This window comes from Thalia democratica, chromosome 3 (genome assembly GCF_965202585.1).
Source record: "Thalia democratica chromosome 3, ktThaDemo2.hap1.1, whole genome shotgun sequence".
Classification (NCBI taxonomy): Eukaryota; Metazoa; Chordata; class Thaliacea; order Salpida; family Salpidae; genus Thalia; species Thalia democratica.
The window spans coordinates 41810172-41954350 of record NC_139167.1 but is presented as its reverse complement, the minus strand read 5'-3'; the positions used below and the strand labels follow the sequence as shown (position 1 = coordinate 41954350).

General features: G+C 26.5%; 4 protein-coding genes across 5 annotated transcripts; 1 reads left to right on the top strand and 3 right to left on the bottom strand.

Moving 5' to 3' along the window:
- Positions 1-40044: 40044 nt before the first annotated feature.
- Positions 40045-47828, bottom strand: LOC145832699 (ras-related GTP-binding protein A-like). Its single transcript, XM_082940006.1, has 5 exons — positions 47526-47828; positions 46958-47108; positions 43410-43588; positions 41931-42156; positions 40045-40715 (listed from the first exon to the last, which is right to left on the bottom strand). Exons 1-5 carry the CDS (start codon positions 47756-47758, stop codon positions 40521-40523), a joined length of 984 nt encoding a protein of 327 aa, XP_082796132.1. The 5' UTR covers positions 47759-47828; the 3' UTR covers positions 40045-40520.
- A 6057-nt stretch (positions 47829-53885) lies between these two features.
- Positions 53886-66080, bottom strand: LOC145831936 (rRNA methyltransferase 1, mitochondrial-like). The gene is made up of 8 exons (XM_082939291.1): positions 65987-66080; positions 63915-64035; positions 61810-61960; positions 58741-58937; positions 56807-56900; positions 56486-56597; positions 55394-55522; positions 53886-54042 (listed from the first exon to the last, which is right to left on the bottom strand). Exons 1-8 carry the CDS (start codon positions 66063-66065, stop codon positions 54008-54010), a joined length of 918 nt encoding a protein of 305 aa, XP_082795417.1. The 5' UTR covers positions 66066-66080; the 3' UTR covers positions 53886-54007.
- An 8306-nt stretch (positions 66081-74386) lies between these two features.
- On the top strand, positions 74387-123726 carry LOC145831490 (high affinity cAMP-specific and IBMX-insensitive 3',5'-cyclic phosphodiesterase 8A-like). Its single transcript, XM_082938763.1, has 22 exons — positions 74387-74501; positions 76559-76684; positions 77839-77895; positions 78063-78247; positions 81187-81315; positions 86489-86546; positions 91964-92052; positions 92811-92889; positions 95102-95305; positions 95847-95944; positions 96606-96693; positions 99763-99841; positions 108144-108217; positions 110493-110715; positions 112811-113018; positions 113711-113909; positions 115907-116037; positions 118205-118291; positions 119244-119373; positions 120705-120890; positions 121954-122083; positions 122285-123726. Exons 2-22 carry the CDS (start codon positions 76649-76651, stop codon positions 122530-122532), a joined length of 2718 nt encoding a protein of 905 aa, XP_082794889.1. The 5' UTR covers positions 74387-74501; positions 76559-76648; the 3' UTR covers positions 122533-123726.
- Positions 123727-132454: 8728 nt separating this feature from the next.
- Positions 132455-141016, bottom strand: LOC145831745 (uncharacterized). 2 transcript variants are annotated; one of them, XM_082939069.1, is made up of 10 exons: positions 140738-141016; positions 139015-139188; positions 138616-138746; positions 137378-137474; positions 137099-137253; positions 136923-137004; positions 135814-135916; positions 134601-134733; positions 133052-133203; positions 132455-132837 (listed from the first exon to the last, which is right to left on the bottom strand). In XM_082939069.1, the coding sequence occupies exons 1-10, from the start codon at positions 140997-140999 to the stop codon at positions 132687-132689; spliced, it is 1440 nt and encodes a 479-aa protein (XP_082795195.1). In that variant the 5' UTR covers positions 141000-141016; the 3' UTR covers positions 132455-132686. The 2 variants fall into 2 exon arrangements, with proteins under 2 accessions (XP_082795195.1, XP_082795196.1); XM_082939070.1 differs by having other exon boundaries at positions 135814-135904.
- Between the last annotated feature and the right edge of the window lie 3163 nt (positions 141017-144179).

The following is a 144179-nucleotide window of genomic DNA, read 5'->3' as shown; positions in this document are numbered from 1 at the left end:
TCACAGAAACATCATCATAAAAAATATCATTTGAATTATCATTGGTTTCCAAATTTTTCTTCGAGCAGTTCGGCTGCTTATGTCTTCATCATGGACATTTGAATTCAAAGTCGACGTTCCTTTCGCAGAAACATCATCATAAAAAATATCATTTGGAGTATCATTGCTTTTCAAATTTTTCTTCGAGCAGTTCGGCTCGGTTATGTCTTCATCGTGAACAGTTAAATTCAAAATCGAAGTTTCTTTTTTAGAAACATCATGATAAAAAATATCATTTGGAGTATTATTACTTTCAAAATTTTTCTTCGAGCAGTTCGGCTCGGTTATGTCTTCATCATGGACATTTGAATTCAAAGTCGACGTACATTTCGCAGAAACATCATCATAAAAAATATCATTTGGAGTATCATTGCTTTTAAAATTTTTCTTCGAGCAGTTTGGCTCGGTTATGTCTTCATCATGGATATTTGAATTCAAAATCGACGTTCCTTTCGTAAAAACACTATCATAAAAAAAAACATTTGGAGTATCTTCTTTTTCCAAATTTTTCTTCGAGCAGTTCGGCTTAGTTATTTATTCATCATGGACATTTGAATTCAAAATCGACGTTCCTTTCGCAGCAACATCATCATAAAAAATATCAATTGGAGTATTATTACTTTCCAAATTTTTCTCCGAGCAGTTCGGCCCGGTTATGTCTTCATCATGGACATTTGAATTCAAAATCGACGTTCCTTTCGCAGAAAAATCATCATAAAAAATATCATTTGGAGTATCATTGCTTTCAAAATTTTTCTTCGAGCAGTTCGGCTCGGTTATGTCTTCATCATGGACATTTGAATTCAAAATCGACGTTCCTTACGCAGAAACATCATCATAAAAAATATCATTTGGAGTATCATTGCTTTCAAAATTTTCCTTCGTGCAGTTCGGCTCGGTTATGTCTTCATCATGGACATTTGAATTCAAAATCGACGTTCCTTTCGCAGAAACATCATCATAAAAATATCATTTTGAGTATCATTGCTTTCCAAATTTTTCTTCGAGCAGTTCGGCTCGGTAATGTCTTCATCATGGACATTTGAATTCAAAATCGACGTTCCTTTCGCAGAAACATCATCATAAAAAATATCATTTGGAGTATCATTGCTTTCAAAATTTTCCTTCGTGCAGTTCGGCTCGGTTATGTCTTCATCATGGACATTTGAATTCAAAATCGACGTTCCTTTCGCAGAAACATCATCATAAAAATATCATTTGGAGTATCATTGCTTTCCAAATTTTTCTTCGAGCAGTTCGGCTCGGTAATGTCTTCATCATGGACATTTGAATTCAAAATCGACGTTCCTTTCGCAGAAACATCATCATAAAAAATATCATTTGGAGTATAATTGCTTTCCAAATTTTTCTTCGAGCAGTTTGGCTCGGATATGTCTTCATCATGGACATTTGAATTCAAAATCGACGTTCCTTTCGCAGAAACATCATCATAAAAAATATCATTTGGAGTATTATTACTTTCCAAATTTTTTTCCGAGCAGTTCGGCCCGGTTATGTCTTCATCATGGACATTTGAATTCAAAATCGACGTTCCTTTCGCAGAAACATCATCATAAAAAATATCATTTGGAGTATCATTGCTTTCAAAATTTTTCTTCGTGCAGTTCGGCTCGGTTATGTCTTCATCATGGACATTTGAATTCAAAATCGACGTTCCTTTCGCAGAAACATCATCATAAAAAATTTCATTTTGAGTTTTATTTCTTTTCAAATTTTTCTTCGAGCAGTTCGGCTCGGATATGTCTTCATTATGGACATTTGAATTCAAAATCGATGTTCCTTTCGCAGAAACATCATCTTAAAAAATATTATTTGGAGTATCATTGCTTTCCAAATTTTTCTTCGAGCAGTTCGGCTCGGATATGTCTTCATCATGGACATTTGAATTCAAAATCGACGTTTCTTTCGCAGAAACATCATCATAAAAAATATCATTTGGAGTATCAGTGCTTTAAAAATTTTTCTTCGAGCAGTTTTACTCGATTATGTCTTCATAATGAACATTTGAATTCAAAGTCGACGTTCCTTTCGCAGAAATATCATCATAAAAATAATCATTTGGAGTATCATTGCTTTCAGAATTTTTCTTCGAGCAGTTCGTCTCGGTTATGTCTTCATCATGGACATTTGAATTCAAAATCGACGTTTCTTTTGCAGAAACATCATCATAAAAATATCAATTGGAGTATTATTACTTTCCAAATTTTTCTCCGAGCAGTTCGGCTCGATTATGTCTTCATCATGGACATTTGAATTCAAAATCGACGTTCCTTTCGCAGCAACATCATCATATAAAATATCAATTGGAGTATTATTACTTTCCAAATTTTTCTCCGAGCAGTTCGGCTCGGTTATGTCTTCATCATGGACATTTGAATTCAAAATCGACGTTTCTTTTGCAGAAACATCATCATAAAAATATCAATTGGAGTATTATTACTTTCCAAATTTTTCTCCGAGCAGTTCGGCTCGGTTATGTCTTCATCATGGAAATTTGAATTCAAAATCGACGTTCCTTTCGCAGAAACATTATCATAAAAAATATCATTTGGAGTATCATTGCTTTCCAAATTTTTCTTCGAGCAGTTCGGCTTGGTTATGTCTTCATCATGGACATTTGAATTCAAAATCGACGTTCCTTTCGCAGAAACATCATCATAAAAAATATCATTTGGAGTATCATTGCTTTCAAAATTTTTCTTCGAGCAGTTCGGCTCGGTTATGTCTTCATCATGGACATTTGAATTCAAAATCGACGTTTCTTTTGCAGAAACATCATCATAAAAATATCAATTGGAGTATTATTACTTTCCAAATTTTTCTCCGAGCAGTTCGGCTCGATTATGTCTTCATCATGGACATTTGAATTCAAAATCGACGTTCCTTTCGCAGCAACATCATCATATAAAATATCAATTGGAGTATTATTACTTTCCAAATTTTTCTCCGAGCAGTTCGGCTCGGTTATGTCTTCATCATGGAAATTTGAATTCAAAATCGACGTTCCTTTCGCAGAAACATTATCATAAAAAATATCATTTGGAGTATCATTGCTTTCCAAATTTTTCTTCGAGCAGTTCGGCTCGGTTATGTCTTCATCATGGACATTTAAATTCAAAATCGACGTTCTTTTTGCAGAAACATCATCATAAAAAATATCATTTGGAGTATCATTGCTTTCTAAATTTATCTTCGAACAGTTCGGCTCGTTAATGTCTTAATCTTGGACATTTGAATTCAAAATCGACGTTCCTTTCGCAGAAAGTCATCATAAAAAATATCATTTGGAGTATCATTGCTTTCTAAATTTTTCTTCGAGCAGTTCGGCTCGGTTATGTCTTCATCATGGACATTTGAATTCAAAATCGAAGTTACTTTAGCAGAAACACGATCATAAAAAATAACATTTGGAGTATCATTGCTTTTCAAATTTTCTTCGAGCAGTTCGGCTCGATTATGTCTTCAGCATGGACATTTAAATTCAAAATCGACGTTCCTTTTGCAGAAACATCATCATAAAAAATATCATTTGGAGTATCATTGCTTTCCAAGTTTTTCTTCTAGCAGTTCGGCTCGGTAATGTCTTCATCATGGACACTTGAATTTAAAATCGATGTTTCTTTCGTAAAAAAATCATAATAAAAATATCATTAGAGTATCATTGCTTTCCAAATTTTTCTTAGAGCAGTTCGGCTCGGTTATGTCTTCATCATGGACATTTGAATTCAAAATCGATGTTTCTTTCGTAGAAACATCATAATAAAAATATCATTAGTGTAATGCTTTTCAAATTTTTCTTTGAGCAGTTCGGCTCGGTTATGTCTTCATCTTGGACATTTGAATTCAAAATCGACGTTCCTTTCGCAGAAACATCATCATAAAAAATATCATTTGGAGTATCATTGCTTTCAAAATTTTTCTTCGAGCAGTTCGGCTCGGTTATGTCTTCATCATGGACATTTGAATTCAAAATCGACGTTCCTTTCGCAGAAACATCATCATAAAAAATATCATTTGGAGTAACATTGCTTTTCATATTTTTCTTCGAGCAGTTCGGCTCGGATATGTCTTCATCATGGACATTTGAATTCAAATTCGACGTTCCTTTCGCAGAAACATCATCATATAAAATATCATTTGGAGTATCGTCTCTTTCCAAATTTTTCTTCGAGCAGTTCGGCTCGGTTATGTCTCCATCGTGGTTATTTGAATTCAAAATCGAAGTTACTTTAGCAGAAACATCATCATAAAAAATAACATTTGGAGTATCATTGCTTTTCAAATTTTCGTCGAGCAGTTCAGCTCGGTTATGACTTCATCATGGACATTTTAATTCAAAATCGATGTTTCTTTCGTAGAAACATCATAATAAAAATATCATTTGGAGTATCATTGCTTTCCAAATTTTTCTTCGAGCAGTTCGGCTCGGTTATGTCTTCATCATGGAAATTTGAATTCAAAATCGAAGTTACTTTAGCAGAAACACCATCATAAAAAATATCATTTGGAGTATCATTGCTTTTTAAATTTTTCGTCGAGCAGTTCGGCTCGATTTTGTCTTCATCATGGACATTTGAATTCAAAATCGACGTTCCTTTCGCAGAAACATCATCATAAAAAATATCATTTGGAGTACCATTGCTTTCCAAATTTTTCTTCGAGCAGTTCGGCTCGTTTATGTCTTCATCATGGAAATTTGAATTCAAAATCGAAGTTACTTTAGCAGAAACACCATCATAAAAAATATCATTTGGAGTATCATTGCTTTTCAAATTTTATTCGAGCAGTTCGGCTCGATTATGTCTTCATCATGGACATTTAAATTTAAAATCGACGTTCCTCTTGCAGAAACATCATCATAAAAAATATCATTTGGAAAATCATTGCTTTACAGAATATTCTTCGAGCAGTTCGGCTCGGTTATGTCTTCATCTTGGACATTTGAATTCAAAATCGACGTTACTTTCGTAAAACATCATCATAAAAAATATCATTTGGAGTATCATCTCTTTCCAAATTTTGCTTCCAGCAGTTCGGCTCGGTTATGTCTTCATTATTGACATTTGAATACAAAGTCGACGTTCCTTTCGTAGAAACATCATCATAAAAAATATCATTTGGAGTATCATCTCTTTCCAAATATTTCGTCGAGCAGTTTGGCTCGGTTATGTCTTCGTCATGGACATTTGAATTCAAAATCGACGTCCCAATCGTAGAAACATCATCATAAAAATATCATTTGGAGTATCATTGCTTTCAAAATTTTTCTTCGAGCAGTTCGGCTCGGTTATGTCTTCATCTTGGACATTTGAATTCAAAATCGACGTTCCTTTCGCAGAAACATCATCATAAAAAATATCATTCGGAGTACCATTGCTTTCCAAATTTTTCTTCCAGCAGTTCGGCTCGTATATGTCTTCATCATGGACATTTGAATTCAAAATCGACGTTACTTTCGTAAAACATCATCATAAAAAATATCATTTGGAGTATCATCTCTTTCCAAATATTTCGTCGAGCAGTTTGGCTCGGTTATGTGTTAATCATAGACATTTGAATTCAAAATCGACGTCCCAATCGTAGAAATATCATCATAAAAAATATCATTTGGAGTATCATTGCTTTCAAAATTTTTCTTCGAGCAGTTCGGTTCGGTTATGTCTTCATCGTGGACATTTGAATTTAAAATCGACGTTCCTTTTGCAGAAACATCATCATAAAAAACATCATTAGAGTAACATTACCTTCCAATTTTTTCTTCGAGCAGTTCGGCTCGGTTATGTCTTCATCATGGACATTTGAATTCAAACTCGACGTTCCTTTTGTAGAAACATCATCCAAAAAAATATCATTTGGAGTATTATTACTTTTCATATTTTTCTTCGAGCAGTTCGGCACGGTTATGTCTTCATCATGGACATTTGAATTCAAAATCGACGTTCCTTTCGCAGAAACATCATCATAAAAAATATCATTAGGAGTATCATCTTTTCAAAATTTTTCTTCGAGCAGTTCGGCTCGATTATGTCTTCATCATGGACATTTGTATTTAAAATCGACGTTCCTTTCGTAGAAACATCAAAATAAATAATTATTTGGAGTATCATTGCTTTCCAAATTTTTCTTCGAGCAGTTCGGCTCGGTTATGTCTTCATCATGGACATTTGAATTCAAAATCGACGTTCCTTTCGCAAAAACATCATCATAAAAAATATCCTTTGGAGTATCATTGCTTTCCAAATTTTTCTTCGAGCAGTTCGGCTCGGTCATGTCTTCATTATGGACATTTGAATTCAAAATCGATGTTTCTTTCGTAGAAAAATCATCATAAAAAATATCATTTGGAGTATCATTAATTTTCAAATTTTTCTTCGAGCAGTTCGGCTCGGTTATGTCTTCATCATGGACATTTAAATTCAAAATCGACGTTCCTTTCGCAGAAACATCATCATAAAAAATATCATTTGGAGTATCATCTTTTCAAAATTTTTCTTCGAGCAGTTCGGCTCGGTTATGTCTTCATCATGGACATTTGTATTTAAAATCGACATTCCTTTCGCAGAAACATCAAAATAAATAATTATTTGGAGTATCATTGCTTTCCAAATTTTTCTTCGAGCAGTTCGGCTCGGTTATGTCTTCATCATGGAAATTTGAATTCGAAATCGACGTTCCTTTCGTAGAAACATCATCATAAAAAACATCATTTGGAGTATTATTACTTTCCAAATTTTTCTTCGAGCAGTTTGGCTCGGTTATGTCTTCATCATGGAAATTTGAATTCGAAATCGACGTTCCTTTCGTAGAAACATCATCATAAAAAATATCATTTTGAGTATTATTACTTTCCAAATTTTTCTTCGAGCAGTTTGGCTCGGTTATGTCTTAATCATAGACATTTGAATTCAAAATCGACGTTCCTTTTGCAGAAACATCATCATAAAAAATATCATTTGGAGTATCATCTCTTTTTTCAAAATTTTTCTTCGAGCAGTTCGGCTCGGTTATGTGTTAATCATAGACATTTGAATTCAAAATCGACGTTTCTTACGCAGAAACATCATTATAAAAAGTATCATTTTGAGTATCATTGCTTTCCAAATTTTTCTTCGAGCAGTTCGGCTCGGTTATGTCTCCATCATGGACGTTTGAATTCAAAATCGACGTTCCTTTCGCAGAAACATCATCATAAAAAATATCATTTGGAGTATCATCTTTTCAAAATTTTTCTTCGAGCAGTTCGGCTCGGTTATGTCTTCATCATGGACATTTGTATTTAAAATCGACATTCCTTTCGCAGAAACATCAAAATAAATAATTATTTGGAGTATCATTGCTTTCCAAATTTTTCTTCGAGCAGTTTGGCTCGGTTATGTCTTCATCATGGAAATTTGAATTCGAAATCGACGTTCCTTTCGTAGAAACATCATCATAAAAAACATCATTTGGAGTATTATTACTTTCCAAATTTTTCTTCGAGCAGTTTGGCTCGGTTATGTCTTCATCATGGAAATTTGAATTCGAAATCGACGTTCCTTTTGTAGAAACATCATCATAAAAAATATCATTTGGAGTATCATTGCTTTCTAATTTTTTCTTCGAGCAGTTTGGCTCGGTTATGTCTTAATCATAGACATTTGAATTCAAAATCGACGTTCCTTTTGCAGAAACATCATCATAAAAAATATCATTTGGAGTATCATCTCTTTTTTCAAAATTTTTCTTCGAGCAGTTCGGCTCGGTTATGTGTTAATCATAGACATTTGAATTCAAAATCGACGTTTCTTACGCAGAAACATCATTATAAAAAGTATCATTTGGAGTATCATTGCTTTCCAAATCTTTCTTCGAGCAGTTCGGCTCGGTTATGTCTCCATCATGGACGTTTGAATTCAAAATCGACGTTCCTTTCGAAGAAACATCATCATAAAAAATATCATTTGGAGTATCATTGCTTTCCAAAATTTTTTTTGAGCAGTTCCGCTCGGTAATGTCTTCATCATGGATATTTGAATTTAAAATCGACGTTCCTTTCGCAGAAACGTCATTATAAAAAATATCATTTGGAGTATCATCTCTTTTAAAATTTTCTTCGAGCAGTTGGACTCGGTTATGTCTTCATCATGGACATTTGAATTCCAAATCGACGTTCCTTTCGCAGAATAATCATCATAAAAAATATCATTTGGAGTATCATTGCTTTCAAAATTTTTCTTCGAGCAGTTCGACTCGGTTATGTCTTCATCATGGACGTTTGAATTCGAAATCGAAATTCAATTCGCACAAACATCATCATAAAAAATATCATTTGGAGTATTATTACTTTCTAAATATTTCTTCGAGCAGTTCGGCTCCGTTATGTCTTCATCATGGACATTTGAATTCAAAATCGACGTTTCTTTCGCAGAAACATCATCATAAAAGATATCATTTGGAGTATTATTCTTTCAAAATTTTTCTTCGAGCAGTTCGGCTCGGTTATGTCTTCATCATGGACATTTGAATTCAAAATCGAAATTCAATTCGCACAAACATCATCATAAAAAATATCATTTGGAGTATTATTACTTTCTAAATATTTCTTCGAGCAGTTTGGCTCCGTTATGTCTTCATCATGGACATTTGAATTCAAAATCGACGTTTCTTTCGCAGAAACATCATCATAAAAGATATCATTTGGAGTATCATAACCTTCCAAATTTTTCTTCGAGCAGTTCGGCTCGGTTATGTCTTCATCATGGACATTTGAATTCAAAATCGATGCTTTTTCGTACAAACATCATTTTAAAAATATCATTTGGAGTATCTTTGTATCCAGAATTTTACTTCGAGCAGTTCGGCTCGGTTATGTCTTCATCATGGACATTTGAATTCAAAATTGACGTTCCTTTCGTTAAAACATCATCATAAAAAATTTCATTTTGAGTATCATTGCTTTCCAAATTTTTCTTCGAGCAGTTCGGCTCGGTTATGTCTTCATCATGGACGTTTGAATTCAAAATCGACGTTCCTTTCGAAGAAACATCATCATAAAAAATATCATTTGGAGTATCATTGCTTTCCAAAATTTTTCTTTGATCAGTTCGGCTCGGATATGTCTTCATCATGGACATTTGAATTAGAAATCGACGTTCCTTTCGCAGAAACATCATCATAAAAAAAATCATTTGGAGTATAATTGCTTTCCAAATTTTTCTTCGAGCAGTTCGTCTCGGTTATGTCTTTATCATGGACATTCGAATTCAAAATCGATGTTTCTTTCGTAGAAACATCATCATAAAAAAAATCATTTGGAGTATCATTGCTTTCCAAATTTTTCTTCGAGCAGTTCGTCTCGGTTATGTCTTTATCATGGACATTCGAATTCAAAATCGATGTTACTTTCGTAGAAACATCATCATAAAAAATATCATCTGGAGTATCATTGCTTTCCAAATTTTTCTTCGAGCTGTTCGGCTCGGTTATGTCTTTATCATGGACATTTGAATTCAAAATCGACGTTCAATTCGCACAAACATCATCATAAAAAATATCATTTGGACTATTATTACTTTCTAAATATTTCTTCGAGCAGTTTGGCTCCGTTATGTCTTCATCATGGACATTTGAATTCAAAATCGACGTTTCTTTCGCAGAAACATCATCATAAAAACTTTCATTTGGAGTATTATTACTCACCAAATTTTGCTTCGAGCAATTCGGCTCGGTTATGTCTTCATTATGGACATTTGAATACAAAGTCGACGTTCCTTTTGTAGAAACATCATCATAAAAAATATCATATGGAGTATCGATGCTTTTCAAATTTTTTTTCGAGCAGTTCGGCTCGGTTATGTCTTCATTATAGACATTTGAATTCAAAATCGATGTTTCTTTCGGAGAAACATCATCATAAAAAATATCAATTGGAGTATCATTGCTTTCAAATTTTTTATTCGAGCAGTTTGGCTCGGTTATGTCTTCATCATGGACATTTGAATTAAAAATTGACGTTCCTTTCGTTAAAACATCATCATAAAAAATTTCATTTGGAGTAACATTGCTTTTCATATTTTTCTTCGAGCAGTTCGGCTCGGTAATGTCTTCATCATGTACATTTGAATTCAAAATCGACGTTCCTTTCGCAGAAACATCATCATAAAAAATATCATTTGGAGTATCATTGCTTTCCAGACTATTCTTCGAGCAGTTCGGCTAGGTTATGTCTTCATTATGGACTATTGAATTCAAAATCGACGTTCCTTTCGTAGAAACATCATCCATCATAAAAAATATCATTTGGAGTATCATTACTTTCCAAATTTTTCTTCGAGCAGTTCGGCTCGGTTATGTCTTCATCATGGACATTTGAATTAAAAATCGACGTTCCTTACGCAGAAACATCATAATAAATATATCATTTTGAGTATCATTGTATCCAAATTTTACTCGAGCAGTTTAGCTCGGTTATGTCTTCATCATGGACATTTAAATTCAAAATCGACGTTCCTTTCGTAGAAACATCATCATAAAAATATTGTTACCGTCATCAATTACGATGTTGTTAAGATGGTTTAGCTGCTCTTAAATAAGATAACAAGAAACGGTTATTTAAAGTATTACAGACGTTCAGATGGAACGCAGGCTTTGTTTGATATACTAGTACTTACCATGAAAATAATAATATAAAAACTAGTTATAAGTGCACGTGATTTTACATACAACATTAATAAACACATCGTGAAATAAGTGAAAGAAAAGAAACTAAAACCAATGACTTCTGATAAGAGCCCAGTAGGCAAATATACTAACTACTAAACATGTTGTTGAAATGTACAGAAAATAGACCGGACGATCAATTCTTCTATTCACATTCTATCAACAAAACCCTTCTCGATTGTTCATCATACGATTCGCAATCCTATCGTCAACACGTCGTTTTGTGCGTTCTCTTCTCCGGCAGTTATACGCCGAATCGCGTCTCTCCCGTCACTAATCCGCCGACTCGAGTCTGCAAGCCAAGTTTTAAACTCTTTCTCTCAAATTAACTTCACGCTTCTTTTTCTCATTTTCTATTCTCAATACTAGTTGTGACTTCACTGAAAACATTTAAATTCTTTAACTTTCACTCTTCTGAAATAAAACGAAACATAAATTGTAATGATTGGTTCGTTACATTTTCTTTTGCTTAATATTTTTTTTCTTTTTTTTTTTTTAATTTTTTTCTAAATCTAGTCTCTTACCTTACCTCTCTATTTTGTCTTCTTTTTAAGATTTTTTTTTAAATTCTATTTCTGTCTAGTATCAGTTTCTATCAACATTTTTATACTTAAGATTGTTATATCAACATTACCTTTTAATGTATCAATAATCATTTACGTCTATCATTTAGTACCTGTACCCACAAACTCCTTCCGAAACCATTGGTAGAATAAAAAAAAGAAAAAAGATAAAAAAAACAAGTAAATAGAAAAAAAATTGTACTTAAGTTAATTATTTAACAAGAATATGGTATTTTTAATTACATGTGTATATACTTTTCTTAATTAAAATTAGTTAATTAATTCAGTAATTCATAGTTTAAAAAAAAATTATAATTTTGGAATTAAAAAACTGTAAATTGTTGTTGGTGCTTAAAATATAAAATTTAATTGAAATGTTAATAAAAAGTTAGTGAGTAATGGATTAAAAACACGGCAAAAAATTACAAACCATAACAAAACTATTTCTAAAGTAAAACTAATTAATTGATTCAGTAATTCATAATTTGTAAGAATTAAGTTTGGTGTTACAAAAACTATAAACATAGACAATCATTGTTTAACATACATATTTACAATTATTTTTTTTTATTTGCCTGTTTGCAGAGCAGGAGTTATGTAAGTAAAAGTGTATGTAGAATTAAAAATCTTATTTGGAGCTAATTAAATCTTAAAAAAAACTGATGTTTATGTTACTTTGAAAATTGAATGTTATTTAAAGTTAAGTAATTAAAAGTACATAAAAACTTATAACAAAACCTACATATTGTTTTTTCATTTTTTTGATGCAATAAACTCAATGTAAGTTTTTTCGTGAATTCCTTGTCAACTTCTTCGTCTCCACACATCATCTTCCATGTCAACTTCTTCGTCTCCACACATCATCTTCCATGTCAACTTCTTCGTCTTCACCCATCATCTTCCATGTCAACTTCTTCGTCTCCACACATCATCTTCCATGTCAACTTCTTCGTCTCCACACATCATCTTCCATGTTAACTTCTTCGTCTCCACCCATCATCTTCCATGTCAACTTCTTCGTCTCCACCCATCATCTTCCATGTCAACTTCTTCGTCTCCACCCATCATCTTCCATGTCAACTTCTTCGTCTCCACCCCATCATCTTCCATGTCAACTTCTTCGTCTCCACACATCATCTTCCATGTCAACTTCTTCGTCTCTCCATCATCTTCCATGTCAACTTCTTCGTCTCCACACATCATCTTCCATGTCAACTTCTTCCTCTCCACCCATCATCTTCCATGTCAACTTCTTCGTCTCCACACATCATCTTCCATGTCAACTTCTTCGTCTCCACAGATCATCTTCCATGTCAACTTCTTCGTCTCCACCCATCATCTTCCATGTCAACTTCTTCGTCTCCACACATCATCTTCCATGTCAACTTCTTCGTTTCCACCCATCATCTTCCATGTCAACTTCTTCGTCTCCACCCATAATCTTTCATATCAATTTCTTCGTCTCTCCATCATCTTCCATGTCAACTTCTTCGTCTCCACACATCATCTTCCATGTCAACTTCTTCCTCTCCACCCATCATCTTCCATGTCAACTTCTTCGTCTCCACACATCATCTTCCATGTCAACTTCTTCGTTTCCACCCATCATCTTCCATGTCAACTTCTTCGTCTCCACCCATAATCTTTCATATCAACTTCTTCGTCTCTCCATCATCTTCCATGTCAACTTCTTTGTTTTTTTTTTTGATTTATTTTGATTTTCAGTTACTTAAGTTTGTTGCTTGTGCCGTTTTCTTCGTGATTCATGAACTTAAATATCTTTAAGCTCTCATATTCTAAAATATTTTTGTTAGAACTTGTTTTGACTTATAACAATGATAATGAATTATTCTTGGTATAATTTATAAAAAGGCTTATTTCATTTCTATTAAATAAATAAAAATAAAATTGAACTTTAGCAGACAGCAGGCTATCATTAAAACTTAAGTTTAAATTTCTATATTTTTTTGCTCAAAAATGTTTTGGTTCAATGACCTGGATAGCAAAAAGACCTCTCGGTCATCGAGTTGCATACCCAAACTTAATCAATATTATAATGAGCTAAAAATGAAAAAAATATATACAAGTTGTGTTTCTTAAAAAGTTACTTTTTTTGTGTTAGTACTTAGGCATAAGTAGTTCCACTATCTTTCCAGTTAATATTAGTGGAGATGTTTACCCTTCGAATTATATCAAACTTTTAAAAAAGTTTTTCCTCATTAAAATAATAAATATTTCTGAGTTCAGCCAACGAAGTTCGTATAAAATATTGATAAATTGAGAAGTTTCTTTGTGTAATGTCACGGGAATAGAATTGCGCCCTCCAGACGTTTTTTTAAAAAACTGTAATAGAATAGCTCTCATCCCTGGTCGTTTACTAACTTTTAGTTTCTTATTTGTTGAAAGTTTTATTCATTAAATGTTTTTTGACAACAAGTCTGCTGCTGATTAGTGCCTGATATTGAAATAATAGTACCAAAAAGTATGATATTACCTGATTATATTTGGAAAACTGTACACACAATTGCTTGTTATAAATCGTTAAGTTTGTATTTGAAAATAAGAGTTTTTAAAGTAAGGAATTCAAAATAATCTAGTTTCTAAAACTTATTACTACTAAATGACTTGACAAACCACTGCCTTTTAAAACACTTCTGTATGTTTTATTAACTAATAATTAATTATTTTATGAGCCTTAGCACTTGAAGTTAAAATATTTTTTTAAATAATTAAAGTTATATAAGACTGAATGTAAATTACAATCTAAACTATTTATGTTTCATTAGTTGAATATTTGCAATGTTTTAGAATAAGTTCACTCATAAATTGATATAGTAACAAAGAAATAGAGTAACTCGGATGTTAATTTACTGTCATAATTTTTCATATTTAACTTAATGTCATGACTTGACAACTTTAAAACACTTGATTTGTGGTTAACTACTGGCTTAAAAAAACTATTTTTATATTATTTTTATGATATACAATGCACTAAGATTAATATAATTAAATGAATACTGAAACTTTTTTATTTTTTATAGTTTTATTATATTTACTTACAAAATACATTTTTTAATTTAGAAAGTGTGTTTGGCGTTCGTAAGTTATTTTTTTGTAATATACAACATTTTTAAAGACAAAAGCAGTTAATGCTTTAATTTAAACTATCAGAAATTTAAGGAAACTTTACATACTTATAAATTCTAAAGGAAAACTTCAAACGTAATTGTAATTGAACTTGAAATTGACTTTAATAACAAAGATTTAAGATTCATTTTTGCCATTTTACGAGCAGTAAGAGAAACTGAAAATTCACTGTTAACATGCCATGCGAAGTTGCTTACGAGTTAAGTAGTTAAACTAGTAATTTAAAAAAAGGACCAGAGTTTTGCGCTTTCTTAAAAACCAAATAATATCAACAATATATATACAAGTAAAAAGTATAAAGATAAATTAATATTAAAAATACAACACACAGACTATACATATAGCAACTATAATCATAAAATACTTCTAAGCATGACATAATGAGAATAAACTTAATAAGTAATTTGTAGTTTAAGACAACGGAAGTCCTACATTGATGCTCAAACCCATAAAATGCCTTATGCATAATATAAACTTTACTGCTACCGCAACAAGTTACAACTGCTCGTAAAGCTACAAACAAAAGTTTATACACATATTGTTTATACACTTTTTAAGCAAATATTAGTGGACATTTTCTAGGCATCAAGTAAGATTGTTAAAAAATAGATAAAGCTACTCATACTTTATGTTTTGTATTTATAATTAAGTTTAATAAACTAAATTAATAAGTTATTAAAGCAAAATATTTATTATATTATTTAGATAATTTAATGAAAATAATTAATCGATAACAGTTTTTTTAATCTATGTTCACAGAAGTATGTTTGATAGTTATTGTATCATTATAGCAATCAATAGTTAAATATTAAATGTATTAATTAACTTTTTACTGAATTATCATTATAACTTTATCAATAGATATAAATCACTATAAGTATTTAAAATATTTTTAAACCTACAGAGAAAACTAATTATTAAACTACAAGTTTGCCGTACAATGTGACGTAATATATCAATTGAATTTGAATTAAGTTTTATTTTTTTCATGCTATGTTACAAGAGAACAATAAGACAATTAATTAATAAGATAGAGTGTTTCGGTAAGAAAAACTTCATAGTATTTTTAGGTTCTGTTTTGTTATCGATTTATAGTCAAACGCCATACTAAATAAATTAAAGCCAGATGTTATAGAATTTAACAATTGTTATTTACTCCTAACGTTTTAGATTTTACCGATAAAAAAATAAAATCCAACTGAAATTTAAATTGATAAGAAAGTTTATCTTTTACGACAGTAACTATAAAAAATTATCAGATGATTGTAAAACGAAAATAGCAAGTTTTATTTTGTTATTGTTTGAAAAATTTATTTTTGACAATTTTTTTATGTGAAAATTTTCAAAAACTGTCAACCAGTACTCCTATTTGTTTATGATTAAAGTACATTTTTACTGCTAAAATTTTATTTAACAGAATTCGATTTTTTATACGATTGGAATTTTATCACAATCAAGTGCGGTCGAATAATTCAAACTCCAACCGTTGTGTAACAAACTATAAGAACGTTGTTAAAAAGCGATTCAGAATTAAGCTTCAGATTGTATCGTATTTATTTAAAGTTTGAAAATAAATATTTATAAATTATCAAGTTTTATGTAGTTGTTTTACTTAAATTGTAGTTAGAATATACTAAAACATTTTACATTTCTTATATTCTTTGAAAAACACATTAAGAATAATAATAACAACAACATAATAATACACATGACAATGTTATTTGCATAACAAATTTTTTGTTATATAATATTTGCAGTTTTTTAAATGGTTTTTATTATGTCTGCTAATTTTGTGTATTTTATATCTATTATTTTACCAACTAAACAAATGAAAAATAGAACAACTTAAAAATTAGTATGTTGTAGTAACAAACAAAAAACTTTTAAATGTTTTGATATTTTGAACAAAAATGAATCTAATAAATATTAATTTGTACTTAAGCAAATCCGAAGTTACCTAACTATACATTATGTCAAAATTATATAAAAATTCATTTTATAAATATTATCACTGTTCTGTTTAATTATTATCATCTTTAATATCTCGTATCAATATTTTATAGTTACGGTGTGAACATAACAAAACATCAAAAAAATCAAAAAAAAATTCTCGTTTAAAGAATCGAAGTTTATATTGATAACAATAATTATTGAGTGAAGTCATAACTGTTAATATTATTCGAAAAGTAATTTGTTTTAAAACGTAGGATAACGTTAGATGTGTCTTAACGTGTTTCTAATAATGTTTTTCTATTTTTTCACATGAAAGTACTCAATTTTAATCAACCCACATACTACAATAGCATATAAGCTTTAAACTTTGAATAATAAATTATAATTTTAAGCAATCATATATTTGTTTAATAATATAAAAATTTCAACATCTCTACTTATTGTATATTTAATTATAATATCAAGTAGTGATGATTAAAAAATAAAAAGAAATTTATCTAATTAATGAAAAAATAAAATAGTTACTAACAGTTTAATTGATTTCTTCCGAATGAGCTGAATTATGTAGAAACAAGGTTTCTTCAAAACTGGTCTAAAAGTTATTCCTATTCGTCTGCATCGTGACCTTCCATTCATATTCTCTCACGCGCAGAATCAGTCAGTATCCTAGATTTTGTCCTGCTTCCTGTCGATCGCTTAAATTTTCCTGAGTGTTTCAAAATCAACTATTTAACACTATTCCCCATTAAGTCTACTGTGGCTCTGCTGTTTTTTTTTTATTTTTCATTAAGCTTCATAAGGCAAACAAACAAAAAACATATAAATGTTTAAATCCACCATAATTTTTAGTTTCCATGTTCTCATTTTAGGTCCAACGATAAGAAAGGATAAGAGTTAATATAAAAGTAAGGTATTTGACCTCTCCCAATTTCTTAGAATAGATTTCCTAAAAATAGTGTTAGGCTCTGCTGTCCATTTTCTATACTTCATTAAACTTCATATGGCCAACAAACAAATACGTAAAAATGTTTATATCCACCATAATTTTAGTTTCCATGTTCTCATTTTAGGCCCAACGATAAGAAAGGATAAAAGTTAATATAAAAGTAAGGTATTTGACCTCTCCCAGTTTCTTAGAATATATTCCATAAAATTAGTGTTCGGCTCTGCTGTCCATTTTCTATACTTCATTAAACTTCATATGGCCAACAAACAAATACATAAAAATGTTTATATCCACCATAATTTTAGTTTCCATGTTCTCATTTTAGGCCCAACGATAAGAAAGGATAAAAATTAATATAAAAGTAAGGTATTTGACCTCTCCCAGTTTCTTAGAATATATTCCATAAAATTAGTGTTCGGCTCTGCTGTCCATTTTCTATACTTCATTTAACTTCATATGGCCAACAAACAAATACATAAAAATGTTTATATCCACCATAATTTTAGTTTCCATGTTCTCATTTTAGGCCCAACGATAAGAAAGGATAAAAGTTAATATAAAAGTAAGGTATTTGACCTCTCCCAGTTTCTTAGAATATATTCCATAAAATTAGTGTTCGGCTCTGCTGTCCATTTTCTATACTTCATTAAACTTCATATGGCCAACAAACAAATACATAAAAATGTTTATATCCACCATAATTTTAGTTTCCATGTTCTCATTTTAGGCCCAACGATAAGAAAGGATAAAAATTAATATAAAAGTAAGGTATTTGACCTCTCCCAGTTTCTTAGAATATATTCCATAAAATTAGTGTTCGGCTCTGCTGTCCATTTTCTATACTTCATTAAACTTCATATGGCCAACAAACAAATACATAAAAATGTTTATATCCACCATAATTTTAGTTTCCATGTTCTCATTTTAGGCCCAACGATAAGAAAGGATAAAAATTAATATAAAAGTAAGGTATTTGACCTCTCCCAGTTTCTTAGAATATATTCCATAAAATTAGTGTTCGGCTCTGCTGTCCATTTTCTATACTTCATTAAACTTCATATGGCCAACAAACAAATACATAAAAATGTTTATATCCACCATAATTTTAGTTTCCATGTTCTCATTTTAGGCCCAACGATAAGAAAGGATAAGAGTTAATATAAAAGTAAGGTATTTGACCTCTCCCAGTTTCTTAGAATATATTCCATAAAATTAGTGTTCGGCTCTGCTGTCCATTTTCTATACTTCATTAAACTTCATATGGCCAACAAACAAATACATAAAAATGTTTATATCCACCATAATTTTAGTTTCCATGTTCTCATTTTAGGCCCAACGATAAGAAAGGATAAAAATTAATATAAAAGTAAGGTATTTGACCTCTCCCAGTTTCTTAGAATATATTCCATAAAATTAGTGTTCGGCTCTGCTGTCCATTTTCTATACTTCATTAAACTTCATATGGCCAACAAACAAATACATAAAAATGTTTATATCCACCATAATTTTAGTTTCCATGTTCTCATTTTAGGCCCAACGATAAGAAAGGATAAAAATTAATATAAAAGTAAGGTATTTGACCTCTCCCAGTTTCTTAGAATATATTCCATAAAATTAGTGTTCGGCTCTGCTGTCCATTTTCTATACTTCATTAAACTTCATATGGCCAACAAACAAATACATAAAAATGTTTATATCCACCATAATTTTAGTTTCCATGTTCTCATTTTAGGCCCAACGATAAGAAAGGATAAAAATTAATATAAAAGTAAGGTATTTGACCTCTCCCAGTTTCTTAGAATATATTCCATAAAATTAGTGTTCGGCTCTGCTGTCCATTTTCTATACTTCATTAAACTTCATATGGCCAACAAACAAATACATAAAAATGTTTATATCCACCATAATTTTAGTTTCCATGTTCTCATTTTAGGCCCAACGATAAGAAAGGATAAGAGTTAATATAAAAGTAAGGTATTTGACCTCTCCCAGTTTCTTAGAATATATTCCATAAAATTAGTGTTCGGCTCTGCTGTCCATTTTCTATACTTCATTAAACTTCATATGGCCAACAAACAAATACATAAAAATGTTTATATCCACCATAATTTTAGTTTCCATGTTCTCATTTTAGGCCCAACGATAAGAAAGGATAAGAGTTAATATAAAAGTAAGGTATTTGACCTCTCCCAGTTTCTTAGAATATATTCCATAAAATTAGTGTTCGGCTCTGCTGTCCATTTTCTATACTTCATTAAACTTCATATGGCCAACAAACAAATACATAAAAATGTTTATATCCACCATAATTTTAGTTTCCATGTTCTCATTTTAGGCCCAACGATAAGAAAGGATAAGAGTTAATATAAAAGTAAGGTATTTGACCTCTCCCAGTTTCTTAGAATATATTCCATAAAATTAGTGTTCGGCTCTGCTGTCCATTTTCTATACTTCATTAAACTTCATATGGCCAACAAACAAATACATAAAAATGTTTATATCCACCATAATTTTAGTTTCCATGTTCTCATTTTAGGCCCAACGATAAGAAAGGATAAGAGTTAATATAAAAGTAAGGTATTTGACCTCTCCCAGTTTCTTAGAATATATTCCATAAAATTAGTGTTCGGCTCTGCTGTCCATTTTCTATACTTCATTAAACTTCATATGGCCAACAAACAAATACATAAAAATGTTTATATCCACCATAATTTTAGTTTCCATGTTCTCATTTTAGGCCCAACGATAAGAAAGGATAAAAATTAATATAAAAGTAAGGTATTTGACCTCTCCCAGTTTCTTAGAATATATTCCATAAAATTAGTGTTCGGCTCTGCTGTCCATTTTCTATACTTCATTAAACTTCATATGGCCAACGAACAAATACATAAAAATGTTTATATCCACCATAATTTTAGTTTCCATGTTCTCATTTTAGGCCCAACGATAAGAAAGGATAAAAATTAATATAAAAGTAAGGTATTTGACCTCTCCCAGTTTCTTAGAATATATTCCATAAAATTAGTGTTCGGCTCTGCTGTCCATTTTCTATACTTCATTTAACTTCATATGACCAACAAACAAATACATAAAAATGTTTAAATCCACCATAATTTTAATTTATTAATAACATAATTATTGAGATTTCCTTACAAATATGTAATAATATAAAAAAATTAATATAATAATATTTAACTCTTTACTATTATAATACATATTTAACAAAACACAAAAAATCTCAGTATGCTACATATATTTCTAATGCAACTAAAAAAAAATTGAAGTCTGAGCTTTCCTTTCAGTTGAGTTTTTTTAATGTTTCTTAAAAAGTAGATATACATGATCACAACAAAAGAAAAAAATCTTAAATATCTTCTATCAAAATTGTAACTACTTGATAAAAATTTAATTATCTTCAGTTTCTTGTTCAATTAAATTCCCCTGACTCCTATACTTGAAATATTTCAATTTTGAATAAGTTGAAAAGTTTAACTTAATAAAAGCACTCAAGTTTTCTTAGCTTCTTAAATGATCCAAGTGCTGGCAAAATAAATGTATGCCACAACTTTTTAAATATTTTAATTAAAAAAAATTTTTTTTTAAACATATTCATTAATCTAACATTTTCTATTTTTAAGTATCGCGTTTTTTTAATTTTGTTATATTTTATTTATCTAAATAGTTACAAATATTAATCAATTATTTACCGACAAGCTAAAAATTTATATTAAATAATATATCAGCTGGGAATATTAAGTACAACATAAAATAAAATAAAAACATTAATTTTTCAAATCCTACAAACAAAATTTGAAAAATTTGTTTCACTAATTATGTTGCCATGTTAATTGAATGTCACAATTTCGAATACAAATCCTTTGTGTATAAAATCGCATATTAAAAAATTAAAATATTCGTTTGGACTTATTAACAAAATTTATTTAAAAACATTTTTTTTATTCAAAAGTTAATTTTTTTTCTCATACTTTACTAATTTCTATTGAAAAAAAGTTTCATATCATATTACAAAGTTGTTAAATGAAAACTATAGCATCTTTTGCATTTATATAATATGTTAAATAAAATTTGAAACAATATTTATTCACACATGACCATCGATACTTTATACTCGTAACATCGATATAAGATTTATAAATACTTTTAATACATAATATAATACATTATTCTAAAGTTCAATAGTTTAAAATATTAATTATACAAACATTTTTTTGTTTATAATTTTTGGAATTTTTTATTATTTTTTATTTTTTTCATTTTTATTTTTTCTTATTTTAACATTTTTATTTTATTTTTTTAATTTATACTAAAAAAAAAAAAAATACAGCAGAATAAAAAATTAATTACATGCAATAAGATTAAAAAGTAACACAACAAGTTGATTACCATCGCTTGTTTAAGCTTAAACAGGCTTTACTAAACTAACACAAAAAAAAAAAAAAACGCTGTTGTGTTCCATCCCAATCAATTAAAAAAAAAAAAACTTTTTTACAAAACACCATTATTTTAATTTTTCTTTACAAATGATGCAAAAAAAAAAAATCAAAAAACTAAATAAGTATTTCGCACCCAATTGCTTATTGTAACGAATCACACAGCTATACTTTAATATTAAAATTATTTTTATATATCATGCTAACTAAAACAATATTGTACGAATAATATTTTGAACATGTCAATCTGATTAATGTTAATTCCTACTCTCAATTCAAAACTTATTTTTAATCGGATTCTTCGTATGTGGTAGTGTCTATATCTGCGTAGTTTAGTTCAATATTTCTTTCCCTCAAATTGTATGCAGCCGTAGGTCCCAATTTGTTACCCTCCGCGTCGAGCTCCTCACGAGGGAAATACCCTTTTACGTTTCTTAATGAGACTTTTATTGGTTTACCATTTTTTTCTATGATCATGGAGTGATCGGAATAGGAAAGTATTGGGTACGGGCCGTGATATTGTGCACTCAGATGTGATTTATTCTTTTTTCTAATCCACACTTTCTCACAGTCAAAAAGACCAGGCTCATAATAAGTATGCTTTTCTGTGTAGCATTTATGTTTTCTATATGCATTCGACATCGTATGAAGGAAGAAATTTGTTTCATAAGTGTCAATCTCCTTATGGTTGTTGCTGACCTTGTTGAAAAATATCCTACCACTTATATTTGTGCACGTTCCTAATGCTAATTGCGACGGAGTAAACAGATTCCCTTCAATAAACGAGTTGTTAATGGATGTAGTTATCAGAGGTAAGAGCATAGACCATTTCTCTTTATCGACTAACGTTCTTAATGCAACATTAATACTTCTGTGTTGTCTTTCAACAAAACCATTACTTTCCGGACTATAAGGTGGTACGTATCGATGGTCTATACCTAATTGTTGGAATGCTTCCTTGAGAAGGCTATTAGTAAACTCACATCCATTGTCTGTGACAATAACTTGTGGTACTCCAAAAATCCGCACCACGATTGTATCAGCGCATTTTTTACTGTCTGAGCTTTCTTATTAGGTAAAGGTGTAGTTACCAAAAATCCGGTACCTCTGTCTTTGATAGTCATAATATACTTGTTATCATCTGAAATTATATTCATTGGACCAATAAGATCCACATGAATAAATTGGAAACGTTCTGTATTCTTTGGATACAGACCTATTTTAGGTCTATTGTGTCTAAAAGTTTTAGTAGCTTGGCACTCGGCACAGCTCTTACACCAATATTTTATGTCAGTCTTCAAAGTTGGCCACCAGTAATCCTTTGAAGTCGCTATTATAGATCTTTCTACTCCCAAATGTAGATATCCGTGAGCTAATTCAAATGCTGTCAAACGTAATATTGAGGGTAAAATTATACGTTGGTTATCTCCTTCTTGGATTACTGCTAAGTCTTCCGATCCCACATATTTTATTTCCTTTTTTAATTCTTTGGCTTTCTTTAATAATAAAGGTTCGTTTTTTTGAAGTTGGGCTATTTCTAACTTATTTAATGATTCCGCTGTTATTAATTTTTCTTCATTTTCAGTCAGATCATCATCTGTGTCAGAACAGTTCAAATCTGTGTTTGAGTTATAAACATAGTCTGGATCATTATCTTGTAGGGCTATGTGCATGGATGTGCTATGAGGTGGTCTGCTTAATATATCGGCTACTATGTTATCGGCACCAGCTATATGTTTTATAAAAGGGTTAAACTCCTTGATTGCCGCGATGTAGCGTTGTTCCATTGGTGACTGATCTTTAATTGGGTTTGTGATTGTTTTTTCTACTGACTGACTGTCGGTCCTAATAATAAGTTCACGACCAATTATCCTACTTTGAAAATGTTTCAAACTTAAATACAGAGCCCTTAGTTCTTTATAAAAAGTAGATCTATATATCTTAAGGCTAGGAAGTTTTTTTGAAAAGAACGCAAGAGGCCTTTTATTTCCATTTATTCCTTCCTGCTCCAACACCGCCCCCACATGAGTTTCGGATGCGTCTGAGTATAATATTAATGGTTTATTGTGATCTTCATAAGCTAAGGTTGCTGCCTTTGCCAACACCTTCAATGTATCCTTATATGCATTAAAATGGAATTGATTTAGTTTTAGTGGTTTTTTGTTAGTAGCTTTGGGTCCTCCAACAATTCGTTAAGTGGTTCTGTGATTTCAGATAATCTTGGAATGTGATGGAAATAATAATTGACTAAACCGATGAATCTTTTTAGTTCCTTTCTATTTGTTGGCCTCGGTAAATTAATAATTTCCTCCACTTTGCTGTCCATGACACCTATACCATCGGCTCCAATTGAATGTCCTAAAAAGTCTACTTTTGATTCTGCTATTATACACTTCTTAGCGTTTAAATACAGTCCACTATCTTGTAATGTTTGAAGCACCTTTCTAAGATTCAATTTGTGATCTTTTTTAGTTTCACTAAAAACAAGTATATCATCTAGACAAACATAAACAAAACCTGTGCAAGGTGTCAAAATATCTTCTATCATCATCTGAAAACGCATCGGCGCATTCATGAGGCCAAATGTTGTGCGATGAGGGATAAACACACCATGATGAGCAATTATAGCAGCATATTTTTGAGAGTTTGGGTGAATTGGAAGACTGTAGTACGCTTCTTTTAAGTCAAGACAGGAAAAAATTTTGACCCATTTTGAATAAACTCAGGTAGCTCATCAATGCGAGGCAATGGGTATGAAATTGGGTTTGTGTGGGCATTTAAGGTTGTATAATCTATGCAGATTCTTATATTTCCATCTTTTTTTGGTACCATCGTAATTGGTGATACATATCTTGCTTCTTGTCCTCTTGACATTGCCCCTCTTAGATTAGATTTAGAAAGATATTTAAAAAAAAAGCAAGAAAAAAAAAGAAAAAAAAAATTAGCAAAAGAAAATGTAACGAACCAATCATTACATTTTATGTTTCGTTATTTCAGAAGAGTTAAAGTTAAAGAATTTAAATGTTTTCAGTGACGTCACAACTGGTATTGAGAATTGAAAATGAGAAAAAGAAGCGTGAAGTAAATTTGAGATAAAGAGTTTAAAACTTGGCTTGCAGACGCGAGTCGGCGGATTAGTGACGGGAGAGAAGCGAGTCGGTTGGATAACTGCCGGGGGAGAGAACGCACACAACGACGTAGAAACAGCACAACGACGGGAGAGACGCGAGTCGGCGGATTACTACCGGGGGAGAGAACGCACAAAACGACGTGTTGACGATAGGATTGCGAATCGTATGATGAACAATAAAGAAGGGTTTTGTTGGTAGAATATGGATAGAAGAATTGATCGTCCAGTCTATTTTCTGTACATTTCAACAACATGTTTAGTAGTTAGTATATGTGCCTACTTGGCTCTTATCAGAAGTCATTGGTTTTAGTTTCTTTTCTTTCACTTATTTCACGATGTGTTTATTAATGTTGTTTATAAAATCACGTGCACTAATAACTAGTTTTTCTATTATTATTTTCATGGTAAGTACTAGTATATCAAATAAAGCCTGCGTTCTATCAGAACGTCTGTAATACTTTAAATAACCGTTTCTTGTTATCTTATTTAAGAGCAGCTAAACCAACCTAACAACAACGTAATTGATGACGGTTACAATATCATTTGGAGTATCATTGCTTTCTAAATTTTTCTTCGAGCAGTTCGGCTCGGTTATGTCTTCATCATGAACATTTGAATTTAAAATCGAAGTTCCTTTCGCAGAAACATCATCATGAAAAATACCATTTGGAGTACCATCTCTTTCCAAATATTTCTTCGAGCAGTTCAGCTTGGTTATGTATTCATCATGGACATTTGAATTCAAAATCGACGTTCCTTTCGCAGAAACATCATCATGAAAAATATCATTTGGAGTATCATTGCTTTCCAAATTTATCTTCGTGCTGATCGGCTCGGTTATGTCTTCATCATGGACATTTGAATTCAAAATCGACGTTCCTTTCGTAGAAACATCATCATAAAAAATATCATTTGGAGTATCATTGCTTTCCAAATTTTTCTTCGAGCAGTTCGGCTCGGTTATGTCTTCATCATGGAGATTTAAATTCAAAATCGACGTTCCTTTCGCAGAAACATCATTATAAAAATATCAAATGGAAAATTATTGCTTTCTAAATTTTTCTTTGAGCAGCTCGGCTCGGTTATGTCTTCATCATGGACATTTGAATTCAAAATCGATGTTTCTTTCGGAGAAACATCATAATAAAAATATCATTTGGAGTATCATTGCTTTCCAGAATATTCTTCGAGCAGATCGGCTCGGTTATGTCTTCATTATGGACATTTGAATTCAAAATCGACATTCCTTTTGTAGAAACATCATCATAAAAAAATATCATTTGGAGTATCATTGCTTTCCAAATTTTTCTTCGAGCAGTTCGGCTCGGTTATGTCTTCATCATGGACATTTGAATTCAAAATCGACGTTCCTTTCGCAGAAACATCATCATAAAAAATATCATTCGGAGTATCATTGCTTTCCAGAATATACTTCGAGCAGTTCGGCTCGGTTATGTCTTCATTATGGACATTTGAATTCAAAATCGAAGTTCCTTTAGCAGAAACATCATCATAAAAAATAACATTTGTAGTATCATTGCTTTTCAAATTTTTCTTCGAGCAGTTTGGCTCGATTATGTCTTCATCATGGACATTTGAATTCAAAATCGGCGTTCCTTTCGCAGAAACATCATCATAAAAAATATCATTTGGAGTATCATTGCTTTTCAAATTTTTCTTCGAGCAGTTCGGCTCGGTTATGTCTTCATCATGGACATTTAAATTTAAAATCGACGTTCCTTTCGTAGAAACATCATCATAAAAAATATCATTTGGAGTATCATTGCTTTCCAAGTTTTTCTTCTAGCAGTTCGGCTCGGTTATGTCTTCATCATGGACATTTGAATTCAAAATCGATGTTTCTTTCGTAGAAACATCATAATAAAAATATCATTTGGAGTATCATTGCATCCAAATTTTTCTTCGAGCAGTTTGGCTCGGATATGTCTTCATCATGGACATTTGAATTCAAAATCGATGTTTCTTTCGTAGAAACATCATCATAAAAATATCATTTCAAGTATCAATGATTTCCAAATTTTTCTTCGAACAGTTCGGCTCGGTTATGTCTTCATCATGGACATTTGAATTCAAAATCGACGTTCCTTTCGCAGAAACATCATCATAAAAAATATCATTTGGAGTATCATTGCTTTCTAATTTTTTCTTCGAGCAGTTCGGCTCGGTTATGTCTTCATCATGGACATTTGAATTCAAAATCGACGTTCCTTTCGTAGAAACATCATCATAACAAATATCATTTTGAGTATCATTGCTTTCCAAGTTTTTCTTCGAGCAGTTCGGCTCGGTTATGTCTTCATCATGGACATTTGAATTCAAAATCGACGTTCCTTTCGCAGAAACATCATCATAAAAAATATCATTTGGAGTATCATTGCTTTTTAAATTTTTCTTCTAGCAGTTCGGCTCGGTTATGTCTTCATCATGGACATTTGAATTTAAAATCGACGTTCCTTTCGCAGCAACATCATCATAAAAAATATCATTTAAAGTTTTATTGCTTTTCAAATTTTTCTTCAAGCAGTTCGACTCGGTTATGTCTTCATCATGGACATTTGAATTCAAAATCGACGTTCTTTTCGCAGAAACATCATCATAAAAAATATCATTTGGAGTATCATTGCTTTCAAAATTTTTCTTCTAGCAGTTCGGCTCGGTTATGTCTTCATCATGGACATTTGAATTTAAAATCGACGTTCCTTTCGCAGCAACATCATCATAAAAAATATCATTTAAAGTTTTATTGCTTTTCAAATTTTTCTTCAAGCAGTTCGACTCGGTTATGTCTTCATCATGGACATTTGAATTCAAAATCGACGTTCTTTTCGCAGAAACATCATCATAAAAAATATCATTTAAAGTTTTATTGCTTTCTAAATTTTTCATCGAGCAGTTTGGCTCGGTTATGTCTTCATCATGGACATTTGAATTTAAAATCGACGTTCCTTTCGCAGAAACATCATCATAAAAAACATCATTTGGAGTATTATCATTTTCCCATATTTTTCTTCGAGCAGATCGGCTCGGTTATGTCTTTATCATGTACATTTGAATTCAAAATCGACATTCCTTTCGTAGAAACATCATCATAAAAAATATCATTTGGAGTATCATTGCTTTCCAAATTTTTCTTTAAGCAGTTCGGCTCAGTTATGTCTTCATCATGGACATTTGAATTCAAAATCGACGTTCCTTTCGCAGAAACATCATCATAAAAAATATCATTTGGAGTATCATTGCTTTTTAAATTTTTCTTCGAGCAGTTCGGCTCGGTAATGTCTTCATCATGGACATTTGAATTCAAAATCGACGTTCCTTTCGCAGAAACATCATCATAAAAAATATCATTTGGAGTATCGTCTCTTTCCAAATTTTAGCAGTTCGGCTCGGTTATGTCTTCATCATGGACATTTGAATTCAAAATCGAAGTTACTTTAGCAGAAACATCATCATAAAAAACAACATTTGTAGTATCATTGCTTTTCAAACTTTCTTCGAGCAGTTCGGCTCGATTATGTCTTCATCATGGACATTTAAATTTAAATTCGACGTTCCTTTTGCAGAAACATCATCATAAAAAATATCATTTGGAGTATCATTGCTTTCCAAATTTTTCTTCGAGCAGTTCGGCTCGGTTATGTCTTCATCATGGACATTTGAATTCAAAATCGATGTTCCTTTCGTAGAAACATCATCATAAAAAATATCATTTGGAGTATCATTGCTTTCCAAATTTTTCTTCGAGCAGTTCGGCTCGGTTATGTCTTCATCATGGACATTTGAATTCAAAATCGATGTTTCTTTCGTAGAAACATCATAATATAAATATCATTTGGTTTATCATTGCTTTCCAAATTTTTCTTCGAGCAGTTTGGCTCGGTTATGTCTTCATCTTGGACATTTGAATTCAAAATCGACGTTCCTTTCGCAGAAACATCATCATAAAAAACATCATTTGGAGTACCATTGCTTTCCAAATTTTTCTTCGAGCAGTTCGGCTCGGTTATGTCTTCATCATGGACATTTGAATTCAAATTCGACGTTTCTTTCGTAGAAACATCATCATAAAAAATATCATTCGGAGTATTATTTCTTTTCAAATTTTTCTTTGAGCAGTTCGGCTCGGTTATGTCTTCATCATGGACATTTGAATGTAACGCTTTGTTTATAAGAGCGTTATCATGAAAATTATGATCCTCAACCTGATAGATCTCTCGAGGGTTTGTCGAGCAACAAGGCATCTTCATGTCTTTATCATGTACATCAGAATTCGTGTCTGACGAATCCTCGTCAATAATCTCGATACTGTGTCGGTGACCGCCACTATGTCTACCATTTCTTTTAGGGTCTGACACTACGTGGTCACTGTCAGTAGCAGGAACTTGCTGGATATTTATATCTTGTGAAGGAACAGAGTATTTTTTGTTGTTTGTATAACATGTGCGTTTCTTCTCTAAGTCTTTATCAACTTGTAAATCAGGGATATATACATTTGGATTAAGGGAATCTTCTTCTTGTGAAGTATATACAGTATTGTTTATGTTAGATTGTCCATAACCAATGTTACAGGTTTTTGGGTTATTTTCGACGAATCTAACATGAGACTTCTTAACCCCACCCCCTGAGTCTCGCGTCACTGCGAGGGTGGGAGGGAGTTTCCTTGTCGTTAGTAGTTGTTAACGTTATTCGGCCTGGAAGGAGGCTCGTTTGAATGGATGACATTACGGCAGTTACCATAACTGTTATTGAAGTTTTGTCCCCTGTTGTCATAATCACGTTTGTGGTTACAGGAGTTATTGTTGTAGGTCCGGTCTCTACCGTTATAATTACGGCCGAAAATGCCATTGGTACCATAATTCTGACTATGGACGTTGAAGTTGCGTCTGTAGTTATTACCGTTGCCGTAGTTCTGGTTTCGGTAATTGAAGTTTTGGGTGTAGTTTCCATTGTAAACATAATTTTGGTTACGATTATCAAAACCTTGCACGTAGTTATCATCATTTCCGTAACTTTGGTTAGGGAAACCATCCTGTCCGTTCCTACGACGTCTATTCATTCGTTGGTTTTGGTTTCTTCTTGATCTATCATAGTTTACTTGTTGGTTCAGTGCAGGATAGTCGTCATTTTGGTGTGACAAAAACGACGTTTGAATTGTGTAAGGTCCTCTACAAAATACTCCTCAATCCTGCTCTTTAGAGAGCTGGGTGCATGATGGTATAGGAAAAATTTTACGCGATCATCTTCATGAGCATGTGCCCATTCGGTAGTCTCGGTTAGAAATGCACTGAATGGTGTTTTACTCGTGTGGACCGGAGGTTTGCCGAGGATGGGTGTCAATAGATTATCACGTTTCTCGAAAAATTCCTTGAACGTCTGAAAATTACGATCTTCAGGATTGGCCAAGCCATAGTATTGAGACACTTCGTCGGGAACCCATTTCCCGACTATGATGTTATACTCAGTTCTATCGTTTGTCACGTTTAATCGTTCGAATTCCTCTATGAAGTAGTTCAGGGTTTGACGTGGATTAGCAACTTTAGTAAAACTATGGAATTTACGGTCGAGATTGTCATCGCTAGCGTTTGTATACAAATTCTCGTTAAAGTTGATGTAGACCGGTTCACGGTAGCTGTAGGTCTAGGTTGTTCCAGGTACCGACCGTCTCTAGTGTTGGTATTTTCGAGAGCTGGTATGAAGTGTATTTGCCGTACGCTCTCAACCGGCTCATTTTTAATAATTTTTGTTTCATTTTCATGTATGAGTTGGTTGGTGGAAGGTGCAGCTTTTTGCACACGACGCACTTCTCTGGTGTTAGGACTTCCGAAAGCTGGCTGATAGTTTAGTTCTCTATCACACCGCACGTCCGCCATTTTGTTTAAATCATAACTTGTTATCTTCCTGACAGAGGGTCTGTATTCTTGTGAGCATTGGCCCTCCTTTATGTCCGAAGTTTCAAACGCAGGTGAGGCGTATTTATTTTGATAATTGTTATATTGTGCGTCGGCCATATTTTTTTGTTCCCTTTCCTGTGTCAGTTTGGCTAAAACTGTTTGACTTTACTCAAAAGAACTTTGAGTTCTTCGTTCTGTTGTTTCATTTTATTGAACTCATTGGCAATATCCGGCGCTAATTTGCGACCGACTTGGTTGTGACCTGGTGTCGGATACAGGGATCCGCAATCACTTCCCATCGGCATAGATGGTAAACCGCCCTGTGGGAAACAGTCTTTGCGCATCTTCCGTTTATTCTCTGTCATTGTCTTCGTTATATATTCGTTACTGTTACAAAAGTTGGTGTAATCGTGCGATCAGGGACGCCATTATAACCCTCTGTTGTTACACTCTCAACTATTTTGTAGGGTTCGGTTGTTGTAGGGTTGTTTGTTAACATATTAGAGTCTGTATTCAGCTCGGGGTTACTTTGTTGGGCGCGTCTACTAGAATTTACCGCCTTATCGGCCGAGTGTGCACGCTTCGCGTGCTTCTTGACCAGATTAGTGAGGTTGGTTTTCGAAAAGATTTTGGGTTTCTTACTAGTGGTACTCATTGTTCGAGGTGTTGACCAAACGTAGAGGATCCGCAATGAAATAAACCGTAGCCAACCGAGGCTGGTCTCAGTGTTACGAACTGGAATTCACCGCAACTAACCGAGGCTGGTCTCAATGACGCGGACTGGAAATGAGGCGTGATGAACTGAAACTGGTCTTGGTGTTGAGAACTGGAATCCACCGCAATTAACCGAGGCTGGTCCCAGTGACGCGGACTGGAATGAGGCGTGATGAATCGAGGCTGGTCTTGGTGTTACGTTGACGACTTACCGTAGTTGGTTTAAAGTAGTAAATAGCTTAACTAAACCAAACGTTATATTTCATAATTAAAAGCTTAACTTACAATATACTAATTTTTAATAACTTAATTTTTTTCACTATGTTCTACTGTTATTAGACAACAAATTAGCACCAAAACTTAATCTACAATTAAAAAATACAACACGATACAAAAAAGAAACACTCACACACGTGCAGGTCAGAGCTCGAATGGTCTGTTTGTCAATACTTTTACTAGATGTAATCGTACTTGATTTTTCTTAAACTGAATCGAATAAATCAAATGACTAGATCGAAACTGTCACAATACGAGAATAACTTCAAAATGGCCGCCTTCGTCTAATGCCTGCGCTGAATGTCTATGCTGTATGTCAAATGCCCACGCCCTTCTCGCGGCGCTCGTTTTTATGCGGTTTGTTATGCAAAAAAATGACTCTTCTCTCCTCTTCGGAAAGCAGGCGCAATGCTTACAGTTGTCTTCAAACCACGGGATGAAGCAGTAATAAAATCTTTTTTGTAAAGTATTGGTACTAAAATAATATTGTTAACATTAATGTAACCTAAAAATACAAAATTATCAAGATTTGTTTATGACGTCTTTTAAACAAGTTATTACAAGTTTTTTTTTAAATGAATAAAAAAAATATATATAATAGCTACTTGTGCTTTTACATCTGTAATATAAATAAAAAGCTGTATTCATACAAAGATGTTTGGTAATTACACTACAACTTGCTTTACAGATCAGATTCTTAAAATAATGGATGAAACAGCAAGAACTTCTTGAATTTCTAAGAAAAGTTAGAGCTAAGAAAACGCTACTAAACGTAGTTGTGGTGAGCTCATTTTGAAGCATACACAAAGTAGCATAAATAATAATTGAAATTTAAAGTTTCTGTACCATGAAACGTTGAAAAAGCAGAGATCAATGTTAAATGACAACATTACTTTGAATAATGTTTTTAAACCTTTGGCTCAGAGTAGAGAAGGGTAAAGAGAAGGTTTAAAAAACAGTGTAAAGTTCTGGGTTTTGGCAGGCCTGATACTGAACCTCATATCGAAAAAAAATGCTGAACTGTTAAAGCTATATTTTGCAGCAACAGTAAATCAAAGAAACTTAACTATTAAAACAAACTTTTAACTTCAAAAATCTAAAATCCTGCAAGAAAAAGTTTAAATTATCATTCAAAAGCCTTTGAGTAGATAAAGAAAAGAACAAGTTTAGAAAAAAAGGTTGAACGTATGTGTTGTGACTCAAAAACATCAAAAAGAAATTCTAAAAAATTACCAAAATAGATGAAAATAAACAAAATGTGAAAGACAAAATTCTTTTTTTTTTATAAAGCACCTACTAGCCAAAAAAAAAATTTAAACCCATTGATACAAAGTATAAGCTTATTTTGAAACGTTTATTGTAAAGAATCAAGGAAGCTCAGTAAGAGATATTAGTTTTTATTAGTTGACAACGAATACGTCTTCAAAAACTTATAAACAAATTTTAAATTCATAATTGAGTTTTGAAATGCCAAGTTAATTTCGTTTCGATTAAATCAGTTTGTTTTTATCAGCGATAGTTCTTAATATGTAAATCTAACAACAAAAAGTTATTTTTAATTCAAATGTAAAAACTACGCAAAATTTTTAACTTTCTACAACATATTTTATTTTTTTGTACTTGAAAATGCTAATGATAGTTAATATAAAATACAAAAACTTTACACGTTTTAGACTTTCAGCTGAATAATAAAATTTTTTGTACAAAAAAATAGCTTGTTTTAGTTTATTATTTTTGTAAAATAGTAATAATCTAAATGTTTAGATATTTTCATTTATAGATGAAAATTTACAATTATTAACTGAGTATTAAATCATAGGTCAACATAATTATAAAAGAAAAGGACCAGGTTTACCGGAAAAATTTCTTCGCGGGTCACAATAATTGAAAAAAGTCCTTTGCGAGTCATTTTATTATCAAAAAACTTTTATAAACAAAACTTTTATCAAAGATTATGTAACTAAACAAAAACTAAGAGTACTAAAAAGTTTACTTAGAGGCAAAAACCTTTATTGAAAAACAAGCTCGTCGCGGGCCAGTAGTTTTAGCTCGGTGCCCACATTAGGCACGTTGGCCGCAGTTTGTATATCTCTAGTATATGATAAGTATTAGTATAAACAAATAATTTTCATAAGGACGAAACCGTTCGTGGTTGTCTCGGATTTCGTTGGTTGTGTGGTGAAGTTTATATTTATTATAAATGGCGCGAAACATCTCAACTTTTTTAAGATGGCCGAAAAAAATATTGGTTGTTATTAAAACTTAACCGTTAAAGAAAATAATAAAATTAAACTACCTTGGAATTTTCCAATCTTTGGTCATGAACTTGTTTACAAGATTTTAAAAGTGCATTTTTGTCATCTTAAAAATTACCAGATTTTAAATCAAAATTCATTAATTTTTTGAAAACAAGTTTTTAAATTAGCTTATATTTTGTATCAAACGGTTTAAAAAATAACTTTTGACTAATAATTACTATAGGTGAACCCATATATCATATTTTCAACCAATTTTAGATAATTTTTTTGATGCTTTTCTGGAGGTATTCTTTACTATAACAATTTGACGTTATTAATGGGTATTTTTGCACCTTCTCGTATATGATTTTATCTACATCTTTCAAGTTGAAAATATGTTCTATTTAACTAAAATTTTTAAGTAGTTGAGTTGGTGATAGTTTTTTTATGAATTATTATTGCCGAAATTTATATTCCTGCAACAATAGATAATTTCATTTAGTTTTGTCTTTTAATTCTGCTAAGCTTTTTGAAGCAACTGAGGAGCAATTAAATTTACTGTAGCAACTTATAGTCTACTCAAGCAAGGAATACTAGCAGAAGCTTTAATAGTTCAGCAACATTGTTTTGAAAACAAGTTTATAATCAGTATCAGGCCTACACAAATCCAGAACTTTGTCAATCTCTTTCTGTCTTCACTTTCTCATTTTTTTATACTTTAAGCCAAAGGATTAGAAAATCATGCTAAATAATGTTTTTTTAACAAAAACTTTTACTATCACAAAACTTAATGATAAAGAAACATTCCGTTTAAATTTATCCAAGTCGTTTCGTGTGAACTTTAAAGTTAGCTTACAATTAGTAGATTTAGCAGTGCTTTCTGTGTCCTGAAAAATTCTCAGAAACTAGAGTTGTTCTTGTTGATACTTCCACTACTTTGAGGACAAGATCCGTGAAGTTAGTTGGTCTGTAATGTTTTCTCATCTTAGTATGAATACTTTTTTAGCTGAAACACATACAAAACTGAAGCGTCTGTATGTTCGATAATTGTTTTTCATTTCGAAATATTTTCTTTTTTTAAACAGACGACATAAATAAAACTACTAAATTATTTTAATTTCAGTTACGTTCGCCTTTTTGTAAAAAATGAATTGTACTATTTTAAACAATAAAAAATTATGAGCTAGTGGTTTAATTCAATAACTAGAAGTTTCTAGTGCTCTATTATTGTCTTATTTATGGTAACTTTAGATTAAACTAGTGTATTTTTAAAACTTATTTGTACCGTTATTCTTAACAGCTGCGGCCCGGAAAGATATTTTTTAATAAAGTGCGGTTTGTGAGCAATTATTTTAAGAAACTTGGCTCTTTGCTTATAAATGCTACCGACCCCTGTCCTAAAACAAAGATATGTTATCAAAAATATTCTTATATTTGAACTGTATTTTTACAAATACAATAAACTAAAACAGCTTATTCTATGAACAAAAACTTTTGATAACAACTTAAACCAAAAAATGTTCTTCTTCACCGTACAATACGAATATGTGTTAAGATTTAAACTATAAGCACCTATATGAACTAGTTATCCACATGTTGAAATAAAAAAATATATGATACCGTTCAAAAACTTTATTTTTTCATCTAGACTAAGTTTTCATTTTGTATACTTTTATGCTATAACTTTTATTGACATTGAAAAAAATGTTTTTGTACAAATTGAATTTATCAAAATAAAACTAATGCTGCATTTTTGAACTCAATCTTAAGTTTTAAATTACTTAGGAGTTTGTAAAAGCGCATTTGTTGTCAACTTATTAAACGGATTCAAATTTTTAATTGAGTATTTTTCAATAACATCTTTAAAAATAAGTTCTTTTTTTTACTTCAATCGGTTTTAAAAACAAGTTTTCAAAATTACACAATCCTAATATTATCATTCCCTTCTTAATTCTAACGTTTACACTTTCTGAAAGCTTAGTATTCAACGATAGTTGTTTAGGTTTGTATAAGTTAACTTTAATTTTTTACTTGATTAAAAAGACTATGTATACTACCCCACTTAAACAATAACTTAAATTTACAAGCATTAATGAATATCCATGTTTTGATTTTTATTTCATCGCTCTGTATATTTGTTTTTTAGCTTTTATGTGTCTGATGAGCTATCCTACAGTGAAACGGCGTTTAATATTTTTTTTTTTTGAAACTAGTGTAACAATTACAAAACTATAAAGTTTGGTTTTAATACCATTTCCGATAATTTGTTTATTTTAGCTGTTTTGCTAGCTATTTAGATCTGCTGTTTTAGATGTTTTAAATCACAATTGATATTTTAAATTTTTTACTAACTTGTCCTTTTCTTTGGCGACTTGTAGCTTTCTTAATTTAATTTTTCATCTTAATTTTCCCAATTTTCTCTGCATTTAAGTAAAAAAAATCAATTTAACATTATTTTTAAGCTAGTAGAGTTCTTGACGATAACAACTATTTTGTTCTTTAAAGTAATACTGCTGCAAAGTACAAGCTCGTCTTGTTTCCTTTTTTAATGCTAAGTATTTTGAGGGATCAAGATTTTTTTTTTTAATGTTATAGTCACTCAAGGAATACTAGCAGTAGGCTTTGACAATTCAGCATCTTTTTTTTTGATAACAGGTTCACAATCAGGCCTGAATAAGCTCAGTACTTTTTTGTTTAAACCTCATAATTTTTTTCTATCACCATATAATGATCTCAGCTATAATGATTTATTAGCTTAAATTGAATATTTTTTGCTGATACAAACAATAAAACAAAAGCAACTATTTTAATACTCTTTTTTAGTTTCAAAATTAACTTTTAATATTTTGTACAACCTGACGTCATATATAAATAAACTAAATAATTTTTGATTGCCTGGTTACAGGATTAACTTTAGCATTTTGTACGAATATGTTTATTTATAGATGGGACATCGATTAAGTACGCACTTAAAGAGGTATGCACTAAACATCGAACATGCGTGGTTACCAGCAGCGACGCAAAGTATTTTTATTCGGGTGTGCGGAAAATTAACACATTAAGAAAATCTTTAGCTTATTCTAAACTATTTAAAGATATGACTTTAAGCGCTCAAACTACATCAATTCGTTTATTATTAAGTTCGAAGTAAATTTTAATTGTTTTAAAACTATACAAAATTTAAAGTTTATCCTTTGCTAATAAAGATCATAGCGAAACACGTTCTTTGGAAAATATAATGATAACAACAAATTTAAACAGTACTCTTTCTTTTTAAACTAACACATATTTCTGTGGGGTAGCTGTCAAATTTGCACACGAGGGGATAAAGTTGCACAAAGGGTCACTTTTGCACAAAGACATTTTTTCACAAGGTAAATTATTTTTTACTCTAATTTTTTTTTTATCAATTTTTTTTTTCACTATCACTGTTACCCCTAACACTTGGTCGGTAAATTTTTATTATTTTTTTTAATTATTACTTTTTTAATTTTTTTAATTAACTAGTTTTATTATTTTTTTATTATTACTGTTACCCCTAACCCTTACCCTCGGTCAGTAACTTTTTTTTTTGTTTTTTTTAAATTTATCTTTTAGTTTATTTACTCTCGTGCAAAAATGTAACTCGTGCAAAATTCACCCTTGGTACAAAATGTCTTCGTGCAATTTTGACCCGTTTCTGTATGTTATCACACATGAACGGAGTTATGAAATAAATTGTAAACTATAGACAAAGCTACTTTTATGTTATTATATTACCAATAATATAAATAGTATAGTATCAATTGTTAAACTTGTAATATTTTTTTTTCTAACTTCTTTTGTTGAATGAAAGTGCACTAACTAAATACGTATTTAAAACAAATGTTAAACAATAATCAACTAAACTTTTGAAAATTTTTAATTTCACTACGTACAAAAGGTTTTAGAACTTTAATTTGAGCAGCGCAAATATAGTTTAAACAATATGAATTCAAACGGAGTCTGATTTTCTTAAACAAAAAAATAAATTTGAGGACAGATGAATTTTGCAACATGTTATATTAACAGTTGGTGAGCATTAGTAGAGAAATGAAATCAGAAGATTTTTTCTTAGTTTATCTTGACTGGAAGTTAACCATTTGTATCTAACCAAGAACTCCAAAAAATACGGTAAAATGTAATAAATTATCGAATATCGATAAACAGTAAGTGAGTTGGCCTTGAAAAGTATCATACTATGAATAAATTGCCGCTATCATACCTTTTAATTTTCAATCTTTTAAGACGTCATTCGACCACTCGAAGGTGACATCAAAGACGCGTCATAAGTTACTGACAGTTTGAAACTCAACTGTTATTTTATCAACTATTTAAGGGTAGCTCAAATAAAAAATCATACAAAAAACCCTCAAGCAGGGTTGCCACAGATAACGCTGAGAAAATTTCCTGACCTTTTACTAAAACTTTCCTTACTTTTCTAAATCAAGCTCTTTGTCTAAACCTGTTGTAAAATACATAATCAAACACTTATAACAGTATAAAGCTCTTCATCTAATGAAGATATAGTTTCCTTTATCTTGTCTGCATCCAGCTTAATTTTCTTGGCAGTTAAAACCGTATGCCTCGTTTTACTTAAATCGTCCTCGTCTGCTGATCCTACTTTTGTCGAAGAAAACCTTTTCTCTAAATCTAGCCACAGTTTGTGGACTTCATTTCTTTTTGCAATTATTTTATTAATTTTTAACAGATGAAGGCATTGGAAATTAAGTAATTTTGTAAATTTTTAGGAAAGTTTTGCAGTTTTAGTCTGACTTTAAAGGGTTTTAAATTAATTTTAACTATTTGAAGGATTTTGAAAATAAGGAACAAACAAAATCTGATTTCTTTTTTGTCAAATTTCCTGACTTTTTTTCAAAAACCCCCATTTTTACCTGACTTGTCTTTTTTTAGTTTTTCCTGACCTTGTGGCAACCCTTTTCAAATAACTAAAACTGTTAGAATTTAATTTAATACAATATCTCGTTGAATTGAAATTAATTCTTTTTTTATACTAACTTGCTTAGCATTTCTGTAACATTTTTATAGTATCTTAACAATATTCAAGTGCAGTTTTAAACACTTTTCTTTAACTTTCTAATTCAAACGTACTATTTTCATTGTATTTTTAATATAAGCTGAAAACCCTTTGGTAGTTTTATATAAGGTAAATAATTATTTTAACTTTTCCAAAAAGTATTCATTATTTTATTAATATACAATGAACAAGTCACCGAATCGTCTAAGTCGGTACGACTTAAACAGAAGCTTACCAAGAAAGGCCTGGTCGACCAATTGGGTTTTGAGCCTTGAGTACCAACCGGCTTTAAGGTCACTTTTGCATGGATTTAACTTTTATAATTTAAGTTATAAATAAAATTAAACTATAATATAGTTATAACAAGCATAATAGAGATTTAAATAAGTATTAATAAATAGCTTAACTTAAAATAAAACTAACTTAATTTTTTAAAATATTATTACAAAGCTAAATAAATTATGCAAAATTGACGGCTCGTGAATTTTTGAAACCCATTCAATAAATTTACAGTTTTTTATTCTCAGTATAGATTAACTCAATTCGAAAAAATTTTTAGTTTAACTAACTGTTTTATGTTATGCCAAACAAAAAGTTAACTTAACCATCTAAAAAATTTATACTATTGCTATGTAAGGTAAAAAAGTTTGGCTATATTCAAAAACTTGCTTGAAATGAAACTTTGTTTGCGATCCAAGAAGTTTTACCAAGTAAAAATAGAGATTAAAAGAAGTATTTAAACTACAGGATAAGTTATTAACCATATAAACTAAAACTGCTTAATAACTTTTTTTATAATTCCTTTTTTAAAATGGTCACACAAGCTAGAGTTGAACAACTTTAGCTGTAACTTGAAATGTTTTACTTCGCATATCCATAATAAATAAAGGACTACTTGAAATTAAAATTTGATTTTAATGAATGGTAGCCTCAAGGTGTAAAATTAAACTTTCACTTGCGTTTCAAAAGTTAAAATAAACTTTTATCTTATTAATAAGTATAAAAAAAAAACAAAAAAATCAAAAAATATTATTGTACTAAAATAAAACAAAACTAGCATGATACTTTTGAAAAACATTTAAGTTAGTGGCAACCCTAGAAGAGTAATTTAAATTACACATGTATAACTTTGAAAAGAAAAACCTGCATTTTCAAAAATAAAAACGTAATGATGCAAAAGTAAGTATAACGTTTTAAATCTTACTTAAGAACAAACAAAAAACATCTACTCTTACTTTAAACTATATTTAATAAAGATGGTTGAAGAGTAATATTGTCGCTAAGAACTTGCTTATATGATTTGTTTAATTGGAATAACCATCAGAATATGACATTTTATAAAATTTTAAAATTAACAAAAAAAATAGTTTCAAGTTTCTATTTGTAATAACTCTGTCGTTTAGACTCTACGTGAGATCTACTAATTCCCTCCAAAGAACTAAAAAGAGCCTGGGCACTTTTTATATTCATCAGCGTTAGCTCAGAAGTGATTGTTATGTCATTAAGCACAACCATGACGTATGTTGATTGGGTAAGCGGTTCAATAAAACATGCAAAGTCCTTGTTGCGTACCTGAAAAATATAAATTTAATTTAAAGATTGATTTCAAACAGTTGTAACTACATTGATAACTTTTACATAAAGAAGATTTAGCACTTTTATTGATTGATACTTTAAACGAGTTAGTTATTTTTAGTTCACAATCGTTGTAAACAAATTGGCACTTTTGAAAGCAGTAATATTTTATCCTTTCATTCATAAAACAGCCTTTAGTGTTTAAAATTAATGCACATAAAATATTTTTTTATTTTAAAACAATCTTTATTAATAAAAATGTTTAATTTATCTAAATAACATTCTAGAAATATAGAGCATAAAATTGATGAATGTCAAACAAAATGTGTCCAATAATACTTTCCATAAACTTAACACATAAAAATACATTTCTAAGTATAAAAGAAAAATCTCTAAAACTTAAAGACAGTATCATTAAGTAATACATTTTTAGCCAACCTATTGCTAATTAAAATATAAAAAGTTTAGACTTTATCAGTATTCAACTATGTTTAACTAAAATTAATTTTCTATGAAAATGGTAATGGTTGTAGATAAACTTTTATTAGTAGATATGTTCCACAAATTTGTGTAAGTATTAATAAATAATCTTTACAAATTACTTAACTTCAATTGTAAATAAACAAAATTTAATCCAACAAAAAACTATTCCGACGCAGAATTTGTAATAAGTTTGAAAAAAAATAACATTGAAGATTGTTTTTAAACATTAAAAACTTTTTGGTTAATAAGAAACAAAACTAGTTCTATTAATATTTCAAAAAAATTAATTGTATAAAATGATGAAAACTTTGTGAAAAAAATTACTCAGTATTCTATAAAAGCTTTAAACTTTAAATAACCATTTTTCAATGTTTTTATAAATCAGAAATAAAAAGGCTACAACGGAATTTACTAAAGTCCAATGTTGTTTTAGTATAAAAGTACATATAGAAAATAAAAGTTTGCAATGAAATTGATATTCATAGTTAAAGCCATAATCTTAAACAAATTAGATATAAAGTTTATAACTACTATAAGGAATTGTGGATATGAAGAAGTCATGTATAGTTGTGCTTTTTACAATTACATATTGAATGATTTAGAGTTCGGAAATGAAGTAAACAAAGAGTTTTTTGATAAAATAATAGTTTTTTTAAAGCCTATTAGGTTGACCAAGAAATAAGAATTAACCTGTTATTAAAACATTTAACTAATTTAACTTGAACTAACTTCGATGCTACAGAAATTTGCAGCAACTTTACTACAACTCATTTTGAATTGTTTGAAAATGTTTGATATTTTTTCAAATCTATCTGGTATTTTTCTAAAATTTAGTTTGTTATTTATTTCCTCATTCCCTTCTGCCAATTCAATTGCTTCCTCGGCTTTAGCTATCACCAAAAAAGTAGCTTTTTCGAACAATAGTACTTCATTAGCATTAATTGTTTCACGAAATCTATAAAATTTCAAAAGTATTAATAACGGCGAACAGCATTAACACTGAAATTTAAAAAAATATTCTATAAAAACTTTCTGACAAAATATTTTATAAAAGTAAATCAGTATGCATTATGAACTTACTAATTAAGTACTTTTATTATCTAAGGCAAAAAAAGTCGCCTGAGTTACACTAAGCTTGGCTGAGTTGGCCTGAGTTTTTAATAAAATTTGAGAAGAAATAAGAATCCAATACTGAAAGTATTCAGCAAAAGATATTAAAAAAAAATATTTAAGAAAAATACAACTTTTAATAAATTAAAATACTTAAGGTAAAAAAAAGGCTGGATTTTTCAACAAAAAAAAATCAAGTCTGGTTTTTAAAAGTTTAAACTAGCCTGAGATTGCCAGAGTATGTGGAAACCTTGTTTTTATTAAACGAAATATTAACTATACATAAATATTAAAAACTATACATATTTATACATGCTTTTTCTGCCTTTTTTCTAATGTGTGTTAATATTTTATAGACTCCGTAGATCTGTTCTTAAATTTATTTGAGAGCAGTGAAACGCCGTTAGTTGAAATAAAGTTTTAATAAAAGAACATCTGTGGTACAATAAAAATATAAAACAGTTTGATAACATAAGACCAATATGATATACTTTAGTTTTACTGATGCTTGTAACTAATATAAAATGTTCTATATAGGAACTCTTGAAACACATACAAACTTGAATAAAAACTAAATAAGTTTATTTTAGTTTTTAAGATGTAGAATATAAAGATACTCAATATTTATTTTGTATTAGCATCTTTTTAATAGATAAAACATAACTTTATATTTTAAAAATGTATTCAATCAAAAAAATTATTCTTTTTTTATAAAAGTATGATAGTTCTACGGAATCTGATAAACGAAATAAATACTTGTTGACAAAGAATACACAGTTAGATATACGGTTCTTTTTTTTTCTTAATCATAATTTGCTTAGTAGGTCAACTCAGAATTGTTTTATTGTTAAAAGCTTAACATTTATATAAACACTTACTTAAAACCTAGAATCTGTAGCAGAGAAAAAAAAAAACATCAAGCTTAATGAATAAATTTAAGTAGTATTGTTGATACAAATGTAATTATAATATCTCAATTATCTTTTTTTGAATCTCAGACTTGCTCAAAATAAACTGATCATGATATTTAAACCAGTACATCAAGTTAATCTACGGTTATAATTTTCATTTGGATAAATATTTAAAACAAATTTTTACTTTTCAAGTTGAAATTCTATTTCACTGATGTTAGGTATTAGCCTGTACATAATTTCAGACCATGCTGCATATAAAGTTTCATCCCAAATTGAAGTTTTAAAGCACAAACAATCAAGGGATTGTGACAATCGCTTCAAAACTTTTTCTCTTTCTCTGAACATAGCTTCACGCTGATCTTCCTATTTAAATAAACTATTTTCACATATGTATAGAGAATAAGTAAATTTAGCTTAACTATTAAAAAAAAAGTTGTTTACAAAATACTAAAGATCAGAAAACTTGATTACTACACATTGTAGTACAAACTTAAAAGTCATACTTTTTACATAAATAATGTTAGTTGATAATTAAAAAAATATACATTTGTATTTTTACTTCGAATTTATTGACATTTATAATGACAATAATCTGAGGCAATAATAAACAAATAATTACCTATCAACAACATAAATAAAAAAGTATGCAAAAATTCCAAACAGCCATGCCCATTTTACAACCAATGCAATGACTGTAATGAAGCCTTATCATTAAACTACTGTCACAACTTAAAGAACACCTAAAATTTGATTTTTTATCAAAAAAAAAACTTATTTTAAGTCATAAGCAGCTAAACCACTTTTTTTTTTTGAAATTTAGTCTTTTTTTACATAAATAGCTAAGCTACCAGTTGTCTTTTACAGTATTCAAAAGTTTAAAGTAATTTTTGAAATATAAACGTTCAAAATAAAGAGTTCAATAGGTTCTTTATGGGCAGACAAACTAAAAAGGGGAAAATAGACTGTTCTACTAAAAATCTATCTCCTCCTTAAGTTTTTAACAATTGTTTAAAAACTTTCTCAGTCTGATTTTTTAAAAAAATTTTAAAACTTTTTTTTTTGATCATTTTCTAAAGTTAATTTTTCTAAAAATTTTTTTTAAGTTTTGGTCATAAAATATATTTTTTTAATCCGCTTGCTACAAGTTATTCAAAAAATCAAAAAGAAAACTTCCTAAAAGTTTTAAGTGAAAGCTTTGAAAACTGAGATAGGGGATAGATTTTTAATGAACTTTTTTAAATTCAAAGATTATTAGCCTTAATTTTTTTTTTTTCATATGGTTATGTCAGTTTTTTTTATAAAACTAGTTATATCTCAAAAGTTAAGGGCATAGGGGAAAAAGCACTTTTTTACATGTTAATCTTATTTTCAAAGATCTTTAAGTTAGCAACCAGTTGCTTTTTACCATTTTGTAAAATTCAAACAAGTTTTTGAGATATGAGGGTACAAAGTTGGAAAGCTGAATAGGGTACTTATAAAAGGACTAAAGTAAAAGGTGAAAAAAGACTACTTCATTAAAATTCTATCTTTTCCTACAATTTTTAAGCAATATTTCTGAAACTTTTTCAGTTTAGTTTTAACTAAATATTAAAGATTCCTATTATAGAAAACTTTTTGATTTTGAGTATTTTTTTTAGTCATAAAATTCTTAATTTCTTTTTTTTTAACTCATATGTTATTATTTTTTTATTACTGCAAGGAACATTTCCTAATAATATGAGAATTAAAAAAAAAATTAAGTGAAGATAAATTTTCAAAAATCCAAGAAAATTGCCAATGACATTTTTTTCCTCCATACATTTGTATCGGAAACTTTTTACACAACTGACAATATCTCAAAGCTTAATAAATACTTTTTTACTCTATGAAAAGTATCTCATAGTATGTAATAAGAGCTTTAATATACTATCTAATGTAAATTTTTGTAAACAAAAAACAAAATTGGACGCCCTATGCCCTTAATTAAATTTTGGAAATTTCATAAAAAGTATTTTATATTATACACTCTAAACCAGCAGTTCTTAACTGTTTTATGTTTTACCCCTTTTTGGGGGGTTATTATCAAATTTACCCCCAATATTCAATAAAGTGTTCAATTTTAAGGATAAAAAGAAGGTTTTTTGAATTTAAGCTTATCAAATATAAAAAATATTTAAATTTGAAGAGTTAATTTAACTTTTAAAAAATTACAGTTAAATACTAACTTATAAGTTAAAACAACAACTAATAATCATTAATTTACATAAATTGAAATAAAGAAAATTACCCCCTAAAAAAAGGAAATTTACGCCAGGTTAAGAATTGCTGCTTTAAACTAAAATAAGAGTCAATGTTATTTTTTGTAAAAAAAATGTTGGACTTCCATATGGCTTTAATAAGCTCAAGAATACACTGCGTGGCTTGTAAGACTAACAGGGTTGCCAAATATTTTTGGCAAATTTTCTCCAGGTTTTCAAATTAGAGGTTTTAAGTTCTTTTTTTAGTTTAAAACTAAGTTAAAGGTAAAAGGCTATGTTAAACAGCATAACAACACTGAAAAGATATTTTAAGGCTTCTTCAAATGTGTTTTTTATTTTAAAAAAAATTTGATGTAAAACTTTTTATCTATACAATAGATTATTTGTGTCAAATTGAAGTTTTACTACTCATGTAAAGTAATTTTTCTAGATTTTTTAGTGATTTTTGTTCAAAATTCCAGGTTTATTTCAAAACTTCTCAAATTCAAAGTTTTTGCACACCCTGCTATAAACAACAGTTAGAGAGACAATCTAGACTGGTATATTCCTCATTAGAATTATCAGGCAGATACAGTTGAAAGAAACCATTTTTGAAGTCTAATCATACAGGTTTTAGTATTTTACTAGTATATTAGCACTAAAGCATTCAATTATGGGCTCAGATGAGATTTAAAAAATTGACTTTAACCACAAACAGGTTTTTGTCAAAGCCAAACTACGCTTACTACATAAAATCTACTTGAAAGAATTAAATAGTTTTAATTCTTTAATTTAATTCTTTAATTTAAATCTTCAAGAAAATTAGTTTAATAAATTTAAAATTTATTATTGATCAATCTACTTTTGTTTTATTTAAGTTGAGAACTTTAATTGCCACCTAAAAAGTATAAATTACGCAGAACTAAATAGTTTCAACAGTATTAACTAGTTTAAAAAATATATTGCTTCAACTTTAAATTTAAATGTTCTCTTATTCTTTTCTTCCTTTCTTCTACAACAATAATTGTTTGGCTTTTAAAATTGCCCTTCTTTACTTTAAAAAGTACAGTAGGGATATTCATAAGCTACACACTTAAAGAGGTACACACAAGTGTAAGTTACACGGTAAATCTCAAAAACAAGTGAGTTAAAAAACTGATAGTAAAAAGATATTAGTGTTTTTTTAAAAAACCATGCATAATTTACTTGAAATGCTTTTCTTTTAAAAACAAAATTTATTAGATATTGTTTAGTAAAAAAATGTGTAATTTTTTAAAAACTTTAATGTACACATTTCACGTGAGGTACAACAAACTTATGCCTGGGTTCAAAGTAACTAACTTATAAATGTCCCTACTGTACTTAAAGATATTTAAAACAAAAAAATTGTAATAAAGTAATACTTAATAACATAAAATAGAGTTCTCTTATACTCTTTATAGAAGTGAATAAAAATAGTAACAAAAATATATAAAAAACAACATTAGTAAAATCTTGTAATCAAAAAAAAAATAACCGGTATAAGATCCATTTTATGGATAAGACAAAATATTCTAGCTCCAGGTGAATTGTTTTTAATTGCCTCTAAGCAAGTTGTATAGTAGTGCAAATCACGGTCTAAATCTCTAGATTCTATGTCAAACACATAGATTAAAACTTCCACATTTCTAAAAAATTAGTATAATTACTAGCAAATTATTGACAATGTTAATTTGTTAAAATTGTTTATGTAAATATACTCAAAAAAAATTCTTAAAAGTTTTAAGCAAAAGTAAAGTAACATTCAAAAAATTTATTTCGAACAAAGCTATATAATACTAATAAAACTTATATCAAACTTGTATCAAACAAATTGTCAAATTATATATATAATAATTCTACTATTAACTATTAAATCCTAAAAGTTATCCTGTGTTTTACTAAAACTACAAATTAAACTAAGTCAGCATGAGTTCAACAAAATGCTCTTCAAAACTTAAACTATAAACCATAACATATATATAAACTTAATTTGACGTTTTCTTTCATCTCAAGCAAATTATATATGTTTGAAAATATTTTATAGTTTAGCTTTCAAAACTTACTTGAAAATTTGATCTCTTTGACTATCAAAATAATTTTCCATAAAAGCTTCTTGCCCTCCACAATCCCATAGATTCAAAACTAAATTTCCAAGAAATCGGACATGGGAATGTTCAACATCAATTGTAGCTCCTAGTCTTCTGGTATCTCTGGCTATATAATTTGCAAAAATAATTGATCTCATTGATGTTTTACCAGATCCAGACTTGCCCATTAAAAGCACTTTCTTTTTCATCTTTTAGCGTTTTTATTTTGTTTTTATCTCAATTTGTTTTAAACATTAACACAATTCTCTTAGACTAGAGTTGTCTATGAAAGTTTTCTTAATTGTTAGATGATACAATGAAATTTGGCTTTGATTTTTAACGCTTGGCTAAACATATATGTGCTGCTTAGATAAAGAAATTTTTACTTAAAATCTTATATTCAACAACTAACAAAATTAAAATGATGGGTAGGACTGTAGAAGTCTAATATGCACAAATGGATACTTTTGCACGAAGGGCCACTTTTGCATGGCGTGAATTTTGCACGAGGGTCACTTTTGCACGAAGACATTTTTGCACGGGTTAAAAAAAAAAATTATATTAACTTTAATTTATTTATTTTTTTATTATTATCACTTTTACCCCTAACCCTTACCCTCGGTCAATTTTTTTGTTGTTTTTTTGTATAGCTAATTAAACAAAAACGTAAAAAAAAACTAAAATTTGCTCAAAAACTTTTAGGTTCAAAGACCTGGGTACACAAAAAGGGGAACGTGTCAAATATGCACGAAAAGACACTTTAGCACGAAAGGTCGCTTTTGAACGAAGACACTTTTGCACGGAGGTTCACTTTTGCACGAAGGGTCATTTTTTCACAAAAGTGACCCTTCGAGTAAAAGCATCTTTGTGCATACTAAACTCCTACCCCACAAAAAAAAAACATCTTGGTCATCGAGTTGCATACCCAACTTTAATCAAAATAATAATGAGCTAAAATAATTTTAAAAAAATTTAACAGTACAAATTTAAACTCTAAAACGAAAAACTCAATGAAAAATGAGACTATTAAACTTTACAACAGTAAATATTTTCTTAGACTAAAATATTAAAAAATAAATAAATATGTATAACAGTATCTAAGTTAGATAATCTAACATTAAATACACATAGAATATATATTGAACTCGACGTTTAAAGGTAAAGTTTTAATCTGAAATTTTTTTTAATTTGAAATTTATAAATAGTTTTAGCATATAATATAACCTTTTGTATGATTCAAAAAAAAATATAAGTTTTAAAAAGTATGTTTAAGAATTTGTATTCTACTATTAACTTATTAAAATATAAGTAATAATAAAATAAAGCTATAACATAAAATAATAAAAAATAAAAACAAAACGAAGCTGCAAAAAAAAAAAGTAAAATGAAGCTTTATCCAATAAAAAACTATACTTAGACTAAAAAAAAAGAATTAATTAAATATACTTTTTTAATTAAAACTATCAGTTTTTACAAATTTGAATTAATATATAAGAGTTTAACAAAACAAAAACAATAATGTAAACAAGTAAAAAAAAACACTTAGAAAAGTAAATTAATTTTCTTTGAAAAAAAAAAACGATAACAATCTTGTCCTGGACAAGACGTTCAAAGGTACCCGTGGTGTACGACTCGATAATCGAAAGGTCTTTTGGTGCACCATGTCCTAGAACCAAATATTTTGAGAGTATTTTGTTGACGTTCGATAAACTTTATGAATATATATGAATCATAAAATCAGTCAACCTATTATATTTTCAACTTTTATCAGTAGTTTTAGCTTATGATTTAAATATTTTTTTTTTAAATATATACAAAGATTAACAAGTTCATTTACACAGATAAAATGTAGACTATTTAATTAATTTGTTTACTACTACAATAACAAAACAAAATACATGTTACAATTTTTGCTAACTAGACTGGACCAATGCTATTGAAACCCAATTATTATACTCAAAAGGTCAAAAGCTAACATATTGTTTATTATTATTTTTACTTTTACATTTTTTTTAGTTAATAAGTTTTTTTAGGTATACATATCTTTTTTTCTATCACTGTTACTCCTAACACTTACCCTCGCTAGGTAACTTTTTTTTTCTTATTTGTTTTTTTGTTATCTATTTTTTCTACATTTTTTGTTATTTTTTATTTTACTATCACTGTTACCCCTGAGTGACTTAGGGGCCCTAACCCTTATTCTTGGTCGGTAACTTTTTTTTATTTATTATTGTTTTGTTTCTTGTTTTCTTTTAAAACTTTTTTATTTTGTCTACTCTCGTGTAAAAATTACCTTTCGTGCAAAAGTGACCCCTCGTGCAAAAGTGTCTTTGTGCAAAAATTTCTTCCAGCATAATGTCTTCTTGCAAAAGTCCTTCTTTGACTCTTTGTGCAAAAATGTCATCTTGTATACTAGACCCGTTCCCTGAAGTAATTTTAATTATAGTTAAGTAAGCTGTACATACAAGTTAAGTAAGCTGTTAAGTAAGTTTTTAAGAAAGCAATTATTCAACAAGAGAAAAAAAGTGGTAAAAGCAACGAATTAAGTTCTTTTTAACGTAGTCCAAGCTTATAGCTCTTAGTCGAATAAAATACTCTTGTATAAGTTTATCCATATAAATCTTTAGGATAAAAAGTTGTGATATACAGGTATCCAACATCTGTTTTATTTAAATTTATATAAGTAGATATTGCTTAACGTATACGTAAGCTACAGAATATTTAAATGAATTGTAGTAACTGTGAATCCTTTAAAATGAGTAAGCAAAAAAATTAAGCATATCGTTAATGAAAACTAACAAAATTTGTAAGTACAAATAATATTTCTTATGTAATTTTTTTTTTAATCTGAAATAGCACTAAGAACAAATTTTAACATAATTCTAATTCAATACTTTTAAGCATTAATTTGAAAAAGTAATGAGGTTTTTAATTATAGTCATAATACTTTCAAAATATTTTAATTTAAAAAGTTTACAGTTACGTAGTTAATTAAACTGTTAGAGCTAAGTAAAACTACTTTTTCCTAGACAAGACGTTAAAAGGTATCCGTAAGGTTCTTCGTGCACTATGGTGTACGACTCGATAACCGAAAGGTTCCTTTGTTCAACAGATCCTTAGGCCAAACTTTTTGAGCGCTTTTTTTATCGTTCAATGAACAATAATACTTTGTCAATATTTTTCTATTCACTTTGAAAAATAAAATTTTAGTAAACAATTTTTTATGTGAAGAAAATTTAACGTTAAAGATGTTGTGATTCGAATAGTGTTGTATTGTAAAAACTAGAAATTTTTTCATCTAAGTTTTTGTTTATGCAGTAAATTATAACTGTTTATATATTGTTTATTGAACGATAAAAAAGCGCTCAAAAAGTTTGGTGTAAGGACTATGAAGGTATACGAAAAGACCTTTCGGTTATTGAGTCGTACACTACAAAGATTTATAAAACACTCACCATAAATTAATTTTACAATACTTTATACGGGACGGGTCAAATATGCACGAAGAAATTTTTGCACGAAGGGTAAATCAGTAAGAAAAATATAAAACAAATCATTAACAAAAATAAAAAATCAACTAAAATTAAAAAATTTATAACAAAAACAAAAAAAAACCGATCTAGGGTAAAGGTTAGCGCTAACAGTGATAGTAAAAATTTAAAATAATTTAATTAAAGAAAAATTCAATCCGTGCAAAAGTAACCCTTCGTGCAAAGTGACCCCTCGCGCAAAAATGACGTCGTGCAAAAGTGTCTTCGTGAAAAATTGACCCGTCCCCGTATAAAGTATTGTAAAAATAGTTTTAGTTTCCCTTTTAGCATATTTGACACTTACACACTTTATACATATATTTTGTTTATGATACCAGCAGAGCTTTCAAAGATAATAATAATAAGATTTTTGCTGCTAAATACATGTATTAATTCTAGCATCGTGGTTAACCAAAAAAATAAGCAAAGACTAAAAATCATCTTGTTTTCAATTAAAATACTGTTTTACAAAATATAGATTTATATAATTAATTTTATTTGATTTTTTTGTTTTTTCATCAAAGTTAACTTACGCAAACAATAATTTAGAGTACAAAGCAAAACCTTCCAAATCTTATAAAAATTACAAGTAAAAAAAAACAACTCTTCTGATTTATGTTTAATCTTTGTAATCAGGTTAAAATTGATTAATTAAACAAACAATGGTAACTTAAGTTTTTCAGGTATTTAAAATTAGATGTTTATTTATATAAAAAGCTGTTTTACAATTTAAAATTATTTCAATTCAACCAATCACACTTAAAATCAGAGGCGATACGAGGGGTTAAACGCTGGAGCTGTTGCTACACTCAGAAAAAAAAAAGTCTCCGAAAAGTTTTAGAGTTTAAATTTTTAAAGACGCTGCTTCAAATGATGCTCTGCTTCAGCTGTACCTACCCAAGCTAAAGTAAGTTAATTTAGTTGCTAAGGAATTTTGCTATAAAATTTATTAAAATAGCTTAAAAAATAAGAAAATTATGTAGCCGTGAAGTCGTACGAAAATACAGCCAAAATATAACTGACCGTCGTTAATTTCCTTTTTTTTAAATTTGTTCCTCGAAATTTTCGTATTGTTTGAGCTATATTGGGCTTTTTACTATTGTTATAACTTCAGCGAAAAAAGTAATAAAACGGGTGTGGTTAATCGTTTCACCAGACTTTTTTCTCCTTGCTTTTTTGAAGGTTAGTTAGGAATACTTTAAAATACCAGCCTATCTGTTGGTTATCCAGGTAAAAATATTGGTGAAAAGAATGAACTAAAGTTACTATGAACCCATCAATCAACATGCTTATAATGATCCATTTAAGGAAGTCATATATTAAATTTTTATTTTGATTGTTATTAAAGACGTTTGTAATTTATATTCTCTACATACGTTACAAACCTAAAAATATTAAGTAATTAGCAGTATACACCAATTATATTTTGTAAAGTATCGAATAATGTTGATTTTTTTGAGGTTGTGATTATTGTGTACTAAAATATTTTAGTTATTTAGTGTGATTCTTTTGAATTAAACATTGACGTTTTCTCTTTTAAAAAAATTGGATCCGGCCGAAACTAGATTTATATTTTAAATCAAAAATGGCCTAAGCTAGCAGATAATTGACTTTAACTCAATAAAATAGTTAAGAATAAAAATTACTCAACTCAAAAAACGATTTCATTACCTGCATTTATAAAGCACTTTTACTGTAAATTATTTGCTATAAATTTTTTAAATGCTTAAACTTTGTTTTATGTTTATAATCGCTATAATAAAAATCTTTCTTCTCAAAATGAAAAAGTCTAAGCCTTAAAACATTATTTTTTGAGTTTAATGATGAAGTATTTCATAAATCATGGATAAAAATTTATTCAAAATCAGTGTAAATTTTAATATCTTATCTTTCGTTATATGAGCATTTTTTATAAAAATATTTTTTAATTGTAATTTATAAAATTTTTCTTAATCATATAGCTTAAATTTATAAGATATACAAAAAATGGTATTTCTAGTTATTATGTTTAAAGTGATAGATATACTATAATACTTGTAGTTTTTAAGAATGTAATATATTATTTTTAAAGTATTTCTTAGTTATTAAATAACAATATAGGTACTATAAATGGTATTAGCCGAATATAAAAAAATGTTAGTTATAAATAAAAATTACCAACTTATATACTTCTTCAGTTATTCTGCACGCATTACACTTTTATTTTACTTATTAACTCTTTATAATCTGTTAAAAAAAACTTCATTAGTGCTTAATTATTGTGAGTATTGTATTATCATAAGTTTAAGTTTGTAGACCAATTAAATTAACGATGTACTTTAAAAATATTTTTGTTTTTACCCTAATTATTAATCTAGCTTAGCTATATTTAAAAAAATTATAATAGTAGTTAATACTAAAACTATTAATAAAGACACATAAATCGCTAAAAATAGATAACTTAGTGTATTTGAACATGATACATGTATTTAAGATAGTCAACATGTATTTTCTGCAATGAGTAACTAAAAAAAGTTATGTTTTACTATTTTCAATTAATATACGATATTATACTACCTTCACTTAAATAAAGATAGAAAGATTGAAAAAAAAAACATTACTTTAAATTAGTCAATTACTACAATCAAACAAATTGCTATTGAGTTTTTACATAGCTAAGAAAAATTTTCTATGAAAAAAAGTATTGAACAAAGTATAAATAATAATAAAACAATACAATTTTTAAACTTGTTACATAATTTATAAAATCTCTGGTCAAATCTGTATCAAAAATAACAATATACTATTACAAAATAATACTTTTTAACGTTAAAAATTAGTTCTAGAAATTGGTCTATCTATACAATTTTCTACTAAAATGTCTTCTTATGTCATTGAAAGAAGAAAAAAGTTCTTTAAAAATCATTTGACTATCACAATGTTTTTCCTTCAGCTGTTTTCCGTAAGTCGCTGCAGCAATATTGCTAAAATATAAATAAAATTTTAAAGTGGTTGTTTTTTCATTAAAACAAATTGATTATGAATAAAAAAAAACATTTATAAGTTATAATAAATTTGTTTTAAAAGGTAATGAAGGAGTAGAAATAGGAGAAGGTTTACACATTAGTCTCAAAATGTAACAGGTATAATTTAACTCTACTTATTGAGGTATGAGGAAAAAATAAACTGTTTGAAGTGTATCTACTGCTTTAATTTCGAGAAAAACTTAAAAATGCTACTAAAAATTAGGTTTTTCTAATACTCGTTTTTGAAAACTAATTACAGGGTTGCTAAAGATTTAAAAAAAAATCTGGTTTTCTGAATTTCTATAAGGTTTTAAAAGAACCACTTATTTTGTCCACTTTTAGTATGAAATTAAATTTAAGATAAAAAACTATCTTATATAGTATAAAAATATTAAAAACGATACTGTAATGCTTCTTTATAAGTGTTTTAAAATAAATATAAATTTTAATGGTTTCAAAAACAAAATCATTTTTTATGATAGATTTTTCGCAAATAATAAAAAATTCATTACTTATCATGTAAAAATTGCTTAAAATTTCAGGTTTTAAGAAGTATAAAAGGTAGTAAAAGAAGTATAAAACCTTTCACCTGAAAGTATGTTGTAGATATTATTAAAACATTAAAAAGCCTAAAACAACAATAGCAAAATTAAAAGTTGCAAAACAACAACTCAAAACTTAGAAAAAAAAAAGTAACCTTTTTCAATAAACACATATCTTGACATAAAAATTCAAAGATGCTTTCTTTTATGAAAACTATGATTAATTCACTTCAAATTATTCAGAGTATTCATATATAAGACTAAATTGTTATATGGATAAAAAAGTGTTTAAGTTTTCTCGAAACAAAATTTTACTTACATATATATTATTTAGGTACAAAAAATATTTCAAAAAATAGACGCATGCAAAAGACTAAAACCTTTCTTGAGTGTTCAAAATAGATTAAATACTTTAAAAACTGTAAAAATACTTTTAAAATGTCAAAATATTTTTTTGAAGTTCTACAACATTATTGACAAAACAAAACAGCTCTTTCAAATATTAGGTTTTTAAACTATTTAAGATAAGTGGATTAACTTATTTTTATATTTTACAATCTTTTTGAACTACATAGATTTTTTTTTGAAGATAATTCATTTTAGTACTATGTGATCGGTTTTTTTATTAAAGTTTAAGGAAGTAGCAACTTTTTTACAAGGCTCTCAGAAAATAACAATTAAAAAATGACTATTTTCCATCGCTTACAAAGTAATAAGAAGCTTTTACTTATTTTCATAGAAAATACAAAAAACATATGAATTCATACCTGATGCAGATGAAACATTCAAACAAGAAACGCTTGGTTTTGACTTGTTTGATACTGTAGGGCCTTTAACATACAGTAGAGTACTACATTCATTCTTTACATCGTCACTAAGTCCTGTACCCTCACTACCTATAATAAAAAGCTTTAAGATTATAATAAGTATAACTCCTTTATTGATAGCAATCAACTTTTTTTTCTATTTAAAACAAACATGAATTTAAAACAATAAGTAGATATAGTAAATACAGATTGAATGATAATTTTCGGAAACTTAAAAAAGTATTTTTTTTAAAGTGCAAACTTTCCTACCGTTTTTAGTGTAAAATTAGAACTAAGATAATTTGTAGCGTTTTAAAAAACTTAAACTTAATAAAAAACTATTGTAAGATGTAACGTTAAAAGGCGTTAAATCCTGGAGATCCTGATAAGCTAAGCTTATCAGAATATATACCACAGATGTTTTTGTGTCAAAACTTTATTCCGACTAACGGCGTTTCACTGCTCTCAAATAAATTCAAGAACAGATCTACGGAGTCTATAAAATATTAAAACACATTAAAAAAAATGTATAATTATGTATAGTATTTATGTGAGTAGTAACTATAAACGAACTTTATGGTTTAAAAACAAAGTTTGGAGTAAAAACATAAAAATATAAAATTGTCTACAAAAACTGCAAACTTAATAAAATATATACTAACCTCAAAAAAGCTCTAAGAATAGGCAAGTTTTTTAAAATGACTTTTAGTCAAACTTTTTTTTAAACCATTAAGTTCGTTTATATTTAACTACTCACATAAATACTATACATAATTATACATGCTTGTTTTCTAATGTGTGTTAATATTTTATAGACTCCGTAGATCTGTTCTTAAATTTATTTGAGAGCAGTGAAACCCCGTTATTCGGAATAAAGTTTTGACACAAAAACCTCTGTGGTAAAAAACTACTGTTAAGTTTTTAGTTAATTTCAGTATTATATCATAATATTATTAATTATTACTTATAGATATAAAAGAACAAAAAAAACATCAACATATTTTTATAAGTATGTTACTTAACAGTTATAATAATAAAAACTTAATAACAAACCAAGTAAAAGTATTGTTGGTTTTTCTAATTTAAACTTAGAAACATTTTTGTACTTGTTATTTGTCACATTTACATCTGATCCAGCAATTTCCCAACCTCTAGATTTCAATTCCTTTAAGCGTAGATTATTAAAAAAAATTAAACAAAATAAATCTTATGCTCGACTAGACAGTAATTTTTTTTTATTAAAAAAAAATTTGCGTTTTTACATACGATATAAGAAGCAACTTACAGCTAACCTACCAACAACTAGAATCTAGTAGCAGTCAGTTTTACTTTACTTAGATTTATTAAATTTACAAACTACTGTAAGGTTTAAACCTGTACAAAACGCAACGTATCTTTTATAGAATAGATTTTAGTCATCTCACTAGCTCCACTAGATGCTTTACAGGTTGTTGCAGACAAAGGTGCACTGTAACACATATGATATATAAGATTTTTTCAGGAAATCCCTAAATTTTCAAATTAAAAGTTAAAATGACCGCCAGGTCAAAGTGTTTCTAGAGAAATGTTCAAAATTTCTTAATATTTTGTACAATTATTTTGTTATAAATTTTAGTAGTAATTTAATATTCAAATACTAAAATCAATATAAAACACTTTAAATATCTTAAATATTTATTTAACTGAAACTAACTACCAGGACTTTTATACTTTTTTTGAACGCCTATGAAAGTTAATAAAACTAAAACAATATGTTAAAGCCAAACAACTAAACTTTAAATGATTAAAGGTTACAGAAATCACTTAAAAAGAACATTAAGAAAACATATAAATGTTTTACTTTATTAACAAAAATTCAAAACCAATCATTGCTCTGGATATGCGATTGAGAAAACTTTATTTTTTGTTGCAGCGTGAGCTTAGTATTAAAATATAGTTAGAAATCTAACTTTTTCGTTCCTACCTTTTTCGAGTTTTATACATTTTACCTCAAGAAAAAAATATATTTAGCATTTTGATTTACTAATTCTAATTTTTAAGTTAATCAATTACAATCTCCGAAAAGGCATATTGTCCACTTTGGATAACCCTTCTTTATACTTAAGTTATTTATGTAGGACGAGCTCTTTATTGTTGTGTTCAACAATTTTCTATAAAAATCTTTTAACTCAAAAACTGACTGTTATTTTCTTAAATATTTAACTACAAACTTCATATGTTTGTAAATATTTTCGATGATTGTAAGTTACAAAAAAAAAGACTTTTATAAAAAAAGATAACTTTATATCCCCGAGTTATTCTAGTTTTTTGCAGTACAATTCAAACTAAATAAAGCTGTAAAAAAATATGAAGCTGTGTAACTTATTTTAGTACAGTACTTTCGCCTTTTAACTTTACATCTAATGGCATCTTTCATTATTTAAATTTAGATTGATTTATCATTGTTTGAATATAGAGAGGGTACGAAGTATATCAACAAGAATGCAATTAAAATTTTAGGACAATTACGATCAGAAGTAGAGCCAATCACTGTCGACACAACGTTTCATGTGTAATGCACAGCTACACATTCTCATCCGAATTGGGGCGTTAGATTATTCTAGTCAAAAATTGCAGGAGATAGTTTTAACTTTGTTATGTTGTACCAATTAACAGTTATTTTATTTTCATTGTTTAATACTAAGTTATTTAGAATAAATTTTTTTTGAATTAAAACTGAAATGGTTAATTCTCATTTTAGTTTATAGATATTTTAAATACCTTTCAGTTAGGCTTAAATAACTAGTCAAATTTCTGATGCTTTTTAAGTTAAATTCTTAAAAATATATCTAAAGTATAGTTTTAATAATACTTTGTGTGCATCTTTACTTTTTAATAGAAGGTTAATAATTTAAATTACCATGCCTGGTTTTTAAATAATAGCATTTATTAAGTGATTATTTTATTATGAGTATCAGTCTTAGACCATTAAGTAATCCAACCATTATGGTTTACATATATTTGTTCTAAAAACTATATTTACTCATAAAGTATTTTAAATATTTATAATTTTTGTAAAAAGGATCGGGTAGCTAAAACAAAACTCTGCAAAAACAATTAGTAAAAAACTAGTCACCCTAAGAAACATTAAAAACTTATTAACCAATACTCAAAATAGAGTATTAAAAACATATGTTTAAACACAAAAATTTTTTAATAAAAACTAAATAAGTAAGTTAAAATAGATATAATAGATATATACCTTATAAAAAATTAAACTTGTACGTAAAACCTTACTTGCATTATGTTCTATATTGTTTAAAACTTACCAGCTTTTAGTTACAAAAACATTAGAAACTCCAAAAAATGAACAGTTTCTTAAAATTGCTCCAACATTAATTGGGTCATACACGTCGTCAAGCAAAACTGCGTGTAGATTTGGCTCAATTAAATTCAAAATCATTTCATCTAGCACATATTTATTAAAGGGAAGAAATCCTAGCCGAGAAGTTTCTAAGCAAATTCCCTGTAAAATTCATTATGTTATAGAACAAAAGTGATGTAAACTCTTTGTAAACTATAAAACTGCAGTTTAAACTAGAGAAAAGCAAAAAGCAACCCACAGTCCATATACAGCCCATTAAGCAAATTGCTCTGGTCAAATACTTACTTCTTATATATTGAAATTGGTACAAAAAATACAACTTAAAAAGTTATAGCATAATTTAGTCGAAAGTATTGTAAGATTCAATTGTTGTGTTTATTACGTGACAATGATTGAAACTTTTTTGTTTAAAAAACAATACAAAGTTACAAAAATTAGAGGGTCTGCAAAGTAAACTTCTAATAAATCTAGCCCATAATTTGTAAAGACTGCCATATCTGGCCTGCTGACTACAGAAGTTGCTCATCTTCGGTCTAAATCTGAAGGTGTATACTAGACTTTTTTATAAAAAGAACCTAAAAACTAATTTTGACAAATACATGTATAAAACAATCTTTAGAGTTAAAATTAACCAATTCACTAAACTATACCCATACCCTCAATATGTATAACGTATTTTAAACACAAAAAAGCAAAAAATCTCTAAAAGTAACAAAGTTTTCGACAATAAGTCAAGTTTATATTTTATGTAATACAATGAATTAAAACAATTTAAATATCATATTGTATTCTGTTTTATTATACATTATCTTTAGAGATTGTTCATAGTTAATACTATACATATAAAAACTAATTTAAATAAGTAGCTATTATTCATAAGGGATCTTATTGAAATATTTGTCTGTAATTAAAAATGAGACTTCAGCTCCAAGATGAGACATCAGATTAAAGATAAGACTTAAGTTAAACGATAGAAATAAGATCAAAGGTGAGAAATAAGTTAGAAACTATAAATCATTTCAAAGATGAGAAACAAGTTCAAAGATAAAGATCAGAACAAAAATGAGACATCTGATCAAAATGAAACATGAGGTGAAAAAATAAAACATTATGATAAAAATAAGACACCAAACTTAGAATAGGATAATACATTTATTTAATTAGTAATGAAAGTGGTACTTTCTTTATAGGGACAGACAAATTTAAATGTATATCTAATAAATCAAAAGAAAACATCATTGACAAAAAAAAAGTTGTGTTCAAATTTTTGATCCTTGGAAACTGACTTGTGTCAAAGTAGATTGATCCTAGTAAGGTGTAAGGTACTTTGTTTTTGTGAAGATTTGCCAAGTGCGTTAGGTAAATTTTCTCCAGGTTTTCAAAATTTCCCACAGGTTTTCAAAAGTACACATTTTTAGGTCTATTTTTAGTTTAAAATTTAGTTTAGGGTAAAAACTGTTTAAATAGTATAAAAACATTGAAAAGACACTAGTAAAGCTACTTTAAATGTATTTTAATTTTTTATTTAAAAAATTTGATGATAACAATTTTTTTTTATCCTAATGATTAATTTTTATGTCAAATCGAAATTTTTCTACTTAACATGTAAGAATTGTTTAAAATTCCAGTTTTTTCCAGGTTTTGAAGTTTTTTAGCAACTTTGAAACATGTAAAACTATTCAATTCTATTTTATTTGGGTTCACACTGAAATTTATATATTTTTTTTTTGAAATAAACTCTATCCCTTAACAGGCCCATAAAGTACATGTATTTTATCTGAATTCATTGTCATAAAGTTTTATATGCTTTATAAAATTACTTAAAAGTAATATTTTTATACAAAATGTATTTACTTAAAAATCTGGTGTTCACCGGTATTTTTTTTTATTTATATACTGTGCACATTTTTTTAAGAGAATCATTTAAACAAGATACTATTCATATTTTTATTAATTATTTTTAATAAAAGTAAGCTTATAGTTAACATTGTAAGTTTTTTGTCATAGATTTCTTTTATAGCAAAAAGTTGTTTAAAAAATTAGTTAAAGTTTTATATCATCTCTAAGTTTTTATTACAATACACTAAAAAGCATTCTCTTTAATCACTGTTAAACTAAGAACAAGCAACAGCATTATAGTACATACATATTATAATATGACATGATATCATAAATTAATTATCTAAATGTTTTGAAAAAGCTCAACACTATTTTTAGTCATTAAATAACTGTAAAACACATCAAAAATAAATGTATATAAATTATTTAAGTATAGTGATATTGCACCTGATGACTCATTATAAAATTAAACATTATTATATAAAGCTAAATCTGATAATATAATCGAAATAGTACCTCTTTATGATATTAACCTGACAACTGTTCAAAAGGTTTTACAATTCATTAGAATATCAGTTATTCAAATTAAATACACTAAAAAAATATATACACATAACAGTTAACTAAATAATACTTAGCTAAGCAACTTTGGCAATCACTACTCACCAAAAGCAACGTATGTTGAAAAGAGTCGTATTTAAGCAATAAAGAACTAATTTTTTTTTACAAACTCTTCTTATATACAATTAAGAAAGAAGTGAAGCATGCAACATAGCTACATCATCAGTAGGCAAACAAGAAATATCCTAGAAAATCCTGTTTTTATATGAAATTTTCAATAATTTGAGCAAGGAAAATCCTATGGTTTTTAATAAACTTCCATTAGAAGGAAATCAAGCCAAATCAGGAATATAGGAATCATTTCTGTTTAAAAAAAATTTAATTTATAAATGAAGATTCTCACTGCACAATACACTCTACTATTTTTCTAAAAATTCTTAGTAAATAAAGTCTTGGAAACCTGTTTTATTGTATCCACATGAGTCCAGAGCTATTGAATTTCGATTAAGGACCATAAGTAATAAAAAAGCATATAATACCACAACTCGTATGTAATAAAAGGAAACTATTTAAAAATCTTTTTTTTTAATTCTTCAAAAACTTAAAAATATACCTGATTTGGTTTTCCATTACTTAATTTAGATAGACTAGATGTAGAATGGTAGTCAATAGGAATGTTTCTCTGCTTGATGTCTTGAATAAGAGTAGATAAGCTACTTCCTTCAACAGCTTCTTCATTTTTAAACTTGTTGTTAAGTAAAGCTCTAAATATAAAATAAATAAAAAATCAAACAGACAACTATTTAGTTTTATAGTTTAGTTAAATAAATATAGTTGAGTCAAGAGCTTTTCAATGTAATGTAGGAATGGGCAACACTTTTATATGGCAAGTCAGATGTCAAAAAGTTTAGTCCTTTGCGGGTCAGACCATTGTAATTTAATTTACTAGACTACTCAAATTTCCAATTCTACTTTAGCAAACTATAACTTTATATGACTTGATTTTTTTACTATATCTGGTGTAAGTTTAAAATCTCCCTTAATTTGTACCTAAATCTTTTATTGGCTTTTTATTTTAAATCTCAGAAAATATAGTGTAAGTTTTAAAATTTGGTTTAGTGGGCTAGATTTACATGTTCGCAGGTCGCAGTTTTACCTTTCTCAACCCAGCTTAAACTTAAAATTTGAAAATATTGGTGGGTAGGTCATTTTCACTAGCAGACCGATTCCTGACAGCAGTTGTATGTTGCCCATTTCCACTGTAGTGTTATTAATTATTCAGCTTATTTTATGAGTATTGCATTGTTACAATAACATATCTATTTTAAGATAAACTAACTTTTGAAAAAGTTAGTAAAAATATTGTTTTTGCTTTTATTAAAATAAAAAACTAAGTAAAACCTTTTAAACTTTGACTTTAATTTTCATTGTTTTATACAACATAATAGTAGTACACCAGACAAATGTTAGCTAAAAAAAATACTGTTAATCAAGCTGATATATCTAAATAATAGCATTTATTTTATAGTAGTAAGGTTTTTGACCTGCAAAGCTGAGGTGCACTTCCACCATCACAACTAGCAATAAACTAAACTAATGACTATCAACAACAATCCATGTGATTTTTTTCGTCAAAATATGATAGTTGTTAATTGTCATGTGGTTCAGTTATTGCTAAATAACAACAATAGGACTTTATAAAAACATAATTTTCTAAAAACTTTTAGTAATAAAAACAGCCTAAGATTAAAGAAAAATATTTAAACCATCACAAGTGTGTTGCAATCCTGACATATTTTAATTTTTTATTTTATTATCATGCTGAAAGTTTTATTCAAAAACTGTTAGTACAGCTATAGGATAATTTTTATGTGTTGAATTTTAATCTAAAACAACTTCTTTCACTTTGATTAACAACTAATATTTCCTTATTATTAATAAAATTCTGATGTTTTATAGTTGATTATTAGAGTTTTTTTTCAAAAAATAGTTATATCATACTTGCATTAACTATATTAAGTATACTGTTTTTGTCTTTTTAACTTTATTTATATAATAAAATTTTATGAATATCTCATTTGAAAATATTTGTGATCTAACTCGTTTTTGAAATTTAGTGTGTATCTTACGCCAGTGCTTACATTATTGATATTCCTATTGTACTTGTACCTAATATTATGTGGAACTCAATGAGTAACTAATATCATTTAAATTTAAAATCAAAAATAGGGATAATAAAATGAACAGTTTTAATGAAATTTTAATAATAGAATATAATTGATGTTTTAAGTAAGCAATTAAGAATTATCTTTAATATTGGCAGCTTTTTACAAATCTTGGGCACTTTTTCCTAAAAATAAAACAGAGAAAACACCATACTGTATAGAGAAAAGTCTTTCACAGACTGCATTTCTTTATAATAGTTGTAATAAAAGTATAAAAATACTACTTTGAACAAACAATGTAATAAAATAAGCAATAATAAAGCACTAGTAAAACATAATGATATTATTAAGAGACTATTCTTAAGTTTTTACCATAATTTTATTTTAGTATATTTTGGCTCAAAAGTATCTCGCAAGCACATATGTTTGCTTTGCATGATTAATTATAGTGTACTTTAAATATTATATTATAACCTTAACATGAAAATAATTTTGATAAAATAAATCTATTTCTTTTAACTTTAAGGTTGTCAAGTATACTACAAAAACTTACTTGATAATTGGTCTTCTTGAATGTTTCAAAACAATTTCACAAACATTTTTACCAGACAATATGTCAATATTTTTCTTGCTGACCTTTTTACCGTTTTTAAAACTATTGTAGATTGGTAATTCTAAAAATATTATGAAATAATAGTTGACTGTTGTTTATCTGATGATATTTTATAAACTATTAATACTTTTAAAGATTGTTTATATACATTTAGGGTAGCCATAGGTATTTTGATTTTTTTTTAGGTTTTCTAAATTTCTTCCAGTTTTTTGAAAATACAACCTTTTTTGACCATTTTTAGTAGTAAGTTAGTCTTAAGTTAAAAAAGATGCCTTTCAATGCATCTTAACTACTCAAAAGATATTGGAACTTAAATTATGTTTTAATTTATTAAAACCTGTACTGACATATTTATTTAATTTCTTATAAGTTCTTGTTATGTGACTATTCAAAAGCCTTTATGTATATTAAAATAGCCATAAAGTCTAGTTAAAACTTGCTGTTATTTATAATTTGTTATTTATTATTACTATTTATTGAGCTATTTAGTTAAATTATATTTTTTAATTCGCAAAAAAATAAGAGGTTATAAAAGTTTAAGAACTGATGTGTAACAAATAAGTGAAGTTTTTACTATAAAAAGTAACCCACTACACAGAGCTGGTCTTTACAAAGTCTAGTGATTAGTTGTGCAAATTTCAAAAAACATTTTACCATACAATAGTTCTTATAAGTATAAAAAATTAGTGTAACAACTGTTTTACAGCATATAGTTGAGATTTTTGCATCTTTTAATTAGTTCTTGTTGTGTTTTAACTATGTAGGGCTCTGATTTCAAACAAAAAATTTGAACTTTTCTACTTACACACCAAATCATCAAAAAAATAATGCTAAAGTCTTATTGTTGCCAATAACAACAACAATATTTATTGATGCACGTTTTTTTAGTCTTAAAGATTACAATTAACTAATTATTATAACAATTTTTTGTTTTAATTTCATATTTTTCCATTACTTTTAGAAAAATTATAGGCTTCAAGGCAGGGGTTGGCGCCTTTTATAAGTTGCCGGATAATTTTTCAAGAGTAAGTTGCTGAACTGTATAAAAAAGTCTTCTGCAAGCCACAATTGGTTCAAAAAAGTTATATTAATAATCAAAAGAAAACTATTTAAACCTAAGTTTAAAAAAATTTTAGGGTTGCCAATGATTTTATGTGAATTTTTTTTTAATTTTCTGATTTTCTTCCAGATTAAAAAAAAATCTTTTTGGTTTATTTACATTATAAGAGAAGTTCTTAGTCAAAATGACAATATCTTGTCTAGGTCACCATTTGGTATGATTTACTTTATAAAGGGCAAGAAAATAGTTTGCTATATAACTAAAAAATTACAGTTTAAAGTCTTGTTGTTTTAAAGTAAGAAAAAAGAACATATAAACATAGGGACAATTACCATTATATTTTATGTCAGAGCTGTAAAAATCTATTCTAATCGAATAAGTAACTTTTAAAAAGAGTAACTCTATGTTTAATTTGTTTAATCTATATATAACTAATAAATGATGTGTAAACATAAACATACATAACAAAATACAATACAAAAGGGTGGCCACTGGTTTGTGAGAAATTTCTTCCAAGATTTTTAAGTTTCTTCCAAGTTTTTGAAAGTATACATTTTTGAGTCTATTTTTAGTTTGAAATTAAGATTAAGGTTAAATAGTATAACAACATTGATTAGATACTGTAAATTTACTTTAAAAGTGTTTTTTTGATATAAAATAATTTTGATGATCACAAAAAATTTTAATCTTTATGATATTTTTTCTGTGTCTTATCAAAATTTTACTACTTCACATGTAAAAATTGTTTAAATTCCAGGCTTTCCTGATTTCTTTTAGCCCAAATTGTCAAATTCCAGGCTTTTCCAGGATTCGAGGTTAAGTGGCCACCCTGACACAATAAGCTAATTATTTTTTTCTAAATAATAAATTTCTAAGCAGAACAACTAATCAATACCATTAGTTGAAAAAAAACAGGACAAGTTAAATTAGTATTTTATAAAACTTAACATACTTGTTTTATGAACAGAAAATAGACGCTTCCATCTAATAAGTGGATACAAGCCTTTCATTGTTGATGATAAGGTTATCATGAAAATTATTTTTAACTGTCTGTTTAGCATTACTGAATTTTAGGTAAGGTAATTTACTAGGCTTGAAATTATAGAAAAAACAGTAACACTCACAACTATGGTCAATGGACTAAAGTAGAGAAAGACCTATTGTTCATCAAGGTAAACAACATTTACTTTTACAACATTTTTTTTAGCTATTTTAATAGAAGTAAACAATAATATAAAAACGTTTTTCAAAAAAAAAAAAAAATAATATAAACAAAAAAAAAACTTAAAAGAAGTTAGAAAATGGCAAACATATGTTTTTAAACTTATTACTGCCCATTTCGGCTACTAAAACCATACCTTCCATGAGACTACACCATTTTCTTTTTTAGATTTCCATTTTTATAATGATTTGCATTCACATAATTTTGTTTCCCTTTCTATTAGCAACAACAAGAAGTGCAACAAATAACTTAAAAAACAAGAAGAGGGAAGTGGTAATGGTATATATATAATATATTTAGTATAAACTAGTGATCCATTTTTTTGAAAGCTTAAAGTTATACTATAAAATGCTTTCTGTACAAAAAATTCAATCAAAATTTTATTCAGAATAAATAATACAAATGCATAAATTAAATTTTTTTCTTGGCAGATTATCTCAAAAAAAAAAAAATCTATCTCCTTCTATAACCACAAATTCTTTCTATACACCAATCCATTGACCATGGCTATGAGCTATCATTTTAGCTTTCTCTTTTTGAAAGCATTTTACTTTAAATTTTGTGATAAAAAATTCTAACATTAGAAATAAATTGTACAAAGCATACTTTTGGAAAAATACTTAAATTGTACAAAAACTTTTTTTGTTTTATATTGAATAAAGAAATAACAGAAAATTAACAATTTTTCAATTTCAATCTATTCATAATTTATAAAACACTAGAATAAGAAATTCTTAAAAATGATATCTCAAAATTTAGAGAATAGATTTTTAATGAAATATTTTTTTTTGTCTTTTTAGTTTGCGTCTACAATAGGGAGTTTTTTGAACTCTCCAACTTTGTTTGCTTATAGCTTAAAATTTACTTCAAAATTTTTCAAACAACTGATAGCTTAAATTTTAAAGTGAAAAACAAGAACAACTTTCTAACTTTTATTTTAAACTGGTTTACTCCCTCCTTTAATCTAGTAGTTAAAGAAAAACCCTAAATTGGCATTTATCTGATTGATAATAAAATTAAACATACCTTAGTCAAGATATAAATTCTAAGTTCATGTATTTTTTCTAAGTTGTGTGACCTGATGGTGTAGTGATCCTAATTATGGCTTCTCTCTGAGTTAAACGCTGCAAGATCAAAACCCATAGCCAACACATATACAAAAAAAGTTTCCTCTAATATTTTACAGTCAGGATTTTAGTTTATTGAACCACAAAAATACGCTCAAAATATTTGGTCCTAAAACCTGGTGCAAAAAAAAAACCATTCCTTTATTGAATCACACACTAAGGATACCTTTTAACGTCTTGTCTAGGATTAGATAAGTATGTCTGTAAAAATTATTAATTCTTGGAAGTAGTGAGTAGTGTAGGGGTCCTTATGACAGCATTAAAATTTCTCAAAAGTTGAACATTGCCAGATGGATACCCTTTGGTTGACACATGTTAAACAAATATCAATAAATTTAATTATCAATTTATAGATTTAAAGTAGATATTTCTATTTGGCTTTAGTTTCAAAACCATGCATGTTGCTCAATAGACCGATTATTTTCTTTAAATTCCGTCTTCAAAATAAAACTATTTTTTTCAAAACTTGTAACTACTTAAAATGGACATGTTATGTTTAACTTTGAGAAGGATTAGCTGTTTTATCAGTCAGCGATTAACGGTTAACCTAATAAAATTCGTTGGCCACTGGCTTTTTTTTCTGAGAAAATTTTTTGCCGGACAGTCAAAATAACTAACTAATCATAAAGTTAGCCCATCAGCGGCATACTCACAATTAATTAAACATCATAATCTGTTTTTTTTTTAAATTATGAATATATTTTGTTCACGTGCAGTTTTGTAAAAAAAGCTTTTCGAACTGATACAGCACTTGTCAATTTTTTATACTTTTGTTATATATTTCAATTTGAAATTAATTGTTAAAAAAAAATTTAAGGTTAATTCAAGTTAGTAATAGTATTTTTGTTGTGAACAGCTAACTAGACACAAAATAAAAAGTATTATCTTATTCTATCAAAAAGAAAACTTTTAGATTTAATGATTCTCTATCTTTTTAAAATATTTTAAACTAGAAAACTTGTCAATTTATTTATACTTTTGTTATATATTTGAAATTAAAATTAATTGTTTAAAATAAATTTGAGGTTAATTCAAGTTAGTAATAATATTTTTGTTGTGAACAGCTAAGTAGACACAAAATAAAAAGTATTATTTTATACTATCAAAAAAATAACTTTTAGCATTTAATGATTCTCTACTTTTTAAAATATTTTAAACTAGGAAACGTTAGAAAATGTTTTTTCTAATATATTACCACAAAAAATACGCGAGTAAGTATTGAGTAAGTTCAACTTTCTTGTAAACAGCACATTAAGACTTTGAGTTTGTCGTTTAATAAACAATAATAATCTTTTTTTTTTTTTTTTTTTTACGCTATTAATAATATTTTTTCTTAATCTTTTTTTTTTTTTTACTTAAAAACGTAATTGTTCAATTGATTTTGAGATCTTTATAAGAAACAATACATATATTATGTGATGACGCTACAGGTTTCAAACTAAAACTTTATTTATTGTTCTATTAAAATAATTATGGCTTTGTTTTAAATCTTATGCTTTTCAGAGATTTTTATTAAAATCAACTGTCAAAATATAAGATAACTTTCTTAAAAATATTTAATGCTACTTTCAAGTTTTAATCTAAAAAAATTAATACTTGCAAATAATTAATGACACATATGTCTATATTAGAGACTAAATAAAATAATTATCAAACAAAATTTAACCATTTTATATGTATTTACTTTTAAGTAACTCTTTAAAGTAGCTTATCAATTTGTTAATTTTTTTTAAATCTTGACGATCTTAACTTTGTGTACAATTACTTATAAATTTTAACAATTAGTTGAAGTACATGTTCTTTTTTTTTGTAGAAAAATCAATTTTGACACACGATATCAATGAATTTATTTTCAAAAAAATTTTTATAGTAGCATATAACGTTTTCTTAAAAAAAGAATATATACATAACATAACAGTTTGTTAATTTGTATAAACAAATACAACAATTTTTTAAAATTTTTCTAAAAAAAGTGCTTTTGCTAGACTTAATCTTAAACAAACAGTAAAACTATAAAAAACAACTAGGGTTAGTTAGGATTATATAAAGTTAACTCGTAAAAGGCTTTTATCTGATACAACCAATCTTTATATGATAACAAAAGACTCAAAATAATTTTTTTTTGAAAAAATAAGTTATTAATATTACTTTAAAATTTTATTTAAAGTAAAAATTTCTATCAACCTAAAGCTTTAGTTCATTTTGATATCATAGAAATAGATAAAAGTGCAACTCATGTAAATCTTAATTTCACAGTCTAACAAAACTTTATTATGGAGGATTTTATAAGGACGAGCTTATAATAGTGCCCTGTAGCTATAGGTATATTTACTTGGTCAATTCCATATCGCTTGGCATTTAGTAGCGCTCTAGCTAGATCTAATTGGTTAAGAACGTTTTAGGGACTTATTCTTGTTCATTACAACTTTTATTAAAAGACAAAATAAACATTTTTATTTAAGATAATTTTTTACTAATAATTTAAGGAAAACATAATTAAGTGTAGAAGAAAGGTATTTCTCAAAATAATGGATTTAACAAACTGCTATGAACTCAGTGTACTTATAAAAAAATTACGAAAACTATCTTAAAATATTTTGAAAACTACCAAACAATTATAAATCATAAAACTTAGTCTTCTTAAAAAAAGAGCAATGAAAAAATGTAAGTCCTAAAGTTTTCATGTATTCTTTAACTGGTTTTGTATTTAGCTTTCTCCTGCTGGCCCTCTAAAGCGGTTAACTATAATTTAACAGCATTTAGTAGTCAACGAGCAATGGAAAATTAACTATTTAAATTTAAATGACAATTGAAATTGCTTTCAGCTACGGAAATTAATAATAATGAAATAATATAACTTTTTTTATTAAGATTATTAGAATGTCCTAACCTTTTTAGATTTAACCTTTTGAATTTTGTTTACTTGAAATATAAATAAGGTTTATATAAAATAAAATCTAAGTTTTTGAAACTAAAAAAAAAAAAATCCTTTTTGAAAATTTTAAGTTTTTGAATACTCTGACAACAGAGAAGTTTGTGTTATACCTCTGATTAAAAACATCATATCACTATAATTATTAAAGATTTAAGTAAATAATTTTAAACGCATAGTAGTAAATTTTTTGTGACACAAAACAATAACTAACGTTATTTATATATATTTTTTGAATAATAAAAACTAAGAACACAAGTAATTCATTATAAACTGTTTTTTTAATTATCACATAAATCGAAAAATATTTCTTGATATTTCTGGGTTTTACGTAAAACTAATGAAAACAAATTTGGCTATTTGGATGGAAGAAGTTTTTCTACAAGTAATGTCTGTTATCTTGAATCTGTTATTTTTCTTAAAAAGCCAAGATTGTCTTAATTCTTAATTTTTTTGAACAATGCTATACAAATGTTATTCTAATACCATGCAACTTTTAAATTTCTGTGTCAAATATTTTTTTCTGTTTAATACTGAAATATTAAGTCTTTATTTATAGTGAAGTCAGAAAAAACATTTGGCCCAAATTGCTTTTAACTGAAAAGTGGGTAACATAATTTGTAAACATAAATATTTGTTAATGTTTAAAAATAAAAATCAAGCTAAGCCTTATGACATGGCTTTCAAAACTCTCTGAGTTTAACGTTGCAAGATCAAAACCTAGGTAGTCCACACATATACAAAAAAAGCTTATACCAATTTTCTGATCTGATGGTGTTTTGGTGTTTGTTGAACAGTTAAATAAATTTGCTCAAACAGTTTAGTCTAAGGACTTGGTGTATGAAGAAACCTTTTGGTTATTAAGTTGTTTGCCAAGGGGTCTCAATAACAGCATTAAAATTGCAAGATGAAAACCCAGTAGTTGACACATATATAAAAAATAACAAAACTATTAAAACTCAAAAAAATAAAAATATATATAACTATCAAAGAAAAAAAAGTGAATGCTTACAACTATGGTCAATGGTTTGGTGTTGAGAAAAACATTGTGGTCATCAGGCTGCACACCATCATCAGACTTTCAGTAAAAGCTTTCAAAAAACTTTTTGCTGTATGCGTTTTCTTATACTAAAATTAAGGTTTAAAATAAACTTTATTCAAATAAATTTAAGCTTGAGTTTGAGTTAATTTTTTTTGTTATAATAGCTTGTAGGTGACTAGTAAATGTAAAGATAAAGTTTGTATGAATAAAAAGAACATATTTTACTTTGGTTTTCAAACAAAAACTAAATAAAAAATAAATGTTTTGTCATATTGACTAAAACTGTATGTATTAATAAAAAGTCCTAAATAAATAAAAAGGTTATGCTTAACTTTAGGTGAGCACGCCTTAGTTCAATATACAGGAATTTTCTAGGTTTATTTTCAACAATTTTCAATTTTATTATGAAGATAAATATTACTGAATGTAGTTTTAGCTGGCACCTTAGATGACTCTTTGACTGTATATAACAGTGTCATTTGAACAATCCAACTTTTTAACTTTTTTGTATTTTTAGTATTAACTCGTTTTGTTATAAAAACCTTTGTAAAACTTATCTAATAATGTTAAACATAATCTGAAATGATATTAAGTTAAAACGACACTATTGTTAGAGTTAAATTAAGTCCAACAAAACAAGTTAATTTTTATACTAAGTTCACACCAATATGTTAAATACATAAACCATAATACTAAAAGAATACAAAGTTGCATTGTTGAAATGACATTGTTATATACAGTTAGAGAGTCACCTAAGGTGCCAACTAAAATTACGTTCAGTAATATAAATAAATAATATGAATAAACTTCAAAAAAAGAATAAAAAGAAGATCATTAAAAATAAAGCTGAAAATTCCTGTATATTGAAACAAAGCGTGCTCACCTAAAGTTAAGCATAACCAATAAAAATAGCAATTGTTAATTTAATTTCTTCTACAAAGCCAGATTATTATTTTGATGTATACATACATAATGTCATATATGTCATATTTTATAAAAAAGAAAAGGCACAAGTTATCAGAGCCTAAGCTTGGACTTTTGTTTGCGATGAGACGAGCTTATTGTAGACACATGGTGATGCTATCTTTTTTAGTTATGTTTATCAAAATACATCACTCCCTTTCTTGCAAAGATGTTAAATTAATATATTAGTACACACACTAAAGTTATAAATAAAAATATAGTATAAATGCATAAAAGAACATCTTTTATTAATGTGGTTTTCTCTACACAAATCTTATCTTTACAGAGAAAACAATAAGATATTACAGTATAGGGAAGCTTTTTTTTTTTTTTCTATATTTTTATATTTCAATAGTTTTTCAATCTTGAAAAAATTGAAAAAAATCTTCACAGTAAATAAAAAAAAAACTTGTGCTCTACGCAGTAAGCCCTCAACTGTAATAAAAGATTTTTTCTTAGTATGAGGGTAGAAAGCTAATAAGTATTGCATTTAGTGCTTCAAAATAATCTAAAATTTTCATCTATAAAGAATTGTCAAATAACCTGGAAGCATGGAAATATATGGAATTTGATAATTTAGGTAAAAAACCTGGAAAAATCTGGAGTTTGAGAAATTAAAAAAAAAACTTTAAAACATCTAGAATTTTAAACAATTTTTACATGTAAAAAGACAAAACTTAGACTAGATATAGAATATTTCTCATACACAATTTTTTTTTGTTTTATTTAGAATTTTTCATTATAGAACACACATAGAGTAGCATTACAGTAATTTATAAATATTTTTATACTATTTAAGACCTTAAAATAAATTTTGTACTAAACATAGACTAAAAAACTTGCAATTTCTTGAAAAAAATTCAGCAAACCTAGAAAATTTTTTCTAAAAACTTTTGGAAACAGTCTACAATAAAGGTATTTATAAATTAAACTGCTACTTGGTGGTAGGCAATTTAAAGGGTTTTTGCTTAGTTCAAAATTTGATATCTTTAAAACTCAACAATAAAAAAAAACAATTAAAAAACTTCTTACAGAAATGTATTTTACTAATTGTTTAGTTCAAAAAATATATTTAAAAAACTTATTTAATAAAAAAAATATTTTAATCCAATCAATTTTTTTCTTTAAAAACTAAATAACAGGTATTTTATTTTTGTATTTTATCTACATTCTAATAAACTTTTTAAATTTGTGTACTTTTACTTTAGAGATTACAATAAAAGTTCTCAACTTAATAATAAATAGATTTATTACTTCAAATTTTTTTGTCACTGAGTGAAACATTGTTTTGAAAATAGAATTTGAAAACGTGAAGTAACATTTAAAATAACCAATATCTGACACGCATGCAATATATATACATGTATGTGTTGTAAATATCTGCAGATTTAGAAGATTTAAAAAACACCAACAAACAGGGTTGTCAAAAAATACTGAATTCTGAAAAAAAAAGGATTTTTATAAATTTAAAAAAAAAATTGAAAAACGTGCAATTTTGAACATTAATTACAAAAAAACCTGGAATCTCAAACTATTTTAACATGTAAAGTAATAAAATTTCAAAATGATACAAAAAATCTATCATAAAGATAAACATATTTTGTAGCGTATTTTTTTTTTCGATTATTTAATTTGAAACATTTAATAGACTACATTAGAATTAAATATTTGTAAAGACTAAAAGAAAAACCATTCCCTATTTCTATTTAATTGTATTTGGGCTCACTGTGCTGTATTTATAAACAAACTATGAAAAATTGTGAATAAAATCTAAAATAATAGAATAAAAGTATTAATTTTTTTCTTTTACTAAAATACATTTTATTTAGTACATAACTTGAAAATATTTATAAAACAATTTAGTATAAATTTTACTACTTTAAAAATAAGTGACATCAAAAATAACCTGCTAAATTTTAAGTTAAGTTTGACACCTCTAAATATCTCCAATTATCCAAAAAGTCTACAAGCTCTTTTAGAAGTAATACTTTTTTTTTGTCATAACTTTTAATAAACTTGGGGGTTATTTTTATGATACTACTATTTAATTAAAAAAAATAATTTGCAGAAAGTTTTGTAAAAAAAGAAAATGATATAAAATAATTTTTGTATTTTAAAGAATGCACTGTCAGCAAATTTGAAACTGTTGTGAATCAAAAAAATAAAACAAACCTAATACCAGTTAGTTTGTTAAATTTTAGTCTGCTTTTTTTTAATAGTTGATAAGAATTTAAATATTTTTTTAAGCTTTAAAGTAGATATAACAGTAGTAAAAAAATAAGTTCTGTTTAATTAAGCAGAAACTTAAATTATTTTCAAATGTTATACAATGCAATAATTTTTTTATCTACTTATAAATTCAACTAGTTTCAATATAATCATTTTTTTATCTGAGAAAAACTTATAAAATTTGATGAGTAAAAAATTGATTTTAGTATATTTTATTTAAGGGTGTAGAGGGGTAACAATTTTTTTTACAAAAATTAACATTAGACCTTATATGAAAGCTATGATTATCTGCTATAAGATACTTTTCAGATAATAAAAACATATTTATTAACTTAGATATTGTTATTTGTGTAAAAAGTTTCCGATACAAAGGTATAGTGAAAAAAAATATTGCTGATCTGAATTTTCAAAAATACATTAAAAATCTATTTTTGGTCACTTAACCTCATGTTTTCAGGAAGTATACCTTGTATTAATAGAAAAAATCCTATTGAAAGAATTGAAATAAAATTCAAATTTAAGAATTTTAAAACAGAAAAAAGTTTTTATTACAAAAAAATTTATTCAAAAAAAAAGAAGAAAAAATCCTACAACAGAAATATTCATTATTTAGTTAAGATTTTAAACTGTGAAAATTTCAGAAAGACTGCTGAAAAACTCTAGAAGATAAATTTTTAAATTTAAATTTAATAGTTTTGCCTATTTAATTTGTTTCTTCCATAAGGAAGCTATTGACCTTTCCAACTTTGTACCCTCATTTTTCAAAAACTAATTAGAATTTTACAAAACAGTAAAAAACAACTGCTAGCTTACTTAAAGATCTTTAAAATAAGTGTATAATAAGTGCCTTACTCCCCTACACCCTTTAAATATTAAAAAAAAGTTTATTTAATGACAGTGAAATTAAAAATTGTGATCTTGATAACATTTTTTTCTTATTTGAATTTTCTTGAATTTCCAGATCCCAACAAAATATTAATCTAATCAAAAAAAGTTATCTTAAAAAAATTGAGAAATTGCTTATTACAAGTTTGCCACACACTCAGAATAGTTTTGTTTTTTATGTGAAAAACTCATGATAGATTTAGGTTATTTTAATAATATCAAAACAGATTTTTTCTAGATTTTGAATGAGGTTTAGTTGATTTAGTTTCAATATTTTGTTCTTTATAAACAATTCTTTGAAGAACGTGAATTTTTTTAAGTTTGAAGAATTAAAATAAACTTTTTTAAAGGTTAAAAACATTTACAAAAATGTCTACATCTCAAAATGTAATTAATTTCTTATACTATTAAATTTGACTTATAGTATATAATTATAGCTTAATTATAAAAACCAATGTTAGAGTTTGTAAAAGTATGTTTTTACCCCTATGTTCTTTAAATTTGACAATAGAAATGGCTAATTAGACTTGTTTTCAAAATTCTTTGAAAAAAAAAACTAATTAACAAAAAATGACCAAAGTATTGTGCTATACTTAAATTCAGATATTATGTTTTCTCATGTTATCTAACATTTATAGACTTGAAACATTTTAACAGCCAGTTTTTATGATTTTGTTTATCTCAAATTAATTATTTTGTTTTACACTGTATGTAGTTATTAGTGTTAACTAAAAAGTATTGCTCATTTTACTGTATTGTAAAGAGCTTATTTAAATAATAACATTAATGCAAGAATATTTTATTCACGAGTTTTACACTATATAAAAACATTACTTTAATTTGTTTTCTAAATTTGAGTTAGCTGCTTATTTAATTCTTATACTATATTTAGAATTAAATAGCTTCAGACAATCAAATTACTAAAGATTATTATAAAACTTTTGAATCTAAAAGCATAAAATTATATTTTAAATTTATAGTCTAAAGTTTTCATAAAGTTACTAACTTTTTTGTCAAAATATTCTTACTGGAAAAAACAAAAGTAGTCCATTAACAATAAAATTAATATAATTTTAGACCTTTTATTTTTACATATGCTTTACTTAAACATTTTTTATCGTTAGAAAAAAAGTAATCCTTGTTGGTGCAAAAAAAGTTTGCTATCTTGGCTGAAGTAAAATCATCAAAAAGCTTTAATTACAAAACTCAGAAATATGGAAAAAGAAGACCTGTCTTTAGAATCTTCAACAGTGAGTATATTATTTATCATTCAAATAAAGTTCAATGTTATAAAACTGGTAACTTACTGTACTTTTTAGTTATTAAACCATGAATTAAAGATATACTGCATTAATGTGATTTATCATTATAAAAGAAATTTTAATACAATAGTCTGTTAATAGAGTTTGCACTTTAAATTTGAAATTAATTTTTGAGTCCAAAAATTTGAACTTTTAAATAAATGTACTTATAGAATTTTTATCTCTTTTCATATAACCATGGAATCAAAGTGATCTAATTGAATATAATTCACTACAATTGTTTAACTTTTTTGTTGTATTCATTAAAAACTGAAACAAATTTAAAATGAAATTTTAAACAGCAGTATTTTTAGATGATTAGATTAAGATCAAGTTTAGTGATACAGGTTTTTTGTGTGTATGCACAAGATTTAAGTTTATCCTGTCCAGAGAATAAATCATTTAAAAGAAAAATCTTAGAGAAGAAAAAAATGATACAAGTCTATATATATATTGGTAACCCTAAATGTTTAAACTAAATAAATTAAACTTTAAAGTGCTAATAGATAATTTTAGTTGTTATCAAGGAAAACAAAGAAATCTATAGATACTTCCATTTAAATTACATATATGTATGAAATTTTTATGCGTTGTTAACCTGTCATTCACAGAATCCATTTTGAATATAATTTTTTGAACTTAAATTTATAACTAGCAGATCACAATTAGACAGCGTGAGCTCATTAATTTTGTGCCTTTGACAGTGTTAAAAAATAATTATTTTTGGTGAACCATCTTAAAAGAAAAATACTATGTTCCTTTAGTTTAATCTTTAGTATCTAGCTTTGCAGTCCTTAGTTACAATTAATGTTTTTGTAATTTTTAATATTATGTCATATCAGTTTAGAATAATATAACTTAAAAATATTATCGAATGTAAAACAGTAGAATGAAGTTTAAATTATCTAATAACTAAAACTATCCAAGGACAATAAAAGTTACTAATTTTCCAAGTAATGGAATATGAAAAGTTTTAAACTATCCCCTCTTACTATAGTTAATGTAGGTACTTCTTTAAAAAAATTATAGTTAAATACTTTAATTTTTCAGCATAAAAAACTGTTTATATTTTAAATTTTTATCTTTTATATATATTTTTAAAGGGAAGTAAAAACGAGTTGCTAATTGGTTCAATGACAGTTTACAAACCGCAGTATAAAGTGAGTCAAATTACATAAGTAATATATGAAAATAATGTTTATGCATAAGAAATTGATTGAAGATATAAGACATAAAAATTAAGTAATTTATTTTTTTTTTCTCAGATTTTTTGTTTTAAGTTATATTAGTTGATTACATAAAGAATAGTAATTTCAATATTTTTCAGGTTTTACTTGTTTTTCCAAAAGAAGATAGATACTATCGAATGCTTGTTTCTGCCTTGGACAAATTAAAATTTAAACATGAAAACGTTCGCAAAACTGATGAAGTATTAAACGCTTTAAATAAAAATCATTTGATTATAGTTGACTGTCGTTATGGATGTTCTATTGAAATAGAACAATTGTGTAGGTAAATATTTTAAGTGTACTATGATTCAAAATTTTGTAAAAGTGTTATTGAACCTTAAAAAGCTTAGGTTGGTGTTCCTTGATGATGTATAAGAGTGAAAACTAAACTTTAAAATTTATGGTTAATTTTGAATTTTATAAAGGAATAAAATGCTTTTTTGGTATAAAATAACTAATAAAATAAGATTTTTAAAAAACTATATTTTTTACAAGCTTGCTAAAACTATGCGTGTAAACTAAAAAATCTTAAAAAAAAAATTTCTGAAATAATTAAAGAATTTCCTACCTTTAATATGTCATGGCTTTTGTGTATATTTACTATATTTTTTTTTTATCTAGAAGCAATTTTTATTTCCATATATTTAGAAAGTTTTTTTGTTACTACGTTGGTTATGTAATAACTTTATTTTAATTTGAAAAAAAATAAAGTTTTTTCAAAACAGACTTTATAAAATGTTTTTTTTAAGCTATTCTTACAAAATAATTGAATTATTCAAAATAGTTTTGATAGCATGTCAGCATGTATAAAAGTTAGTTAACGTTTTAGCATTTTTTTTCAATAAAATGTTTATTTTATTAAAATTTACATTAACTTTAACGTAAAAATATAAAAGTATTGGTTTTTTTAGTGCTTGATTTACTTAAGTAATACAAAATATTTTGGTAGTTTTCAACTAGTTGGAATTTTATCTGTTTTAAATTATTTGAATATTTTTTAATAAAAACTGTTTTAGTAAAGTTTAGATAAACCTTTCCATAAACTTTTATTGATATAGTAGTTGCTATCTTTACTTTTTAACTATGATGGTTCGAGACAGTTAAAAACTTATTTAGTTTCTACGAAAGTTTGGTTAAAAATACTATATTAATAACATTTTAACATTAGTGTTCATTTGGTCTGTTTTTTTACTTGCTCTCATAAAATGAGGAAATTATTTGCTTCAATTGATTATAATACATTATTGACGTAGTCACTTCAATTTTTTCTCTTCACTATTTTACTCAGTTTTATTAAATGCTTAAAAAGTTCGCTCATCATTGAGCAATTGGTAAAACCTGTTTTAAACTTTAAAATTTACTTGAGTTTGATCTGAAAATACAATCTATCAAATTATATCTTAAACTAAAACTATATTTTAACAGAGACGTACAGTATCTATGAATATCTAATATTTTCGTTTAAACTTAGCACTTTGATAACTGTTTTCCCAAATTATTATAAAAAAAAAAGAGAAAAAATCACATTATAGGACTTGTCTAAAAAAAAACTTAAACCTACATATACGTTAAGATTAATTAATACAAAAAATTCTCATGAAAATTAAAACATAACTAAGTTGAACATGTGAATAAAATTACAAAATATAAAACTTATGCGTTTCAAACTTTAATTGCCATATAAAAAATTGATGCGTGTTTTTAAATTAAAGTTGCTTTCAAATTTTTATAGATATTAGAATAACCATCATACACACTCGCAGAAGATTTACTTTAGATTTAAATATAAGTGACTTTGTATGTTTTGTGAAATATTTATATCTAACATAACCATTTTTTTGCTAAATTAGAGTCTAGATATTTTCATTATGATAAAAAGTTGAAAGTTTTTTAAATTTTTTGCTACTATAAATAACAAAAGAACTCGGTTCAAAAGCGTTTTTAAAGTTAATATGTATGCAAAAAATTTTGGCTGTTAAGTTTTTATAAAAAGTTGAATAAATACTATGGAAGCTGTTTGCAGGATGTAATAATAAAAGATTACTTAAAAATGATTGTGTTTTTCTAAATTTTATTAAACTAAGTTGTAAAATTAACCGAAGATTAAAAACTTAAAAGTTGTATTGAGGGAAATGAAGAAGAATAGTTAAATATTTTTCAAAAGAACAAATTATATGCTACAAATGAACTATAACAAGTATAGTACACATGATTTAATATTTTAAAAGTTTCTAATGTACAAAACAATGTTTAGATGTCATTGTGTGTTTGAAAAGTGAAACATTAGTTTTCCTAATTTATGTTTTATAACAAGTGCTTGATTAAAATAACATGTAGAATATTTTTAGGTTACGCTTATAATATACAATGAAAAAAAAAAATTAAAAGTTGAAAAAAGTGTTTTTAATATTTAATTGATGATGCTAGCATACTATCAGCCCTAGCTAAATAATTTATGGTGCTAAAAACACTAGTTTTTAAAGTATTAACATGTGCATAATAGTTTCCTTACAATTTTCTACTCAATGAAGGTAATTTAAGTTTACAATGAATATTTATTTTAAAAAGGGATAAATTCTATGCTACGTTTATCTATTACCTATTTTGTTAAATTAATTAAATATGCTATCAAAAAAGAAGAAAAAGTCAATGTAATTTAAAAAGTTGTTTTCCAGCTAGTGTTCACAAAAGTATTATTCTAATAAATAACTTTGATAGCTTTTATAAATAATTGATAGCAACTGTTCTAAACTATGAAATATACTATTAGTTAAAAGCAAAGAAATAGTTGCATATAACAAAAAACTTAGAATTTTTATAGTAAATACTTAAACACTATAGTTTTTAAATAAATTTAAGAAAAACATTAACAAGTTTCTAAAGTTAAACTACAGTTGACTTAAAATAAATATTGTTTCAGAAGAATTAAGTAGAAATCTTTGAAGTTAATTTATTAATGCTGAAGTAAACATAAAATGACGTTAACTGACAATGTTGTATTTAGTGCTACTTTTAGATAAAGTTTTTTGTCATGCAAAAAGCTGTTTTATTTTATTTTTTTGGGAAAATAATGTTATTTTGAAAAATGTTCATGTTTCTAAAAAACAGTTGAATAAAAAGGTGTTTGATAATAAAACAAACAGCTGTTTTGTTTTATACTGCGCGTTATGAAACTAAAGCAAAAAAAAAAAAGGAGACTAATTAATTCTAATATTTAAACAGATCTGTTAAGAGCAAGTCTACTTCATCTATGTTCAAAATGGTGGCTTTAACAAGCAATAGACGATATCGTTCTATCAATAGGTCTCAGAATAGGATTCCATGTTTAATAAAGTGTTCTTATTTTAAAAGGTAAATTGAAAAAAAAATATTTTGAAGTTCTTCACACAATTTAAATTTGATAAGAAATTTATCGAAGCTATACAAGATAGTTCTATAAAACTGTAAACTGTGTTCAAATGTTCTAAGTAAAGCTTAAAGTTCGAGTAATTTTCAATGTGTAATAAAAATTATTTTTGATCAATTGGTCAATAATTTTTATTTTTGTCAGCTGTTTGGTTTTTGTTTTCCTTGTATGAATAATATTGCCTTGCGGCAGGAACTAAATATTTTTACATGTTATATATTTGATAAATAATAAATGCTTGATATAAAAGTCGTGATTACTAGATTAAAGTTATTTTCATTACCTTTTATTATGAGCCGGCAGCCTTTTATAAGTAGTGTGTTAATTTATATATAAAAAGTTACTTGCGGGCTGCACTGTACAGCAAAGAGTCTTCCGCGTGCCACAGTTATTAAAAATTGTAGTAAATCATAAAAAATACTATTTTAAACTAAAATGTGATAAAATATGCATTAATAGAGCACAACTAATTACTAGCTGTTGAATTAAGAGCCTAGTTGTAAGTTTTTACCACAAAAACTTTAGTTTATCAATTAAATTAAATGTTTTAAGCCGAAAACTAAACCACAGGCCGCGGATTTATGCTTTGCGGACCCCATTTGGCCCCAGGCATTAGTTTGCCGACTCCTGGTTTATACTTTTAAACTAAATCCTAAAAATTAAACGAGTGAAACATATTTTGCTTCTTTCAAGTTTCTTGAAATAACACCTTTTTATACTTAACAAAGTATACTAAAACGTGAAAACTTTGAGTTTTTTATTGAAAGTAGTATTCTTATATTTAAAAATCATTTTGTCAAACAAGTCTTCTTTGACATTTATTTTAGCTAAGGTATGTTGAGATAAAATTCAATAAAAATAATTAGTAACCTATCATGTAACCTAGTATTGATACTGCAGTATCAATAAGTACAGAAAAGTACCTTTGCATTTAATTTAAATTTGAGTCAGAAAAAGTAACTTTAAAACATTTACCAAAATTAGTAAAAGCTAAAATACTTTTGAAAATAAATTCAAATTAGTATTACCATCAACGACAATTCATACAGCATTCTGCGGTTTAGCTTTGTTGTCATTCGGACTTATCAAGCAGATATAGTCTCGATGAATCGTTGTACCAGTCCAACCAAGCCGGGTTAAGTAGCTTAAAACTAAATCGACCATTTGTCGGTACAGTCCAGACAAATTAACGCAACTAAATCTTCACATTTTCCTAAGCACTGTAAGCTTCAATGTTACATTTCGCATTTCTCACTCGTTTTAGCTCATCAGCTAATAAGTAAATTTAGTAGTAATCATTTTGGCTACCATGTGCAAAATAGACATGTTTCCCCACCACCACCACAATCTAAGAAAGAAATAAGCATTTTTTTAGTCGACACGCCATATTTACTAGAAAAATTTCCATGGGCCACATAGGTTATCATAAAAAAAAGAAATACTCTTAAAATAAAAATTTGCAGTGTAATGCCCATCACTATGAACTGAAAGTCGAATTGAGAAGAGCACATTTCAAAATCTAGTTGAAAAAAACACTCAATTTTACTTGTTTTGCACAAGTTGTTTTTAATCTAAAATATTCGTCGCGGGATTTTTGATCTTGAACCGGATCCGGCCTGCGGGCTGTATGTTGCCCACCCCTAACCCATAATTAGCGCTTGTTTAAAAATTTTTAAAACTTGAATAAAGTTATATTAGTAAAAGCAAAATAGCTTCCATGCATACAACTTTGAACTGCAATGGTAAACACTAAACTAAGTGTTTTACCTTGTAGCAACCATTACTTTTAAAATAAATAAAAATATTTTTCTTAAACCTATTCCATCGACTCAGTGTATTCTAGTTTTTAGTGACTTCATTGGAATGAATTTTGAAGGGTGGTTTAAAAGAGTTGTAGCTTACCTCGGTAGAAGCCTCTGGGTCTGTTCCTCCTATCGTTTACGGATTCAGCAATGATCTATAGGGGTATTTTGACATAAATTTCTATGGGTTTTTTTATCGACATTACATTGTTAAGCATGTTCCACAGAAAACCCCTGCTGTAAACCTTTGTTTGCGCCTTCTCCGGAACTTTGCTTATCGTTAGGTAAGTGTAGGTTACATCATGTAAGTTCAGCTTACTTTGATCTTTTTCATTAAAGTGTGCAACAAATTAAATGCTGATGAAGCAGCTGAGAACCAATAGTTGGTAAATGTCTATCGATAATTAGAAGGTCAGCATTGTTTCATACGAAAGAATAAACCCAGTTACTGAGTCGCTGACATAAATAATACCATTGAAGCTGATTACCTCATTCTTTGGAGATGTTCCACTAAAAGTAGCTTTGAAAGCTCCTAAAATGTTACTTTAGTTTTATTAGCAGCACGAGTTGTGATTTATACAGGAAGTATTTTTCCTAAAACCAGCCTCTTGAAAGTTTATCCATCACCAAAGATTTGACTGTGCACCAGTATCAGCTAATGCTTTTACCATAGTAAACTTATTTGTGCCGTATTTAGTTATTTTAATTTATGCATGTGGATGGTCTAAGAATTTGCCACTGTGCAATTTTTTTCTTTCAAATTTAATGTTGCTTTTTATCGTGTAATGACATAAAACAGGAAACACCATCTTGCATTTGAACAGCATTAACCTTCTTAGAAAGTTTGCGCCAACAAGACAAACAGTATCTGAAAGGTTTCACATTATGAGTTTCTTTTTATTTGAATGGACAGAATAACTTCTTACATTGCTGACAAGGGACAAACTGAGACTTATCTCCCACATTGAGATATTACTTATTCAGACGTTGAAAGTAAGATACCAATGATACAGTACGTGAGTTCTCCGTTGCAGGCCTACCCATTTCCTTGCTTTCAATAAAGGAATCGAGCGATGCCTTAGATAAGATATCTTCAGTGCTAAGAACTTCTTTTCTATTATCATCGTCATCTATACCTGTAAGCATCACGTCTTTGTTGCTTTATCTGTATAACTTGTCATATTCTTCTTACCACATTTACACTCACTGACTGTTTTGAAGTTACAAGTTTCTGCTTTGCTGCGAACACGGGTTGTAAATGTTTTGAATGGTTCATCGTGCTCTTGATTCAACCTCGCAAGTTCCGCCCTTTTCACCTTAATTGCAACTTTTATGACCGCTACTGACACCATCAGTTTAGCCACATATTCTTCTGACTAGCCATCAGCCTAAAATCATTTGCTATAATAAGATCGCCTAGTTTGTCATGCGCTCTATGTTTGCATTTTGGCTGCTTATGTTCGACCCAGTTTTGAATATATCCCACCTGCGAATGAAGGCGAGCCATGTTTCTTGGCTGATCCCCTGGTCAACTCTTGGCCTAATCAGTTGAGGTGCATTTGGCATTATAATAGCTTTTGATGACCCAAAATTCTTTCCATGTTCTACTTTGCGCAGGTCAAGAAGTCTGCAAACTATATCAAATTGGTGATTTGGCGTCTTGTAGTTGCATCCATGAATTAGGTATTTTATTACAACCATTATAAGCTTAAAAGATTGTTCATGAAGAAAAATTCCTTGTGTTAAAATACATTACCAACAATGAAAAATCTGAAACAATAATAAATATAAACAACAAATATATTTTATAAGGGAACAGGTCAAATATGCACTAAGACTATTTTGCACGAAGGGTCAAATATGCACGAAGGGGCACTTTTGCACGAAGGATCACTTTTACACGAGGGGTAACTTTTGCACGAAGACAGTTTCGCACGGAGGGCAACTTTTGTGAAAGTCTTTGTGCAAAAAACTCTTTGTGCAAAACTGACCCTTTGTTCAAAAGTGTCTTCGTGCAAAAGTGACGCTTCGTGCAAAAGTGTCCCTTCGTGCATATTTGACTCCTACTCATAATATGAACACTGATATATAGTAAAATGAGCTAAAGTTCAAATATGCTACACAACTATTACCACAATAGAAGCGTTGTATTAGTTTCAGCAGTTTTTGTTTTGGTCTGAAAAATGAGAATATAAGTAATCAAATTATGCAACGTTTTAAAATAGGGGTCGGCAGCCTTATGTAACTCGCGAGCCAATTTTTCTAAGAAAAATTGCTCGCGGTCCCCACTATATAGAAAAAAACCTTTGAGTGCCGCAATTATCTAAAAAAAAGTTTAAGCAGTTAGTTAAAAAATACTTAACGTCAAAAAAATGATAAAATAAACAATATTAAAGAACTGATAAAGAGCATTTATTAAATTAAGAGCCTAACTATAAGTTTTTATTACAAAATCTTTAACTTTAAACTTTTTAAAATGTATATTTTTGGCTAAGAAGAGCTCGCGGGCCGCAGTTTTTGACTTAAAGGGCCGCAGTTTGCCGACACCTGCTTTAAAATAACTTAATATTTTTAAAACTCCGTATATGCAGCCTAGAAGCTTAAAGAACACCAAACCTTAAAATTAGATTTTTCTTGTGCGTTTAATTGAAGAAAAATTTAAAAATCTTTATTTATCTATCAAACATAAAAAAATAATAATTAGAATAAGAAAGTACGTCGTAAGAAGTATGTTTTTATATAAATAAGATTTTTACTTTTTTGTAGAATTTATTTTAAGAATAAAATATTAACTGTCTTACAAGATTGCTCAAGAGCTATACAAAAAATTTGTTATAAGTTTTACTTTGTTTTAAACTGTTGAAGTAGGGGTTCGTGTCTGGTCCTCCAACAGAGATTTCTAGCCCGCCATGTATTTTTTAGCTGGAAAATACTTTGTGAAAACCCATTTGTTCGTTATTTTCAATACAAGTATTTATAAATATGCTCTAAATTTTAGTTCTTTATTAATCATTATTTTATTGCAATTTTACTTTTAAAAAAGCTTTTTTTTAGTTTAGTCTTACATATTTTAAAACTATGCTGCTCGCTTAGACTATTTAAACTGATCCAGTCCGCAAAAGATTTTTTTTGGTAAATTTGACCTGCCAAGTAAAATAATTTGTCTAGCCTATGTTAAAGACTTTAGTTAGTCAAGTGTCTGTTGACAAATTAAATTTCAAGTAATGTAATAGTTTGAAACAAAAGTAAATGTTTTATGTACAAAAACTAGCTTTGAAGTTTTTGAAAGCTTTTGTTATACTGTTTAATTTTACAGAAATCATTTGGAAGAAAACTTTTCAGTACGTGAATACTTACGAATGGGATTTTGTAGAGTAAGTTATCGTATAGGCTGATAGTTTATATTTACTTTTACGTTAGTATAAAAAACATTTCCTTAATCGGAATCAATAAACAAACCAAAATCATTATTAAAAAAAATCAACGGATGCGAGTAAGATAAATAAACAAGATAGCAGAGTCTTATAAGGATGCTTATTTGTATGTTGAGTTTTTTACACTTAAATTAAAAAAAAAACTTCAAGACGTAAAGTGTTTTTATTGAGTTTATTTGATTCTAAAAGCAGAAAATTTAATTTTTTTTTTTGAAATTGTTTGACAATACGTTTAAAGGTGAGTTTCAAAATAAAACCATATTGTATGAATTCCACTCACTCAAAAAGTCTATACTTTTAACAAAACTTTTTTTTTGTTTGAAAACTTTCAGTGCAAGTTATACTTAAGCAATAATTAGTATTTAATTTAATGTTTTATAATTTATCAAAAATTAAAGTCATTATAATTAATTAACTTATTTTTCTGAAGAAATAATCTGTGATCTACGTTTTTATTTTGTTAAATTTGCGAAAATATGCGTAAACAGTTTTAGACTGCGACGGGCAATAAGCTGTTATTTTTATGTGTATTTTAATCTTATTTTCATTTATTAAATGTTATAAATAGCTAGCCAAAAAAAATTAAGTCATTGATAAAGCATTTAAAAGTAAGGAGACCTTTTCCGTATAAACAAATTCCTTAACTTTATTAAAATGAAAAATATTAAAAGAATATTGGTTTTAATTGGTAGGATAGGCTGGATATTTAGTTAGTCTTTATCACCTTTCATAAAACCTATGAGCTATCTAGCTTTTTAAGCCTTTTCCTAAAAAATACTTTGAATTTTTTTAAATTGTAAAAAAATATCTACCCAATAAGATTTAAATAGATAAAAAATTATACAGACTTCTTTTGGTCTTAAATAGATCAAAATCACTTTATATGTTTTGAAGAAAATTTAAAATGTTTACTACAATCCATCTTTAAGATTGTTGAGTTTATTTTAAAAATAGTGTTAGGCATGGTCAATAAAATATAAAGTATTGCTTGTATTGTTGGATTTTTTATAAATTATTATTAAAACTTTAAATTTTGATCAATTATTTTGCTTGATTTTTATTTTATACTTTGTCAAAGTTTAAATTTAACCTTTTTTAACAAATTTAAGATTAGTCTTTTGTTTTGCACTGAATAAAAAAAACCTTAATTGAATTTATTTCCTTGTATTTATCTGATTATCATCAATGAAATATAATTCTGATTATGAAAATAAAACAGAACTTTATACTTTCAAAGTTATTTGAAGTTATCGGTTAATTTATATCTAAAAAACACAGTAAAACTAGACCACATAATGCAATCTACTAGACTAACAAAAGTAGCTTTAAGTAAAGAGTGTAAGTATGAAATCTTTTTTTTTTTTAACTTGGATTAATTTAAATGAGTTTATATCAGAGTAATAATGAATTAAATTAGATCGTTTAGACCAGGGTTTCCCAAAGTGGGCGATATCGCCCCCCTGGGGGCGAATTTAGTAAGTCGGGGGGCGATAATTAGTAAGGGGGCGAAAGGGTGGGCGATAACTAGTAAGGGGGCGAAAAGGGGGCGATTTCAAAATTTTGGGCTGTAATAAAATTTTTACTTTTTATATTGCTATTTTACTAATTTTAGCTTGCTATTAAATATTTGACCCTGAGGTAAAACTCAAACAAAAAAAGTTTATTTTGTTTATGTAAAATAAAGAGAAAAAAATCAAGTACTTATGACTCCTACTTTCAAGTAAATTACATATTTTCATTCATATATTTTCTTATTTAACATTTACATAGATCATAGAAGATCGGAATCCCTCTCACCATTTTATAACCTGACATATATGTTATTTAGGATCATAAATGGTTTGTAAAATCTATGTTATATGTTATTAAATTTCTAGGTAAACTGGCAACCCTGTATACTTTTATTTCCAATTGTTTTTTGAAAAGTCACTAAGTTAGACTAGGAAATAAAACTATACAAGGTTGCCAATTAACCTAGAAACCTGGAAAAACCTGAAATTTGACAATTTACGCAAAAAAAAAAACCTAAAAAATCTGGAGTTTTTAACAATTTCAACATATTAAGTAGTAAAATTTCGATTTGACAGAAAAAAGCTAACAAATAAATAAAAATATGGATCTTTTCGAGGCAGATCTTTTTAAAATAAACGACTTACAAGAAACCTTCACAGACTTACAAACTGAGCTTGAACTTAAAGTATATTTTTCAAAAGAACGATATGAAAGCTTTAGGACTCAACAAAAACTAAGGAAAAAGTATCAAATCATTTGAGAGGAATTTAGATTGTTGTTTACAGTTTTTCCTTCTACCTATGTTGTTGAGAAAGCTTTTAGATCAGTTATCAACATCTTGAGCAAAAGATCTAATCTAGATATATGTAAAGGAGGCTTTATTTTACTGATTAAGAATCATATTAGAAAAACTTGCAAGCAGTCTTGAACCTCATCCTTCACATTATGTTAGACTTCAGTAGCAGAAATTATTTTATGAAAGCTTTTTTTTATTTTATTAAATATTTTAAAATACTTCTTATTTAACCTGGTTTGTATTGTATTTAAGTAGTCTTTTTATAATAAAATTTTTATTAAGTTATTTATTCTACAACAGGTTTACATAATGCAAAAAAATATTAATTACGGTAGACTTCCTCTTGAGTTCGCACTTTTTACCCAAAAAAGAAATGCAAACTTATATTTTCTAAAATTTAACTTAAATAAAGTCTATTACTATTAAGTATTAATAAAACGAAAAATACATAAAATTTAATAGCTTATATAGATCAATTTTTTTAATGAATGTTTGTTTTATTATTTAGTTGATTTCATGTTATATGCATAACGTTATTGCATATAACATATTTAAATTTATCATTTTGTAAAAACAATGGTAATAATTTTTGAGTTTGCATTTTTTGATTTTGTTCAAAGTGCGAACTCAAGCGAAAGTCTACTGTATTTATTAAATGGTTTATGTTTTAAACATTTTAATAGTTTTATTTTGACCAGGTTAATTTTGTAGTTTATATTTGTCGTTTTACATTACACTAAAAGTTTTTATAGCATAGTGATTAAAGTATTTGTTTGAAAGAAACTTATTTGACATATTTTTGTTATCATTTGTTTAACCTGTATAAATAAAAAATCTTGATTACCATTAAAGTTTTAATTCAATTTTTTTTTTGGTTTTAAAAGAGTATAGATTTGAGGTCTCTAATTGATATGACTTTAAATTTTTCATTTAAAAGATTCTTAAACTCAATTTTATTTTCTAACTTGATTTATTATTGTTAAAAAATCTATATATTAAGGATTTTTAAACTAATTATACAACTGTTTTATTGTTTTATCTTAATTTTTAATATATTAGCAATTAGATTGTGGTGTTTATTTTAATAGTTCAACACTAGCTTTTAGATTTTCACTATTTTCTTCTGGTGAATTGTTATAGGCTAATAACTAGAGAAAAAATAAATTTAAACAGTATCAAATAAGCCATCAAAAAGACTGCTAAAGTTACAAAACAAAATATTAACCTAATTAAAAGATTTTTTTTATCTTTTACTTTTTGTTCACAGAATTAACTGTAAAACTTTAGATTTGTTTTTTTGAATTTAAATTAAGAAAAATGAAAATGTAAAATTAAGGTTTAGTTTCCAAAAGGTTATTCCAAGTCAAATACTATTTAATGGTATTCTACTACAAATAGATTAAAAAGTTTAAAATTAAGTTTTTAACTTTACAACTAACTTGCTTATAATATATCTTAGCATTGAAATTAATAATTTTACTGCATTAACTGAAGCTGTTTATGAAACCACTTTTCAAGATAATCAACCAGTCGGTCAAACTTCCTCAAACTAGATCAGAAATTATGCTTTAATATTATTTTGTTATGTGTAAAATAAACTGTTCATTCTTTTGTAGTTGTTTAATCACTGGTAATAGTATTTTTATAATATGCCTATTTATAAAATAATTTAAGTATTTTGTGCAGCTTAAATAAGTTACTTAGTATTGATTTCTAAATGTCCGAAATTCGTTATATGAGAGATTATTATAATGTCAGGTTTAAGTTAAGATTTCAGATGGGTAACGTATGGTTAAGATCCAGTCAAATTTAGACCCGCTAAGTAACTTAAAAACTACTTGTGCAAAATAAACAAAATTTAGTTTTTTGATACTTAATATTTTGAAATACACTTTCAATCTGGTTTTCAATTAACAAAATTATTTCTTAGATCACAATAATACTAAATCATTTTATTTCAATTTTTTTCGAGTTTTTTAATTTTCATATATGTTATTTTTTTTTAATTATGCAGCCCGCAAATACACTTTTTTAACGAGTTGAAACTAAAAAAGATTTTTTTAGTAAATATGAATTGCTGACTACAAAAGTTGTCCACCACTACCTTAAAAGTTTCATTAGTTTCAAAAAGAATTCATATTTAAACAGATTTGATTACAGATTACACAAGGCTTTTTAATAATTAAGCATTTTAATACACTTTACTAAGCCTATAAGAAAACAAATGTAATTTATTTTTTAAAGCCCTGTAAACTACTTTGAACACAGCCGAAAAGTGCGTGCATAAGAAGTACCAGACTAAATTTCATTTCGAACACAACTTTTTCGGCTCAAAAATTTGTACTGAAAAGAAAAAATACTTTGTAAATTCGATGGGGGCGATTATTTTTCAAATTTCTGAAAAGGGGTCGATTTAGAAAATGAGTTTGGGAAACCCTGGTTTAGACATAGAACTTTACATAGTATTATATTGTTTTTGTTTTTACTTGTTATTATTGTAATTAATAAACTGATAAATTGTTTTTAGGATTATAGAATAATACAAATGCAAACTCATTGAGTGTAGAAATATATGGTTATATTTATATTTGGACATCTTAGTCTTGTTTTAATTTATTTTTTTAGCGAACGAGTTTTATTTAGTACAGTTTATTTTTGTTTAATATCGGAAATCTTAATAATGTTTTATTATATAAGAATCATAAGTTACAAAACTAGCGCTGAAACTATTAGATATATATACATATTTTGTTTTTAATCAAATTTTTTTACATAAGAAGTGGCATTATGAATAGTGTTTGATGACTATGTTTATAAAAGGCATATTGATAAAACTTGGTATTTTAGTTTGAAGTTTTATTTTAAGAGTTTAATTTAAATTTTACTAATTTGCTTTTAATTTTATGAAAATTAATGTATAAGAATATGAATTAAAACCTAAAATAATTAAAAACAAGTCTTTTTTACTTAGTTTATACAACTTATTTTTATTAAATAGTTTGAATAACAACTACTTATTTCAAAAACGTTATTAAAGAGTTGTTTAAAGGTAATAACCGAAACAAACATTATCGACGACGTAGAAGACGAGCTAATGCAGATAGAAGCAGAACCATTGGCAAATCAGACAAGGTTTAGGTATGTTCTCAAAAGTTTTATATTTTAATGTGGTCTGTGAACTTTATTTTATAAATCTACGAATAAGCCGACGTAATTTAAGAACCATTTGTTTAAGTTTTCAAGAACGTAAAAGCTTTATGCTATAATACGTTAACTGTTACACAACTATTTTTGTTCAAAGTTTATATTTGAATAAAAATCATAGAAATTAACTTAATTAGTTTATTAGTCAATCAGTGTACAACTAAAAACCGATGTCTAAGTTTTAATCATTAACTAAAAAACAAGTTATTATGGTAAAACAAAATCATTTGTAAAATTAAAGATTTTCCGCTCAAAAGATATAATTAGCTGAATAAAAATAGTTTAAAATATCTGTTATAACCGGTATATAAAAAAAGTTATTTATAAATAAACTTTATAATACATGACATATATTTTTTTTAATTTCTAAAACTTTTACAGTATGGAGTATTCTTTTGGCTATTATAAATTAAAACACTTTTTAAACTTGTGGTTTTTAGATTGTTTTTGAAATATAGTTAGTTTTCTGAAACTTAAAAGCTTTTTAACTACCTAATTTAACTTACTAGTTAAATATTTAAAATATTATTAGAAAAGCAATTAACCAGTTTTCAGTTAAGAAAAGGTTATTTTAAAAACAATTATTTTAAGTGGTGTTTTAAACTTTTTTTTCTGTAATTTTAGTAGTCAAAGAAGTAGTCTTTCTGCTTAGAATAAATTGCTGAGTAATTAATTAGTGCTTTACAATTTAGATCATGTTTAGCGTTATTCACTGCTATTGAAAGGACTTCGTATTCAGTTTTGATAGCTGATAATCAACACAGAATTCAGGTTTGTTCAAATTAAATGGTTATTTTTACTTCTATTTTTGTTTACTCAAAATTGCTTAAGAAGAGTAAAACTAATTTGAAAAAGTGAGCAAATTTATTAACATTAGAAAAAGCGCATAGTGAATAAAATTAAGACTATTTGAGTTATCATCAAAGCATAGTTATTACATAAAATGCCTTTAGAACAGTGTTTCCCAAAGTGGGCCATGGCAGATACTCAGGGGGCCACGAGCAGCAAAGGGGTAAGAGGGGGGCCATGAGCAGTAAAGGAGCCACAGGGGGACCATGAGGTCATAATTTGAAACTTACACTAGATATTCTTGAGTTGCAGATGAAGAGCAAAAAAAAGTCTTTGGTGTTTTTTATCGTAGTTTATGAGTAATCTTGTTGAAGGGGACCATGGCTTTTTCAATATCTTCATAGGGAGCCATTTGCATTAAAGTTTGAGAAACCCTGCTTTAGAATGTTCTAAAAGCAAATTATCGTGTTTAATTAAAGTTAGTTCAAGATTATTTTAAAACAAACTGTTCTATCAAAAAGTTATTTTATATATATTTGTTGATTAAAAATTTTTAGTAACTTAATTTATTGACCAACTGATACAAAAAAATTATCATGTTTATTTATTGATTTGATTAAGTTAATTAATTTATGTAAAACACAGTTCAAAATATAGTCTAAAATTTTTCAACTTATTAATTTTAGAAATAGTTTTGTCTGCGACAAAACAAAGTTTTAAATTAAAACTTCTTTGAATATAACTGTTTTATTTTAATAAGTCTATGTTTTTATTTATTGTGTAATAAGATGACGGTAAATATTTTTTGTATTCTTCAAAACCTATATGTATAAAATTAATTTTATTAGTTTATAAAAAGTTTTACATAGTGGTTTAATACAACAAAAATATTCAATTACGACATGTGAACGTAGAAAATGTAGTTTGTTAACTTTATATAAAACATTTTATTAAAAAAAAAATCAAAACGAACCTTATGAAAACAGCTTAGCGAACAAAGCTGTTAAACATACAATTACTTGCAGCAATAAGCTTCAAGTTATGCTTTAAGAAAAAAAACCGTAATCTAGAAATACCTATTAGCATTCAAAAATTTAGCTGAATACAATTTCGATTGTACGTTGTGTGTGCAAATTTTTTTATTGCTGCCAGTGTGTTTCGGGCTGTAACGATTTTGTTTTCCCTCAACTGTTGTTATGCTCGGCAAGTTGTGCTTGCTCGAGCCGTGCTTCTGACGTCAAACAAGCGGCATTATGACGTCAAGGAACGGCATGTTGTGGCATATGTGTGTGTACAACAGGCGGTTTTTTTCGGCAAGTGTAGGGAGGAGAAAAATAGAACAATGAAGTTGTTTGTTAAGTGGTGAAAATAAAATAGTTATAAAGTTAATTTCAAATTTGAAAAAATTCAATTTACATGCAGTTATTTTGAACTTAAAAGCGTGTTTTCGTAAATCAATTATTTAGTTTATAATTGATTAGAGAATACGCTTTTTTTTTTAGGTAAATTTTATAAGAAACGAAACTTGTTAAAAAAAATTTGGTGAAAATTTTCAAAACTTCGAGTTGCAAGCTTTAAAAATAAGTAAATGAATTTTAAAATTAATTAAGTAATAACAATTTTATACTGAAAGCTTTGCTTATTTGACTGACTATTTTAAAAGTTTCTTTTGAAGACAACTAGTTTAAATTTTTATGATATTTCGTACTTTCCTAAAACATTGATGTCAAGTATCTGTTTTTATAGCAAAAACGATTGTAATAAACTTTTTAAAATGGCATAATCTTTAAGTAATTGTCTATATTGATCTCTTACAATTTAAGCACTAAGTAGTGACAATGTTTTTGCTTTTCAAAGAGTTGGCTTTAATCTTGTTTGTTAGTAATATCATACTTCCTAAAGGTAAACATGATTTTTCTGCACATTAATTAAATATAATAATAAAATATTAACTTGTACATAGCTCTAAGTTTGTTTGAATGATATTTTAATGGTGTTTTAAAAATTTTGATATACTTATATTACCTAAGTCATAATAAACAGTATTTTTCCCAATGAAAATAATTTTTGGAACATATAGTGCAAAGCGTTATTTACTAAGAAATGTGCTTAACACAGTCTTTTGAAAGTATAAGAAAGACTACCATCAAGATTTTATAAAAAATGTTATTAGACTTTGTCGTTTTTTTTTCAGTTTGCAAACAAGAAGTTTGAAGAAGAAACGGGCTTAAAAGTAAAAGATATCATGGGAAAGAAAATGAATCGGTATCTTACTCCTCGAGTTCCCGTGGCAAAGCGAGCAGATTTGAAAACAACTTCGGGGTTTCTACCCGACACTCAAGCATCCATAGAGGAGGTTTCTTGGGAGCATGTGCACCAAAAAATGCGAGCTAATAAGGTTGTTTGCTGATCTTAAACAACTTAAAAAATTCAATAAAAAACAATATTATATTTTATAGATGTAATGATGTTTACTTAACGATAAATTAATAAAAGTGAACTTAGGGTTATGTTATATTTTTATTTAAAGCTTACAATGAATATAATTGGCCAGTAATGAATGCAAAAGGTTGTAAAGATATATTAAATGTTAACTCATGCTCTAAACAATGGGGTTAAAAAAATATTCATTGACTTTATTTATTTGTATAGAATACATAAAGAAGTGTTTTTTGTAAAAATAAATCTACTTATTCCATTAAAAAAAAGTTAAGATATTTAATTTTTTAGTAAAAAATACTACAAAAAGAATTTAAGTTAATTTTTTTTGTGGTTGCCGGTAGCATGTCATTTATAAACAAGAAAATCCTCTAAATTGAATTTGATAAGAACTGATAGTTTGTTTTTAAAGTTAGTTTTTTAAGTTTATGACACATGTATTAAACGTTTTAAAAGTTTTATCTTCTTGTTATAAACTAAGGTTGTTAATAATTTATCAGGAGTGGAAAGGGTGGATTAAAATAACAAATCCTAAAACAACAAGTGATAAACTCTATACTGCTTTATTGTTACTTCGTTGTGGTGAAAAATCAGAAGAGTAAGTTGGGTATTTTGATAAATCTTATACTTTGATTATTTCTTTTTGCAATTTAGGTGCTTTACGTTATTTGCATTAGTGTAATTATATCTATGCTTGTAGCAACTTCTTAATTCGGTGATATAAAATCTAAAAAAGTTATGACTAAGTAAAATTGACTATTAACCTTGTCAATACAGCATAAAAACTTTTAGTACTGATTTACAGTCTAGTAAGTTGTTAAATATTTATTTTTCAATGGCTCATGGTGCACTTGTATTTCAATAAAACTATTTTTTAACTTTGACAAGTCAAAAAGTATAAACCGTAGTCGTCACTGTATATGTCATGTTAACGATAGGCTATTAAACATACTGGGTAACAAAAAAAAGATCATACTTAAAATATAAGTACCTAGTTGTTTGTTATTTATATATTTATTTAAGTTTTTAAAAGTACTCGATTTATTTAAGACTAAAAACGTTTCTATTTGCTTACACAGTTCTACAGAGCTTTTATGAAGAAGATGGAAGTGTGTAATACTTAGTTTTTCGTATGTTTAGTTTAACTTTTTCGCGTCTTTAGAGAATTCCTACACATATATCTAATTTTAGAAAGATCACTGAATTATAAATTTCTTTGTATAACTTCCTTACACTCTAACTCGTTTTATTTTTCACAGTTCTGTTTACCAGTACATTCTTGTATTACAAGAAGACTACAAAGAACAAAAAATAAAAGATAGTGCTAATGAAGTTGTTAAAAATACGGTTAGTATCTTTTACATTTTTCTGAATTCAACCTTATTTTTTAATGATTACGAAGTCTTTTTTTTTTCCATTAAACAATTTTTTGTATAATTACACGTTATGTATTTGTCCAAAAAGTAATGAATTGTTAAGAAAAAACAAAATAAAATTTGGCAGGAATAAAAAATGTTAAAAATGATGTAAAACAATGATAAAAATTATTTTAGAAGCTTGTGCTTTAAAAGTAAAAGCACGTTATGAATCTTTATAAATAAAAACTATATTCACTAACATTTTGTGTTGTTTTCAATACAAGCTTAAATCAGACTTATTTATGCTATCATCCAACTAACACTAAACTGTGGCGTACGACCGTCGAAAGCAGTTGTGAAGGACTACGTTTCTTTAATAACAAAACCAGTGTCTCGGTCTGTCACGGGACTGATGTTGAAAGAGAAATAAAAGTTAAAAAAAAAAAACATTATGGTTTTACAACGTCATTTAAAACTACAATTCAAAAGAAGTTTAAAAAAACTAGAGAAAAAAAACTTTTTTTTAACTCTTCAAGATTTTTCTTACATGAAAGGTGTTAATAGTTTTTTTACTCCTAAGTTTGTATTTATATTGTTTGTTTTGTAGATTTATTAGATAAATTGTGGTTAATCTTAAACTATATGTTTTAAATACTTATAAAAGTATATACGTGTTTAAAATGATTAGTTTGTTATTTTATTCATCGGGATTAGTATATGGTTTTGAATTTTAGTTTATAGAGGTGTATGGTCAATTTTATTTAATTAAAACAATGATTGGTGAGTTCTCTTTACGTTTTCATACTATTAATCTTACCTTAAATTTATTAATTTTAAAATTTTTGGCAAATTAAATGGTAAGATTTTTTTAAAGTATATCAAAATATACTATTTTTATATTTAAAGTAAACTTTTAATTTAAATGCTACCCACACATGCAGTTGTCTAAAGGAAGCTAAACATTTTGCCGTTAACCTACTAAGTTTTTGTTTATTATTGCTATTATTTCTTTATTCTTATAGAGTGAGTTGTGTGTATATTTTATAGTTGAATACGATATTTTCTAAAAAAATATTGCTTTTAATTGACAGTTTTTATATGTTTTTGACTAACAAATACCACCTAGTGCAGGTGACAGTTAGAATATGTATAATTAGAAATTATACTACACTGTTGAAGTAATTGTTCCATATACTTCCTCTTTGAACCGCATAGTCAGTACTTAAGTATATGCAAAAATATATGATTTTATTTTATTATTTAAAATAAAAGTAGAAATCTCTGAGTGCTGTATCCTGTTGATAAGCAGACAATTAATAAGCAGGGTGGCCACTTAACTTGGAATCTTGGAATTAAGGAAATTAAGCAAAAAAATCAGGAATTTATGTTAAATAAAAACCTTAAATTTTCAACAAAACTAGTTAAGTACCTAAATAAATTTAAATGTCTATAAGTAGTTTTAATAGCATTAAAAAAGATTAATACTGTTGGTAATAATGTGTATATCGTTATTTATGTATACAAATAATTTATTTAAATGAAATTTTGTTACAAATATTTTGAAATAGTTAATAAAAATGTTCTACTAATTGGTGTGTAGAGTTAATTAAAGTTTATTTATAACTTCATCATTTAATATACTTTCTAATATCATATTACGTAAACTATCACGAAAATTAATTCCTAGTTCTTTTCGAATAAGTATTTTTCGTTTGGATTTATTTTAAAGTTTTAGTTTTAAGTTTTCAGTTGTATTCAGCTATTTTTAAACAATGTTTGATTTTTTTTGATGGTCAGTTTAAGATCTTTTAAAGAAAAATTTAAGAAGAAGCGTTTTTTGTAATAGTACAATTTGATTTTTCACTTAAAAGTACTTGATAGTATTTTTTACTTTTATGAAAACAATTACGTATTTCATGACATTTCATTTAAAACTAAAACCAACTGATATTTTTAAGACAGGCTATTTTTAAATTTATTTTCTAAAAAAATCAAGTTAAAATGTTGATAAAGTTAATAATATGCTACCACTGTAAACTTAACAAAAGTTTTCAACAGAAATTAAACATCAATATTTTAAAACTTTGAATTTGTATGGTAACTTTTTATCGTAAAAAAAACTATAAGTAGATTATTTTAAAGGACCAGTTTAAGTTCGTATAATACCAAGTAAAATTGATCGTTACCTATAAAGAAGCTAATGTAGTATGCTAATAGTTGGTAACTTTTACAAAAAGTTTAAGTTATTGATAATACAATAATAAGATTTAAAATAATATTTATTAATGATGTTTTCTAATAAAATATTTGAACGAAAAAATTTCGTTGAAAAATAACAATATTAATTTTTAAATACTTGATTTATTTATTTAAAACTTACATTGTTTCTTTATGTTCAGTTGATAACACAGTTCGACGAAGTCTAAAAATATAAGTACATCAAAAAGCAAAATATACATAGAGTAATAGTTTATAAATGTTTATTTTTAGTTAATAAATACAAGCAAATAAAAAAGTTATATGTGTCTATGTAAACATAAAAAGAAGTTTTTCATTTTCGGTATGTCATATAAAATATCAATTAATAATAAGATGATAATAGTATGGTTTGTGGTAAACTTATTTAAAAACTTATAAGTTCTAAGTATAGGTTTAGTATTATATGTTTAGTTTTTAACTTTTTAAAGAAATTATGACGGGAAAAATTCACCTAATATTTACAAGGTCAGTTGTTTTTTATCTAATAAAGCCCTGTTACTTATACGTTTTTACTTATCTTTTAATTGATTAATAATTGACCCAGTAATCTAAAATAATAGTAGCATATTTAACGTTGTTAAACTTAGACGTGCAAAAACTCTTTGTGTAAGCTGTTATGTTAACAAACAATAACTCGAAAAACTCTTTAACACCACCTAACGGTTTTGATAAATTTGTCGTAGAGTATGATGTGTGCTTTTGATAGATTGTTGTTAATGATACTTAGATATGTGTTAGACTTTGTAAATAAAATACTTTTAAGGTACATGTGCTTTGTTTTACTGAATGTTTTTTTTAGACCTCCAGTGTAACAACGACGTCTCCTATCGATATTCCTCCATCGAGTTATAATCGACGACCATCAAACACATCTGAAGGTTCGTTTAATTCCTAGTATTTTATCTGGTCTGTTTAAAAACTGATCATCAAAAAAGCTATTTTTATATTTTTATTAGTTTTAGAATTTTGTGTTAAGCAACTAAATTGAAGTTTTTGTCTTTTTTAAAATTGTCATTTATTGTCAAGCAAAACAACAAAAAATAAGACGAGTTTTGTTGTTAGTCTTTTTGCACAACTTAATTTTTGTTAGTAAGTTAAAGTATAAATAAAGTTAAAATTAATTATAGTATTAAACTTTCCAACAAACTGAATTATAAAAAAGTGAATGTTTTAAATTGAAACATTACAAAAGGTAAGTCAAGTTAATATTTTAAATAATATTTTTTTTACATAATGAATTCAATTTTAGACTTAATAAGTTAACTGAAATTTGTTGTTTCCTTTAGTCTATACATATAGTTTATAGTAAATCTTTTGAATGTTGTTGTTTTATTGTTCTTTGTTTATACCGTTATCTGCCGCGTAACTACGCATGTTGAAAACGGGAAACGCTGCGTATTTATACAACAAGTGCACAGTTAAAAGTTTCTTCAAACTTTGGTTTTTAAGTTATGCTTAACAAACCTATTTGTTATTTGATGCATGAAAATATTAAATAAATATTAATTTTTATTTGATCTACTTCAAATATCAATTTAAACTACCTCTATTGTTATTTAATTTTAAATGAAGTATGCAGTTATGTTAATACTTCAAATATGAATGGAATGTTGAAGTATAAGTGATAACTGTATACAAAGCAATTTATTTTGCTCCACACCCCCTATGATTCTTTATGTGTTGCCATTTGTGTAAACCCATAAAACTTTCATTGAATATAAGTATAAGCAAATAACAATTTAACCCAAAAACATATATTGTTAACTGTACAACTTTCGGAGTTTTGTGGAATTTTCAAAATATAACATTATAACATTTAACGTAGTCAGTAAAAACAACATTAAATTATGATTTAACATAAATTACATTAAATTGTATGATTTTGAAGAAAAAGCTACATATTTTATTAGAATCAATTTTGCAATACATAGCTTTTTGACAAATGAAACCTTTTATGAGCTCAATGTATACAATTTAGGTGCTTTAGATTCGTTCGATTTTTACAACACTTAAGTGCTAAAGAGCAAAACCTAAGTATAAATGAATACTAAAAGCTTAAGGGCCTTTTTAAGCTGAAGAACAAAACCAAGGTTTTTTTCGCACAAAAATATACGTTTCTGCAGATCTGCAGAAATGTACCAAGCTACGTACCTGGTTAAGGGTAACAGTGATAGTAAAAATAATGATTCAAAAATAAATTATAACGGTATTACTACAAAATAAACTTTTATTAAAGAAAAAAAAGTTATCGACCGAGGGTAAGAGTTAGGGGTAACAGTAATAGTACAAATAGCAAATAAAAAACAATTAATAACTAATAAAAATAAAAAAATAATAAGATTAATTAAAAAAAACAAATAGGAGGAAATAAAAAAATTACCGACCGGGAGTAAGGGTTAGGGGTAACAGTGGTGGGTAGCTGTCTAAATTGCAAATCTCTTTCTAAATACTCTTTGTTTCAATATTTGTTCAGTGAATTTCTTTATGCAAAGTATTATAGTTTATTGAACGCAAAAAAATAGACGCTCAAAATTTTTGGGTCCAACAACCTGGTGCACAAAATACATATTTTTGATAAAATAAAATAACATTAATAGTATTATGGTTATAAAATGATTACAATTAAGTTGTTTGATCATGCGTTTATTTTATAATTTCTAGTTTGTGTTTTAAATAATTAACCATTATTTTTTTATGGCTACATATTTTACATGTAAGTAAATAGAAAATGAAAGCTCACTTTTTACAGCTAACTATGTTTAAAAATTACTTGAGATATTTAAAAAAAGTATTTTATTTGTTTATAGTTAATTTATTTTATTTATGGTAGATTAAATGTTTAATTAAAAATTCAAGTCTAGGATAAATTGCGTATAACATCAGATCTTGAATTTAACATAACTTAATACTTCTTTTATCTAACTGTATAGATCTAAATGTACGCTTGTACAAGTTAAATTTATTATAGACTAAGTTTCAGTTTAGTGTTTTATTAAAAATACGTTTGTTCGTTTTTTTGTGTTCAAAATTTAAGTGGTTTAGAAAATAAACCCTTAATAAATAAGCAAAATATTCTAATTAATCTGAATATACTAGATGTTATAGTAGTACTTTTTATCTAATAATAAAGTTACTATGTAAATTAATTGTCCTTATAAATTAAAACTTCGTTAACACGTGTTTAGAACCAGCAAGGTATATTTTAAAATAGAATTGAGCATCAAACGAAATACAAAATTTATAAAATTTTCATTGATTTCCTACATAAATAATTTATACCAATGCGTAATTATTAATCTAGACCAGCGGTTCCTAACCTTTTTTCATATTTTACTCCTTTTTTGGAAGGTAATTACTAAACTTACCCCCAATCTACAAAATATTGTTTAATTTTGAGAAAAAACCTAGATTAGTTGAACTTTAAGCTTATTAAATATAAAAAATTGTAAAATTTAAATAGTTTGTTTAACTTAAAAAAAAACTACAGTTAAATACTAACTTATAAATTAAAAAGGCAATTAATAAACATTTGCTTACATAACTTGTAATAAAGCATATTTACCCCCTAAAACAAGGGAACTTACCCCCAGTGGTTAAGAATCGCTGATCTAGACGTAGACACGAACAGTACTTATGTTTTAACATTTAATAAGGTTTTCCTAAAATCATTATCATAATCGCTCCCTTTGTATTACATGTACCAGAATGTTTAGTGTAAGTTACTAGTTATCGCCCCCCTACTGCCAAAAATTTCTAAATTTCATGCTTACTAGTTAATGCTTTCTACTTGCTTAAATTCCCAAATAGGCTAACGTTATGATATCGTTGCTAATAGTGTTACAAATCAGTGTATGCCTAAAAGGAAACGGTTTTTATATGCTTAAAACAACCTCTTTTTAATCGTTTTTTAAGAAAAAATAGGAGATAGACTAATATTAAAAGATACAGTTCGATAAAAAAAAAACTAATGTGTACTAAACTTAATGAAATAATATTTTAAATGAGTCTGCAGTTTGCCTACACCTGTTACAAGTAATCAAATAATATTTAGTCAATTCAAAAATCTTTGACTTTATTTGTTACAACCGTGAAAAAATTCTTCAGAGTCCAAGCCTGAAATTTCAAACTTTTAAAATATGCAGAAAGTTTGCTTAAAACTGAAAAAAATTGACCCGTTTTACTTAATAATCATACCTCTATTTTATCGTAGATGTGATATCAGTTTTGCTTTTACTAAAACTCATCAGTCTATTATCAGTTATGAGTAATACTGTAGGCTTTAGTCTGTTATTAAGTTAAAGTTTGCGAGTATTACCATAGACATCGTGTTATGCCTAATTGCGTTGTATAGTAAACTTTTTGTTAGTAAAAAAAGTAGTAAAAAAAAAGATATTTAAAAATTGTTTACCCTGTTGGAATAACTACATTTGATCTTTTTTTTTTGTTTTTAAAACATATAATAATTTAATTTTAGTTTTTATTACGTTAAACAGCACTAAATAAAGCATATAAAAAAAGCACTATTTAAAGGAAATTTGGCATTAAATAAGTGTTTAAGCTATGTCCCTGTTTTACACTAACAACTATTCTTTGGTAATAAACTTTGATCGAAATAAATTATTTTAAGTATATAGTCAATAATACTGAACAATTATAGTATTGTAGTTGTTGAGCAAACTTAGTTTAAGAGAGATTCAAAAATAGGTTTTGCAACTTAAAAAAAATAATACAATTATAATTTTCCCATAAATTAATGTAAGCATGTATTGTATTATTTTTTAACACTGTAAACTTGTTTTATTAAGTAATAATCTTTATCATATTTTATATTTAAGAGTAAAGTATTAATAATTATTTACAAGGTTGTTACAGTAAAAAAACATGAACAAATTATTTTACGAAATATATCTTAACGTGTTTTTTGTTAATAACAATAATTAAAGTTCGCAGCTTCATGCATACTCTTTAGAAATGTTAATGCAAATAGATTTTTTAGAAACCCAATAAACGTTAAAATAAATGTATTTTTATAGTTTTGGAACAGAAGTTTAAAAAAAAGCCTACTTACTGAAGCGGGGAGTACATTTTACTTTGCTTCTCTAAGTTTTTGAATGAAAATAGATAAAAAAAATGCGTAGTTAAACCTTATAAGGTGTTTACCTTTTTCAAATAAATAAAATTTAGTAAAGCTAAGTGTAATCGTATTATTACAATAATAGAAATAAATTAGATCATAACTGCCTTTTGATCTTGACTAAAACATGCTGAAATATTAGTTTTAAACATAGTTATTTTACTTGGTGATACACTTAGTTATTTTTGTATAACACGTTAAATGGCATAAGGTTAAGTTTTATTTTATTCTTTATGATTCAATAAAGAAGACTTCTCTTATTGTTTTACTATAAGGCAAAAGTAGTAATTATTTTTAGGTTAATAGTTATTTAAAGTTATTTTACCTAGTTTATTTGTTTTATTAAATAACTTACATCATCTTATTAGGTTAGTTAAGAAATTTGTTTAGTTAAGATACTAACTCATAAAAAAAAACTTTATTGTACCAGTGAAGTTTTTTAAAGAAATTAATTAAATGCCCAAAAAAGTTATAAACTTTTAGTTAAGCCTTTTATTAGCTAGGTGCTTCCTATCACCACAAACTATTACCACAGTCAACGATTTAGAATTATATACAACATTAAAATTAGACTTAAATTATAACGTAGGAATTGAAAATTAAGTTTTTAATAAATCTGCTCTTACTAGTATAAAATTCTAAAATATGTGAAAGTTACAGAACTTTCAGAAGTTTTCCTTGAACTTTTAAATCTGTTTCAATATTTTCGCTGTAAATTTTCTGTGTATTTTACTTTCACTTATTTAAGCTAACCACTAACTGAGCTATGAATTGTTTTATACTTGAAGTCATAATATGAAAAATTAAAAGTTTATTTCAATTAAGTGACGGAACAATTTTAAAAATATTTTAGTAAAAAGTTAGTTACTCTTAACAAAGTATATTTGTTAAATATGTGTAACAAAATATCTACCATATCTTGCTTGTACGAATTTTAAAGAAAATTCCTATTTAAAGTTGTTCAAATAAATTTACCATTTTAGTTTTGGTAAAAACTAAAAATAAGTATTGAATAACACAATTAAGTTTAAAATAAGATGTTAAACATGTTATCATATGATATAATTTAGTTATAAGTTTGTCATCGAGATAATTTATAAAACTGTTATTACAGAAAGGTTTATACTTTTTTACTAAATGCTGAAGCTAAAAAAATATTTATATTTTTAATGATTAAAATAGATAAAGAACTATTGTTAAAAGTTTATTATATTTACTCTTTCTACCATGATCACAAGTCTAAGAGCTCAAAATAGTTTTGAAAACTAAAAGGCACAGTCTCATTTGTTTTTTAATATTATTACATATAAAAAGTCTGTTTAAAGTCAAGTAAAACGCAGCAGTAAAAGTACAGTTCTTTGTAGATAAATTGAAATAAAAAACAAGTTTATTGCAAGCAAATATTTATCTAGTGAGCTGCGCACGCGTGCGCTAAATGTTTACCACACAAAAACTAGTAGAAAAAATAAATATCGAGTTTTCTTGCTTTTAGAACCCTTGTTCCGTTTATACTTTTTCTCTTCACAATTCTCACTCGTACTTTATTTTTCTTATGTGGTAGAGTTCTTTTGTGATGGTTTATGTTTAAACGAGATTTTTTAAGTATAAGTACCTCTTAATTAGTTTTAATTGCTAATACTTATCGTCATTAAAAATTCGATAGATAACTTCGATGAAGCTATTTTTTGCAGTTACTTTGAAGTAGCTTTTATAAAGTAGTTGCTTGCGTAATTTTGTGATTTACTGAATTTGAGCTAGCATTTTTCGTTGTTTAGAAAATTCATTAAGTGTTTTAAACTTAGGTTAAGTGTTTTTGTGTTTGTTTTGATTTAGTTCTAAACTTTTTGTACAGAAATAGTTTTTAATTAACTCTTCAAATTTAGTATTATATTTCTAAATTTTTAAATTTGTTAAGAGTTGTTAATATCTGCTAAACGTTTAAGTGAGGATATATTGAATTCGAACACTTTCAAAACATCATAAAAGTTCATGAAAAGACGTTATAAATCAGGTTTGAAATCTTTTTAAAAACTTAGTGCAACTTTCAAGTTTTAAAAAGAAGTAAAGTAGTAAATAGCCATTTACTTGAAAAAAAAAAAATTGATGCAGAAGATTTGGAATTAATTTGAACTGCAGTATACTTTTTAAGATTACTTTTAATAAGAAATGTTTTGTTTTTAATCATAGTTTTTTATAACGGAGTACATGATATGAAAAAACATATTTTGCATGAACATTTTTTTTACTTAAAAGTTTTAAAGTAACTTATAATGATTCATCTGAGATTTTAGTAGATCAAAAAATGTATTTTTTGTTATAATCTTTAATTACTGAATTTTTTTTACTGTTACCAGGGTTAGCAAAAAAAAAAAAGAAACTTGGAAATACCTGGAATTTGACAGTTCAAACAAAAAACCTTGAATTTGAGAAATTAAAAAAAAAAGACTGAAAGATCTTTTTGAACAAATATCACTAAAAAACCTAGAAAAACATGAATTTTATACAATTTTTACATGTTAAATAACAAAACTTAGACTAGGTTTGAAAAATCCATCATAAACAATTTTTTTTAAATTCATTTTTTTATTGAAAAACATATTTTAAGATATTACAGTCTCTTTTAAATATTTTTTATACCATTGTTAACCTTAAATTTAGTTCTAAACTAACAATGAGCTAAAAAACTTGTATATTCAAAAATATGGAAAAAATTTGATATCTACTTTAAGTAGTACTTATTTCGGTTATCATCAACAAAGTTGAGATGTTTCGCGCCATCAATAATAAAAAATTAAGTTCACCATACAACCAAAATGCGACTATGCATGCCTGAAGAGTCCTAAAAAGGACGAAACCGATTGTAGGTTGTCTCGGATGCTGTTGTTGGTCATGTGGTGAAATTCATTATTTATATTTCTACACTTTAAGTTTTAAGTTAAAATTTATTAAAATATTTACATTTTGCTGAAGCTCTTAGTAAGATTTCTGAGTCTGTATTAGTTAAGTATAAGTAGTATTTCGATAACCTATTTTCAACAAAAAATACTAAATTTAGTGATATATAAAAAAAGCACAATTTGTTGCTGCCTCTCTTTATAAAGTATTTTTCAAAGTATTTGCCTGTTTACAGTAGTGTAAATAGAAATAATTTACTGTGCACAGGATTTTTTGTGAATATTGAATGTATGTATTATTAATTACATACAAACTCTTTTTATAATTTTTATTAGACTTCAGTTATTAAAAAGTTCCAACATACTTCGTTTTTGTTTGTACAATTAAACCCTTATAATAGAAGTTTCGTATAAAAAAGGTATTTGTTTAATTACCTAGTTTGCAAAGTTTTTTTTTCTTAGCAATTTATTGTGCGCAGCTTTAAAAGAGTTTACAAACATTTGATTTTAAGTATTGCAGTTAAACTACAGTTACTATAAAAAATTATAATAGTTTTAGAGTTATCGGTTGTAGTTTTATCATTGTAGTTCAAAAAAGTAAACTCGTCTATCAAAAAATTTCCTTAGTTATCCAGGTTAACTTCGATCTATACAATTTGTTACTTAACTGTATATTTTATACATTTACTGAACACTTTTAAAGTAACATGAGCTCAATTAATTATATTTAGAGAAATAATTAACACGTATTTTTTAATTAGTTATATAAATATTTTGGTTTAGTTATTTTTAACATAAACATCTATGGTCATAAGAGATCAAAGTATTTTTTTTACAAAAATAATAATGTCCTTCAAATGAAAGTTTCAGGATTAGCTTCAAGTAACTTTGCAAAGAAATATAAATTTATATATAGATATTTTTGAAAACTTATTTAGATTTGATTTATAACTGTTTAAAAATATAACGTTTGTTAACAAAGATCCGAGAAAAATAAATTAACTGGAATATATGATAATAATAAATTAAACAGTATTCTTTCTTTATTACGCTAACAGATGTGTCTGTAAATATCAAGTGTTAAAATTAACTAATTTTATCAAAAATATTCGTAAGCAATAAGTTGTATAAATTAATTCCTGTTTTTTGTAGGTGATTGCAAACACAATCGGGCAAATTCTCTCGCCAAAATTCAATCCATGGCAATTGAAGCTCCAATAACACAGGTTAGAAAACTTAAAATGTACGTTTTATAATTTAAATGTTTTTTTTTGTCACAAACATACTTAAAAATTGAAAATAGTCTTGTGTTTAAATACGAAAATAGTTCTATTTTAAATTTAAACTTTACAAAGGTAGTTTATATAGTTTGTGGTGGTGTTATTTATTTTTGAACAAAAATTTATTTTCTTGTATATTGAGTGTTTAAGTTTTTAAATGTGTAAACCGTTGCAAGAACGCTTGAATAAGAAACTGATTTCCGAGCAGTTCGCTCTGTTTGTTTTTAAGTTACCAAATAAAAGTTGTGCCCTTTAGGATGAATAAAAAAGTAGCTGAAATAATTTAACAAATAAATTAAACACTGTAAATATTTGTTAATTAAAAAAAATTTACTGTGTTTTAATTACAGCCAAGTAAATTTTGTTCTAACTTTTTTTTATAACACAATTATGAAGTCAATTTGTAAACTACCGAATATTTAATACTTTTATAGATCTGCACTTCATTGTATTTCTTAAATTTTCGCTCAAGTTTTTTGATTAATATAGCTCAAAGGTTTTAAACTGCGTCATTGTGATGTCATACCGGTGGAATAAGTGCGTCAATGCACTGAATCAAATAAACATAAAGAGTTATTAATCTTTTTTCGACAAAGTTTATTTTCTAAACTTAAATTATGTTTAAAATGTTTGTTTTTGTTTAATGAGCTGTAGAGATTCGTGAAGATTTTATTTTTTAAATAAATATTATTAAATATTTCATGCACTTCAACTATTTCATCAATTTATGATTAAAGTCAAAGATAAGAAAAAATAAAGAAATTTGTTTTTTGAATTTTTGTCAATTTAAAAGTTTCTTTTATCTTATACAATATAGTTAGTATACCATTATATCTTTGTAGTTTTGATTTAAAAAAATATTTAATTGTCTATCATGTTCAAAATACTTAATATAAGGATTTAGTAGTGCACAATACAGTCTAATCGTTATTCTTAGGATTGACGATAATTTTGTTGGTGACTATTATGGTATTGTTATAAAATTACTTTTGACAACATTACATTATCACCAGGTTGGGGAATTATAGTCTATTTTCTCGCACATTGACTTTTAACTTAGTTTTGAATTTAAAACGTAAACTGCTTTTGTTTTACTTGTTTTTAATTTAACAAATATGTAAGTTTTTTGTGACAAAATTGTTTGCATTTCTTAATGGTATCATAATTTGAACTACATAGGTCAATTTAAAGTTTTTCTAATGTGATCAATCAAAAGTTTTGCTATTGTTTGTATAATCTGTACAGCTAACTGCCGCGTTTTTTTCGAATGGACGATATATGTTATGTGTGAAAAATCGTTAAAGATTATTACTTGGGATTCAAATTAATAATTAATAGACCTATTTGAAAAATGTTGTATGTATTGTACAGTTTTAGTCAATAAAAATTAAGAAAATAAGTATGGTTATTAAACTAGAACAATAAATTAAATATACTGGGATAAAAAACAGAAATAGTTGCAAATAAAGAATGTTTCTTTTCTATAAGTAGATTTATAACTTAAGAAGTTCCAGCACATATTCTAGATAAAACACTACGTTCTATCTGAAACAGTTGTTTACTAACTTTTGTTTAAGATTTGTGCGTTTTGATTTATATTAGTTTTTCTTAATAAACTGACTGAAGATCAGGTCTACTTTTGAAGGACAATAAAGGAGTAGTTTTATATAGAATGAACATTTTATTTAAGTTATATAATGATATAAATACATCTAAAAAAACAAACATTCTTTTCTATTTGTTTTGTAAACAAAGAAAAACCCAATAAAAGTTGCAATGCTTTTAAAGGTTATAATTTGAGTTTAGAAGATCATAATCGTCTTTTGATATAATCGTCTTTTTTAAACTTTAATTTTAAAACAATCTACCAAAAACAAAAACTTTGATTTAGTTTGAACTTGATAGGTAGACAAATTTATGCGGGTGCGAAGTTACGCGGCAGGTGACTGTAATTTAATTGTATATTTATAAAAAGTGCGTAAGTATTTTTCTTGTCAATCGATTATCATGTTGTATCTAACCACGAAAAATACTTTTCCGAAATAAATATAAATTGTTATTATTTTTGATTAAAATAACTATTTATTACTCAATGTAAATTTTCCTAAAACAGTCTAAGAGTTAGTTTTTCTATTTAAGAATTTGATTTATTTTTTTTCAAGTTGCTTTTGTCTATTTTAAAAAATTAGTCTTAAGTTTTCCAATTAAGCTTTTCTTACAGATTATCAATCTAATTGATCGCGTGAAACACAACAGTCAACCGTCAGTCGGGGAAGTTCTGGACCAGATATTAGAAATATTGAGGAATTCTGAACTATACTCTCCGGCCGATCTACAAAACAAAGCTCAAGACCCGATGGTGTCCGACCTTATTGAAGGGCTGGTTACTGGACCCGCGTTCGGCCATCGTAGGTCTTCTGGTGGTCAAAATGTTATCAGCAAAAGTTGGTTTTACTCTATTTAGCTATCAGTTTGATATAAGACTTTTTATTTACCTAAACTACAATATTATTTACTGTTAATTTTTACTTTTAATTAAAAGTTGTGTTAGTTAAAAAATTTATAAGTGGTATAAACTTTAAAAATAAATATTTAAATAATAAAGAGGTATTAGTATAGTGAGATTAAAATACCTTAGAAGAAAATTAGCTTTAAATACTTCTTGAAACTAGTTTTTATATGACAAATACTTTAAAATTTAGTTGTTTATATCTCAAAAATTAATTGGAATTAAGCTAAGACCTCACATTTTTACGTACTAATAAATGCATATATGAGATATATTAAGATTTTTTTTTGCAAAGTTATTGTAAAATAGAATATTTTCAGACAAAATTTTATAATAAAACAGTTCAGTTTGTTTTTGTGAACTTTGGTTAGCTACTATTTCATGCTGGTTTGAAACTTAAAAAAAAAAACTCAGGCTGACTCTTATTATGATTTTACTTTACAATAATAGGCTAGTTTAAATAAATTAATTATGGATATAGAGTTAATTTTCTCTGAAGTTTGTTTAACATTTTTGGTAAAATTTTACTCTACTATAGAGTTTGCATTTTATAGTAGCAGTTATTTTGATTTAAAAGCGCAGCAATTATAGGTCTTAGTTACCCTTTGAGTCAAAGGTTGTACTACAAAGTTTCTCGAGAAAAGTATTTCTATCGGTGTACTAATATAAAAAAATTATCATCACATTTTTAACTTTTCATAAATCAACTGTTATTCGCTCCACTTATTTCTATACTTATTTATAGTTTTAAACACATTATAACTTGAGTTTTAAAGTAAATTCTACGTATAACTCAAATGAGAAGAGTTGCTACAAGCTTTAAAGTTTCTATAACAGTTAATTAGTTAGTTAAAAAAATAGGAAATAACTCAACAATCGTTTAAAATAAAATTGTCTTAAAACATGCTTTAAACAGGCTTGTCCCACTTTTAGAATAACTCAGGCTAGTTAAAAGCTTCATAAAACTCAGGCGCAGAGATTTGACCAAAATTTCGTAGCAAAGTGTAAATTTGCCTTTTTAAAAGCGTCGTTATAAACGAATCTCGTTTAAGTCTTGCGGTTTTTATACTTATATTTTTTGCACTTAATTCATTAAGAATAGACACGTGTCAATCTAACTAAGTTTAAAAGTCAGGCTTGTCTAAAGTTTTTTGCGCAAAACTGGCTGGTTTGAATTTTCTCCTTGACCTCATGCTAGTTTTGATAACTTTAAAAAAAATTCCTGGACAAGTAATATTCTTCTAGATATGTATTAATTTTGTTGTTAATATGACATTCTTAAGTATTTAAGCTTGATTAACAACATGTTATTCAATTTATATGCTCTCGCTACTCTTTTTCCCAATATTCTCGTAAACTCAGGCTAGTTTGATGTAACTTAGGTTAGTTTTTGGTCTTTCAGGCTGATTTTTCTCTTTCAAGGAGTTGCAACCTTGATTAAAACAGATATGTTGTTAGTTAGTTTGCCTGATTTTTTTTTAGTTTGTAAGATTTATAACACTTAACTAAAGCTATTTTTTTAGGGTAAACGTAATAAGCACTAGCGAAGAAATACTAACAGAATAATTTAACTATTTTTTTTCAAATAATGGCAACTTAACTTAAATAAGTATAAGAATCACTTTTAAGTATTAAATTGTTTTATGTAGTTTACTTGATTATGAAAAAATACTGTTGTTTTATATTTGATTTTTTACAATATTTACTTTTAAAATTTTTAATTGATAATGCTACTTAAAACTATTGTAAAAACATTATTGTTTTTTAAGTATATTTTAATCTCGACTTCATTTGTAAAATTAACACTAGTTTAAGCTACAAGTAAATTAAGTTTAAATAAGATAATTTTTAAGTTTTTATTTAAAAAACGTAGAGTTAAAATATATCCACACGCGTTCTTCATACTTTTATTAAACGCCAATTTTGATGTTGTGTAAATAAAAATAACAGAAATGTAGTTTCTACTGAAACTAAAAACAATATTAGCTTTTAGTTCAGTAGTACTAACCCGTTTTGTTTTCATTGCTCAGGCGTCAGCGGTTTGTTGTCAAATCAGCAGCACAACTTAGTCGGTATTCCCTCCATTACATCCGATGACACGCTGCAAGAAGAAGATGAGCCGGTGGAGAATGAGAAGGAAAAAGAAGCGAGCTGGGACAATTCGTACGACAAGTATTTGCAGAGTTTTGAAAGCTGGGACTACAACATTTTCGAGCTTGAAAGAATAACTTTGAAAACGTTCGTTTGAAACGCTCTGTTTTATTGCACACATTTCTCAAATAGCTTTAAATTGGTAAATACAGTTTTAGTTTGTTTAGTTAGGATTTTTATTTTCTAGCAGTTTTTATAAAAAATTGATCATAATTGAAAGCTTTATGTAATTTCAGCAACACTAACAAAAATATAATAATATGATTTTACATAGTTAAAAAATACTTTATATATATATACTTTAATTACTTGAAAAATAGTGTTACTGACGTAAAATTAATTAACGAAAAAATTATATTCCTATTATATAATGATAAAAAGTATTTTGTTATTATAAACTAACAAATACCGGCATATCAAAGTATTGAAATGCTTATTAAAAAGTTGGAGTTCATATATTGACCTTTTTTAATAAGAAAAAATAGTTTACAGGCTTAAGTTTTAAATTATAAATGTCTGAAAAGTTTCAATATAACTATGAACATTTTAAAACTATTAAAAAAATAATCTAAGTCTTATAAAATTTACAAAGTTTATAATATATGGATTTACTTGCATAATAAAAACATTATCTCTTAGTTATTTTAAACATTTATGTTAGTCTTATTATAACTCAATCGAAAAACGTATTTTATTTACTTTCACAAATAAGCTTTAAGTTATATAGTTTTCCTTACTTATGCTGTAAAAAATAATTACTCATATGCTTATTTTATTAGGCCGCTGGTTCACGTAGGAATGCATGCATTGAACAAGTTTAACGTGTGCAGCGTTCTTCAGTGCTCTCAAAACACCATGCACGCGTGGCTGCGAAGCATCGAAGCCAAGTACCACGCCAGCAATCCCTACCACAACTCGACTCACGCCGCCGACGTCCTCCACGCCACCGCGTATTTTCTCACCAAGGACCGTTTGCAAGTGCGTTTCGTAATTGTTTTCAGCTGGTTTGTTTTCAATAAAAGCACTACCAGCTTTTGCAGTGATACATTGTGCACTAATATAAAAACGTATCTTTCTTAAAACGTAAGAATATTTTAGTTTTAAGTGTCTCAAATCTTCCCTTGGTTGTGTGTTGTTCTTCGTGATTTTTTTGTCTTTATCAAAATCGTTTTAGATAAAAAAGTTATTTTTTATTTAACAAAAATATCTACAAATTTATTAGTATTCGTTATATTGCCTAAAGTACTTTCAAATTCTTCTTCAGTAAGCAATTAGAACTGATTAATTCAAAATTTTCTTGCACATAAAAGTTAAAAAAAAAGGATATTATGACGTAACTATAAATCAAGTTTTAAGGTAAACTTTGTTTTAAAAGCCTGTCTTTTAAAAGTTTTTCAAATAGTAAATATTATTAGCATCTTTAGTTTAAACTCGCAAAAGCTAAATGAAAAAAAAAAAAAAAAGATGAAATAAAATCAAATCAAAGACAAAGGACTAAATGAAATTAAATTGTTAAACTTTGATGTGTTTGACTTAATGTTTTAAAATACTTTAAAATGTAAAATCAAAATAAAAATAGTAATAAAAATAGTAATCGAGCTTATTGTTGGTAGAAGTTAAAAAATCAAAAATAAATATAGTAAATAATCATAATAAATAAGTCGATAAAAGTAGTAGTGTGTATTACCTTAACTTGTTAAGATATTTAGAAATGTATAATCAAAAAACTTTATAAACAATATTTATAAACAAACAATGTTTATAAAGTTTTTTGATTATACATTTCTAAATATCTTAACAAGTTAAGGTAATACGCACTACTACTTTTATTGACTTATTTATTATGTTTATATTCTTTTTTTTTTTTTTTTTTCACTTCTACCAACAATAAGCTCGATTACTATTTTTATTACTATTTTTATTAAGATTTTAGATTTTAAAGTTAAGATATTTAGAAATGTATAATCAAAAAACTTTATAAACAATATTTATAAACAAACAATGTTTATAAAGTTTTTTGATTATACATTTCTAAATATCTTAACAAGTTAAGGTAATACACACTACTACTTTTATCGACTTATTTATTATGTTTATATTCTTTTTTTTTTTTTTTTTTTCACTTCTACCAACAATAAGCTCGATTACTATTTTTATTACTATTTTTATTTTGATTTTACATTTTAAAGTATTATAAAACATTAAGTCAAACACATCAAAATTTAACAATTTAATTTCATTTAGTCCTTTGTCTTTGATTTGATTTTGTTTCATTTTTTTTTTTTTTTTTTTTCATTTAGTTTTTGCGAGTTTAAACTAGAGATGCTAATAATATTTACTATTTGAAAAACTTTTAAAAGACAGGCTTTTAAAACAAAGTTTACCTTAAAACTTGATTTATAGTTGCGTCATAAAATCCTTTTTTTTTTACTTTTATATGCAAGAAAATTTTGAATTAATCAGTTCTAATTGCCTACTGAAGAAGAATTTGAAAGTACTTTAGGCAATATAACGAATACTAATAAATTTGTAGATTTTTTTGTTAAATAAAAATAACTTTTTTATTTAAAACGGTTTCTTAAAACGTTAAAGATTGATTGTGACTCTTAAATTTTACTACTGGCGATAAAAGACAAAATTTGTTTTTATTTAAAAGTGTGTTTCGACAATTCATATGAGTTAAATGCAATTGAAATGTAAAACTAATTATGATATTTTTTTCAGTGCAAAACTAATTCAAAAAGTATAAAAAACATAGTTCATTAATATTTACAATAGTACTTTAAAGTAAAGCTTATATAATTTTTTTGAAAATTTTGAGTATTGTACTTGAAAAAAATAAGCTCTTTACGTCCCAGTAAATTGAGCATTATTTTTTAGTTAAGGCAAATAACTATACAGTATTGTATTTAAAAAAAAAACAATATTTTAAGCATAACTACTTAATATTAAAAACATCACATACTTACAATCAGAGTTGGATGGATCCACATGACCAGGCGGCAATTTTGTTAGCAGCAATTATTCACGACGTTGATCACCCGGGCAGGACAAACGCTTTTCTCATAAACACATCGGATCCGCTCGCACTTCTTTACAATGACACGTTTGTTTTAATAACTTGTTTTGTTTTAACTAAAGTTCTAGCAGTTGTAGTGGAAAAAAAAGTTGGAACTGACTTTTTTTTGATGTCTTTTTTAACTGTTGTAAGTTAAAGTTCTTTAACATTAATTTGTTAAAATAAATAAAAACCGTCTAAAATCATTACTTCTCAATACATTATTGTATAAGTTTGATAGTATTTTATTAAATGATATAAACAAAAACGATAAGCTTTTCTCGATTTCCTGTAACTATTCAAGTTGAAAGATTTCATAGATCACATACATTTCAACTTTATTTTTTTAACTTTAAAGTTTAAGGTGTTTTTGAACAATTATTTCCTTAACATTCTTTTTTATAAAACCAGTAAACTAATAAAATATTTTTTATTTTTATTATTCTTATTCTTTCTTAAAACAAACTTCATTAATTTTAGTATTTAGGAATCATTAAATATACAAGTCCTAATGGCTTACCACAAAATCTGAAATCCTGGAAAAACCTGGAATTTGACAATTTAAGCTAAAAAACCTGGAATTTTAAATGATTTTGTACATGTTAAGTAGTAAAATTTCGATATGATACAAAAAATCTATCATACAGATAAAATTTTTTGTCATCATCAAATTTTTTTCTTAAACAGGTTTAAAATAGCTTTACAGTATCTATTCTATGTTTTATACTATTTAACGCAGTTTTTAAACAAAATTTTAAACAAAAAAATAGACCCAAAAACAAGCAATTTTATAAACCTGGAGAAAATTTGCCAAAAATCAGTGGCAACCCTGTTATGGGTAAAGTTTAGTATTACGATATATTAAAAAAAAAATTGTATATTGTCTCGTTACCACTAAGTTATGACTTCTAACTGTCATATAACAGACGTATAACTCTGGCGAGTTTTATTATTTTTAGAACTTTAAATTTTTTTTTTAGTTTTAGCAAATCAAAAACTATGAAAATATATTAAAAAAAAAAAAGTTTTTATTTAAAAATATAAAGTTGTATGATATGGGCTTTATGCTTATATAAAAAGTCTTAGTTTATATTTACATGCATTGTCATAATATTATTATTTGTTAAGTCATACATACCTTGGCGTTTGTTTTTTATTTTTTGAAAAATATATAAAGTTTTAAAAATATATTAACTGTTTTAAAAAGTTCCAGTTTATTTCAATGTAAACTTGTTCTATAGATACGCTTTCAGTTGCTATTTTTCTAATGTTTTTACGAAAAGTAATATTTTTATAAAATAACAGTATAATTTCTTAAAACATTTTTGAATATACCCAATGCTGAAATATACTTTGAGTAAATACAGATGCAACGTTGGTTTTATACCTTATTCTTATATATATATTATTGTTATTGTAGTTTAATTTTTTGACACACATAGATCACGATTAACCAAATTGTTCTCGTGTTTTATTTTCCACATTACTAAGTAGTTAGTCGTTTAAAAGCATTAAGTGTGTTTTGAACTTGTTCAACTGCTGGTATAACTTTGCATGCTATATTTCTTACGTCATGTTTTTCATAACATTAAACAGTTACTTATCAAAATGTGTTTAAGGGAAATATTTAGCAATGCAACTTCTCAACGACAATTTATATTAGCCATAATTTTGATATTAAAGTATTTCATTCATAAATATTTATAAAACTTAAAAAAAAAAAAAATTAGTATAACTTAACTGTTTATGAAATAAAAACTTTTACTTTTAATAATTTTTATCTTAAAATAGCTTAAGTTTGTTGGAAAAAATAAGTCTACAAACCTTTATACGCTAAACTTATTGACAAAACACTTACAAAATTGTGCACCTTTAGTTATTAAAAAGTTTGTATAATGTTTATTAAAAGTTGTAGAACGTATTTTACAAAAAACTAAAGATTATATTAAAACTTGTCTTTTATCATTTATAAAGTTTGAATATTCACAATCAGAAGATGTTTTTGCAGTTATTCTGCTTTGTGTATAAAGCATAGATTTATGATATTACTATACAAAGTTTTAAGAGTTTATTATCTGTTTTATACTAATAAAAAGTAAATAAATAAAATAGATCATTAAATACTTTTAATGTAATCTTATAAGTTTATAATTTTTTTCAATTTAGGTGTTATGGTATATTTTCGTTTGATTTTAAGGGTTTATTTTTACGACAGAGCCGTTCTGGAAATGCATCATGCTGCATCGGCATTTAAATTTACTGTAAACGATGAAAAAGCAAACATTTTCAAGAATATGCCAAGGTTACTTTTTATTATATTCAAACAGTTTAAATTTTTAAATTTTTGTTTTGTTCTAAAATATTTTCGTTTAACGAAAGTATTTTCACATTTGCGAACCAATGCAGTTTAATACTGGATGAAAAATTTATACCAATATTTAAAAAAGCGCCAATGTATTCAACTGATATCGTGCTTCGTGCTTGTTGTTGAATTATGTCAAGTGATAAATGTTCAGTCACGCTAGATTTAACATATAACTGACTTAAAACTTTTGCCTCTGGACATTTACTTTGTGTTTTCTTCTCTCTAACGACGCAAGTGAAAATTTTTTTATAGAAGGTTTAATTAAGGATTTCAGGAATGTTTATATATGATAAGTAGAATAGATTAGATCAAAAAATAAATGTTCTATGAATCTGTGTAAAGTTTTAATTTGAATTCTTACAACTTTGGAACAGTATTCCTACAAGTTTATATACTAATCAAATTAGTATATATTTGTTAATTTATCACTTAAAATAATATTAAACTGAAATCGAAAATCTCATCAATTTATTATGAGTTTTGAATCATTTAAGTTTTTACCCTACATTTTTTTCAAGGGGTTTTAAATATGAGCAAAAAATATTAACCAGGAAAATTGAGCTTTATAGTTTATTTTTTACAATAATTATGAGTCCTACGTTTAGTTTTGAAATTCTGGTTTTAATAAACTTTTTATATCTTATTTTTTGTAAATGAAAACACAGTTTGTTTATTGTCGACATTACTTACTTAAGCAATAAAGCTTTTTTTTTCTGTAAAAACAATTTAAAGAGTGATTGTAAAATGTTCATTATTTTTCTATTGTTTTACTAGACTACTAATTTTAATAAGTTTCCTTGATTTTTTAGTTTTTTACTTGGTTAAGTATTTTTTAAGCAGTTTTGATTTTTGTAGAAATTAAAAAATACTTATCTTCTGTTTTAAACAGAGACTCATTTTTGACTTTACGTCAGTCTATGATCGACATGGTTTTAGCAACAGAACTGACGAAACATTTTGAACACGTCAACAAATTTATTAGTATTGTAACCAAGTCAAATTCAGCAGTGCTTGATCAAGTTAGTTATATTGGTTTTGATTTAGTTATTTAAAATGTAAATTTTAGCGAAGGATTAAGATGTCTTTTTAATTTTAAATAGAATGTCGTTTCAAGTCAGTGTCTTTACAATTTTTACTACATTAGTTTTAAGTTGACAAAAAATAAATAAAAATTTAAATGACTTCTTTAGTCATAATCCAATCTTAATATGATTTTTTTATAAAACTTTTAGATAAAATTAAGTTTGAACTTAAGTAATTGTTCCTAGATATGTTTTTAAATTTCAAACATTTTTTTGACATGTTTTTCTTTATTCACCAAACTCACATTTTATTTATAACATTTTCAACCTTAACATTTTTATTGTTAGTCTTATATGAATATCTTATTGGATATATTCAGAAATTTTGTAGGAGGTTCGCAGTTGATTAGTTATATTATAGTTATAAGTTTTATAACTAAACTATTAACTTAAACGTATGAAATAGTTAAATTTTTTTTTTAATGAGTTGGTAATAGTTTTTCTGATATATGATAATTGAAAAGTAAACTTGAAACCACATATATTATATTCATTTACACAATTATTTTTACACAATTTATTACTGTTTCTAAACATATGTACAGTATATAGTGCACCCATATACGGAAGACCCATTGGAATTGAAATTAATTATAAAAGATAAAAAAATAGCTGTTATGTAGCTGCACTCATTCTAGTTATTTACCTTTAATATCATGCTTCGTATTTATTAATACAGTTAAAACATTATTTTTCATAATAAAAATTTCTATAATGGTAATTACAAATATTTTGTCGAATAAATATATGTGGGTTTTTGTGCGTTTATAAAAGCATACTTAATAAATTATATTTTTAGTTTAAAATGTTTTGAAGTATAAATTGATAAGTTTTATATTTTTGAAAATCAAGTATGTGTGTTATCAATTATCAACAATTAATTAAGTTTTACATTTTTTTAAATTGTAAATTACTTTGATATACTTCACTACATTTTTATTTAAAAAAAGATTCCACAGTGATTGAGATGTTCAATAGTTTTTACTTTTGATTATTTTATTTAATCGACTTACAGTACATAATAAAAGTTATACTAGAGTTTATTGTAACAGCGTTTTGAATTTAAAGTTATTTACGTTTATGATTTGGTTAGTAAAGCAAACCAACTAAGCATCTCAACCCAATCAATACAACAACATACAAAAATAAACTTGACAAAATTTATTGTAAAACAAGGTTTCGTCCAGAAATACTCAAAATTTTTTTACCATTCTTCTGATTTTAAATTTCAAGTCAACAACAAAGCTGAGCGTAACATTTGTTTTCAGGAGTCAGGCTGTCTTCATCAAAGGGTGAGCAGAGCGCCTTCCGGTGCCAACTCCAAAGAAACGCAAGATTTAAAAAATCTCATTAAAAGGGTAATGATAAAAGTAGCTGACGTTTGTAATCAGGTTAAACCGCGACAAATTTGCATGGAATGGACAAGAAGAATATCCGAAGAATATTCTTGCCAGGTTAAATTTTTGTTGAGCAAAACAATTTTAGCGTTTCAATTTATTTATTTTATAATATAATTTTTTTTAACAAAGTAATAAAGCGAACTATTTTTAGTCTTCTTTTAAACTAGAACATTATGAAAATATGTTGTAAACAAAATAGATGTCTTGTAAACAAACTCATTTCTTTGTTTCAAAAGGCAAATAAAAAAAGTTCTAAATAGTTTTGAAATTATGTAGTTTGTAAAATATTGATCTGTCAATATTCATTTAAAGAAATTAAACCTCTTTAATACACGAGTCAAAGTTATTTTATTGCTTTTAGTTTGAATAAACGGAGCGTACCTCAGAATTATTGTTTGTCATAAGCAATTTGTTGTAAAATAGTTAAGTTTAATGTGGTTAAAGTTTGAATATCAACCTTAGTTACTTTTTGTTAAATAGAAAGTTGTGATACATATATCTTTATCGCACCTGTTTTAAGTTTTTGTTCATATTTAAAGATTGAATAACAATACGAAAGTTCAAATTCTTATACCGTTTTTTAAGGGGCTATATCTCTATAATAATTCGAAATTGAAAACATTTAAAACTGTACCGGAACGTCAAATTCTAAGGGTGTTGGTAGTAATAAAGCTGGAGAAAAATATAAAAATTGATAATTCACAATAATTCAAAACTGTCAGAATTTGAAGTGTTGAAGTTTGAATTGTAGAATTTAAATATTCGTGAACCCATATGTAACGAAATTCTTTATATATGTAGTACATACTAATTACTGATACTGTTTTCTGAACCCTAAAAGTTATAGTTACTAAATAAATCTATTGTACTTTTAGTGTTGTTTAAACCTATTTTTTTGATTTTTTGCTATATACATTCTAATTACTTTCAATGGATCATAATATCTAAGCAGTTACAAAATTTAACTTGAAATAATAACAATTGCACACAACAAATGTCAATTTTAATTCGTTATAAACTTTGAAATAAATATATCGTTTTACTACTATGTGCTGCAGTTAAATTTCTGATTAAAAATTAAAGATCTAATAAAAAGACTAACAACATACTAAAACAGTCTGAGGAAGAGCTCAAGTTGGGAATGTCACCGACGCTGCCCTTGTTTGAACGGAGCACCTGCAACTTACCAAAATCGCAATCTTCTTTCATTGAGTGGTTTCTAATTGACATGTGTGAAGCCTGGCATGGTAATTTAATTAGCATACTTATGATGACGTGCAAGTGTTTAATTGCCATATAAGCTATTTAATTTTTTATAAATAGTTTCGAATAAATTTTACAGTTTTTTTTAAACCTTATTGCTTGTCTCGTACAACTATTGCCGTTTGTTCAACTCACTTTAGTGAAAAGTTCAGCTTACTTTTAACGAACGTGCTAAAAAACAACAGAGTTCTGCGGCATCGAAGAGCTAGTCGACCACCTGCACCACAATTTAAACTATTGGAAGTTTCTGGAATCCAAAGGCATAAAAAATTTTGACGAGCTCAAGGCAAGCGGGCTGGCGGAAATACCGGACGATCAGGCGACGATAACTTCCTTCTACGACGAAGACAACAACGCCAGCTCGTCCCAAGAAGTTTCTTTTGAAAATCCGTCGTCGATGGAAATAAATAACATAACCCAAGTTGACGAGTAGTTGCAAGTTTCGGATGGACTCGTGTGAGTTAAAGTTGAAGTTTGCCGGGGCTGTTACATGAGAAAACGCAGGCCGAAGTAAAAGTGTTTTCGTTTGGTGAAATAGTATACGTCTGCAGAATTGATACCAAATTTCGTTTTGTCAAGTGATTTTTTAATATTTGATTTCACTATTTTAGGTTACAATTGACTGTATGAGTGAATTACTTAAAATCCACGGTCGTTCGTTTACAATTTAAAAGAAAACTGTTTAAGAATACTCCTGTCTTTCATAGCATTCCAACTTCAAATTATATATTGATTGTTTAGTTTTGTATGTTTTTCTGACAAAATTATTAAGCTGACTTAACTTATTATTATAAAATGTTTTTAACAAAAGTATACCATTTTAGACTTTTTAAAATCAAATGCTGTGCAAGCTCAAAATACACATGTAGGTATTTTATCAGAATTATACACAAAAAAGAAAGTTTGTTGCGGAAACAATTTCAACTTTATTTAGTCACGTGTTTTTCTAAATGTTCTTCAAGCAAATATTACTTTGTGTGATAAGTTTAAGTTTTATTTTGTACTTTAATAACACAAGTAATGATTTATAAGACATTTTAACTTTTATTATTTTCTTCTATTGTATCTCGTTGGAGTTTATAAATATATAAATTTTATATTTTTTAGTTTTGTATGCACTTCAACTATTTTCAAAAACGATTTAAATATTTTAGTGCATATTTCTAAACTATTAGTTTATAATGAACTTTTGTGAAGTTTTTTTTGTTACCTAGAATGTTTTTTTTTTTATTAACTTTTTTATAAGTTTGTTTAAAATTGTAAACCTCAATTTTAACATCAATAGACAAGCAGAATTTGCAAAGTCTTTGATAACTAAAACAAAATATATCATACATTTATTACTACCATAAAAAACCCAAGTTGTAATGCTATATTATAATGATGTGCCGTAAAACCTCTTAAAATTAATTAGTTTAATGTTCTCATTGATTTAAAAAAGATATACTAGTAATGCAACAATAACTATAAAGTATTCAACAACAAAAATTACGAAGTAATCAAAAATGTTCATAAAAATACTTATACTGTTGTTTTATTTTTTGATATTGAACTCAGTTTTTACCTTATGTAATTGTTTTATTTTATCGCCTTCATTTTGGGTCGATTTTTAGAATAAAAAGATTTTAAATGCTTTTATGACAACATAAAGCTAAAAGCTCTAAAAATAATAGTTATTACGACTTAAACGTTTTGTATTTGCAATACATTGTACTGATTTATATGCATTTATAGAAAGTTTAAAATGACTTGTTAAGTTTTTCAACATCTAATTTTTGCGTTTTTAATAAAAACAAAAATAATAATGCAACAGGAACTTATGCACTTAATAAATAAAGAAATAATGAGTATTCGACAGTATTATCTATTAAATCAGTTTGTTTTGAATAAATTATTAACGAATTAGTCAAAAAAAATTAAACCAAGTCAGTTTCTATTTGAAGAATGAAGAACCAACATATTCCTTATCCATCGCATTCAATATATCCTTAAAAAACTCTAAATCACAAAATGAGTCACTAAAACAAATCGTTGATTAAGTATTTTCAAAGTTGTGTATATTTTGATTAGAACCTTTCCATTCGTCTGATTTTAAATTCTGTTATGTAACTACGCATAAGTGTTTTTTTTTAAAGAAATAGTAATAGTGTTTTATATAATAGCAAACTGTGTCATTCTTTTGCTAGTTTGTTTTTGTTCGTTGATAATGCGATAGTAATGGGTTTTCACACTAAGATGTTGTTTTGTAAAAGTTTTTATGGTAAATACTTTTAAAATCTGCGTGAAGATACTATAGTATTCATTCACAGAAAAAATATAAAACAATCTTTTTCAAATATTTCAGCTAGAAACGCAACTTATCAGGTTTAATATAATTTACTGTAAGTTAATGTGGTTAGAAGCAAAATGTCAAAACTTTATGGTTAGATAAATACGATCCTGGAATTTATGTTGAACGCAAACAGTCTAGAATCGTATAAGGTCTGCAAAAGAAAAGCTCGTACACTAAAAAAAGATTTTCATAAAAAGTGCGTTCAAGAAAACATTTGCATGTTTGTGGAGGAAATGAGCGACAACAAAAATTAAAATTTTGTTCGGCTTTATGTTTAGTCATAGAAGTATAATGCTTCGTATAGTTTAAATGAGAATAAGCTAAGGAATACCATTAAACCCCAAAAGTCAAAGGGCCCCACAATATCTTCTCTGTTCTTTATAATGCTATATGTTCGTATAACATTAAACTGGTAAAATATAACCAAAAAAAAACTGCATTTTTTTATGTGACCTCACAGGAAAGATTAAATGTTAACTTACTGTATTTTTTTATAAATGTTTTGAAGTATAACGTCTTCTCCTTGACAAAACGTTAAAAAGAGAACAATACGACAACCAAAACAATTTTTTACACAAGGTCCTAGAACCAATTACTTTGAGCGCTTTTTTGTCGTTCATTAAACAATATTTTAAAGAACTAGTTGACAATGGCAAATACTAGGTCAAACAATCGAGTAGAGTTTATTAAAACTAGAATAACTCTGGCCAACTCCAGTCGATTTAAAACTTAATTAGAAATTTTGTTCTGTTTAAGAACTTATGCAAAACTCAGGCTAATTTTGACATTCTCAGAAATTAAGTCTAACATAAAGTCTTTCTATGACTTTAAAATAGTTTTATTTTTATTTTAAACATTAAGTCCTTTTGCAACTGTTATGATTTTTCAGTATTCAGCCTTGGTAAACGATAAATTTGTTCAGTTTTTATCTCTAGATACTTTTTATTTGGCTGAATGAGACTGGATTGTTGTAACTCAAGCTGGCTTTTTTGTTTCGAAGAAAGTCAACCCTGATTTCTGTAATTTAGTTCAGGCGTCGTTAAGTTGCACATAATTAAATCATTTATAACTAAAACGGGCTAAAAGATTCAATCTTTCAAAAATAACTTCAAGTAACTTTTTTTTCTTCGGTTTCACATATACCTTTTAACATCTGATACAGTTATTAAAAAAATGGTTAAAAAAAATTAGTTACAGTCCCAGTCTTTTTTTACATTTTGTTAGACTTAAGCTTAATAAAATAGGTAGTCTTTTCGGTTTAGTTTCTATATACTTCAAAAATTAGCTACTCTTAGTTAACACAGCTTTTTTGTACCTTAAATCGTTACATACCAGAATGACGATGGTTAATAATACAAAATTTGTATCCTCTTTCATTCAGAAACTTGGTCGATCTACAATCTTTCTATTACTTAATTTCTATACTCTTAAGGCTTCATTTTTAAAATAAAACAATGCAAAACTTAAAACTTAAATAAAAAAGTATATTAAAAAGTTTAGTTGCTAAAAACTATAACGAACTGAAAATATAAATTAAAGAGAGTACCAAAAATTACTCTTGGTAACTATTTTGAGCTAAGTATTTAACAACATTGTAATAGTTCAACAGTTCCATTAACAAACTTATACTTTTAAAAATTGAACACATTCAAACCCAAAACCAAAAACTGGATTTTTATTAACGCCTAAGCTATAAAAAATACTAATTAAAATCAATTGTATCCGGAAATATAGTTATATATAAACACTACTTCTAATAGATCTTAGTTTTAACTTTTTATGTATTCAGACAATTCTATTTATAATGTTCTTTAAAAAAAAACAAAAAATAAAAAAAATACTATTGGTTATCTTGAATCTATTTTCAAATTTTAAAAGTTAAACGTATAATTAAAATAACGTATTATAAGTTTCTATACGTGTTAAATTAATCAATTTTATTTGACACAGTCAGATAATTGCTAAATAAATTTTTTTAACCAAAATTTCCTTAACAATTGAAATAAAAACAAATGTCTTATAACAACATTTTTAAACTTCTTTGCAATCAGTTTATCATAGTATTTAAACCTTATGTTTTGCAATCTGGTTTTTTTTAAATGTGTGACTAAATACATTTTGCCTTTAATATAAAAACTTCTACTATATAAAAGGGTAATCTAGTACGAAATAAGGATTTGATACAAATTTATTGTAACAGTATACAACTGTTTTATAATGTTTTTCTAAAAAACTAGGTATTACAGCTTAAAAAAGGGGTCGGTATTGTTTAAGAAGTAATGGGCCAACTTATCTATAAAAAGTTGTTCTGGGTCCGCACTGTAGTAAAAAAGTCCTTCGCGGGCCGCAGTTATTTAAAGTTTTGTAGTAACCAATAAATACTGTATATTATAACAATAATTTTTCAAAAAAATCTACAAAGGTTTTAATTTATACTAATATTCGTTTGAGAACTTTCAGATTCTTCCTCAGCAAGTTTAATATAAACTCATTTAAAAATTTTAGATATTATAATTTTGTTACTAGTGACTAATAAAAAAATATTAATTAGATCAAAAAATGTAAAACAAAACGAAAATAAAGCATTATTAACTAGTAAATACTAAATTGTTAGCCTAACTGTATGTTTCAATCACAAACGTTTTTTTTTACTGTTTAAAAAAAAGACTTTCAGTTAAATGCACATTGCAGGCAGGTTTCATTCATACTTTTGCTTTACAGGTCGTATTTAGCGCGCGGACCGCAGTCTGTCGATTCCTGGTATAAAACTTAGTTTTTACGACGAAAGTATTTTTTGTAGGGTAAAATTGTTAATTTATTAAACATTAAAACTATTCTTGCACCAGTAAAGTCAATAAGTTTTTAATTCTTCGAATTGTGTTAATATATTTTGGATTAATGAAGCTTAGATTAAATATTTTACAGTAGTTAAAATTAGTAGTTTATATTATATTTTTCTAATATTGCCGCCTTTAACCTAGTTCAGAGTTAGTTTTTCTTATTGCTAAAATAAAGCTAAACATCTCATGTAGCAGAAATATCAGATTTTGAATTTTTCACTATTATTTCAGTTGATAGACTACATCTAGTACAATTAAAGTTAATTAATTTATTTTATCTGAGATAGTATATAATAGCGATTCAAAAAATTACAAGAATTTTATGCTATCTACTTATTTGATTGTATATAGTAATAAAAATATCTGTGTAACCAATATTATTTTAAAAGTAATATAACTCATGAATATATTTTTATTTTGACTAACTTGCTAGTTTGATTTAATTCTAAAGGATATAATGAACATAGAATTGTGTAAAAATAAACGTGAAATGTATAGTTGTTTACTATTTCAATAAAAATGAATACTTTTTCACAAAGTGTTTAAATGAAAAACAACTTGTTTATTTATTTAAATTTATTAAACGCAAAGAGATCAGACAAAAATCAACTGGGATGAGATTTGTAACTTGAATTATAATGATTGAGATTTTAATCAATTGGTGGGTTTTGATCCAGATAGATATGATCGGAAAGATTAAAATTCAGATGGAAACTGACTATATGAGTCAGAAAGATGTTCTTAAAAGTACATGATGAGCGCTTTTCGGTAAGAAATGCTTTAATTGATTAAAGCAGTTTAATTTTTTCGCTTATTCCCTTAATAAAACTGTAAACTTGTAAAAAAATGAAACTCCATCACGTGTAAATAATTTTTATTTAATTTAGTATTTACTTATGCTTAGTAAACTAGTGTTAGTTTCTATTAGTATTCTAATTTTCAGCTTTTATAACAACATGCAGTGTAGTTAGTGCAGTAATATACTTCTAATGTAGGTTCATAGTAGGTTAAATCAGTTAGTTTAATAATTTTCAAAACTATGGTGTTGCTGTAACATGAAAGAGTTTTATTTTAATTTATAAATTAAGCTTCAGAAATATAAAGCTACATTTAAAACACGTAATTTACTAAACCACTACTACAACACCTAGGCACAGTTAACATTTATATAAAAAATTTAACTTAAAAAATTGACCAAGTAGTATAATATTAATTTCTTATAAATTGATATAAAAAAATTTTTTTAATAATGAGTTTAGTATAACTTTTTAATGATGTAAAAAAAACAAAGTAATTTTTTGATATAGTTTTTTATAGTTTTTTTTAATTAAAAACACATTTTCGTCTTGCATCGCTACTCTATGCTAAACCTAACTATGTGACTAACGCATTTGTCTTCAAGATAATTGAAATCAGAGCAGACCAAACGGCTAAAAAAAATTAGTACACCCCAAGTTTAAATTAGATTGTTTATTGTGTTTTATAGTTTTTTTTTGAATCAAATTGACAAAAAAAAAACCGTTGCGCATTTTTTTTTATGAAATTAATTGTTTGCATAGTTTAAGTAAATCACGTTATAAATGAAATTGCCTACTGCGAAGATTTTTATTTTCGAAATTTATCCCGTAACTACCAAGTGCCTGCCGACCCAAGAACTAGTTAATGCATTCTAAAATTATGTGTTGTATCTATTGTTAACCATTTATCTACAATAATCTATAGTATTTGTTTTTATTTTTAATAAACACATATATATATATATATATATATATATATATATACATATACCTACTTTAGCATCTTATTTTTCCGTACAGTGCTTTTTTTTACAGAGCTCCGTGGAATTGTGTTATCCCGTTAACACACAGAAACATGTGTTAGTGTAATAAAGAAAGAATACTATTTAATTTGTTATTATTATATACTCCAGTGAACTTGTTTTGTTCGGATCTTAAACTTATAAGTTTATATTTTTGAATAATTAATGCATTTTCTATATAAATAATTATTACTAAGAAATTTTGTATTGTTTCTGTAGTAAACCTTGTGTAATTTTAGGAAAAAATGCACACAAGTTACGAAAAATAATTAAACTAATTTTAAAAATGTTTGTAATATAGTTAAAGTACTCATGAGATTAAATTTTACACTTATGTTTAAAATTACAAAAAAAATCTAAAACTAAATATGAGTTGGCATCAAAAAAACTAACAATACAGAGTTTATTTAATTAAATTTTTTTCTGCCTAACCTTTTTAAATGTGTACATTTTCGGTTTATATAAACTACAAAGTTTAAAGTTTATACGTAATGTTTTCTATTAACCTTTTACTAGAAATTTCTTAAAGAAGCTTGTTGTTCTTGTTATGTATACAAAGAGAGTTACAACAAGGATTGTCAAATAATCAAAATAACAATCTTGTAAAGATATGTGTAAAACTATTAAAAAACTTTATACGTAACATTGTATTTAGCCCTGGGAAAACGATTTTTAGCAAATTTTTGTTTTCACCAAGCTTTTATAAGACTTGAAAAGATTAAAAGTTTTAAAAATGTAAGGATAACAAAAATAAAACTGAAATGCTTTATATTCTGATAAAAGAATCGATACTACATATCTTGAATCTTATACAGGTAAATAGAAAAATTGAAGAAAAATTGAACAATAGTTAGTTATTGTATTCTATTCTCTGACTATAATTTTTTTTTTTGTTTTAAACACTTTTAGATTAAAGACGTAGAGCTGGTAAGTTATTTTTTATCTCCACTATAAATTACAAATATTTTAAATTTTTAAAGACTTAGTATTTTTACCGCATCAAATCATGCTTGCCAAACTCAAAATAACTAAGCTAACAAAATATTTATCACAGACAAAATTGTTTTCTACTTTGGCGCAGTATTCAAATATTAAACTTAAAAATACCAAATTTATCATTTTAAATATAGTAATTAAACATATTTATATATATATATATATATATATACATAAAAGATGAAACCTCACTTCTTGAGATACTGAAAAGTTGGTTATATTATCAATTATCATTCTCAATTATAAAAGTTTTGCAACCGTTGTTATAACTGTTTTGCTAAGGTTGATTTTATTGTTACAGTGTGTTACAATATTTAAACTTTCTTTTATACTAAACAATAGTAATTATCTGAAATATCATAGATAGAAAGATACTCTAGAGGTTTTAATCTTATCAATGTTTTAAATAAGAAATACTATCTAAGTATACCATTTTTCATAATGTTATCAATAAACTTTTTCTTTAAACTGTTGTTTAGTTATTGAAGTATATAATTCGTTAAAACATGTTTAATTTACTTTTTTACAAAACTATACTGTTAAAATGAGATGTAAAGCATTCAAAGAGCTATATAAGCTCTTACCTCGTAAAAATTACTAAAACGTTAAGTTGTAATGAGTCGAAAGAAGTTTACATAATATCTATTAAAAAGAAAATAAACGAAGATAAAACTTAACAATATCAAAATGAAACTCTGTTGATTACTTTTCAATTCTTAATTTATTACCAAAAGTAAACTATTTAAATTAAAAATGTAAGAAATCTAAAGAAAATAGAGAAAAGCAAAGTTTGTTGTTCTAACTAAAAAAAAAAAGCTCAGACATAGACTGTTAAAAGGATGTTAATTACAAAAAACAAAGATTCTATGTTGATCTGATAGTATTTAGAGTTTTTTATTCTGATCAAACATTTTTACTATCTTGAGTATACAATGGGAGAAAAATCTAGTTTTCATAAGCTTGCAAACTTATAAATTACAATTGAATGGATTATAGTTAAGAAAAATGAAAATAATTGATACTGTAAAATAAATCGAAGAACGAGATTAAGTAAACGCCTAATACAAGAAAAATTTAAAGAGTTCAAAAACTATGCTTATCATAAATGTTACAAAAGAAATGATATTAAAAACTTTTACAAAAAAATAATAAAACCACAACTTTGGAGAACCCAAAACAAAGTTTTTAAATATTGTTTATACTATAATTTTAAGTTTACTATGTCGTTTTTTACATTTAAAACAAGCAACTTTTTGATGGTTACGTTTATGTTTTTTCTAAAAGTTAGTGTAGTGAATGCTTATAATCACAATCTTTGAACTTTTCTTTAAAATTAAATATAACTGTCGAGTTTGTGCATCATAAGTTAGGAAACTCTTTGTTTTTCTTTTCTTTTGAGTTTTTAAGACTTATAGATCTAAAAGCTCATTTATGTTAAAAATTAGAATTTTTTTTTTAAATTAAACTTAAGTAATTGAAGTTCTACTAATTGTTAAAACGATCCAAACTGTTTAGATTCCGATTATTTTCAGACAAAAACTTTGAAAATTTTGTATTTAGACCGAATTATTTCTAGTGTTATATTAGTGTTTAAAAGATATGTACATAGGGTATTAGTAATAATAATACTTACCATTGAAATGTGGCTAATTTGCAAACCTTTTTCTTATAACTAAAATGATTTTACTTTGAAATCTGTTTGTAACTAAGTTTTTTTTTAAATATTTAACTTCGAAGTTCTCTTTATTGGTAAAGTTGTTCTTTAAACTGTTTTACCCAAAAGCTCAAAATTTTCTATTTTGATTAAATTAAAATAATAAGTTAGCAAAAATTCGTGCACCCCTAAATAAGTTTCGTGCACGACAAAATTATCGTGATCCTTTACATTAATTTTATGCAGACTAGTTCACACTAAAAGACTATTGACAAATATTATTTTAATGTACAAGTTTTTCTTAATTTGTTCTATTATACAAAACACTTCTTGTAAGTTCATGTATTTTTTAAAAATCTTCTATTATTGACAACTTCAATTTATGCATACACGTTTTTGTACTTATTTTTTTTTTTTTTAAAGCTTTTATCTTATTTCCAATGGAGAGGTCAAACATCTAGACATATTAAAAGGTAAATATCTATCGTCAACGTTGAAAAATAGTTTAAAGTTTAAAGAGTTTCTTTATTTTTTTTAAAATTTATAATATTCAAAAGCCTTTTTTTTTATAGAGCAAATTTAAAGTAATTTTTGAGTTTAATGGTTTAAATCTACTTGATTCGCTCTTGTAATAACTTTCAGTTCGTCACAGTTTAGATTTACCTAAAAAGTACAAGTGTATTGTATTTAACATTTTATGAAAACGATGGTATCATTAGCATAATTTGTGTGATGATTATTATAAATGTATGAAATGGAGTGTTGTACGAATATTAACTCATATGAAAGTTTAAAGTATATATTTTAAAAGGTAAAGCCAAAAATATATTAAGCTAAAAAGATTTTAAAACACTGAACAACTAAATTTTAAAGCGAATTTAAAATGAAATAAAAATACAAAAAATTATCTAGGCGTAATGAGCTAGTCTTAGACACTTTTCAATGGTCATCTATTACTAGTTGAAAGCTCTGCGCAAAAAGGGTTATGGGCTTGCTGGTATACCATTTTCAGTCCAAATTTAAGCATTTCTTCTAACGCAAATGTGCATTCTTGTGCTGTTATGCGTCGCTGACATTCGTTAGCTTTGTGGTATTCACTATAAAACAAACTTACGGTCAACTTAATTTTATAAGTTGTAATAAAAATTGCTGACTAGTTGATGAAATTTAGTAGTTTGAATTAAATTAATCTTTACTGAAAACATTAACATTAGTTTTTACTGTTATAAATTAGTAAAACAGTAAGATTTCACAAAAATACTTTATAAAGTATGGATAGATTTTTATGAAAAATAATTATTGATATCTCACTAGCACAAATCCATTTCTTGATGACTTAGAAAAGCTTTTTTGATGTTGTCTGAACATTTGGTGAGTTCTTCAAAATATTTGTCACTGCAACGAGGTAGATTTTCTCCGGAAAAGTCCGGATAGACAAATGCGCCCTGCTCTATGCAGTAAACCTAATTATGTTATAATTTATCAGTTTTTGTTTCGAAAAAAAGAATATATTTTTTTTAATATTTATTGGATTTTAAGTAGATCGCTTAGTTTTAATAAAATGCTTATACAAACACGTTTTTCAGTTTTTTTTTTAATAATTTTGCTTAAGTTGATTCCTTTGAGGAAATTTATGTTGAAGCCGCAATGAGAAAATTGTTTAAATCATAATAATATTATATCTTTAAGTGCAAATTTTTTTAAATGTCAACAAGAACATGCACTTCCTTTATATTTTCGATTTATGTTTATAAACACTAAAATTTAGTTAATGCATTTCTAAGTTTTCTAAAACTTCAATATCAATAACAGCTATTTTCGCATTAAACTACAAGCATGACTTCGTTCTTAAAAACACTCCAGGCGTGTACATCGTAATAATTCAAAACAAACTAGTTTAGCATTGAAGTTTGAATCACCTATTGAATACACGTAAAATACTAATAGATAAACGTTTAACATGTAGCTAATTGTTAAGAGAGACGGTAGACAAACTTTCGAACGTTTATCAGTTTAAAACAGTATAAGTGCCTAAGCAATTGTAAACATTGCTTAAATTTAAATGTTTTAATTGTACAGCTTACAGTGAGTTGCACTCGCAAATCAGTAGTAATTTTCTCATAACTCCATTTTTTTTTTTTTTCACAATAATTCTATTATTTTGCATGTATATTATAAAATATTACTTAGCTTTAACTTTATTAACCGTTTTATGTAAGTCTTAGATAGATTTTTTACCAAATAAAATTTTGGTGAATTTGTAGACATTCTGTATTAAACTGTGTCAAACAAAGTAACATTCTGGATATTTAATAGAGATAATAAAGTTGTTGTCTATCATGTGTTTCTAAAAGTTTTTAGCTAAATACAGTAGTGTGCACATATCTACTGTGCACAAAATACTTTTTTAGTTATGTGTATATGGTATATAGTACTACTTACAACTCTTTTTTTTTTGTTACTTACAAATAGTATTTTTTTAACATATTTTATCATTATTTAAAGTCTAAGCAAACAAAAAAATAAAGCAACATAATGGTTTAAACTAAATCAATAACTAGTAAGTAATCACATAATAGTAAGCTATCGAAATACTATACAAAAGTAAACTTTTATTTGAACTTATTATTCTTTTTAAGTAATCTATTTAAAGTTGAGATAATAAAAATCTAAAAATAAGATTTTGATATAAGATTTTAAAAGGAAGAAAAAAACAAAACAGAAAGTAATTCAAAAAATTTTACATTTAAAACTAGCATCAATAGAACACAACATTAAAAATACATAATCAAATTAATTAAAAAACTTATGAAAAAGAAAACCTTCTATTTTAGTATGAAAAAATAAAAATATATATAACCTGTTTTGTATTCAAGTTTTTCCTTAGTATGTCCGTGACAGTCTTATTAACAATTTTAGTATCTATTTTTATGTTGGGAATACACGAAACTGCTTTTGACTGAACACAAACCTCAAGCTGATCATATAAGTCGCTGGTAATTTAAAAAAGAAAATTAAGAAATTTATTTAAAGTCGATTGCATAACTTTAAATTTTTAGGTTGTGATGTTTGTACCTGTATGTTTCGGTCAATTGTATAAAGTATGTGTTTGCAGAAAATGGTTTTAAATTAATTTCAAAAATATCTATATGAATTTTTTTTTTTACAGAGTACTTTATGTAGAAAATAAACAGAAACACTTTTACTCTACATGCTGAAAAAATGTTTTTGTTTGTTTAATGTGAATGAAAAAGAAAGCTCATGAATACTTTTTATTTTTTTGAAAAAAATACAGTGTAATTAAGCATTTAAAATATATTTTTGACAAAATTAACTATATAGCGTGTTTAGTTTTGTAGTGTATTTTACGTTTTACAATTTAAAGTTTTTTTATTGTTGCCACTAAAATTAATAGAAAAAATTTAAGTTAAACTATACTTTCTCAGTTAAAATATTTAAACTTGTTTTGGCATAACTAACTAATAGGAACAAAGTTTATACCTCCTTTGAAAATCAGTAAAATAATGATGTTATCGTTTTAATAATTAATTTAAACCGTCGTAAACGTAGAGCTATGTTATGTAACTAAAAAAACGTTTTATTTCTTCGAAATTGTTATTCTAATCACCATAAAAGGATTAAGTTAAGCTGTACTTTTTGTTGTTAAAAACTAAGAAGCATAAAAAATTATTTCTAACTATAAAATAAATTCCTTAAAAAAATAGTTTTATATTACAAGTTAATCTATAAAGTTGTTTGAATAGTTGAAATATTGCCAAACATTTTACAATTACCTATTTATACTTGAAACTATAAAAGTAACTTATCAATTTTTTTAACTAAAGTACCGACTTCACAGATTTTTTATACTTATTTTAAAAACTTGATATTTGTAAATATTTAAACCTAAAAACTGTTAAGTCTTGTTATTTGCATCTTTAAACACACTATGTGCATGTATAAAAGCACTTTTAAAAACAATTTTTTGAAAGCTATGATACCATTCTATCGTAAAGTTAAAATGTTAAGGTAAATTGTTAAAAAAAGCATTAAGTTGTTAAAAAGTTTTATACCTGCAAACTTTGGTTATTGAAGCTAGACCGTTGAAAAATATTTTAAGACAAGACGAAACCCTGCCCGTATACTCATAGTAGTTGCAGGTTTCTGTTTTAATGACTGCAAATGTTTAGTTTCGGTTTGAATACAACTATACACATTTTTATTGTTGAAAATTATTAATTGTTAGTAATGTTTACTAATTAAAGATCCAAATGATATTTTTTTAGTAGTCAAATCGTTAAAAAGTATATTCGTTTCTCTTTGTTAATTTAATACAATTGTTCAGAGTTCTGGAAAACACAACTACTTGAAAAATTCAAGATTTATGCATAGTCCAAAAATATAAGCATATTTAAACAATATATATAAATAAACAAATTTTAAACCATTAGTACTAGTTACAAGAAATATTAGTTCTAAAAACACTAGTTAATAAAGTTATGTTTTTGTACTAAAAAGTTCTACATGATAAATTTTAAACTAATAACTTTTTATAATTACTGCGATATAAATCAAAAATGGCTTAAAAAACTTAAATCACAATATAGTCAACTGAAGTAAATTGATTTTGATTTATTTCTATTTACTTTTTAAATTTTTTATAGACTACTTAATCGTTTTATATAGTTTGGGTAACTATCTTTAAATATATTTAATAAAGTTGATAAAATTTTAAATAAAAATATTTTTAAATCATGGTTTGTAATAAATTCTTTATAAAAGTATTGTTCAATTTTTTTGTTATACTACTACCAAGTTTATGATTAATTATGTTTTACTCAAACATACTGTTTGTATAAAATACACACATTTGTATTTTACTCTCGATCTTAATTTGTTTAAAGTGTTTCTTTTCAGAACTTCGTAGAACTGTGTTATAAATTTAAGATAGTGAAGCTTTGTTAGTTTTCTTTAAAAAGACCTATTTGCAAGCTGATGTTACATTTAACAATGATTAAAACTTAAAATACATGTTAGATAGTAAGCTAAAGACCAGTCATTTTAGATATTTATACCTTCCAATCAAGCTTTTTAAAAGTAAAAAATACTTCTAATAAGTAAAACTAAATACTTATGAGTTTAACTGCAAATATCTAATTTATTCGTTGAGAAAAAAACTGACCTGAGCTTGATGTTTGAGAAGAAATTCTTTTTGTAACTAAATTACGAAACATTGGATAAGGGGTATTCGATTCTAAAACTCTCTGTAAAAGAACGATAATAAACCAAAAGTATTAAACTTTCTTAGTAATTATTATCCTAAAGGAATAAATAAATAAAAAAGATACAAAAAGTGACCTGAAAAGTATCAAAATTTCTGTTTTGAATGTAAATATTAGGTGGTGTTGAGGCAGGCATTCCTATTTTATGTGCAGATTTATTGTAAAGCTGCGGTAAGTTTTTCTCTTTTGAAGTTTTTGATACTGGTAGAGCGGCTTCTCTTTCGCCAATTCCTAATCAAGTGTATTTTTTATCGTATTTTTCTTTAATTTTCAGTGTTGCTGAGTAAATCAAATTTTTATAAATACTTTTAACTGAAAGCAGCTTAGTTTAGAAAAATTACGTAATAGTATTAACCTGAATAACAATGATTTAGTTGTACATCATCAATAGCTACGTAAGCTTTTGTTGATTGTTCTTTTACAGCCTCAAAATAAACACGGAATTTTCTTTTCTAACAAGTTAAGTCATTTAAAGCGCCAATTTTAAGCGTTGTATGAATTTTGAATTTTAAAAGTATTTTTAAATATTAAAAATATAAGCATTTTTGTTAATATTGTATTCAGAATAAAAGTCACAAATTTTCATATAGACAAAAAATTTCAACTAAATAATGTAAAAATATCAAAAATAAAACAATTTCTAGAAAACTAATATACGTATCGAAAGTTGTATATTTCTATGAATGTTTTTTGTGTTTGCAATAGCAAAACGAGTAAACATACATAAACTTAAAGTTGTAAGTAAATATGTTACATACTATAAACTGTTTAGACTTAGTGTTTTTTATTACTAAACAATAAAGAATTGTTTTTAAAAAATAGTTTTAATATTTTAAACTAAAAATTTTCTATGACTGTTTTTTGTGTTTGAAATAGCAAAAGAAGTAAATATATACTTACAGTTAGTAACTAAATATGTTACTTACTGAAAGTTGTTTAAACTTAGTGTATTTTGTTACTAAATGATAAAGAACTGAATTTAAAAAATAATCGTAATTTCCTAAACTAAAAGTTCTATATATTTTAATTTAAATGTATATCAATAGAAAAGTTTTTTTAATTTACAATTGTCAAAATTCTTGACACAAAAGCAGAGATTAAAATTTATAATACAAAAAAGAAACTAGTTTTCGAATTGTTTACGGCTGTTTCAATGCGTTTAGCATATCATCAGAACAACACCAAAGTTTATCGTTCTGATGATAACTAAATGCATTGAACAATTCAAATACTAATTGTTTCTTATATTATAAATGTGATATATAGGTTGTTTTATACAATCTTGTACAACTTTAGCAGATGATTAATATACTTGTTTAAAAATTATATAGATAAGCAATAAAATGTCAGTATAGCTTTAAAGTAAAAAATGTAATCCTTTTTAAATAATATCTATGAAAATTTGAACTAGTTAAGATAGTTGTTTTATTTTTCAAATGTTTAAAAAATAACTTGCGTATGTGCTACTTAGGTAGTTAAGAAAACTTTAAACAATAGTTAAACAAAAAGCTTTTGCAAATGTTTAACTAATCTTAATACTTTATTACAAAGTTTACAAAAGTAATGTATGTTAATTAGTACAAACATCTTTACATTTAACGGTAGTAATTTGTCCTTCAAAATATGAATAGTTAGTTTTTGAAAACTATTTGTTATACTCATTTCTTCGCTTGTCCAGACCAGATTTTGACGCCTCGTTCGTCCGCCTTTTGGAACCACGTAGACTAAATACAAAACAGTTTTATTTTATAACTACACTATAATAACATAACTAGCTTTTAAGTAATTTATAACCATTTCTATCATTTAGTTCTAAAATATTTTTAAAAGCTAAACAGTTATATAGTAGAGGTTTTTGTAAAAAAAAGTGTATAAGAATTTTCTTAAGCTTTTTTTTTTTTTGGTAGTTTTTTAATATTTAATTAAGGCTTAATTTTATGAACAAAAATTTTATATGTAGTTTTACAAAAGTTCTCTAATTTAAAAAATAACCTTTTAGTTTTGGTAATGACTTCTCTGACCTCCTTTTAGAAGCTATATGTCCAACAGAAATGTAAAAGTTCAAACATACTTCTTTTAGACGAGCGGGTAACATAAAATTTTTGCTTTTTAGTACTGAAATAACTGTCAGATGATGTTTAGGTTTGAATAACAAAAATTTTCCATCTGAAAATACGTATTTTTGTCGTATTCTTAAAATATTTATATACATAACTCTGGCGATTATATGGTTTTACATGGCTTAGGTGCAAGAAAGTGCGCATACTAAATCATTTAGAGTTCAATCAAGTTGTCTAATGGTAGATTTCAAAAAATAATAATACAGTACTACAAAATCACGCTAGATTTTTTAATTTGTAAGTTTTTTAAATAGTTTTCGTTAGAGCGGTTGTTTTATAAAGCTTTAAAGTTAGATCAATTTTTTATAAAATTTAATAACTAAACTAAAAATATTTTTTGAGACTGATTCTTTATTATTAAAGTTCTAAAACTAAAAACTGGTTTTAAAATTTTCAGCCTAAGCTTAAAGTTGACGTTTTTCTGCATTTCAAAATTAGTTCTTAATTTATAATATAACAGTTTACATAAACGGTAATTTAATAAAATATTTTAATAGTTATCTTTTGTTTTACTTTTAATTTTTTTTTTGTATCGAAAAAATTCTACAAAACTTTTATGTATTTAAAATTTATTACTTATGCAATACTTGTCAAAATTTAATTTTGCACAATTTAATCACTTTTAGACGTATGCAACGTATTTATTCTTATACTTATACTATTTTTATAAAGCTTTTATTTATTAGTTTTTTTAAGTAACTCAATTTTGCTATTTTTAACAGCTCATATAAGTCTCCATATAACTTGTAGCTATCATTAACATTATTTTTTCCTATTTTTAAACACAAATAGTTCTGTAAAGATATTTTCCATTAAGTTATGGTTAGAATCTCAAAATAATAATAGGTTGTTTTTATTTATTTGTTTTTGATATGGCTAAATTCAATTAATTAAATTCTTGTCTGGAAGAATTTATTAAGTTTTAGGTTTTAAAGTGGTTTTTATCCTTAATAAGATAATTAAATTTTAAAAGAATACTTTTAAGTTCATTTATTCACAATTTATATTTTTTACTTAAAAGTATTTATTTTCTAGTAACAGTTTTTTTTATGTTCTTTAACTTTTTTTTGATAGTAAAAAAGATTAAAATATATTGTTATATAAGTTGCTATAAAACAATACATATATAAAGAAATACCTAAAGTTTAAAAAAATTCTACAAAATGTTTTATGTAATGTAAAGTTTTAAATAATTTTATAGTATTTTTTAGTTTTTAAGAATTTAATAAGTAGCCAGTTTATGTTGTTTCTTAAATTAAGAAACATTTTCTAAACAAAAAAAAAACACTAATTTATTAAATGCCTTAAAGTTTTTGGTGGTAGTAAAATTTTTGTAAGATTAAATAATCTTTTAGTTTAAGTAATTTACTTTTATTCAGATTTTTAAGAGTTTTTTTTTTAATAACTTCGAGTATTTAAACCTATACCAAACAAGTATTTTACCAATTTAAAAATAAATAACATTTACAGCACCTTTATGATTTTTATAATAAAAAATAGATATTTTTATAAAAGCTCTTTAGCAGTATTATTATATATTTAAAAAAACTATACATTAAATCAAATTTATCTAATAATAAAAAACATGAACTAACTTATTTTATCAGTTATATCACGTATTGAAGTGTTTTTTATTTTGCTGGTTAGTTTCCAAACATTCTTTGTAAACATGTTTTTTTTGTAATTTTTGTTGTAGCTTAACAATCTTTTCCTATTATCACGCGAATTAAAGTTTAGTTTTTTCCATCCACAGTAACTACTTTCGTCAAAATTACAGTCAATTGGAGATTTTGACTCACTCATACTTAAGTACATTTGAAATACAAAAAGTAAAATTGATGATTGATAACGATTCATATTTTTAAAACTTTTATCAACCTAAAGTATGCAAAGTCTTCCTTAAACAATAAAATGTTTATTAACATATAATATGCATATTAAAATAATAAGAAACAAGTAATAATAAAAAGCTGAATGATAAACGAAAATCTGCTGCTATTGTTACAACTATATTTACTTAAATTAGACTCTAAGCCTTTTTAAATCAGCTGTATTTAAATTTGATATTAAATATACATTGCATAAAGGAGAAAAAAGAAAACAAAAAAAATGTCTCGGATAGTAGCATTTCAGTGGTGATAGTAGCAACTTTGAATATCTGAAAATTATTTTCTCATTTTGATGCAGTCGAAGAAAAAATACAACAATAATTCCTTTTCACGTGTGTGATTTTGTGCTAAAATAGAAAAAAATATTTTATTAGACGTTTTTTTAAGAAAACAGAAGTAGCACAGATTTTTCAAAGTGAGTATTGACTATTTTAAGTTTTTTAGTTTTGTATTGTTTTCCGTCAAATGTTTATTTTTTTGAATTGATAGTATATAGAAATGAAATAATACATACATTTTAGATCTAACTTTACCGTTTAAAACCAGTGTTATTGAACTTAAAAAAAACATTATTTTTTCTTAATTATAATTACACGGTCCTTAATGAAACAATTAAAAAAAACTTTTAAAAAATTTAGTTTTATAAAAAGTTTAACTGGTAAAAATTTGAAACTTTTAAATAATTATAAAGTTTTACAGTATTTTATATTTGACTTAATTATATTATTCAAGCAATCAGGTATGCAGTTTAAAACAGTATCATTATGATGTACTTTCTTTTGATTAAAATAACTTAGTACTAAGCGTGAACGGAGTGTAATAACTAGAACAATCCTAAATGAAAAACATTTATTAGTTTAGACAAGAAAAGTATTTCAATTTTTAGATTAGGTTTTTTAATACTCAATCGAATAAAAGAAGTATATAAAGTAGTTCGAAACTTCTATAAAACCAAAAATCATTGTTTGTAATTTATTTAGAACTAAAAAAATTGTTTAGTTTTCAGAACATAGTTCTTTCCTGTAAAACTTGTAACTAATTTCAGTCTACTATTATTACTTGCTAAACAGTATACAAAAATTAAGTATTTTTGTACTTAGAAATATCAATTTGCTCATTGCAGTTTAACCTAATTTATTATTAATGGATAAGTTTAATAAGTTTTCTTCAAAAATGCTGTACGAAAAACTTTTTTAATAGTTACGAAACTCTATATAAATCCTAAAAACTTCAACTAGATGGTATAACTTTTGACTAAGTATGGAAATCTGTTGTGAAATAGTAAGTGTATAAAGTAGCTTAAAAATTAATTTATGAAAAAAAACTCAATAAGATACAAATATTATTCAAGTTTTTCTAAATGGTTAAACTTTAAATTGGAAGTAATACAGTAAAGGCTAAAAAGTTAGCCGCAGCGACAAAGCTGTTGAGCACTAATGAAATAAATTAAATTTTATGGATATTAAAAAATTATAAATACCTAAACCTTTCCAATTTTTTATATTTTTTTTGTATAACATTTTGGTTTTCTTATGTTATCTGAATATTACTTATTGTTACTGTAACCAATGTAGTTAATATTTATCGTGTAGTTACTAAATTATTGTTATTTTTGTTTATTAAGGTAAGTACAATTTATATTTATTTTCTAGAAAACATATTTTTGTTTTCAGTTATAATGAAAATATTATTTTTTACAATAATAATAATTATTAATGATATAATTTTTTTAAATTGGTGTTGCTTGTGCATTTTTCTATTTTACTGATGTGTTTAGGCCTAATCTCCTCAAAAAAAAATTGATTCTAATTTCTAGTCCATGTTGTTAATAATTTTGTAGTAAATGCTTTTGTTTTAATGTGTATAAATGGTTTGAAAAAATCATTTCTTAAAAACTTTTCTTTGCTATAAAGTTTCATCTATACTTAACGGTTTTTTAATAAACTAATTATAATAAGGTTTATATTTTTTAGAACTTATTGTAACTGTTGATGTAGTTTTAAAATTATTTGAATGGATTTAAAAAAAAAATTAAAACTGTCAAATTAAAAAATTATAAGTTAAAAAACTGTCAAATTACAAATATACAACAACTTATTTATACATTCCAATATTAAACTTACATGTATCGAAATTACTTACAAGACCACAAAAAATATGTTTTTAAAAATTTGTACTTTAAATTTTTTACGCAATATAGTTTTAATAGAGCAAACAACATAAACTTGATACATTTTTAAAATATACTTGCAGATACAACACAGTTTTTTTTTCCAAAGTATTTTTAAAACAAAAATTCATTCAAACTTTATTTAAAATGTTTAGAGATTTTGCAACTAAACCAAATATACAAACATAAAAAAATAAAAAATACATAAAAAATGTTTCTAGTCTATTTATGGTATCACTTTACAACAAAGTCTAAACTTTAAATAGATACTTGGTAAATGGTGCTCCTAAAATGGTTTCAACTTTTATGTAACTTGTTGAAAGTTAGAAAATGGTATACAGTTATTTTTTATTATTTTTTAAATTTAGTTACAATTTTTAATACTTTTAGTTTATTGAACGACAAAAAAACGCTCAAAGTATTTGGTCCTAGGACTATTTCGCCTTTATATTTAGTTATTTGTTTTATCCAAAAAAAAAACATAAGAAGAATAAGTTTTAGTTACTAGCTTTTTGATTAATTGCGAATACTAAGTGTATATGTATTTAAAAAAAAACACCGTATATGAGTTCCAACACAACTTAAAACTTATTTTTAGTTATTAAACTATAGATAACAAATCACAAGCAACTTAGTTCAAAATTTGAATTTTTAGAACACATAACAAGTTTAAAATGTTGTGCTTGTGCTAATTTATTGATGTAAAAAGGTAAGTATTTCATTTATAAAAGTAACTAAAGTTTAAAAAACTATGAACTTGTTCATAAGTATTTCGTGATACAAGACAAAAACTTAATTTGGAACTTTAATTTGGAATTTTTATAAAGTTTTAAATAAGGTAACTTCTTTTGCTACACATAGCTTTTAACATTTTTTTTAAAGTTTAACAAAGTTAGTTGTATTTAATTATGATTTTTACTTTGATTCATCGGAAAGACTCATTAGTTACATAAAAAATTGTTTAAATATTTTTTTTTT

Bases quoted from the DNA above. Each gene is read 5' to 3' on its own strand.
- LOC145832699 (XM_082940006.1), bottom strand. From the start codon at position 47,758: ATGAAAAAGAAAGTGCTTTTAATGGGCAAGTCTGGATCTGGTAAAACA. The intron at 47,109-47,525 runs GTAAGTTTTGAA...CTAATTTTTTAG, and splicing joins CAAAGAGATCAAATTTTCAA to AAATGTGGAAGTTTTAATCT. The intron at 42,157-43,409 runs GTAAAAATTTGT...GAAATTTTATAG, and splicing joins ATAGAATTTCAACTTGAAAA to ATTTCGTGAAACAATTAATG.
- LOC145831936 (XM_082939291.1), bottom strand. From the start codon at position 66,065: ATGATAACCTTATCATCAACAATGAAAGGCTTGTATCCACTTATTAGA. The intron at 64,036-65,986 runs GTATGTTAAGTT...TAATATTTTTAG, and splicing joins ATTTTCTGTTCATAAAACAA to AATTACCAATCTACAATAGT. The intron at 56,598-56,806 runs GTTTAAACCTTA...CTACGCTTAAAG, and splicing joins ATACGTTGCGTTTTGTACAG to GAATTGAAATCTAGAGGTTG.
- LOC145831490 (XM_082938763.1), top strand. From the start codon at position 76,649: ATGGAAAAAGAAGACCTGTCTTTAGAATCTTCAACA. The intron at 99,842-108,143 runs GTTCGTTTAATT...TGTTTTTTGTAG, and splicing joins ACCATCAAACACATCTGAAG to GTGATTGCAAACACAATCGG. The intron at 120,891-121,953 runs GTTAAATTTTTG...ATACTAAAACAG, and splicing joins CCGAAGAATATTCTTGCCAG to TCTGAGGAAGAGCTCAAGTT.
- LOC145831745 (XM_082939069.1), bottom strand. From the start codon at position 140,999: ATGAATCGTTATCAATCATCAATTTTACTTTTTGTATTTCAAATGTAC. The intron at 139,189-140,737 runs GTTAGTTCATGT...ACGTATTTTCAG, and splicing joins TGATATAACTGATAAAATAA to ATGGAAAATTTTTGTTATTC. The intron at 137,005-137,098 runs GTCACTTTTTGT...GTTCTTTTACAG, and splicing joins GAAATTTTGATACTTTTCAG to AGAGTTTTAGAATCGAATAC.